Source organism: Gymnogyps californianus, unplaced genomic scaffold (genome assembly GCF_018139145.2).
Source record: "Gymnogyps californianus isolate 813 unplaced genomic scaffold, ASM1813914v2 HiC_scaffold_116, whole genome shotgun sequence".
Classification (NCBI taxonomy): domain Eukaryota; kingdom Metazoa; phylum Chordata; class Aves; order Accipitriformes; family Cathartidae; genus Gymnogyps; species Gymnogyps californianus.
In genome coordinates, this window is record NW_026113997.1 from 37,951 (window position 1) to 172,258 (window position 134,308).

The 134,308-nt window shown below is 49.0% G+C and overlaps 3 protein-coding genes, 3 non-coding genes and 2 pseudogenes across 13 annotated transcripts; 1 reads left to right on the top strand and 7 right to left on the bottom strand.

Moving 5' to 3' along the window:
- Positions 1–17,682: 17,682 nt before the first annotated feature.
- LOC127027977 (cytochrome b-like) lies at positions 17,683–18,218 on the top strand (annotated as a pseudogene).
- Positions 18,219–52,716: 34,498 nt separating this feature from the next.
- Positions 52,717–53,249, bottom strand: LOC127027980 (cytochrome b-like; annotated as a pseudogene).
- A 14,536-nt stretch (positions 53,250–67,785) lies between these two features.
- LOC127027982 (uncharacterized) lies at positions 67,786–81,750 on the bottom strand. Of its 7 annotated transcripts, XM_050913815.1 has the most exons (7): positions 81,635–81,750; positions 81,416–81,522; positions 79,431–79,537; positions 77,485–77,624; positions 74,504–74,610; positions 72,844–72,960; positions 67,786–71,363 (listed from the first exon to the last, which is right to left on the bottom strand). In XM_050913815.1, the coding sequence occupies exon 7, from the start codon at positions 71,187–71,189 to the stop codon at positions 70,278–70,280; it is 912 nt and encodes a 303-aa protein (XP_050769772.1). In that variant the 5' UTR covers positions 71,190–71,363; positions 72,844–72,960; positions 74,504–74,610; positions 77,485–77,624; positions 79,431–79,537; positions 81,416–81,522; positions 81,635–81,750; the 3' UTR covers positions 67,786–70,277. The 7 variants fall into 7 exon arrangements, with proteins under 7 accessions (XP_050769772.1, XP_050769774.1, XP_050769773.1 ...); XM_050913817.1 differs by lacking the exon at positions 74,504–74,610; XM_050913816.1 differs by lacking the exon at positions 81,635–81,750 and having other exon boundaries at positions 81,416–81,614.
- On the bottom strand, positions 74,258–74,340 carry LOC127027984 (small nucleolar RNA SNORD45). Its single transcript, XR_007767909.1, has one exon. It is a non-coding gene; the product is annotated as a small nucleolar RNA SNORD45 (small nucleolar RNA).
- Positions 77,239–77,321, bottom strand: LOC127027985 (small nucleolar RNA SNORD45). The gene has a single exon (XR_007767910.1). It is a non-coding gene; the product is annotated as a small nucleolar RNA SNORD45 (small nucleolar RNA).
- Positions 80,896–80,980, bottom strand: LOC127027983 (small nucleolar RNA SNORD45). Its single transcript, XR_007767908.1, has one exon. It is a non-coding gene; the product is annotated as a small nucleolar RNA SNORD45 (small nucleolar RNA).
- A 2,059-nt stretch (positions 81,751–83,809) lies between the features above and the next one.
- LOC127027978 (medium-chain specific acyl-CoA dehydrogenase, mitochondrial) lies at positions 83,810–99,105 on the bottom strand. Of its 2 annotated transcripts, none has more exons than XM_050913810.1 (12): positions 99,059–99,105; positions 97,233–97,332; positions 96,312–96,409; positions 96,133–96,202; positions 93,675–93,775; positions 93,508–93,588; positions 92,578–92,708; positions 90,680–90,788; positions 89,666–89,806; positions 89,494–89,589; positions 88,547–88,795; positions 83,810–85,179 (listed from the first exon to the last, which is right to left on the bottom strand). In XM_050913810.1, exons 1-12 carry the CDS (start codon positions 99,080–99,082, stop codon positions 85,108–85,110), a joined length of 1,272 nt encoding a protein of 423 aa, XP_050769767.1. In that variant the 5' UTR covers positions 99,083–99,105; the 3' UTR covers positions 83,810–85,107. The 2 variants fall into 2 exon arrangements, with proteins under 2 accessions (XP_050769767.1, XP_050769768.1); XM_050913811.1 differs by having other exon boundaries at positions 97,233–97,329; positions 99,059–99,075.
- Positions 99,106–108,603: 9,498 nt separating this feature from the next.
- Positions 108,604–110,151, bottom strand: LOC127027981 (NACHT, LRR and PYD domains-containing protein 3-like). The gene is given in 5 exon segments (XM_050913812.1): positions 108,604–109,106; positions 109,109–109,358; positions 109,467–109,813; positions 109,816–109,883; positions 109,955–110,151. Coding segments are annotated over 5 exon segments (1,314 nt in total). The 3' UTR covers positions 108,604–108,654.
- Between the last annotated feature and the right edge of the window lie 24,157 nt (positions 110,152–134,308).

Below are 134,308 nucleotides of genomic sequence, written 5' to 3' on the forward strand. Positions count from 1 at the left end.
TGAGTGAGGAGAGCTGCTGGGCAAAGCTGCTGGCCTGGTTCGCACAAGCCAAGCAAGACCTTTTCCAGCAATCCGGCATCGAGGCACCCGTTCTTTCCAGTCGGGACACTCATGCCATCTGCCGTCACTGCTCTCTTCAAGGATGCAAGTGCCCCAAACAGCAGAGGGAATAACTGGTACCTCTGTTAGCAGGGACATATTCGTAATGAAAATGGGCATATTTTGGATCAGCAAGCTCAGGCACCCCTGTTTTGCCTCCCTGTAGATGCACACAACTGTCAGAAGAGACAGATAACAGGACAGATATTTATTTATTTCTGCATAACAAGAAGATCAGCATTTTGGTGGTGTGAGCTAGCACTGTGAGGAGACAGAGCCAGTAAGGTCTCAATCAGGAGGTGCAGCACATATTTACTTGTCTCTTTAGGTAGCTGATAGTCAGAAGTAACCACATGTAACGGCCAGCAAATCCACTAGCCGCCCTGAGCAACAGCAGCATTGAATGCATTGGACTCATTGCCTGTACTGAGTTCATGGGACATCAACATTATGAGAGCAGATCCATGAATACTTTGTAGGGCTGGCACGTTCCTCTGTAAACTCATCCTCTGTTTGTTATGTGCCACGGTAATTCAAGCTACCACGCTGTGCTTCCCAATCGCCATTCACTTCCAAAACCATCCAGCTTTCCATGTCACATGTCTGAAAGTAAAATAGTGCTCTATTTTAGTCCTCTGTCTATGAGGTGTGAGGATAATTTATTTTTATGAGACACAAGCTGGGAATCAAAGGCTGGTGGTAAAAATCTGGTGTAGGTTTTGAAGTCAGTGGGACGTTTGCCCGAGTTTCAGTGAAATCAAGGTGTCACTGTTTTTGTTCCCATGATGATACAGACTCCTGTCACAGCTTCAAAGAACGCCTGTCTGGTTTTATCCATGTGAAAAGAGATAAATAAAAATACACTGATAAGTGGTTCAAGAGAAGTGTAAATGGCTTAGATTCTTCCTTGAAATTATGTCATTTTTAAGGGCTACTGATAAGGTTATATCTTTACAGGACACTAACTATAAATAAGAGTTCTGTTGTGACATAACTGACGATCTACAAGAACAGTTAGACAAAATGAGAAAAGTAGCCGAAGACAGCAGAGCGGTCAGAGATGCAGCAGAAGATAACTGGCTCAACAAAATCCTCCAAGGATTAAATGGATGGTCTCTAAAAGGATGGTTAGCTACGTTGTTGGAAGGAATAATTTGTGTAGTTGTAATTATTATAGGAATCTGCATAGGTTGTGCTAAGAGAACCATTGAGGAAAAATATATGGAAGTAGTAAGAAAATCTAACTACTTCCAAAGGGGGATTGATACCAAAAGACTTAGACAATTTGACAAAGAAAAGGCCCCCTTTGTGTAAACTTTGTGCAGATAGGAGAAGCAAGTCTGCGTGCCAAAGAACAATACATGCCAAGAAGGCAGGATGTGTCTCAATATCAGTACTGTACATCCTGGTTCTGCTGACTGAGTTACAAAAGCAGAAGTTGCCAGACCAGGAGTTGTGACCATAGGTGGGCAAACTGAGTTAAGGGCTATACCTCAAAACGACCACCAGAGACTATTCCCCAATTCAGTACGCTTGTGTAGAGGCAGTTTCGCAATCTAGTAGCACATGCATTAGGTTTCCTGGAAGTAGGTGGACACTTCTTGGAGATTATGTGAATATTCACTTTTTTAATGTATATAATGAGTATGCTTTCGTCCCTCGGTGTGCGTGTTAGGAGGAGGAATCCCCCATGCGCCCAGCGCTGTAATAAACCAATGTCAGCTTTCTAAACTATCGTTTGGTTTGGAGAGTTTTCTTGGTTACAATTTTCCAGTAACAAGACGAGCTGATACGAAGCTCTTTGTCCTTACTGATGAACAAAGCGCTGTGGATTGTTAGCCTCTCCCATAGAAGGCGAAGGCTGTTTCAAAATTACCTTCTTGCATTTTTGCTTCTTGAAGAAGGGAAGAGGTCATCTAAAAAGAGGCTGCATCCAGGAACTTTCTTCTCTTTTACCCTGAAGCAACTCTTAAGTGTTGTTTCTCTGCAACAGTATTACGATAGCACAGCTAGTAGTTTGCAGAATCACCAATACCATTTGCAATGTCATGTTTTAAAACAAAATTAAATAATGTTCTGCTCCTCTGTTTGCCAGTTACCTGATGTGTGGTGTTCGTGGTGGGTGCTAGCATCTCTGGAGGTGACTGGCAGGTTACATTGGATTGACAGAGAGAAACCGCACTGCTTTACTGTGGCTTGCCAGGATGGGGAGAAATTCCAGGTTACCTTTGCAAGTGCCACTTTTTTTTGTCAAGGGAATCACACTCAGTACATAGGAATTTGCCATATTTTTTCCATGTTGTGTAGACATTAAAACCAAAAAATCCTCTTCAGAATCTCTGGTCTAGTATAGACTGAGACACCCTGGAAATTACTATGTGGGTGATACTGCATGACAATGTAGACCATGGTAGGTTGAAATCCTATTAATAGTATTGGAGTTTTTATCTGGGGGGGTCTGGTTAACTTCATTTCCTAAGTCAGCTGTGCTTTTTAAAGGTCTCCTTATAAGATATATGGGTTAAAGGACAGTAAGTATGTATACAAACTAAATACTTAAGAATATTCATACTTTTTTTTACATCAGATTTTTTAAGAATACTGTATTTGTAAAGGGTCATCACAGTTTGTTAAGCAAACAAAATCACTTTTTTTCAATGTACTGTGAAAGAAATTAGTTGCGCAATGTGTATGTTAAAAGACTTGTGTCATTGTGGTGCAAGATACATTGCTATCATCTACCTCTATTTTGTTAAATGTATTCTTGATAAGCTATTTCTGAGCTTAAATATTTAGAAACATTGCAGTAATTGACCTGCTGTTCTCAGACCTGCTGTTCTCAGTCTTCAGTTATGGCTCCTTTATTACAGGCTTTTAGAAATTTGCACTTCTGTAACTTTTTTCCTCATGCAAATCTTTACATGGAAAGATCCTGACATTATCTCAGTACTTGGTCTTCAGTACTGAGGTATAGCTACCCATCCCAGCAATATGTTTTGCAAGGTGCTGTATGAGAATTTGCAAAAGAATAATCAATAATTCAAGAACATAAAATTGTGTAGCTGTAGATATGTTTGTTAAAAGAAAATTGGGGGGTGGGGGGGGAAATGAGCCATTCCATTATCTTCTAAGAACATGCTCAAGTCCAGAGGTATGTGCTTTATTGCAGAGATGCTTTTTTGCAGTTACGTTGAGACAGCCTGGTTGGTAAAGTCAGACTTACAATTTGCGACTGTAATAAAGGAAGGAGGAGGGGAAAGGGATGTTCCTTTTGTTTCTGCTTTTCTTGCCATACATTTGGATTTCTGTTTGAGAAGTGGAGAAGGGTTAGGGTTAGGAGTCTGACTGCAGATGGAAATGTCATCGTAGGACTTGAAATTCAGGGCAGTGGCAGGGGATCGGCACCTGCTTTCTTCCATCCTTTGCTCTGCAGTGACACTGAAGCTCTTGATGCTTGAATTTTTAAAGCTGTGTGACTGACAGTGCTCAGAGTGGCAAGAGTACATGCCTCTTCAAAACCAGGAAGGTAGGAGCGATGCTGCTTACATGTCTGCTGAGGAGCTGCAACTGATTGCAGTCCCTGTAGTACTGCAGTTGTGAAGCTGAGGAGGTGTCAAACAACAACTGTCTGCAAAATGTTGTGTCCTTGTAAAGGCTGGCTTTAATGCAGGGCTGTTAAGTTCAAGAGACAAAACGTTGTCCACTTGAAATGTTTTGCTTCTTAATTGAAAGAGTTTTAGTGGTGTTAATACATGCTAATATATGAAGCAGTGATAGTGTGCTTGAAAGCATGCATAGAAGGACATTGTGGTGGGTTGACCTTTGCTGGCTGCCAGATCCCCTCCAAGCTGTTCTCTCACTCCCCCTCCATCAACAGGACAGGCAGATCACTTACAATTACTGTCATGGGCAAAACAGACTGGGGGGGGGGGTGGGGGGGTGGGGTGTTAATTTAATTTATTGCCAATTAATTGTAACAGTAGGATAGTGAGAAATAAAATCTAAAAACTCCTTCCCCCCACCTCTCCCTTCTTCCCAGGCTCAACTTCACTCGTGATTCCTCTGCCTCCTCCCCCCCCACCCCTGAGTGGCACAGGGCCATGGGGAGTGGGGGTTACGGTGAGTTCATCACATGTTGTCTCTGCTGCTCCTTTCTCCTCATGCTCTTCCCCTGCTCCAGCGTGGGGTCCCTCCCATGGGAGACAGTCCTCCATGACCTCCAACAGGAGTCCTTCCCCCAGGCTGCTGTTCTTCACGAACTGCTCTAGGGTGGGTCCTTTCCGCAGGGTCACAAGTCCTGCCAGCAAACCTGCTGCAGCGTGGGCTCCTCTCTCCACAGGTTCTGCCAGGAGCCTGCTCCAGCGCGGGCTCTCCATGGGGTCACAGCTTCCTTCGGGCATCCACCTGCTCCGGCGTGGGGTCCTCCATGGGCTGCAGGTGGATATCTGCTCCCCCGTGGACCTGCATGGGCTGCAGAGGAACAGCCTGCCTCACCATGGTCTTCACCACGGGCTGCAGGGGAATCTCTGCTCTGGCGCCTGCAGCACCTCCTCCCCCTCCTTCTTCTCTGACCTTGGTGTCTGCAGAGTTGTTTCTCTCACATAGTCTCACTCCTGTCTCCCAGCTCCTGGGCAACATTTTTTACCTTTTCTTAAATATGTTATCAGGGAGGTGCTGCCAGTGTCGCTGATGGGCTCAGCTTTGGCCAGCAATGGGTCCATCTTGGAGCCGGCTGGAACTGGCTCTGTTGGACATAGGGGAAGCTTATGGCATCTTCTCACAGAAGCCACCCCTGTAGTCCCCCCCACTACCAAAACCTTGCCACGCAAACCCAATACATGTATATATTTCAGACAATGTCTAGATATTAGCAAGCATTATGGTTTTTATTGGGATCTTTTGGAATCTAAACTCATGAGGAGGGAGGGGGAGACTCTGTGAAGTTCTTGCCACAACAGTCTCTGAATGTTATTTCAGATGAAGAAAGAATATGGGACAAACCACGTGTAAAATGCTCTACTGATGTTGCCATCTCTAGCTGGGTCTTTATTCCCTTTCTTTCATCCTCCTGCCCTCTCTGCTTGGGTTGGGCTTTTAAAGTCCTGGTGTAAGCAGTACTTACACTGAAAAGGGGCAGCAGCATCTCTACACCTTGGCCAACCTGCTTTTTCCTTCAGCCCCTCAGAAGAATGGATGTGTTCCTCGCTCTTCTTTAAATAAATCCCTATTATTTTCTTTACCTAAATCTTTTAGATTATAGTACCTGAGTTCCCTGCTGTGTTGATTTGCAACACAACATTTGTGTTAATCCTATCGATACAAGCTGGTTTTCAAAACAGACTGATTTTTATTTAATTTTGTACTTGTACTACTTCAGAGAGCTTTTACAGAGTGATATTAAAGTTTATTGCTTGGTTATCTCTACTTCTAGTATGAAAAATGTATGTATTGCTTTCTGAATAAAAACTGACTTCATTTTTTTTTTTTTTCCCCCAGTTAAATGATCTACAGTTTAATGTGTTTGTTCTGAAAGGTTGATTCCCCCACCCTCTCAGAATCATATTCTGGGGACAAACGTTCTTGTGCAGACAATGCTAGCACAGCACATAGAACTTCACAAGTTCTTCTTCAAGGCCTGAAGAGCATGTGTACAGGAAAAATGCCCCTCTCCCTCAGTGGATCTGTTTGCAGAAGCCATACCCCTCATATGGGATATTCAGGTAAAATTGACAGTTCTTACAGTAAATAGTCCTACTTACATCTGTAACATTATTTTGCTAAACATACCTTATTTTTTAATATGATACAGTGAGATACTGAAATACATTCAAAACACAAATCATCGTGGTTTTTTGTATTACCTAGAATGCCTGCCAATCAAAGATGCCTCCATAAGGGAAAATGCTGGTTCAGGTATTGAGTAGATGCTTTGGCATTGCAATCTCCTATTACTTATTTTGCATTAATAAATTATCAATATAGCTAGAATTCAATTTTTTTCCCAAACTGTCCAACACTGTATTAGTTTTGGTTTCTGTGGTGACTGAAGAGCCTAAATCATATTTATGCACAACATTGCTCATTGGGGTCTCTTTATGCTGGTAATGCATTGCACATGACGTATCATGATGTAATCCTCAAGTTTCTTGACGCAAGTTTTATGCATTTTGTGTTGGCATCTTCAAAGGTGCAGAACATGGGGTCTTTAGACGAATGCTTACACAGTAGCTCACTGGGTGGACATTTAGCCATGCTTCTTAAGAACCAAGTTGCGTTACAGGGTAACGATGCCGTGTGTCACGTTGTGTGTATCTGCGTGTTCTGGTAGTGCAGAAGTAACGGGATTCAAAGTTGGTCTTTTCATAGTCTGACTAAGCGTTTTCAGTTCAGTCTTTTATGATCTTAAAGGTATTTAATGGCAATTCTCTAAACTAATTAAATTATTTAAAAATTGATTTAAAAAACATTTATTCCTGGTAAGACTACATATTGGCTCTCCACTTGCTACTGAATTGAATTCCTTTTTAGCGAAATTTAAGTAGCATGAAGTTTCTCATTTTCTACAGCTGTTGCGATCCCATTTTCTTTGTGACTGCTCCAGGAACTGGAGGTCAGAGTGGCTATGATGTTGAAACCCTGTCGTGGTTTAATCCCAGTCAGCAGCCAAGCACCATGCAGCCGCTCCCTCACTCCCCACCTCCCCCACTCCCAGTGGGATGGGGAGGAGAATCGGGAAAGAAGGTAAAACTCGTGGGTTGAGATAAGAATGGTTTAATAACTGAAGTAAAATATAATACTAACAATAATAATAGTGAAATATAATAATAATAGTAACGAAAAGGAATATAACAAAAAAGAAGAGGGGAAAAAAAAAAAGGAAAAAAAAACCCCAAGTGATGCACAATGCAATCGCTCACCACCTGCTGACCGATGCCCGAGCAACGATCTGCCCCTCCAGGCCAACTCCTCCCCCCCGCCCTGTTTCTATACTGGGCATGACGTTCTATGGTATGGAATATCCCTTTGGCTAGTTCAGGTCAGCTGTCCTGGCCGTGCTCCCTCCCAGCTTCTTGCACACCTGCTTGCTGGGAGAGCATGGGATACTGAAAAATCCTTAACTTAACTTAAGATAAGTGCTACTTAGCAACAAGTAAAACATCAGTGTGTTATCAACATTATTCTCACACTAAATCCAAACCACAGCACTGTACCAGCTACTAAGAAGAGAGTTAACTCTGTCCCAGCCGAAACCAGGACAAACTCCCAGGGCAGGTTTCACAAGCCTTTATGCAGCTTAACAATGAAACAAAACCACATCGTCCATCTCCTTTGATTTTACTAGCGTGTGCGTGTATGTATATTTGTGTGCATCTGTGTACTTGTTCCTACTGGCTGTATTGCATGTGACATCTTTTGATCACTCTTCCATTGATCTGTATTGAAGACAGCATGTCCAGAATATTGCATCTGGAAGAACAATGCTTGGTCACGGCATTCTTTTTCTGCGTGGCACAAACTGAAAAACTATCTTCCAAATAAAATTACCGTACCTAATTTAAAATACTTAAAGGAAAGCACAGAAGGATTGTTTTTCTATCTGCCAGCCTTTCCCTGTCTCCAGCAGCTGGAGGTTTTGGGACTTGCGACCTGAAAGTGGGTCTGTGCCATGGTGCTGAGTAGCTGGTGAACCTGTTTGCTGTCAGTTTGTTTTACCATCTTGAGGGTAAAATGGTTACCACCACCAAACACACTCAGAGGAGCAGCAGGGTTGTGTGAAGGAGGACTTGAGGGCATATGCCAGCACCGAGCCTTGTGGGACTTTGCTCTTCACCATTCATCCAGGATGATGGTGTTAATTACTTTTTGGTGGTGGTTCCGCCTCTCCAGGTGTGCCCTCAGTTACTGCTGGCTTTGACATGAGGAGTTTGTCTCTCACCCTGCTGTGTTTCATGTCTTTAATGGGAAGGGTCCCATTGCAGGGGCAGGTTCCCGGGGGCTGGGGGGACCCAAGAGTCCCAGGACAGCAGAACCTGAGCAGGGCTGACGGTCACCACCCTGTGGCTTGTCCCATCCTGTGGCTGCGGGGTCGGAGCAGGAGCTGCCCCCAAGCTCTGCCGTGGGGTCTCACCCAGCAGCAGCCGGGAGGGTTATTTGTGGGGTGTCCTGGCTGTCACATCCTGGGGCTGCTCAGGAGGGTGGTGAGGAGGAGATCCTTCATCAGAGCCAGAAGAGCCTCTTTGTCCTGGTGCTGCAGGTGCTGACCTCGAGCGAGGGGGAGCCAAGAGGGACATCTTGCTCACTGACTGCTGCAGGCACGGTCTGCACAGGCTGGTCAAGCTTGGGGCTTTTGCCCCTGAGGGTAAGGTCTTCAGGAGCTATTTCATGGGTGTTGGCATAGAGATCATTAACCCCGAACCAAGCCCTGGAAGCCCTGGGACCTGTTGGGAGGCGGCTGGGCAGGGCTGGTGGCTGCAGCAAGAGCCTGGATGGGTGGTCCTAAGTGGCTCAGGGGCAGTGGGGCAGCCAGGACTCCTGGGTCTCCTCCTGACTCTGTGTCTGGCTGTGGGTCCTGGTGGTGGGTCTGGTTTGGAGTCAGCTGGAACTGACTCTGACAGGGGAGCAGCCCTGGTCTCTTCTCACAGGGGCCATCCCTGCAGCCCCCTATCCAAACCTTGCCAGGTAAACCCCATACATGTCCAAGCCTCACTGCTTGTTGGACTTTGAGGCCATGAAGCTGTGGCAGCCTTGCTCGTACCAGGCTACCATAGGCAGCTTCTCCTGACACAAGACACCTCTTGAAGGACTCATAATGTCTCTTCAGAGCTCTGCCTCAAAGAGTGCCCTTTATGGTCTACTTATTCTTTACCTATTTGAATAGTTACTTATTGCATCTATATTTATTCTCCGCCAGGTCCCAGCAGTAAGAGATTGCCATAATGGGCATTTAGGAGACTGACTGATAGTCCAGTCTCCTGGTGGAGACCTAGGTGCTGTGGACAACCCCCAGGACCCACGTGCCAGCCCTGAGCAGGATATGGCCATGCCAGCCATATTTATCTTCTTGCAGCTCAGTGTTGGCTGCCCGCAGGATGCCACGAGTCTTCTTGTGGCAGATGACACCAAGCTGAACAGTGCAGTTTGATTTGCTTGAGGGAAGGGATGCCACCCAGAGGGACCTTGACAGGCTGGAGGGGTGGGCCCATGTGACCCTCATGAGGCAGAACAAGGCCAAGTGCAGGGTCCTGCACCTGGGTTGGGGCAACCCCTGGTATCAGTACAGGCTGCGGGATGAAGGGATTGAGAGCAGCCCTGCTGAGAAGGACTTGGAGGTACTGGTGGATGAAAAGCTGGACATGAGCTGGCAATGTGTGCTTACAGCCCAGAAAGCCAACCGTATCCTGGGCTGCATCAAAAGAAGCGTGGCAAGCAGGTTGAGGGAGGTGATTCTCTCTACTCTGCTCTGGTGAGACCCCACCTGGAGTACTGCATCCAGCTCTGGAGTCCTCAGTACAGGAAAGACATGAGCAGGCCACGGAAATGATCAGACAGCTGGAACCCCTCTGCTACGGAGAAAGGCTGAGAGAGTTGAGGTTGTTCAGCCTGGACAAGAGAAGGCTCTGGGGAGACCTTATTGCGACCTTTCAATACTTGAAAGGGGGCTTATAAGAAAGACAAAGAGAGACTTTTTAGTAGGGCCTGTAGTGACAGGAGAAGGGCCCACAGTTTTAAACTGAAAGAGGGAAGGTTTAGATTGGATATAAAGAAGAAATGTTTTATGGTGAGGGTGGTGAGACACTGGAGCAGGTTGCCCAGAGACGTTGTGGATGTCCCATTATTGGAAGTGTTCACGGTCAGGTTGGACAGGGGCTTTGAGCAACCTGATCTAGTGGAAGATGGCCCTGCCCATGGCAGAGGGAGTTGGACTAGATGACCTTTAAGGTCCCTTCCAACCCAAGCATATGATTCTATGCTTCTCCACCTCCAGTACCTTCTCCACCAGATCCCAGCACTCATTCTGCTAGTGTTGCAAGCAAGGCTGCGATTCCTCCAGCTTCTTAGGGCCAAGTGAGCTCCCAGCCTGCAAGGGCCATTCCCCCAGGAGCCACAGGCTGCTCTGTGTCCCATCTTGCCAAGGTGGCAACACACGAGCCCTTAACGCATCTAACTTTGCTGCAACCACACACTTGTCACGAAAGAAGTGGTTTAGATCACTTAAAGAATCACTGTCAAAGGTATTAGCAAACGTGATTTTAATATGAATTTGTAAAAGCGCGACAAAGTTTGATGGCAAGGTTCACTCTATTACTACATGGAAGGAACGTACAAAGGAAAATCAAGATAGAATCAATTTACAATGATTTACACAGAGACTAGAGATGCATAAGGGAGACCCTCCCATTGAGTCACAAGGTTCAGAATGGACCCCCTTGCTTTCTAAACTCATAATGGAGCTTAGGTGCAGCTAGATCCAATCTTAGTCTCAGACTTGGTCAACCGTTTATGTCTAATGGAATTAAAACAAGGGTACGGAAGACGTCCCATTGAGTCACGAGGTTCAGAATGGACCCCTTTGCTTTCTAAACTCCTAGACTCCTCTCTGAGAAGGTGCAGCTGGATCCAGACTTAGTCTCGGACTTGGACAACGGTTTATGCCTAATAGAAGGGATACAGAGGGGTAAGGAAAAATCTCCTGTAATTTAACTATGCCAGTTTGTCGGGAAATGAGTGATTATGGATCCTACGTGACTTTGAGGTAGCAGCAGTTTAAGATTTATTAACACTGTGTCGCAGAAACACTAGACAGATAGCGATGTGTGGTGGGTTGACCCTGGCTGGATGCCAGATGCCCACCAAAGCCGCTCTATCACTCCCCCTCCTCAACTGGACAGGGGAGAGAAGATAAAATGAAAGGCTCGTGGGTCGAAATAAGGACAGGGAGATCACTTCACCAATTACCGTCACGGGCAAAACAGACTCGACTTGGGGAAAAATTAGTTTAATTTATTGCTAGTCAAATCAGAGCAGGATAATGAGAAATAAAACCAAATCTTAAAACACCTTCCCCCACCCCTCCCTTCTTCCCAGGCTTAACTTTACTCCTTATTTTCTCTACCTCCTCCCCCCGCCCCAAGCAGCGCATGGGGACGGGGAATGGGGGTTTGGGTCAGTTCATCACACGTTATTTCTGCCGCTCCTTCCTCCTCAGGGGGAGGAGGACTCACACTCTTCCCCTGCTCCAGCGTGGGGTCCCTCCCACGGGAGACAGTCCTCCATGAACTTCTCCAACGTGAGTCCTTCCCACGGGCTACAGTTCTTCACGAACTGCTCCAGCATGGGTCCCATCCATGGGGTGCAGTCCTTCAGGAGCAGACTGCTCCAGCGTGGGTCCCATCCATGGGGTGCAGTCCTTCAGGAACAGACTGCTCCAGCGTGGGTCCCCCGCGGGGTCACAAGCCCTGCCAGCAAACCTGCTTCAGCGTGGGCTCCTCTCTCCACAGGTCCTGCCAGGAGCCTGCTCCAGCGCGGGCTTCCCACGGGGTCACAGCGTCCTTTGGGCATCCACCTGCTCCGGTGTGGGGTCCTCCACGGGCTGCAGGTGGATATCTGCTCCACCGTGGACCTGCATGGGCTGCAGGGGGACAGCCTGCCTCACCATGGTCTTCCCCACAGGCTGCAGGGGAATCTCTCTGCTCCGGCGCCTGCAGCACCTCCTCCCCCTCCTTCTTCCCTGACCTTGGTGTCTGCGGAGTTGTTTCTCTCCCATCTTCTCACTCCTCTCTCTCTGGCTGCAACTGCCACTCCCCTGTAACTTCTTTTGCCTTTCTTAAATATGTTATCACAGAGGTGCTACCACGGTTGCTGATTGGCTCGGCCTTGGCTAGCGGTGGGTCCGTCTTGGAACCCGCTGGCATTAACTTTATCAGACATAGGGGAAGCTTCTAGCAGCTTCTCACAGAAGCCACCCCTGTAGCCCCCCCGCTACCAAAACCTTGCCACGCAAACCCAATACACGATGTATTTTAAAAGTCAATTTTCTTTAATGATATCAAAATGTAACCGTCAAATTGAACAGGAATGTTATGTTGTATTGAGGTATAGTGGCCAGATTAAACAGGAATATTAGGTCATAACACTGCGATGAACACAACTTATTTACAGGTTCAGGATGTCAGTTGGGAACTAGCACTACACAAACTGTAGCCAAATCTAAGCTTAGAATGATGACTCAAAATGCACAGTCACTCACCGATAAGGCGAGGCTCTCAACCTGCAGGAGTTTCCGTGGGCAGCATCCCAACCCACGGGGAGAGTCCCCGACTGCAGACCCGCTGCCCCGAGGAGGACTGGCTCGATTTGCCCTCTGGACGGGCTCCATTTCTACCCTAGGTCGGATCGGGGCTTTGGTCATATATGGTCAGCGGTCTGGAAACTTCTCTTAACCGAGGGGTTTCACTGGTTGAGGTGTTTTTGGCGGGCTCGGGTAGCTGGGGCACGTGACTTGGGGCACTCTGCTGGCCCGCTTGACCCCAAACCGCGGCTTCTAGTTTAACTCTTTCCTTCCAGCGGTTGAGAAGTTTTGGCCTTTATCGGGGCGGGTGCACCTGCCACGCACTGTTATGATAAATCACAATATTAGGTTATATGATTTTTAAAAAGACTTAATCATCAGCCAATTATCAGAGTGATTTAATAAAGTTTGCTATCAGCACTACAACATTTCCTAAATCAAATTGCACACACGCACAAACACACACAGAGATAGAGACGTTAACCTGTGATTGAGATTTTTCTCTCTTGGCCAATTGTAATAAATTATTGGTACCAAATGATCTTTAAAAACCTTGTGAAATCTAATTGTAGTGAATTACTCACTATTCTCCTTCATCAGCGTTTGTCAGCAGACGATCTTTGACTCCTTCTTTGTCAGCATCTGTCAGCAGACGATCTTGGAAATCATTGCGAAATGTACTCTTTGAAATCCTCACAACATCTACTACTTAAAAATCCTTATGAAATCTACCCTGAGAGGCATCCCAGTTCAGGGAGATACTGGGTCACAGCCTGCTGCAATCCTGGAGAGCTCAAAGGGTCTCACTTAGGATCACTATTTATAGGATTGTGAGATGATTGACTTTGGTCAGTGTATTTCCATACCGGCCATCATTCTTGTCAGGTAATTTTGGCACCCTCCAAGGCAGGCAATGATCCAAGCAGCAGGAGTTTCAGGTACGGTTAGGGAGTGCCTAATCATCCTAACTCACTGTACCATAGCCAGGATAAGAAAGTACCAGATTGTCCCAACTCACTGCACAAGAACATAATATCAGCTGGTTCTGACATCGCAACGTGGCCGGGGGGGCACCGCACCACTACCATATTTCCATGGAGCTGGTGCCCCCGGTTCACACCAATGGCTGTGGTCCTTGCTGGCTCATAGCTGCAGCAGTGAAGGGGACGTGGCCAGAGAGCTCTTTGGCAAGAGAAGGCCACACTGAAGTGGGCTGGTTTTCTTTCTTCTCCATCTTTCCTCTTCGTCCTTGACATTTTGATGCTGTTGTCCCCCCGCCTTCAAAAAAGGGCTGGCAGGCTCCTCTCCCCAACACCTAACCTTCATGTAGGTTTTGCCCATCTCCTGGTCATGTGTTTGAGAGGATGTCCTGCTTATTTTCAGTCCCTTGTGCTTCTCCGGTCTTTCTTCCAACAACTGCTGTAGCTTGGGTGCCTCCTGCATGCATCTTTGCCCATCTGGAGCTCAGACTGTTCCCCTTCTTGTGCAGGGAGGAGAGGTCACGTCAGGGATGCCTGAAATGCATCCTCTCACCTGAACCACCTCCCCCATGCCCTTTCTAACACCTGCAGTCAATTCGCAAGGCTCACTCCCAGCACAGGGGCCAGGCTGACCCTGGCTCCGCCACTAAGGGCAGGGTCGTTACCTGCACAGGTCCAGGGGTGTGGGGCCAGCTTGGCCAACAGGGCTGGTACACCCCACCCAGGCACCCTCACCCACCCCTGCAGGCACAGGGACCTCTCGCGTCACCTGAAACACCCCTTTCCATCGCTGTGCCCTGTTCAGACCGGGGCTGTTAGCTCACCTGATGCTCCTGCTTTAATTGTGCTAAACCTGCCCAGGCAGCCAAAGCCTGACCCGACTGTGGTTCTGGCCAATTGCCCTGAGAACTTTGGGGTAAGCTGTCAGATGCCCCGTTGTCTGCTCCCTGCGGCACGCAGGCAGTGCAGATTGTCGGTGGAGGAGGTATGTTAGGAAACAGCAAGCAGCTCTGCCTGCACTCACTGTCCCCAAGCAGCCACAAGACTGCAGGCAGCTTGTGATCTTCTGTGAAAGCGACTAATATGCTGCAGGCAACTTTGGGGAGAGAAATGGTAAAATTAGCATCTGCACTCTGCAATGAAAATGGTCTGTGAGGTATAGATACACATATATTTATATTCATGGCTGTTTCCATAGCTGCATCGGTTTCCATAGCTGCATCTGTATGCTATGGGTCAAGAGGCGCGAGGAGGTTATGTACAGGACGGCGTAGTGCATCGGGAGGTATGGAGTTTGAAGTGCAAAACTTTACTGGTATCAGGAAATATGGCTCAGAGCAGGGAACCGAGAGGAATGACAGCCCCTGCAGCCACCAGAGCTGTGCTCATTAAAATTTAGTAATTGGGTTTGCGCAGCCCATACATATTTTGATTTGTGTGACCTGGTGAGTATATGGGTCTGTGCCAGTATCTGTGTACGAGTATCGATGTGCCAAGGGCTGGGGGAAAGTTAGGCAGGGCAGTGGGTGGTGCGCTGGGAGGTATGGGATTTCGATTTGGAGGGCAGGACCCCTTTGCTGTGATCAAGAAATATGGGTTGGGGCAGGGACCTATGGGGAAGGACAGCCCTGTGAGCACCAGTGTCATGCACCGTTGCGCTGCAGAGTGGCTTCCATGGAGACACTGGGTTTGTAGGATGGAAACCTTCATGATATGGGGACAGGCGCTACCATGTAAACACGCCTCGTTGACATGATAATTCTCCAAGTCCAGGAGCAGCAGCCCGCTTGCTGTTCATGTTTAAGGTACAATTCAGGCTGGCTGCGCACCGGGAACCTACAAGACCCTTAGGAGGCACCTGGCAGCAGCACCAAGCCTCCTGCTGCAGGAGCACGTCCCCCGGGGTGGAAGGGCTGGCTGGGAAGGGCTGCCTGAGGAGAGAGGCTGGAAGTTATACCTGGAATTGCGGGGGGATGTCAACTTGTGTGATAAAATCTTGTCTGCACACCCACAATGGAGCACAGCAGGTGGAGGACACCCCCAAAAAAATACCCTGCAGCACCTTCTTCCTGTCCCACCACAGGACTCATCGTCCCACCCGTCTTCATAAGCCCAGAGGAGGGCAGGGGCACAGCAGCAGGCAGGAACCCAAATTACAGACTCAAAGGAAGGTGCAGCCCGCCCAGGCTCCTGCCAGGGCTGTCCTGGGAAAAGCATCAGCTCCGCGGTCCAGGTACGAAACTTGTTGTGATGAGTAACTGCCGGCGTGCCGACGGGACACCTCACGGGGTGCTGGGGATCAATGTCTTAGCATTGCGCAAGATGTTTTGGGGAGGAACCAAAGGGAAGGATCTAGGGGGTTCAAGGAGAACAAGTAGGGGAAAACAGAGGGATAAAAAGGGTCCGTCACACGAAAACAGCTTGCTGGTTGGTCATGCCATGCCCTAGGCATGACCAGCACAGTCCGTCCGGCCTGTTTATTGAACCCCTTCCTAACAAGCGCAATGCCCAGAGCGAGCCCACAGGTCGTGGGGGATCCGCAGGGCAGTGACTGGGGAGACTGGAGCAAGGGAAACCACGTGGGAGAGGGGCCAGAGGCTCCTGTGGGCTGCCAGATCTGGCCTGATGCTCCCCTGGCAGCCCCCACCCCAGTACCGGATAGGCCAGAGGCAAGCGTGCAAGGTCGGGTATTATGAGGTCACTTCCACCTGATTACATGATACAGGGGTAGCTGTGCCGCTGTGAAATCACAGCCACCCCCACCCCCCATACTGACCTAGCTCTGACCTCGTGGTCACAGGTCCTCTGGGCTACAGCACCGTAGCCCCTGGTCTCGCTGTGACATCACTTGTCCCGGTGCCTAACCGCTGATGACCTCACAGTTCCCGACACCCCTGGGGCCATGACGGTATTGCCCCTGCTGCCCTCATTGCTGTGACATCACAGCCCCCAGTACCCTGCCCCATGAGCACTGGGAGTTCCTAGTTATGCAGCCGCAATTCCAAGTGCTGCCACCTCTGACATCACTGCCCCAGGTGCTGCATCACTATGACATCACACCATCACGCAGACACCACCACTGCCACCTGCTCGCTTTATTGGGTTGGTTCCAGCCGCTCTGGCGCCGGGGTCGTGGAGAGGAGGGGAGCCCGGATGCCTGGGTCTTCAGAGGGTGGGGCCTTGGGGGCAGACCAGCCCAGCACCCCCCAGGCAGCGGCAAAGAGGTTGAGGGGGCGGTGCCATCAGTGATGAGGGGGCTGCAGCCCCAGGCTGACAAACCTCAATCACAGGAACATCACAAATAAAGCACACCCCCCTACGCCCCCCACCCCCCTCCATCTATAATTGTACATTAATCTATTTACCCCATTACATTACGTTATTCTAAGGAATACATTTAACGTAGGTACTATGTCCATTAACTTGTAGATGGGCATATCCTCTTATCCCCACATCCTGCTTTCAAGGAAAAAACAGTTAATGATTCTAGGAGCAATTACACTCCCTGTACTAAAACCAAGCCATACTGTACATGCCCCACTCCCAGTGGATATGACAGTGCTTGAACACAAATCCTGAATGGTGTCAGGCCAAACAGCTCCATCACTTCTAGCCGTACCCCTAGCTGAAGTACCAGGTTATCTATTAATCGTATTTCTCAGGTGAAATCAGCAACCCGCCGCATATAAGATCCTACATGACTAGCTTCAGGATCATTCATTCCCCCTAAACCCTTCGCACGACTTGCACTTTGTGCCTCTGGTTCCTATTTCAGGGCCATTTCCTTGATTAGTCCTCTCACCTTTCTCTTCACAGAAACATCTGGTAGGCTATATATCAACATCTCACCCGTGATCGTGGCATCTAGATAGCCTTAGTTAGCACTTTTGGTTCCCTTTTTTTTTAGGGCGTCTTCAGGCTGGTCACCCTTCCAGTGCACCGACGGGAGATAACAATCTAAGACCTGAGCATACAATGTGTTGCGGCCTGATTTTGGTCCTCAGGAGTTACTGAATGAGACGGTTGGAGTATATGGGGAATCATTTTAACACTGATGCACTTCGTCTTCCATTTGGTTATGGTGTGTCCACAGACTCTTATTTATGCTGCTATTTAGTGAATGCTTGTAGGACATAATTTCTTACTTTTACACTTCCTCTGACTTTTCAAACAACACTAGAGACTTTTCAACTAAACACCCATTGTATTATCGTCACAAATTTTATTCACACTTTTTTCACGTATCATCAACACTTAAATTACATTAATAAAATCAATCTTTCCATCTTCCACCCATCTCCCTAACCCCTCCTACACGCATCAGGCTCAAACAACCCCCTAAGCATCATATCAAACTACGACAAAATCCCATTTCATTCCTACTTCTCCCTAAAAGACATTCTAGGGTTTACACTCACGCTCCTCCCGCTAACAACCCCAGCCCTATTCTCACCCAACCTACTAGGAGACCCAGAAAACTTCACGCCAGCAAACCTCCTAGCCACACCTCCTCTTATCAAGCCAGAATGATACTTCCTATTTGCATATGCCATCCTATGCTCAATCCCCAACAAACTGGGAGGAGTACTAGCCCTAGCCGCCTCTGTATTAATCCTATTTCTAATCCCTCTTCTCCACCAATCCACCAACGCACAATAACCTTCCGCCCCCTCTCCCAGCTCCTATTCTGAATCCTAGTTGCCAACCTCTCCATCCTAACATGAGTGGGCAGCCAACCAGTAGAACACCCATTCATCATCATCAGCCAGCTAGCCTCCCTCACTTATTTCGCCATCCTCCTAATCCTCTTCCCCATCCTGGGAGCTCTAGAAAACAAAATACTCTACTAAAAATACTCTAATAGTTTACAAAAAACATTGGTCTTGTAAACCAAAGAATGAAGACTACACTCCTCCTTAGAGTTCCACCAAGCACCACCACACTCGCTTACTCAGAAAAAGAAGATTTAAACCTCTATCCCCAACTCCCAAAGCTGGTATTTTACATTAAACTGTTCTCTGACCCTCCCCTCTAAACAGCCCGAATCGCCCCGGGAGACAACCCCCGCACAAGCTCCAGCACAACAAACAAAGTCAACAACAATCCTCACCCAGCCACCAAAAACATGACCCTGCAGCAGCTTCACCCAGGGTGGCGTGGCACTGGCCACGCCTCCTGGGAGGCCATGCCCCCTCCAGCAAACCCCGCCCCCCAACACCCCCTGTGCCCTCCAAGCCACACCCCCACCAAGAGAGGCTCCACCCCTGAGGACTCCACCCCCTGCCGGCAGCCCAGAGGTGCCACGCCCAGCAAAGCCCCCCTCACTCTGCAGAGACCCCACCCCCAGCCAAGGCTCCACCCCTTCCAGGTGGCCACAACTCCTTCAGGCACCACACCCTCCAGTTAGCTCCACCCCCTGCCACCTCCAGAGCCCTAACCCTGCCTCCCCATCCCCACCCCCCAGAGACCCCACCCCACCAGGCCCCGCCCCTCACCTGGAGCTCTGGCCCAGCCCAGGCACTCTCCACTGCTGTGCTGCGGGGGGGGGAGGGGGGGCCGAGGAAGCAGAATCACATGCCCTGCCCACTGTGGACCCCACCCACCCTGCCCTGGTGCCCCCTGGGAAGGTGGAGGACCTTGGTGCCCTTGAGCAGGCAGAAGCCCCCAGTGCACGGAGGGAAGGACCCCGGTGCCTGCGGCAGGCAGAGGACCTGCATGCCCCCGGGCAGTGCATGCTGGGAAGATGGCTGACCTGAGGGCCTTGAGCTCCAGCAGCTCTCTGTGCCCCCCAGTCGGCCTCTGCCTGGTCCAGGAGGTGCTGCCACTCCAGGCATCCCCAGGCCTCCTGCACCAGCCACTCTGCCTCATGCTTGGGGACAGGGACTGAGGGGTGGGGAGGCACGGGGGACACGGTTGGAGGTGCGAGGAGACACTGAGGATGTGGGGCACGTCAGGACACGGCGGGGAAACTGGGCATGTAGAGGATATGGGGACATAGGGGACATGGGGGACGTGGGGATATGGGGGACACGGAGGGACATAGGGGATATGGCAGCATAGAGCATATGGGGAGATATAGGGGAACATTGGAGGATATGGGGTGACATAATGGACATGGGGGACATGGTGGGGCATGGGGACATGGAGGGACATTTGGGAATGCAAGGGGGACAGAGACCTGGCAGTGGCCTCCTGGGAGTTAGTGCTGACCTTGATCTCCAGCTGGAAGGTGAGCTGGAGGGACACAGGGGGACACAGAAGGAACCTGGTGGGACATGAGGTGACACAGGAGGACATGGGGACGTGGCGGTGACCTCCTGGGAGTTGGTGGTGATCTCGATGGCCAGCTGGACACTGCGCTGCTGGGCTGCAGCCGCCCACCCTCATCAAAGCCAAACATGGCCAAGCAGATGAGACGATTGGAGTTCTGGGGACAGCAGAGACATGTGAGACGCCTGGGGACATCGGGGTCACCTAGGAACATCGAGAATGTTGGGGCACTGTGGACATGGGGGGATATCAGGGAACACATGGGGCTTCATCAAAGCCAAACATGCCTGAGCAGATCAACCTCTTGTTGATGTACTTGGGGCATCAGGAATATGCAAGACCCTTGAGGACATCAGGAATATGCAAGACACTTGAGGACATCAGGGACTCAAGGGGACACCAAGGACTCAATGAGACATCAAGGACTCAAGGGGACTTCAGGGACCCAGGGAGACCTGGGGTGACACGGAGGGGGGCACAAGGTGACCCAGGGCACCAGTGGGGAACGTGGGTGAGGTGGGTGAAAGTGGGGGTACTCATGTGCAACCGAGGGAATGCAGTGGGGGACGTGGGGGCAACCGAGGAGACCTTGTGGAAGTCGTTGGAGGTGACGGCTGCCATGGCACTGCGCACGCGGGAAGCTGGGGCCTTGCAGGCATCGCCCACAAAGTCGGGGACGCTGAAGAGGCGCCCCAGGGCCTTGGGGTCCTCTGGCACCTCAAAGTGCCTGCGGGGGGTGGGGGGAAGGGGGGGATGTGCCCTAAGGGCTTGCCTACCCCGGGCCGCTCCCACCCTGGTCCCACCCACTGCCATAACCCTGCCCTGTCGCAGAGCCACACCGCACCCCAAGGCCATTTGGCATCTGGCTCCGCCCAGCTGCCAAGCACTGCCTCCTGGCTGTAGACCACGCCCTCTTGCTAGAGGCCCTGCCCCCACAGTGCCCCACCCTGAAGACTGAGGCCCCTTCCCCTTGCCTAGCCCTGCCTGTACTGCCTGACTCCACCCCCAGGACCCAAGCCACACCCCCTTGCCTAGCCCTGCCCATACTGCCTGACCCCACTCCCAAGACTGAGGCCCCACTGCCTTGCCTAGCCCCACCCATACCACCAGACTCCACCCCCAAGTCCCAGGCCACACCCCCAGCTCGACCATGGCCCCATGGCCCAAGTCCTGCCCCAGGGCCCCTGCCCAAAGCTGTCCCCACCCCTAGCCCCGCCCCCAAGGCTTACACCCCGCCCCCCAAGCCCCACCCACCAGTTGTAGTCCAGCTGGAGCTGGAGGCGGGCGTGGTCAGCCATCTTGATAGTGATGATGTTGGAGTGGAAGTCAGGGCCGAGGTGGAGGCAGACGGATGCTTGGGGTGCCCCACCAAGAGGGACAGGACCGTCAGCGGTTCCCCGGGGCCCAGCACCACCCTGCGACAGGGTAAGAGCACATCAAAGGCACCGCCCTGCACAGGAGGCGCCCAGAACATGCCAAGGACAAGCCACCACAAGCTGGTCCCAGCACCATCACCTGCTCCATGGGGCCCAGAGCCACCCTGCCAGACCAAGGACACACTGTGACATGTGGGTGCCCAACACCACCTTGTGACCTACCAAGGACACCGGTCACGTGCCAAGGACGATGGTCACAAGACAAGGGCACACCAAGGACATATCACAGAACTACAGGTTGATAGGATCACAGCATGGCTGAAGTGGGGAGGGACCTCTGGAGATCATCTTGTCCAACTCCCCTGTTCAAGCAGGACCACCCAAAGCTGGTTGCCCATGAGCATGTCTAGTCATGGATAGAGACTCCACCACCTCCCTGGGCAACCTGTGCCAGTGCTCGGTCACCCTCACAGTGAAATAGTTTTTCCTGATGTTCAGAGGGAACCTCCTGTGTTCCAGTTTGTGCCCATTGCCTCTGGTCCTGGCACTGGGCACCACTGAGAAGAGCCTGGCTCTGTCCTCTTTGCACCCAGCCTTCAGGTGTTTATATACATTGATGAGATCCCTCTGAGCCTCCTCTTCTCCAGGCTGAACAGTCCCAGCTCTCTCAGCCTTTCCTCATGTGTGAGGTGCTCCAGTCCCTTCAACATCTTTGTGGCCCTTCGTTGGACTCTCCAGTATGTCCATGTCTCTCTTGTACTGGGGATCCCGGCACCGGACACAGCACTCCAGGTGGGGCCTTTCCAGTGCTGAGTAGAGGGGAAGGATCATCTCCCCAACTGCTGGCAACACTCCTAATGCAGCCCAGGACACCATTCGCCTTTTGTAGGCGAGGGCACACTGCTGGCTCGTAGTCAACTTGGTGTCCATCAGGACCCCCAGGTCCTTTTCTGCTGAGCTGCTTTCCAGCACGTTGTTCCCTAGCATGTTCCTAGGCCAGCCAGATGTAGCCCCATTCACTGCAGCCCTTTGAGCTCTGCCCTTCAGCCAGTTCTTCACCCAGCGCACCATGAACCTGCTCATCTCCCAGTTGGACAACTTGTCCAGAAGGATGCTGTGAGGGACAGTATCAAAAGCCTTACTAAAATCCAGAAAAACTACATCCACCGCCTTCCCTTCAACCACGAGGCGGGTGACCTTATCATAGAAGGATATCAAATTAGTTAAACAGGACTTTCCCTTTGTGAACCCATGTTGACTGTGCCTGATGATTGCATTGGTCTTTAAATGCCTTTCAGTAGCACCCAGTATGAACTTCTCCATAATTTTTCCAGGTGCTGATGTTAGACTAACAGGTCTGTAGTTTCATGGGTGGGTGGGTGGGTGGACGGAGGCTGTGACTGCATTCCTTCAGCCTCTGGGAAGGGAGGCCTGGGCATCATTAGGGTTTCATTGGGCCAAAGGTGTGGAGACAGCAGAGCCCATGGGAGGAACGGAGAGGTTTCCTCTATCCCCTGGGAAGCATTTTCTTTCTTTCACCATTGATATCGTGAAACTATTTAAGGTAAAACTATGATGACCATGTCTAAACGCTGCCAAAGCCTGTGAAGGTGTTCAAAAAGGCTTTAGAGATTTAAATTCAACCCCCTCTGCCATGAAATCACTGTGCACTGGGAAACACTTGCACAAAGGCTGGGTTGGGAGGGGTGTTTGGTTTGTTTTCTTTTTTTTTTTTTTTTTTTTTTTTTGTTAGAATGTGACCAAGAACAGTAGGAGGAAACAGAGCAAAGTCTGGGCTGAGGCAGAGGTGATCAGCAGCCCCTTGCCAGGCAGCCCCAGGACATGACAGCCGGGTGAACCTCACAGCCAACCCTCCCAGGTGCTGCTGGGTGAGTCCCCAGGGCAGAACTTGGGGACAGCTCCTGCCCCAAGCCCACAGCCCAGGGACAAGCTGCAGGATGGTGCCCATCAGCCCCACTCACATCCTACTGGTCCTGGGGACTCTCAGGTCCACCCTGGCCCCCTGGGAAATATTCCCTTGCAGTCAACTCCACTGAAGACATGAAATGCAGTGGGGTGAGGGAAAAACTGCCAACAGGTAAGTCAGTGGTAATTCAGTGTGTGCCTGGAGAGATGAAACCACAGCCAAGAGAGAATGTTCATCGTGGAGGGAAATTATCAGCAAAGTCCCACAAGGCTTGATGCTGGCACATGTCCTCAAGTCCTCCTTCACGCAACCCTGCCACTCCTCTGAGTGTTTGGTGGTGACAAACATGCAAACAGGCCCAAAAAGTTAAAGAAATTGACAGCAAAAGGTTTACCAGCTCCGTAGTGCAATGGTACAGACACTTCTAGGCCACAAGTCCTGTAACCTCCAGCTGTTGCAAAACAGGGAAAGGCTGACTGCATTGGGTTTACATGGCAAGGTTTGGAGGGTGAAAGGGGCTGCAGGGGTGGCTTCTGTGAGAGGACACCAGGGGCTGCCCCTGTGTCCGACAGAGCCAGTTCCAGCTGGCTCCAAGATGGACCCATTGCTGGCCAAAGCTGAGCAAAGCTGGTGGTGCCTTTGTGCTAACATATAGGGTAAAAAAAAGCTGCACAACAAGAGCTGGGAGACAGGAGTGAGAAAATGTGAGAGAAACAGCCGTGCAAACACCAAGGTCAGTGAAGAAGGAGGGGGAGGAGGTGCTCCAGGCGCCGGAGCAGAGATTCCCCTGCAGCCCGTGGTGAAGACCATGGTGAGGCAGGCTGTCCCCCTGCAGCCCATGCAGGTCCACGGTGGAGCAGATATCCACCTGCAGCCCGTGGAGGACCCCATGCCTCAGCAGGGGGATGTGCCCTGAAGGAAGCTGCAGCCAGTGGAGAGCCCATGCTGGAGCAGGTATTCTGGCAGGACCTGTGGCCCATGGAGAGGAGCCCATGCAGGAACAGGTTTTCTGGCAGAAACTCTCATGCATGGGGAACTCACACTAAAGCAGTTCATGAAGAACTGTACCCTGTGGGGAACCTATGCTGGAGCAGTCCATTTGTGAAGGACTGTATCCTGTGGAAAGGACCCATGCTGGAGCAGTTTGTGAAGGGCTATATCCCATGGGTGGGACCCCACGCTGGAGCAGGAGAAGAGTGTGAGGATAAAGGAGTGGCAGAGACAAAGTGTTATGGACTGATCGCAACCACCATTCCTCATCCCCCAGCACTGCTCAGGGAGAGAAGGTAGAAGAGTCAGGAGTGAAGCTGAGCCCAGGAAGAAGGGGTGGTGGGGCGAAGGTATTTTTAGTTTTGTTTTTGTTTCTCACTATCCTACTCTATTTTTAACTCGCAATTAAATTGATCTTCCCAAGTTGAGTCTGTTTTGCCCACGATGGTAACTGATGATCATCTCCCTGTCCTTATCTCAACCCAAGAGCTTTTTAATCTGATTTTCTCCCTCTGTCTTTTTGAGGAGGGAGAGTGGGAGAGTGGTTGGGTGGGCATCTGGCAGCCAGCCAACGTCTACCCATCACACTGACAGAGAGGGGAAAAAAAATCCTCCTCCACCTTCCTTGTTTCTTAAACACTTTCCCTTGGCACTGGCTGATAGCAGGTCACCAGCTCCGTGGTGCTTCGATCTGACCCAGGAGAGCAGCTCTTGTGCAACAGGAGCAGGAGACAGGCTGAGGACTGGTGCCAGTGCTCGATCCTGACACCAAGCACCTCTCTGCATCCCTAGGCAAAAGACTGAAACCTGTCCTGAGCTGGAGGCACCATGGGCACAGCTGGGGCTATGTGTGCTGGAGCAGGGGGAGGTGGGAGACAGGAGGGGCTCAGCCGGAGGGGGAGCACGGCTGCAGATGCAAGGCATGATACTCAGTACAGACTGAGAAGAAGGAAGGGTCAGGCTGACAGTGTGGAAAAGGGTCCATCTGTGAAGGACGAGGAAGAGACAAAAGAAGCTGTTTCTGCAGTGGACGCCGGCCAGGCGGCAGGGTGGCTCCCGTCCCCAGCATTGCCTATCCTCCAGCTCCCACCAGCACTCGGGAAGCAGGGTTTTCCTGGCCACCCTCGCAGGATGGAGAGCAGCAGCCTGTGGAGTCAGGGCCCTGCCCTGCTCCCCTCCCACCCAAGGGTAGGACTGGCCCCTGGGAAAGTGTTTCAAGATGGGATATGGGTGGCTGAAGAAGAAAGGACTCCTCCAACGTTTGTCTCTCTTCAAATGCAAGAAACTGTCCTGCCTTTCACAGCATGCTGACACCAAGACACTTTTCCCTGAGGGCTGATGCATGCTCAAGCCAAGGTCCCATCCCTGAGCCAGGCATGGCTGATCAGCAGCACTGGAGACATGCTTTGGGCTTGGGCACAAGGGCCAGTGTCCCAGCTCAGACAGCTCTGAATGTCCAGCAGCAGCAGCTCCAAGACCATCTGGCCTGAACAAACCCTGCAGAATCTGTCTGCCTTCTCCCTGCACATAAAGCTGAACAGCTTGTGAACGCCATAGCTCTGGGAGAAGAGCTGCCTCTGGGACTAGAGGGAGAGACCCAGTGAGTGCCAGCCCTGACAGCACACTCCCCTTCCCTTCCCCTTCCCCTTCCCCTTCCCCTTCCCCTTCCCCTTCCCCTTCCCTTCCCTTCCCTTCCCTTCCCTTCCCTTCCCTTCCCTTCCCTGTGGACAACAAGGAGCTTTGCAGACTGGTATGGACTTTCTGTGAGAGGTTGTGAGATCAGCTGTTAGCAGTGTGAGGACTTTGGAGAGGCAGGAGAAGCACAGTACAGAGACAAGGACTGAGTTTTAGGCAAGCTGCCACGGAGCTCTCTCCCAGGGTGAGGCCATAACGATTCCATGACAGCATTTCCATCATGTGCCCCCATCTTTCCCCAGCCCTCCTCCTCCCTAAGAAGGTCTGGACTTGTGGGCCACTTCCAGCCCCCAAATCACCAGGGCTCCTCAGAGCAGGCGTCTGGGCTAGAGGGAGCAGCCCTGCCTATGCCTTTTTGTGGAGGTACCAACTGCAGCTGGTGCTGAACTCCACCCCTAGATATCAGAGAAGACCCACAGAGGCTCAGCACCAGGGAACCAGCTTCTCCCACTCCCATGGTGATGGAGCTGGGCCACACATGGTGGGGGATTCTCTGCACTGTCCAGTGGCCCCAACATGCCTTCCTGGCCTGTGATGGGGGGTGCCCCAGAGAAGGGTGTGGGCTGGGGGTCCAGGAAGGCACATGGGCCCAGCGTGGGGCTCTGAAATCTCCCGTGAACCCAGGAGTGCTGAGTCCATGGGGCAGGGAACCACCACCACTCCCAGAGCAGGGCAGAGGACCCAGGGGTCTGGGCTGCCTGTCCACGCTCCTCTCCTGCCCGACACCAAGTTGTGCTATTTGGGGATGGTGCTCACTAGAGCCCCAGGAAGAACCTGTTTCCCACTGTGCCTCCAAAACACCGGCTGCCCCAAGGGCTGGCACCGTCTGCCCTTCGCCTCTCCCAGCCTCATGGGGGGACACTCCAGTTTGCCCTAATCTGCCCTTATCTGGGGGCACATGGTGGGTGGGAAGGGGATCTCCTTGACAGAGACACCCCAGGCGCCCAGGCTCCCTCAGCCACTCTGCTCATCACGGTGGTGCAGCCAGAGAGGACCCAGGTGTCCGGGCGCTGGCAGAGGAGAGGGGACATGGACACGGACACGGACACACAACTGCAGAGCGTAGCTTTGCTGAAGGGGTTTATTGATCATTAGAGGGAAATGGCCCAGGGCTCCCAGGGGATCAGGTGGGGTCATCCAGGGATGATCATCTCCTCATGCCGCTGGAGGGGACAGGACACGGGTGTCACCACCAGTTCCAGTCCTGAAAGACAGAGCCCAAGATGTGACCCCCAGTGTCCGCTGGGACATGAGAGGGGCCTTGTCCCCACCATCTCTCTCTGCAGAGACCTGGGGAAGGAGAAGGGAATTGGAGCCCTCAAAACACCCAGGACAGCACTTGGCTCTCCTGAGATCCATATGGCACCCAGAGCCCTTGCCCAGTGTGTCCTTACCCAGGATGCCCCTAAATCTCCTAGAGCCCTGCCCAGCCCTCACGGTGATCCTGGGGGTCTGTATGGCACCAGAGCCCCTGCCTGGCCTGCACGGTGACCTCTGGGTCCGCAGAGCCCCACTGAGTGCAAGGAAAGGCATGGGGGCAGCCCTGTCCAGCTCGCCTGGGACATGGATCAGGGACAGTCCCCTCTGTTTCCCTCTCCCCTACCCAAGTTCTGCTCATGCCTGAGGGCTCAGGGATCCCCCGGGGCCCAGAATCCTTTATGGGGCTGGAGACACCGTGATGCTACTCACCTAGACATGAACGGCTGCAGCCAAGCGTTTCTGGCGCAGAAGCTTCTCCACCTCATCCTCCGTAAGGACCTGGGGAGAAAGGGAGGTTTAGGGACACACTTGGGTGCACTGGGGTGTACTGGGAGCAGGGGAAAGCAATGGGGTCCTTGGGGAAGGGGCCTCTGGGAAAAATGGGGTACATGACTTTGTATGGTGGTACACAGAAAGCAGTGGGCGTCCTGGGGAAGGGGCCCAGCTGGGTGCGTGGCTGTGTACTGGGGCATCCTGGGGTGCGCTGGCAGGTACTGGGTTGTAATGGGATGGATGGGAATGCAATGGGGACCGTGGGGAAGGGGGCCTCCCTGGGAAAAACACTGGGGTGCAAGGGTGTTCTCTGGGGTTGCACTGGGGTGCACTGGGGCGTACTGGGGCGCACTGGGATGTGCTGGAGTGTCGTGGCCATGGGAGGGAGCGTCTGGGGCCAGCAGAACCAGGTACCCACCTGAGCCCTCTTCACTCGCCCGAGTCTGAGTCCCCCCTGTAGAGAGACCATGAGACCTCACTGGTCACTGTGATGTCCCAGTACCAGCAAGGGGTGGGAGGACCAAATTGCCCTCCAGTTCCCCAGACTGGATGCCCTCCAAGTCCACCCCACTACTTACCTCCAGGCTATGACTTCCTCTTGCTTCTAAGAGTGCTAGGGAAGAAGAGCAAAGGGGTGGTCTGGATTGGACCTTGGTGGGGCTGTGGGTGGGGCACAGGTGTCCCCAGTCCCCCAGGCCCATGGCTTCCCCCTGGTCTAAGCGGGAAAATCCCTTCTGCTCCCCCAGCCCATTCCTCCAAGTTTCACCTGGGATACCTGTTCATGCAAGGACCAGGGGTGGTGAGGGAGACAAGGACAGCGTGGGAATTTGGGGCCTCCAAAGAGGACGGGGGCGGGGGGGACCAAGGACAGGGCACTGGGCAAATTAGCAGATCCCAAGGGACTGGGCTGGAGGCGTTGAAGGGACAGGGCTGCGTGGGATGCAAGTGTGGGTAAAGGAATTCAGGTGGAGGGATACCGGGACTTCAAGCGCGGTAGTTGGTGGGGACAGAAGGAAGAGGACTGCAGAGGACCAAAACGAGGGGACTGGGAGAGTGCTTGGGAGGGGGAGTTCAAGGAAGGGGATCTGGGGACGCTACCGCAGTGGACAGGATGAAAGGCAAAGGACCGAGGGGAAAGACGGAAAGAAAGGCATTGGAAGGATCGAAGGGAGGGCATTCGGGACCGTAGATAGGACACAGAGGAGATCCGGGGAGGAGATGTCTGAGGGGACCAAAAGAATGGGATGGGGAGGCACGAAAGGGAGGGATGTGGGGGCACCAAGACAAGAAACCGGTGGGGCCCTCCCAGGGAGGGGAGATGCCCAACCATTCAGTGAGGAACCTGGCTCTGGGCACCAGAAGCTTAATTGCGGGGGGCAGGGGGGAACAGATGGAATTGTGGAAGGCAGAAAGCTGCATTGCCCGGGGCTGGAGGTGCAGGGGAGCCTGGAAAAGCCTCTTGCTTGGGAAAGGGAGAGGCCAAGTCAAGGGTTTCATGCTTACCACTACAATTTCATTCTGCAGGAGAGCTGATGTCCTGCAGCCAAGACCCATCCCCAGGCTTGAGCCCCTCCTCGTGGCATTGGGGACTCACCTCAGCATCTTCTGGGGTGCACAGCAGGACGGTGAAGAGCAGGGCCACACTGAGCATTGCGATCTTCATCTTCCTCTGCGGTGTGGTGAGTCCTGGGTGAAGCTGGGGAAGGTGAGGGGCAGATTTATCCCTCCAGGACTCCTCCTTGCCCCGCCGCCCCGAGAGCCCCCAGGGTAAAGCCAGGCTTGGCAGAGACACCAGCCCTGGCAACAAGCCCAGCCCTGGCACAGAGTCACCCTGCCTCCGGCACGGATCCAGCCGCCTTCCCCGGCATCAGTCCAGCTTCCTGCATGGGGCAGCTGCATGGGGAAGGGCCAGGCATCTGGGGGTGGTGAGGGGGGCAGACAGAGCACCCCTGAGAGCCGACACCCTATGGTGACGACCCACTGCTCCAACAAGAAACTATCCTCCAACAGCCCCCCAAAGCCAGATCTCCCCATCTCCCAGTGCCCTCACCTCCCAGCACTGCCATCTCCCGGTGCCGCCTGCCTCCCAGAGCAGTCTTTCCCTCCAGGACTCCCCCAGAGATGACGCCAGCCTCAAACCAGGGGTCTCTAAGCAGAATTGTCTCTGCCCCCTCTCCAGCCCTTGGGGAAACAGGGGGCTGGGGCTGACCTCTCTTCTTGGGGCACCAGGGTCCCCGGGATTAGGGAACACTGGGAGGTGGGAGGACAACTGGGGGCACGGGCAATGGGGACCGCCGGTGACTGGGACCGTCAGTCACTGGAGGCACTGGGGAGCACTGGTGAATGTCGGGCACCGGGAGATGAGGGCTCGGCTTGGGGAAGTGCTGGAGTGGTCGCAGTGCCCAGCTCCAGCCCACCCCATTTCCCTTGCACTGCAGGCTCCAAACTGGTCCAGTCCCCAGCCACAGCCTCCCCAGAGCAGAGAACAGAGGGGGGAATATCCCCTGCCCTGGCCCTCACCCTGCCACTGCCTGGGGCTGCCGTGCCCTCCCAGATAACCTGGGTCCACTCTGCAGAGGTGCCCCTGGACGGTCGGTCCCAGTGACCCCGTGCCAACAAAACTCTGGCTCCAGCCCTGTCCCTGGCTGGGACTTGGACACAGTTCACCCAAGGCCCTTGTCCCAGGGAGTGTCCCTTCAATGCCCTCATCCTCGTCCCAGGCCAGCGCTGTCCCTGAGCAGGATGTGGCCATTCAGAGGGACACGATGAAGCGGGCACTTGTCCCCAGGCAGCCACTCGGAGCTAATTGTGGGGATGGAGCTCCCCTGGCAAGAGGAGGGATGTTTGTCCCCGCAGCACCTCTGATAAGCTGTGTTTGCCCAGGGCCCGTGGCACAAGGAGCCTGTTCAGCAAGCTTGGTGCTTCACTAGAGTGCCTGACTGGGGGAGTCTGGCGGGGGTTAAAGCAGCCTGGATGCCTGGGCTCCCTCCAGCCCCAGCAGTGGGCAGAGCTCACAGAGGAGGGCAGTGCTGGGGGGACCAGGGAGGAGCAGGTCCTGGGGCACCCCGCACACCGGGGTTCCCTCACTCCCCTGGGGACAGGCTGGAGCCCAGAGGTGGGGGCGGTCCCGAGGGAGCAGCCTGACAGCTGGGGTGTCACTATCCTTCGGGACAGCCTGGTGGCAGGGGACTCCTGCAGGAACGGGGCTTAGAGCAGCCTGGGTGATGGAGCTGCCTCCCCAGGGGCACTGTGTCCCTTGCCCTCTCCCCGCCTTGCCTGCCCTGCAGCTATCCCTGGCTTTCCAGGGTGGTTTCCTTCCCAGCACCCCTGGCCCAGACATCACCATCCTGCGGGCCCTGGGCAGCATCCTCTGGCCAGTGTGGGGCAGGAGCAGCGTGGATTGTATGCAACTGGTTCACCTCTCCGCTCTGAGTGAGGAGAGCTGCTGGGCAAAGCTGCTGGCCTGGTTCGCACAAGCCAAGCAAGACCTTTTCCAGCAATCCGGCATCGAGGCACCCGTTCTTTCCAGTCGGGACACTCATGCCATCTGCCGTCACTGCTCTCTTCAAGGATGCAAGTGCCCCAAACAGCAGAGGGAATAACTGGTACCTCTGTTAGCAGGGACATATTCGTAATGAAAATGGGCATATTTTGGATCAGCAAGCTCAGGCACCCCTGTTTTGCCTCCCTGTAGATGCACACAACTGTCAGAAGAGACAGATAACAGGACAGATATTTATTTATTTCTGCATAACGAGAAGATCAGCATTTTGGTGGTGTGAGCTAGCACTGTGAGGAGACAGAGCCAGTAAGGTCTCAATCAGGAGGTGCAGCACATATTTACTTGTCTCTTTAGGTAGCTGATAGTCAGAAGTAACCACATGTAACGGCCAGCAAATCCACTAGCCGCCCTGAGCAACAGCAGCATTGAATGCATTGGACTCATTGCCTGTACTGAGTTCATGGGACATCAACATTATGAGAGCAGATCCATGAATACTTTGTAGGGCTGGCACGTTCCTCTGTAAACTCATCCTCTGTTTGTTATGTGCCACAGTAATTCAAGCTACCACGCTGTGCTTCCCAATCGCCATTCACTTCCAAAACCATCCAGCTTTCCATGTCACATGTCTGAAAGTAAAATAGTGCTCTATTTTAGTCCTCTGTCTATGAGGTGTGAGGATAATTTATTTTTATGAGACACAAGCTGGGAATCAAAGGCTGGTGGTAAAAATCTGGTGTAGGTTTTGAAGTCAGTGGGACGTTTGCCCGAGTTTCAGTGAAATCAAGGTGTCACTGTTTTTGTTCCCATGATGATACAGACTCCTGTCACAGCTTCAAAGAACGCCTGTCTGGTTTTATCCATGTGAAAAGAGATAAATAAAAATACACTGATAAGTGGTTCAAGAGAAGTGTAAATGGCTTAGATTCTTCCTTGAAATTATGTCATTTTTAAGGGCTACTGATAAGGTTATATCTTTACAGGACACTAACTATAAATAAGAGTTCTGTTGTGGATCAGTTGTGTAATGATTTAAGATAGCTAACTTGATTATTTGCTTTGGAAATCGCCCAGAGAGCAGGCAGTCACCTGGAAGATTTTCATTTTGACTGCTTCTGCTTTGTGCGTTATTTATTAGATAGCTAAGTTACACAGTGTTGAATTAATTATGGTATTTAAATATGCTGTGATGTTATTTGTATTCTGAAGTTATTTTGAAAAGAATTGATGAATTATACGCACTGTCATAATTGAGGAATATTGACTTAGGGAGGTCAAGGCTGCCTTTGAGATAAATGCAAATCAGGTGAATGGCATTTGATAGCCAGTTAACGTTAAAGGTGCTATTCAGGAAGATCCCATCTGCTGGTTTAACAGTATCTAAAAAGATGTGCTCATGTTTTTGTAACAGTAGCATTTTGAAAAAGTCAAATGCCACGAGTTTGCTGGTTTGACAAAGAGACGGACAAGAGACTTGACAAGGTTGGTCTAAAGTGTAGCTAAACCTACTCACGCTGTCTCCCTCTGCCTTCTTCGAGCAGGGCTGAGAGCCTTTCTGGAAGTTTCTATCTTTATCCTGCAGTCACTTCTGTGAGGCAGTGGAATTTTTACCACACTTATTTTGCAAATAAAGTTTTAGCATGGTGGTTCTCCTCAGGCTTTGACCTGTAGTGAGGTATCCCGTTGTTTTGCAGAGGGAAAGGGGAGAAAAAGAAAAGTGCATGTACTACTTCTTCTTTGGTGGAAACACTTGGTTCATCTGTTCATCTTGCATATGTATATAGGGTTGGAGCCTAAGCAATCACCCCAGCTCTCCCCTCTGCCATTTGGAGATGCATCTTCCTCTGCCCCATTGTAGGAAACCCAGGGATGGAGGCTGGGAGGGAGAGAGAGACCCACAGAGGCAGGCATGAAAGGGGAAGAGAAGGGATGGGGGGTAGAAGGAGGGGGAGAGGCAGCTCTGCCGCACTGGCAGTGGGGACAGATGGACAGTGGGGCCCTGTTTTCCCCACGTTTACGTACTGCTTCCGATCTCCCAGTACCCTCCAGTTCTCAGTGTCCCTTAGTACCTGCAGAGGGTGGGGGGAAGGACAGGACTCAGCAGGGGGTCCCTGTCCTGCTGTACTGCTTTTGGCTGGGATAAAGTTAACAACAGCTTTGACCAGAGCGTGTTAGAGGGAACTTACAATGGTTATATCTGTTTAACAGTTGCTGCTCACAATATTGACTTATCTGTTCTCAACACTAGTTTATCTGATCTGTGCCATGCTCCCTTTTTGTTGTACATGTTAAAGACTGGTTTTGGCTTTTGCAGTTTGCTACGCTCTGTAGCACTTGGTGGTGTTTTGTCTGGGAGATGTATTTTAAAAGCACTGGCCTTGAGCTTAATCTGGTATTTGGGCTCTGCACTGATGCCATTACTCTACTTTGGGAACCATCTCGTGGAGACAATTAACAATTACACTTTTCTCCTCTTCTCGTCCGAGAGGTTTTCAGTGGAGGAAACACAGAATGGCACCTTCACTGCCTTCTTCTGTGTGGCAGCTATTTACTCCCTCGTTACAATAACTCCTTAGTATCTTGAACATCCTTGGGTAACAAAAATACTCCTATTGGTACTTCTTGAGAATATTTTTCAGCTTTTGCTAAGGTTAACCAGCTATTCAGGAATATCACCCAGGGATATGCCCTGCGGCAGTGTGGTTATGGGTGGCAAGGCATGTAGGAGAATATGGGCAGGTAGAATGGTTGTCACCTCCAAAGGTCTGGGACTTCAAGCCAAACAAGTGTGGGATCCTGATGAAGTGACAGAATGTTTGAAAAAAGAGTGCCCTGGCCCTGGCTATGCCAAAGAGACACAGCTTGTTGCACTGTGCTGGGGCCTGTCCTCTGTGTACTGAGCACTATTCAGCACTACTCAGCACCCTCAGGGAGAACAGAGGGTCTCTGGATCTAAAGACATAAAAGCAGACACTGTGGCTAAACCAGAGACCCAGGCCTCAACTGTATCAGTTGCCCCTAGAGTCAAGAAGGAACAATGGAAGCTGAGGTCAGCTTGTGAGATATGCAAAAAGATTTCAGCTGTCATCCAGGAGAGCAAATTGTCAGCTGATTGCTCCAACGCTGGGCTATTGGAGCCAACAGTCAGGAATTAGAGGGTAAAGAGCCAGGCAGCTAGGATCCCTTGCTAGGGATAAGGCCATTGACAAAGGGATTGGAAAAGGGGTAGCAGTCCTCAGCCTCTGGAGGCAACTGCTGTCGAGTGTGAAGGAAAGGTATCCCTTCAAGGAAGATCTTGCAAATTCCCAAACAAGTGGACCACCATTGAGGGAGGTATTCAGTATCTGAGGGCGGCGGAGGTGATTTACAGCAACCTGGAGAACAACCATGCATCCAAAGACCTGGATGAAATCCAGCACACTCGGTCCACACAGCTAAAGTTTGTACAAAGTGCACCGACATCATATGCCAACACCCTGGCGATAATGAGCTGGACAGGCGCGGAGGCACCAGCTGTGGATGGATTGGCCAGCCAGCTCCAGGAATTGAAAGGGAATCTCACTTCCTCCCTACGGGCCTGCATCTCAGCTGTGGAGAAACTGTCCCAACAATTGTCCCAGCATTTAAAAAAGGATGTCTTCCTCTCTCAGAGCAACCAATATCTCAGCTATTAAGAGTCAGCCTTTTTCTGCTCAAGGGAAAGGGTACCCATGTCACACACCACGTGCCACCCTGTGGTTCCATCTGTGGGACCGGGGGAGGACACAAGGAAGTGGGATGGTGAACCTACCTGGAGACTAGAAACTGAGGTACAGGAACTGCAAGAAAAAACAACAGCCAAAAGGCATCCATCCAGGAAAAGTGCTGCTCCAGTTTCTGTTGGGCAGAGTAGAAGGGCTGGTCTTACTTTGACCCTGATGAAGGGACTTCGGCTTTGCAGTTACAAAAACCAAGCGATGAACACGCTGACCAGGAATAAAAGGGCCCTGTCTCCAGCCAGGCAGAGGAAAGGGAAAACCGACTTTACTGGACTGTGTCGGTTCAATGGCCTGGCACATCGGCCCCACAGGAGTATAAAGCTCTGGTGGACGCCAGTGCACAGTGTACTCTAACACCATCACATGACAAAGGGGCAGAATCCATCTGTATTTCTGGAGTGACAGGGCATCCAGCAGCTGTCTGTGTTGGAGGCTGAGGAAAGCCTAACTGGGAATGAGTGGCAATAGCATCCTAGTGTGACTGGCCTGGAGGCTCCATGGATCCTTGGCAGAGACCACCTCCGGAGAGGGTACTTCAAGGACCCAAAAGGGTACCAGTGGGCTTTTGGTATAGCTGCTTTGAGTACAGAGAAGATTAAACAGCTGTTTAGCTTGCCCAGTCCCTCAGAGGATCCTTCTGTTGTGGGGTTGCTGTGGGTTAAAGAACAACAGGTGCCAATTGCTACCATGGCAGTGCACCAGCGACAATATCACACCAACCGAGACTCCCTGGTTCCCATCCATAAGCTGATTCAGTGGCTGGAGAGCCAAGGAGTGATCAGCAAGACTCACTCATCCTTTAATAGTCATGTACGGCCAGTGCAAATATCTAACGGAGAGTGGAGGCCAACAGTAGACTATCGTGGCCTGAATGAAGTCACGCTGCCACTGAGTGCGGCCGCACCAGACATGCTGGAACTCCAATATGAACTGCAGTCAAAGGCAGCCAAGTGGTATGCAACAACTGATATTGCTAATGTTTTTTTCTCCATCCCTTTGGCAGCAGAGTGCAGGCCACAGTTTGCTTTCACCTGGAGGGATGGCCAGTACACCTGGAATCAACAGCTCCAGGGGTGGAAACACAGCCTCACCATTTGCCATGGACTGATCCAGACTGCACTGGAACAGGGTGAAGCTTTGGAACACCTGCAATACATTGATGACATCATTATGTGGGGCAACACAGCAGAAGTGTTTGAGAAAGGGAAGAATAATAATCTAGATTCTTCTGAAAGCTGTTTTGCCACAAAACAAAGTAAGGTCAAAGGACCTGCACAGAACATCCAGTTTTTAGGAATAAAATAGAAAGATGGGCATCGTCACAGCCCAGTGGAAGTGATCAATAAAATAACAGATTTGTCACCACCAAGTAACAAAAAAGGAACACAAGCTTTCTTAGGTGTCATGGGTTTTTGGAGAATGTATCTTCCAGGTTATAGTCTGATAGTAGGCCCTCTCTATCGAGTGACCCGGAAGAAGAATGATTTTGAATGGGGCCCTCAGCAGCTACAAGCCTTTGAATAAATTAAATGGAAGATCGTTCGTGCAGCAGCCCTTGGGCCAGTCTAGACAGGACAAGATGTGAAAAATGTGCTTTACACCACAGCCAGGGACCATGGCTCCACCTGGAGCCTCTGGCAGAAAGCGCCTGGAGGGACTCAGGGTCGACCTCTAGGGTTTTGAGATGGGGATATAGAGGATCCAGGGCCCATTACACCCCAACTGAAAAAGAAATATTAGCAGCATGTGAAGGACTTCGAGCCACTTCAGAAGTAGTTGGTGCTGAAGCACAACTCACCTTGGCACTTCGCTTGCCTGTGCTGGGCTGGATGTTCAAATGGAGGGTACCCTCTACAAATCATGTAACTGATGCTACATGGAGTAAGTGGGTCACGCTGATAATGCAATGGGCTTGAAAGGGAAGCCTCGACCACCTAGGAATCCTGGAAGTGACCATGGACTGGCCAGAAGGCCAGAAATTTGGAGTGCCGCCAGAGGAGGTGACTCGTACTGAAGAGGTCCCACTGTGTAATAAATTACCAGAAAAAGAGAAGCAGTATGCCCTGTTTACAGATGTGTCCTGTCATGTTGTGGGAAAACATCGGAGGTGGAAAACTGCTGCATGGAGTCCTACATGACAAGCCACAGAAACTGCTGAAGGAAAAGCTGAATCGAGTCAGTTTACAGAAGTGAAAGCCATCCAGCTGGCTTTAGATATTGCTGAACAAGAAAAATGGCTTTCTCTCTATACTGACTCATGGATGGTGGCAAATGCTCTGTGCAGTTGGCTACAGCAACAGTAGGAAGTGGACCAAATGGCAGCACAGAGGCAAACCGATCTGGGCTGCTGAATTGTGGCAAGATATTGCTGCCTGGGTGGAGAATCTGGTTGTAAAAGTACATCACGTAGATGCTCACATACCTGAGAGTTGTGCCACTGAATGACATCGAAACAACGAGCAGGTGGACCAGGCTGCTAGAATTGAAGTGGCTTAGGTGGATCTGGACTGGGAAGATAAAGGTGAGCTATTTATAGCTCGATGGGCCCATGACACGTCAGGACATTTAGTAAGGGATCATAGAATCATAGAATAGTTTGGCTTGGAAGGGACCTTTAAAGGTCATCTAGTCCAATCCCCCCTGCAATGAGCAGGGACATCTTCAACTAGATCAGGTTGCTCAGAGCCCTGTCCAACCTGACCTTGAATGTTTCCAGGGATGGGGCATCTACCACCTCTCTGGGTAACCTGTTCCAGTGTTTCACTACCCTCATGATGCATCATACAGGTGGGCTCATGATCGAGGGGTAGACTTGACCTTTGATGCCGTTGCACAGGTTATCCATGACTGTAGAACGTGCACCATAATCAAACACGCCAAGCGGCTAAAACCTTTTTGGTATAGAGGATGATGGCCGAAATATCAGTATGGGGAAGCCTGGCAGATTGATTGTATCACACTACCACAAACCTGCCACAGCAAGCACCATGTGCTTACGAAGGTGGAAGCGACTACTGGATCGTTGGAAACATACCCTGTGACCCACGACACTACACAGAACACTATCTTGGGCCTTGACAAGCAAGTTTCATGGCAACACAGCACCCCTGAAAGAACTGAATCAGACAACGGATTCATTTCCAAAACAGCCTCATAAACACCTGGGCCAAGGAGCATGGCATTGACTGGGTGTGTCGCATCCCCTGTCATGCACCAGCCTCTGGGAAAGTTGAATGATACAATGGACTGTCAAAAACTACACTGAGAGCAATGGTTGCTGGGACATTCAAGCCTTGGGATACACATTTAGCAGAAGCCACTTGGCTAGCTGACACTAGAGGATCTGCTAGTCGACCTGGCCCTGCCCAGTCAAAACCCCTGTGCACTGTGGAAGGAGATAAGGTCCCTGTAGTACATAGAAGGAACTGCCTGGGAAAGACAGTCTCGGTTATTCCTTCCTTGGGAAAAGGCAAACCCACTCATGGGACTGCTTTTGCTCAAGGACCTCTGTGTACTTGGTGGGTAATGCAGAAGGATGGGGAAGTCCCATGTGTACCGCAAGGTGAAAATAACCCACGATCTGAGTTGTAAGATGGCAATGTTACATGATGCTGTATGTCACCACTGCTGTGGATGCCATATGTCAAAGGTATTATAGCAGGAACTCCTTGCTGCTAGCCAGGCTAGAGGCAAGGGGAGCCATTCCTTGCAATGTTAAACCCTATGGCCTGGTCCAAAGGGACAAGGGGTGGCAGTTGTAATGGATATACCTTTAAATTGCTGTAACTCATGATTTGAGTTGCATGTTACAGGAAGTACTACAGCAGAAACCACACGAACCAATGAAGGATGAACCTTACAAGAAGCAGTGCAAGCGCAGCAGTGACCAGACCTGAGCTGGCTTTGGTGCCCAGTAACTCCCCGCAACACACCACCTCTCCTGTCCTGAGTGACCACCATAACAGATGGAGCCCAGAGTCATGGACTAAATGAACTCAATGGACATTTTTTGGTCATTTATGGACATTTTCCATTTTACAGGGGTGGTCCCTCGAGTAGGGGAGCGATATCTGTGTATATATATCAAAGGATGGGAAGGGAGGGGGTGGTTAATGGGGATGTACTGCACAGTGTGATAGTGTGGGACCTGAGCATGATATAAATGGTATGGAATAAGGAGTGGAAATGTACTGGGTTTGGCTGGGATATTGTTAGATTTCTTCATAGTAGTTTGTAGGGGGCTGTGTTTTAGATTTCTGATGAAAGCAGTGTTGATAACACAGGGATGTTTTAGTTCTTGCCCAACAGTGCTTACACTGCGTCAAGGACTTTTCTGCTCCTCACACTGCCCCACCAGTGAGTAGGCTAGGGGTGCACAAGAAGCTGGGAGGGGACACAGCTGGGACAGCTGACCCCAACTGACCAAAGGGATATTCCATACCATGACATCGTACTCAGCAATAAATAAAACTGGGGTGTGTGTGGAGATTTTGGGGGGCTGCCGTTGCTCAGGGACTGGCTGGGCATCGGTCGCTTGGTGGTGAGCAATTGTTTTCTTTTGCATCACTTGTATTTCTTGGGTTTTATTTTCCTTTCTTTCTTTCCTGTGGTTTTGGATAAGCACAGCCCACGCCAGTGGGACAATCTCCCAGTGGCAGGTATTTTGAGGAGAGAGAAATGTGACTGACTCCTCCCCCAGCTAAGTGACCACTGGTCCCTCAGCCCCACAGCTCCCCATTCCTGCTCAGTCCCTGCCCCTCCCACCATGCCATAAGCTACTTTCCATGGTTTTGGAAGTGAATGACGACTGGGAAGCACAGCGTGGTAGCTTGAATTACTGTGGCACATAACAAACAGAGGATGAGTTTACAGAGGAACGTGCCAGCCCTACAAAGTATTCATGGATCTGCTCTCATAATGTTGATGTCCCATGAACTCAGTACAGGCAATGAGTCCAATGCATTCAATGCTGCTGTTGCTCAGGGCGGCTAGTGGATTTGCTGGCCGTTACATGTGGTTACTTCTGACTATCAGCTACCTAAAGAGACAAGTAAATATGTGCTGCACCTCCTGATTGAGACCTTACTGGCTCTGTCTCCTCACAGTGCTAGCTCACACCACCAAAATGCTGATCTTCTCGTTATGCAGAAATAAATAAATATCTGTCCTGTTATCTGTCTCTTCTGACAGTTGTGTGCATCTACAGGGAGGCAAAACAGGGGTGCCTGAGCTTGCTGATCCAAAATATGCCCATTTTCATTACGAATATGTCCCTGCTAACAGAGGTACCAGTTATTCCCTCTGCTGTTTGGGGCACTTGCATCCTTGAAGAGAGCAGTGACGGCAGATGGCATGAGTGTCCCGACTGGAAAGAACGGGTGCCTTGATGCCGGATTGCTGGAAAAGGTCTTGCTTGGCTTGTGCGAACCAGGCCAGCAGCTTTGCCCAGCAGCTCTCCTCACTCAGAGCGGAGAGGTGAACCAGTTGCATACAATCCCACGCTGCTCCTGCCCCACACTGGCCAGAGGATGCTGCCCAGGGCCCGCAGGATGGTGATGTCTGGGCCAGGGGTGCTGGGAAGGAAACCACCCTGGAAAGCCAGGATAGCTGCAGGGCAGGCAAGGCGGGGAGAGGGCAAGGGACACAGTGCCCCTGGGGAGGCAGCTCCATCACCCAGGCTGCTCTAAGCCCCGTTCCTGCAGGAGTCCCCTGCCACCAGGCTGTCCCGAAGGATAGTGACACCCCAGCTGTCAGGCTGCTCCCTCGGGACCGCCCCCACCTCTGGGCTCCAGCCTGTCCCCAGGGGAGTGAGGGAACCCCGGTGTGCGGGGTGCCCCAGGACCTGCTCCTCCCTGGTCCCCCCAGCACTGCCCTCCTCTGTGAGCTCTGCCCACTGCTGGGGCTGGAGGGAGCCCAGGCATCCAGGCTGCTTTAACCCCCGCCAGACTCCCCCCAGTCAGGCACTCTAGTGAAGCACCAAGCTTGCTGAACAGGCTCCTTGTGCCACGGGCCCTGGGCAAACACAGCTTATCAGAGGTGCTGCGGGGACAAACATCCCTCCTCTTGCCAGGGGAGCTCCATCCCCACAATTAGCTCCGAGTGGCTGCCTGGGGACAAGTGCCCGCTTCATCGTGTCCCTCTGAATGGCCACATCCTGCTCAGGGACAGCGCTGGCCTGGGACGAGGATGAGGGCATTGAAGGGACACTCCCTGGGGACAAGGGCCTTGGGTGAACTGTGTCCAAGTCCCAGCCAGGGACAGGGCTGGAGCCAGAGTTTTGTTGGGCACGGGGTCACTGGGACCGACCGTCCAGGGGCACCTCTGCAGAGTGGGACCCAGGTTATCTGGGAGGGCACGGCAGCCCCAGGCAGTGGCAGGGTGAGGGCCAGGGCAGGGGATATTCCCCCCTCTGTTCTCTGCTCTGGGGAGGCTGTGGCTGGGGACTGGACCAGTTTGGAGCCTGCAGTGCAAGGGAAATGGGGTGGGCTGGAGCTGGGCACTGCGACCACTCCAGCACTTCCCCAAGCCGAGCCCTCATCTCCCGGTGCCCGACATTCACCAGTGCTCCCCAGTGCCTCCAGTGACTGACGGTCCCAGTCACCCGGCGGTCCCCATTGCCCGTGCCCCAGTTGTCCTCCCACCTCCCAGTGTTCCCTAATCCCGGGGACCCTGGTGCCCCAAGAAGAGAGGTCAGCCCCAGCCCCCTGTTTCCCCAAGGGGCTGGAGAGGGGGCAGAGACAATTCTGCTTAGAGACCCCTGGTTTGAGGCTGGCGTCATCTCTGGGGGAGTCCTGGAGGGAAAGACTGCTCTGGGAGGCAGGCGGCACCGGGAGATGGCAGTGCTGGGAGGTGAGGGGCACTGGGAGATGGGGAGATCTGGCTTTGGGGGGCTGTTGGAGGATAGTTTCTTGTTGGAGCAGTGGGTCGTCACCATAGGGTGTCCGGCTCTCAGGGGTGCTCTGTCTGCCCCCCCTCACCACCCCCAGATGCCTGGGCCCTTCCCCATGCAGCTGCCCCATGCAGGAAGCTGGACTGATGCCGGGAAGGCGGCTGGATCCGTGCCGGAGGCAGGGGTGACTCTGTGCCAGGGCTGGGCTTGTTGCCAGGGCTGGTGTCTCTGCCAAGCCTGGCTTTACCCTGGGGGCTCTCGGGGCGGCGGGGCAAGGAGGAGTCCTGGAGGGATAAATCTGCCCCTCACCTTCCCCAGCTTCACCCAGGACTCACCACACCGCAGAGGAAGATGAAGATCGCAATGCTCAGTGTGGCCCTGCTCTTCACCGTCCTGCTGTGCACCCCAGAAGATGCTGAGGTGAGTCCCCAATGCCACGAGGAGGGGCTCAAGCCTGGGATGGGTCTTGGCTGCAGGACATCAGCTCTCCTGCAGAATGAAATTGTAGTGGTAAGCATGAAACCCCTTGACTTGGCCTCTCCCTTTCCCAAGCAAGAGGCTTTTCCAGGCTCCCCTGCACCTCCAGCCCCGGGCAATGCAGCTTTCTGCCTTCCACAATTCCATCTGTTCCCCCCTGCCCCCCGCAATTAAGCTTCTGGTGCCCAGAGCCCAGGTTCCTCACTGAATGGTTGGGCATCTCCCCTCCCTGGGAGGGCCCCCACCGGTTTCTTGTCTTGGTGCCCCCACATCCCTCCCTTTCGTGCCTCCCCATCCCATTCTTTTGGTCCCCTCAGACATCTCCTCCCCGGGATCTCCTCTGTGTCCTATCTACGGTCCCCGAATGCCCTCCCTTCGATCCTTCCCAATGCCTTTCTTTCCGTCTTTCCCCTCGGTCCTTTGCCTTTCATCCTGTCCACTGCGGTAGCGTCCCCAGATCCCCTTCCTTGAACTCCCCCTCCCAAGCACTCTCCCAGTCCCTCGTTTTGGTCCTCTGCAGTCCTCTTCCTTCTGTCCCCACCAACTACCGCGCTTTGAAGTCCCGGTATCCCCTCCACCTGAATTCCTTTACCCCACACTTGCATCCCACGCAGCCCTGTCCCTTCAACGCCTCCAGCCCAGTCCCTTGGGATCTGCTAATTTGCCCCAGTGCCCTGTCCTTGGGTCCCCCCGCCCCGTCCTCTTTGGAGGCCCCAAATTCCCCACGCTGTCCTTGTCTCCCTCACCACCCCTGGTCCTTGCATGAACAGGTATCCCAGGTGAAACTTGGAGGAATGGGGCTGGGGGGAGCAGAAGGGATTTTCCCGCTTAGACCAGGGGAAGCCATGGGCCTGGGGGGACTGGGGACACCTGTGCCCCACCCACAGCCCCACCAAGGTCCAATCCAGACCACCCCTTTGCTCTTCTTCCCTAGGCACTCTTAGAAGCAAGTGGAAGTCATAGCCTGGAGGTAAGTAGTGGGGTGGACTTGGAGGGCATCCAGTCTGGGGAACTGGAGGGCAATTTGGTCCTCCCACCCCTTGCTGGTACTGGGGACATCACAGTGACCAGTGAGGTCTCATGGTCTCTCTACAGGGGGGACTCAGACTCGGGCGAGTGAAGAGGGCTCAGGTGGGTACCTGGTTCTGCTGGCCCCAGACGCTCCCCTCCCATGGCCACGACACTCCAGCACATCCCAGTGCGCCCCAGTACGCCCAGTGCACCCCAGTGCAACCCCAGAGAACACCCTTGCACCCCAGTGTTTTCCCAGGGAGGCCCCCTTCCCCACGGTCCCCATTGCATTCCCATCCATCCCATTACAACCCAGTACCTGCCAGCGCACCCCAGGATGCCCCAGTACACAGCCACGCACCCAGCTGGGCCCCTTCCCCAGGACGCCCACTGCTTTCTGTGTACCACCATACAAAGTCATGTACCCCATTTTTCCCAGAGGCCCCTTCCCAAGGACCCCATTGCTTTCCCCTGCCTCCCAGTACACCCCAGTGCACCCAAGTGTGTCCCTAACCCTCCCTTTCTCCCCAGGTCCTTACGGAGGATGAGGTGGAGAAGCTTCTGCGCCAGAAACGCTTGGCTGCAGCCGTTCATGTCTAGGTGAGTAGCATCACGGTGTCTCCAGCCCCATAAAGGATTCTGGGCCCGGGGGATCCCTGAGCCCTCAGGCATGAGCAGAACTTGGGTAGGGGAGAGGGAAACAGAGGGGACTGTCCCTGATCCATGTCCCAGGGCGAGCTGGACAGGGCTGCCCCCATGCCTTTCCTTGCACTCAGTGGGGCTCTGCGGACCCAGAGGGTCACCGTGCAGGCCAGGCAGGGGCTCTGGTGCCATACAGACCCCCAGGATCACCGTGAGGGCTGGGCAGGGCTCTAGGAGATTTAGGGGCATCCTGGGGTAAGGACACACTGGGCAAGGGCTCTGGGTGCCATATGGATCTCAGGAGAGCCAAGTGCTGTCCTGGGTGTTTTGAGGGCTCCAATTCCCTTCTCCTTCCCAGGTCTCTGCAGAGAGAGATGGTGGGGACAAGGCCCCTCTCATGTCCCAGCGGACACTGGGGGTCACATCTTGGGCTCTGTCTTTCAGGACTGGAACTGGTGGTGACACCCGTGTCCTGTCCCCCTCCAGCGGCATGAGGAGATGATCATCCCTGGATGACCCCACCTGATCCCCTGGGAGCCCTGGGCCATTTCCTCTAATGATCAATAAACCCCTTCAGCAAAGCTACGCTCTGCAGTTGTGTGTCCGTGTCCGTGTCCATGTCCCCTCTCCTCTGCCAGCGCCCGGACACCTGGGTCCTCTCTGGCTGCACCACCGTGATGAGCAGAGTGGCTGAGGAGCCTGGGCGCCTGGGGTGTCTCTGTCAAGGAGATCCCCTTCCCACCCACCATGTGCCCCCAGATAAGGGCAGATTAGGGCAAACTGGAGTGTCCCCCCATGAGGCTGGGAGAGGCGAAGGGCAGACGGTGCCAGCCCTTGGGGCAGCCGGTGTTTTGGAGGCACAGTGGGAAACAGGTTCTTCCTGGGGCTCTAGTGAGCACCATCCCCCAAATAGCACAACTTGGTGTCGGGGCAGGAGAGGAGCGTGGACAGGCAGCCCAGACCCCTGGGTCCTCTGCCCTGCTCTGGGAGTGGTGGTGGTTCCCTGCCCCATGGACTCAGCACTCCTGGGTTCACGGGAGATTTCAGAGCCCCACGCTGGGCCCATGTGCCTTCCTGGACCCCCAGCCCACACCCTTCTCTGGGGCACCCCCATCACAGGCCAGGAAGGCATGTTGGGGCCACTGGACAGTGCAGAGAATCCCCCACCATGTGTGGCCCAGCTCCATCACCATGGGAGTGGGAGAAGCTGGTTCCCTGGTGCTGAGCCTCTGTGGGTCTTCTCTGATATCTAGGGGTGGAGTTCAGCACCAGCTGCAGTTGGTACCTCCACAAAAAGGCATAGGCAGGGCTGCTCCCTCTAGCCCAGACGCCTGCTCTGAGGAGCCCTGGTGATTTGGGGGCTGGAAGTGGCCCACAAGTCCAGACCTTCTTAGGGGAGGAGGAGGGCTGGGGAAAGATGGGGGCACATGATGGAAATGCTGTCATGGAATCGTTATGGCCTCACCCTGGGAGAGAGCTCCGTGGCAGCTTGCCTAAAACTCAGTCCTTGTCTCTGTACTGTGCTTCTCCTGCCTCTCCAAAGTCCTCACACTGCTAACAGCTGATCTCACAACCTCTCACAGAAAGTCCATACCAGTCTGCAAAGCTCCTTGTTGTCCACAGGGAAGGGAAGGGAAGGGAAGGGAAGGGAAGGGAAGGGAAGGGAAGGGAAGGGAAGGGGAAGGGGAAGGGAAGGGGAAGGGGAAGGGGAAGGGGAAGGGGAGTGTGCTGTCAGGGCTGGCACTCACTGGGTCTCTCCCTCTAGTCCCAGAGGCAGCTCTTCTCCCAGAGCTATGGCGTTCACAAGCTGTTCAGCTTTATGTGCAGGGAGAAGGCAGACAGATTCTGCAGGGTTTGTTCAGGCCAGATGGTCTTGGAGCTGCTGCTGCTGGACATTCAGAGCTGTCTGAGCTGGGACACTGGCCCTTGTGCCCAAGCCCAAAGCATGTCTCCAGTGCTGCTGATCAGCCATGCCTGGCTCAGGGATGGGACCTTGGCTTGAGCATGCATCAGCCCTCAGGGAAAAGTGTCTTGGTGTCAGCATGCTGTGAAAGGCAGGACAGTTTCTTGCATTTGAAGAGAGACAAACGTTGGAGGAGTCCTTTCTTCTTCAGCCACCCATATCCCATCTTGAAACACTTTCCCAGGGGCCAGTCCTACCCTTGGGTGGGAGGGAGCAGGGCAGGGCCCTGACTCCACAGGCTGCTGCTCTCCATCCTGCGAGGGTGGCCAGGAAAACCCTGCTTCCCGAGTGCTGGTGGGAGCTGGAGGATAGGCAATGCTGGGGACGGGAGCCACCCTGCCGCCTGGCCGGCGTCCACTGCAGAAACAGCTTCTTTTGTCTCTTCCTCGTCCTTCACAGATGGACCCTTTTCCACACTGTCAGCCTGACCCTTCCTTCTTCTCAGTCTGTACTGAGTATCATGCCTTGCATCTGCAGCCGTGCTCCCCCTCCGGCTGAGCCCCTCCTGTCTCCCACCTCCCCCTGCTCCAGCACACATAGCCCCAGCTGTGCCCATGGTGCCTCCAGCTCAGGACAGGTTTCAGTCTTTTGCCTAGGGATGCAGAGAGGTGCTTGGTGTCAGGATCGAGCACTGGCACCAGTCCTCAGCCTGTCTCCTGCTCCTGTTGCACAAGAGCTGCTCTCCTGGGTCAGATCGAAGCACCACGGAGCTGGTGACCTGCTATCAGCCAGTGCCAAGGGAAAGTGTTTAAGAAACAAGGAAGGTGGAGGAGGATTTTTTTCCCCTCTCTGTCAGTGTGATGGGTAGACGTTGGCTGGCTGCCAGATGCCCACCCAACCACTCTCCCACTCTCCCTCCTCAAAAAGACAGAGGGAGAAAATCAGATTAAAAAGCTCTTGGGTTGAGATAAGGACAGGGAGATGATCATCAGTTACCATCGTGGGCAAAACAGACTCAACTTGGGGAAGATCAATTTAATTGCGAGTTAAAAATAGAGTAGGATAGTGAGAAACAAAAACAAAACTAAAAATACCTTCGCCCCACCACCCCTTCTTCCTGGGCTCAGCTTCACTCCTGACTCTTCTACCTTCTCTCCCTGAGCAGTGCTGGGGGATGAGGAATGGTGGTTGCGATCAGTCCATAACACTTTGTCTCTGCCACTCCTTTATCCTCACACTCTTCTCCTGCTCCAGCGTGGGGTCCCACCCATGGGATATAGCCCTTCACAAACTGCTCCAGCATGGGTCCTTTCCACAGGATACAGTCCTTCACAAATGGACTGCTCCAGCATAGGTTCCCCACAGGGTACAGTTCTTCATGAACTGCTTTAGTGTGAGTTCCCCATGCATGAGAGTTTCTGCCAGAAAACCTGTTCCTGCATGGGCTCCTCTCCATGGGCCACAGGTCCTGCCAGAATACCTGCTCCAGCATGGGCTCTCCACTGGCTGCAGCTTCCTTCAGGGCACATCCCCCTGCTGAGGCATGGGGTCCTCCACGGGCTGCAGGTGGATATCTGCTCCACCGTGGACCTGCATGGGCTGCAGGGGGACAGCCTGCCTCACCATGGTCTTCACCACGGGCTGCAGGGGAATCTCTGCTCCGGCGCCTGGAGCACCTCCTCCCCCTCCTTCTTCACTGACCTTGGTGTTTGCACGGCTGTTTCTCTCACATTTTCTCACTCCTGTCTCCCAGCTCTTGTTGTGCAGCTTTTTTTTACCCTATATGTTAGCACAAAGGCACCACCAGCTTTGCTCAGCTTTGGCCAGCAATGGGTCCATCTTGGAGCCAGCTGGAACTGGCTCTGTCGGACACAGGGGCAGCCCCTGGTGTCCTCTCACAGAAGCCACCCCTGCAGCCCCTTTCACCCTCCAAACCTTGCCATGTAAACCCAATGCAGTCAGCCTTTCCCTGTTTTGCAACAGCTGGAGGTTACAGGACTTGTGGCCTAGAAGTGTCTGTACCATTGCACTACGGAGCTGGTAAACCTTTTGCTGTCAATTTCTTTAACTTTTTGGGCCTGTTTGCATGTTTGTCACCACCAAACACTCAGAGGAGTGGCAGGGTTGCGTGAAGGAGGACTTGAGGACATGTGCCAGCATCAAGCCTTGTGGGACTTTGCTGATAATTTCCCTCCACGATGAACATTCTCTCTTGGCTGTGGTTTCATCTCTCCAGGCACACACTGAATTACCACTGACTTACCTGTTGGCAGTTTTTCCCTCACCCCACTGCATTTCATGTCTTCAGTGGAGTTGACTGCAAGGGAATATTTCCCAGGGGGCCAGGGTGGACCTGAGAGTCCCCAGGACCAGTAGGATGTGAGTGGGGCTGATGGGCACCATCCTGCAGCTTGTCCCTGGGCTGTGGGCTTGGGGCAGGAGCTGTCCCCAAGTTCTGCCCTGGGGACTCACCCAGCAGCACCTGGGAGGGTTGGCTGTGAGGTTCACCCGGCTGTCATGTCCTGGGGCTGCCTGGCAAGGGGCTGCTGATCACCTCTGCCTCAGCCCAGACTTTGCTCTGTTTCCTCCTACTGTTCTTGGTCACATTCTAACAAAAAAAAAAAAAAAAAAAAAAAAAAGAAAACAAACCAAACACCCCCTCCCAACCCAGCCTTTGTGCAAGTGTTTCCCAGTGCACAGTGATTTCATGGCAGAGGGGGTTGAATTTAAATCTCTAAAGCCTTTTTGAACACCTTCACAGGCTTTGGCAGCGTTTAGACATGGTCATCATAGTTTTACCTTAAATAGTTTCACGATATCAATGGTGAAAGAAAGAAAATGCTTCCCAGGGGATAGAGGAAACCTCTCCGTTCCTCCCATGGGCTCTGCTGTCTCCACACCTTTGGCCCAATGAAACCCTAATGATGCCCAGGCCTCCCTTCCCAGAGGCTGAAGGAATGCAGTCACAGCCTCCGTCCACCCACCCACCCACCCATGAAACTACAGACCTGTTAGTCTAACATCAGCACCTGGAAAAATTATGGAGAAGTTCATACTGGGTGCTACTGAAAGGCATTTAAAGACCAATGCAATCATCAGGCACAGTCAACATGGGTTCACAAAGGGAAAGTCCTGTTTAACTAATTTGATATCCTTCTATGATAAGGTCACCCGCCTCGTGGTTGAAGGGAAGGCGGTGGATGTAGTTTTTCTGGATTTTAGTAAGGCTTTTGATACTGTCCCTCACAGCATCCTTCTGGACAAGTTGTCCAACTGGGAGATGAGCAGGTTCATGGTGCGCTGGGTGAAGAACTGGCTGAAGGGCAGAGCTCAAAGGGCTGCAGTGAATGGGCTACATCTGGCTGGCCTAGGAACATGCTAGGGAACAACGTGCTGGAAAGCAGCTCAGCAGAAAAGGACCTGGGGGTCCTGATGGACACCAAGTTGACTACGAGCCAGCAGTGTGCCCTCGCCTACAAAAGGCGAATGGTGTCCTGGGCTGCATTAGGAGTGTTGCCAGCAGTTGGGGAGATGATCCTTCCCCTCTACTCAGCACTGGAAAGGCCCCACCTGGAGTGCTGTGTCCGGTGCCGGGATCCCCAGTACAAGAGAGACATGGACATACTGGAGAGTCCAACGAAGGGCCACAAAGATGTTGAAGGGACTGGAGCACCTCACACATGAGGAAAGGCTGAGAGAGCTGGGACTGTTCAGCCTGGAGAAGAGGAGGCTCAGAGGGATCTCATCAATGTATATAAACACCTGAAGGCTGGGTGCAAAGAGGACAGAGCCAGGCTCTTCTCAGTGGTGCCCAGTGCCAGGACCAGAGGCAATGGGCACAAACTGGAACACAGGAGGTTCCCTCTGAACATCAGGAAAAACTATTTCACTGTGAGGGTGACCGAGCACTGGCACAGGTTGCCCAGGGAGGTGGTGGAGTCTCTATCCATGACTAGACATGCTCATGGGCAACCAGCTTTGGGTGGTCCTGCTTGAACAGGGAGTTGGACAAGATGATCTCCAGAGGTCCCTCCCCACTTCAGCCATGCTGTGATCCTATCAACCTGTAGTTCTGTGATATGTCCTTGGTGTGCCCTTGTCTTGTGACCATCGTCCTTGGCACGTGACCGGTGTCCTTGGTAGGTCACAAGGTGGTGTTGGGCACCCACATGTCACAGTGTGTCCTTGGTCTGGCAGGGTGGCTCTGGGCCCCATGGAGCAGGTGATGGTGCTGGACCAGCTTGTGGTGGCTTGTCCTTGGCATGTTCTGGGCGCCTCCTGTGCAGGGCGGTGCCTTTGATGTGCTCTTACCCTGTCGCAGGGTGGTGCTGGGCCCCGGGGAACCGCTGACGGTCCTGTCCCTCTTGGTGGGGCACCCCAAGCATCCGTCTGCCTCCACCTCGGCCCTGACTTCCACTCCAACATCATCACTATCAAGATGGCTGACCACGCCCGCCTCCAGCTCCAGCTGGACTACAACTGGTGGGTGGGGCTTGGGGGGCGGGGTGTAAGCCTTGGGGGCGGGGCTAGGGGTGGGGACAGCTTTGGGGCAGGGGCCCTGGGGCAGGACTTGGGCCATGGGGCCATGGTCGAGCTGGGGGTGTGGCCTGGGACTTGGGGGTGGAGTCTGGTGGTATGGGTGGGGCTAGGCAAGGCAGTGGGGCCTCAGTCTTGGGAGTGGGGTCAGGCAGTATGGGCAGGGCTAGGCAAGGGGGTGTGGCTTGGGTCCTGGGGTGGAGTCAGGCAGTACAGGCAGGGCTAGGCAAGGGAAGGGGCCTCAGTCTTCAGGGTGGGGCACTGTGGGGGCAGGGCCTCTAGCAAGAGGGCGTGGTCTACAGCCAGGAGGCAGTGCTTGGCAGCTGGGCGGAGCCAGATGCCAAATGGCCTTGGGGTGCGGTGTGGCTCTGCGACAGGGCAGGGTTATGGCAGTGGGTGGGACCAGGGTGGGAGCGGCCCGGGGTAGGCAAGCCCTTAGGGCACATCCCCCCCTTCCCCCCACCCCCGCAGGCACTTTGAGGTGCCAGAGGACCCCAAGGCCCTGGGGCGCCTCTTCAGCGTCCCCGACTTTGTGGGCGATGCCTGCAAGGCCCCAGCTTCCCGCGTGCGCAGTGCCATGGCAGCCGTCACCTCCAACGACTTCCACAAGGTCTCCTCGGTTGCCCCCACGTCCCCCCACTGCATTCCCTCGGTTGCACATGAGTACCCCCACTTTCACCCACCTCACCCACGTTCCCCACTGGTGCCCTGGGTCACCTTGTGCCCCCCTCCGTGTCACCCCAGGTCTCCCTGGGTCCCTGAAGTCCCCTTGAGTCCTTGATGTCTCATTGAGTCCTTGGTGTCCCCTTGAGTCCCTGATGTCCTCAAGTGTCTTGCATATTCCTGATGTCCTCAAGGGTCTTGCATATTCCTGATGCCCCAAGTACATCAACAAGAGGTTGATCTGCTCAGGCATGTTTGGCTTTGATGAAGCCCCATGTGTTCCCTGATATCCCCCCATGTCCACAGTGCCCCAACATTCTCGATGTTCCTAGGTGACCCCGATGTCCCCAGGCGTCTCACATGTCTCTGCTGTCCCAGAACTCCAATCGTCTCATCTGCTTGGCCATGTTTGGCTTTGATGAGGGTGGGCGGCTGCAGCCCAGCAGCGCAGTGTCCAGCTGGCCATCGAGATCACCACCAACTCCCAGGAGGTCACCGCCACGTCCCCATGTCCTCCTGTGTCACCTCATGTCCCACCAGGTTCCTTCTGTGTCCCCCTGTGTCCCTCCAGCTCACCTTCCAGCTGGAGATCAAGGTCAGCACTAACTCCCAGGAGGCCACTGCCAGGTCTCTGTCCCCCTTGCATTCCAAATGTCCCTCCATGTCCCCCATGCCCCACCATGTCCCCCATGTCCATTATGTCACCCCATATCCTCCAATGTTCCCCTATATCTCCCCATATGCTCTATGCTGCCATATCCCCCTATGTCCCTCCGTGTCCCCCCATATCCCCCACGTCCCCCCATGTCCCCTATGTCCCCCATATCCTCTACATGCCCAGTTTCCCCCCGTGTCCCTGACGTGCCCCACATCCTCAGTGTCTCCTCGCACCTCCAACCGTGTCCCCCGTGCCTCCCCACCCCTCAGTCCCTGTCCCCAAGCATGAGGCAGAGTGGCTGGTGCAGGAGGCCTGGGGATGCCTGGAGTGGCAGCACCTCCTGGACCAGGCAGAGGCCGACTGGGGGCACAGAGAGCTGCTGGAGCTCAAGGCCCTCAGGTCAGCCATCTTCCCAGCATGCACTGCCCGGGGGCATGCAGGTCCTCTGCCTGCCCGCAGGCACCGGGGTCCTCCTCCGTGCACTGGGGGCTTCTGCCTGCTCAAGGGCACCAAGGTCCTCCACCTTCCCAGGGGGCACCAGGGCAGGGTGGGTGGGGTCCACAGTGGGCAGGGCATGTGATTCTGCTTCCTCGGCCCCCCCTCCCCCCCCCGCAGCACAGCAGTGGAGAGTGCCTGGGCTGGGCCAGAGCTCCAGGTGAGGGGGCGGGGCCTGGTGGGGTGGGGTCTCTGGGGGTGGGGATGGGGGAGGCAGGGTTAGGGCTCTGGAGGTGGCAGGGGGTGGAGCTAACTGGAGGGTGTGGTGCCTGAAGGAGTTGTGGCCACCTGGAAGGGGTGGAGCCTTGGCTGGGGTGGGGTCTCTGCAGAGTGAGGGGGCTTTGCTGGGCGTGGCACCTCTGGGCTGCCGGCAGGGGGTGGAGTCCTCAGGGGGTGGAGCCTCTCTTGGTGGGGTGTGGCTTGGAGGGCACAGGGGGTGTTGGGGGGCGGGGTTTGCTGGAGGGGGCATGGCCTCCCAGGAGGCGTGGCCAGTGCCACGCCACCCTGGGTGAAGCTGCTGCAGGGTCATGTTTTTGGTGGCTGGGTGAGGATTGTTGTTGACTTTGTTTGTTGTGCTGGAGCTTGTGCGGGGGTTGTCTCCCGGGGCGATTCGGGCTGTTTAGAGGGGAGGGTCAGAGAACAGTTTAATGTAAAATACCAGCTTTGGGAGTTGGGGATAGAGGTTTAAATCTTCTTTTTCTGAGTAAGCGAGTGTGGTGGTGCTTGGTGGAACTCTAAGGAGGAGTGTAGTCTTCATTCTTTGGTTTACAAGACCAATGTTTTTTGTAAACTATTAGAGTATTTTTAGTAGAGTATTTTGTTTTCTAGAGCTCCCAGGATGGGGAAGAGGATTAGGAGGATGGCGAAATAAGTGAGGGAGGCTAGCTGGCTGATGATGATGAATGGGTGTTCTACTGGTTGGCTGCCCACTCATGTTAGGATGGAGAGGTTGGCAACTAGGATTCAGAATAGGAGCTGGGAGAGGGGGCGGAAGGTTATTGTGCGTTGGTGGATTGGTGGAGAAGAGGGATTAGAAATAGGATTAATACAGAGGCGGCTAGGGCTAGTACTCCTCCCAGTTTGTTGGGGATTGAGCATAGGATGGCATATGCAAATAGGAAGTATCATTCTGGCTTGATAAGAGGAGGTGTGGCTAGGAGGTTTGCTGGCGTGAAGTTTTCTGGGTCTCCTAGTAGGTTGGGTGAGAATAGGGCTGGGGTTGTTAGCGGGAGGAGCGTGAGTGTAAACCCTAGAATGTCTTTTAGGGAGAAGTAGGAATGAAATGGGATTTTGTCGTAGTTTGATATGATGCTTAGGGGGTTGTTTGAGCCTGATGCGTGTAGGAGGGGTTAGGGAGATGGGTGGAAGATGGAAAGATTGATTTTATTAATGTAATTTAAGTGTTGATGATACGTGAAAAAAGTGTGAATAAAATTTGTGACGATAATACAATGGGTGTTTAGTTGAAAAGTCTCTAGTGTTGTTTGAAAAGTCAGAGGAAGTGTAAAAGTAAGAAATTATGTCCTACAAGCATTCACTAAATAGCAGCATAAATAAGAGTCTGTGGACACACCATAACCAAATGGAAGACGAAGTGCATCAGTGTTAAAATGATTCCCCATATACTCCAACCGTCTCATTCAGTAACTCCTGAGGACCAAAATCAGGCCGCAACACATTGTATGCTCAGGTCTTAGATTGTTATCTCCTCGGTGCACTGGAAGGGCAGCCTGAAGACGCCCTAAAAAAAAAGGGAACCAAAAGTGCTAACTAAGGCTATCTAGATGCCACGATCACGGGTGAGATGTTGATATATAGCCTACCAGATGTTTCTGTGAAGAGAAAGGTGAGAGGACTAATCAAGGAAATGGCCCTGAAATAGGAACCAGAGGCACAAAAGTGCAAGTCGTGCGAAGGGTTTAGGGGGAATGAATGATCCTGAAGCTAGTCATGTAGGATCTTATATGCGGCGGGTTGCTGATTTCACCTGAGAAATACGATTAATAGATAACCTGGTACTTCAGCTAGGGGTACGGCTAGAAGTGATGGAGCTGTTTGGCCTGACACCATTCAGGATTTGTGTTCAAGCACTGTCATATCCACTGGGAGTGGGGCATGTACAGTATGGCTTGGTTTTAGTACAGGGAGTGTAATTGCTCCTAGAATCATTAACTGTTTTTTCCTTGAAAGCAGGATGTGGGGATAAGAGGATATGCCCATCTACAAGTTAATGGACATAGTACCTACGTTAAATGTATTCCTTAGAATAACGTAATGTAATGGGGTAAATAGATTAATGTACAATTATAGATGGAGGGGGGTGGGGGGCGTAGGGGGGTGTGCTTTATTTGTGATGTTCCTGTGATTGAGGTTTGTCAGCCTGGGGCTGCAGCCCCCTCATCACTGATGGCACCGCCCCCTCAACCTCTTTGCCGCTGCCTGGGGGGTGCTGGGGCTGGTCTGCCCCCCAAGGCCCCACCCTCTGAAGACCCAGGCATCCGGGCTCCCCTCCCTCTCCACGACCCCGGCGCCCAGAGCGGCTGGAACCAACCCAATAAAGCGAGCAGGTGGCAGTGGTGGTGTCTGCGTGATGGTGTGATGTCATAGTGATGCAGCACCTGGGGCAGTGATGTCAGAGGTGGCAGCACTTGGAATTGCGGCTGCATAACTAGGAACTCCCCAGTGCTCATGGGGCAGGGTACTGGGGGCTGTGATGTCACAGCAATGAGGGCAGCAGGGGCAATACCGTCATGGCCCCAGGGGTGTCGGGAACTGTGAGGTCATCAGCGGTTAGGCACCGGGACAAGTGATGTCACAGCGAGACCAGGGGCTACGGTGCTGTAGCCCAGAGGACCTGTGGACCACGAGGTCAGAGCTAGGTCAGTATGGGGGGTGGGGGTGGCTGTGATTTCACAGCGGCACAGCTACCCCTGTATCATGTAATCAGGTGGAAGTGACCTCATAATACCCGACCTTGCACGCTTGCCTCTGGCCTATCCGGTACTGGGGTGGGGGCTGCCAGGGGAGCATCAGGCCAGATCTGGCAGCCCACAGGAGCCTCTGGCCCCTCTCCCACGTGGTTTCCCTTGCTCCAGTCTCCCCAGTCACTGCCCTGCGGATCCCCCACGACCTGTGGGCTCGCTCTGGGCATTGCGCTTGTTAGGAAGGGGTTCAATAAACAGGCCGGACGGACTGTGCTGGTCATGCCTAGGGCATGGCATGACCAACCAGCAAGCTGTTTTCGTGTGACGGACCCTTTTTATCCCTCTGTTTTCCCCTACTTGTTCCTCCTTGAACCCCCTAGATCCTTCCCTTTGGTTCCTCCCCAAAACATCTTGCGCAATGCTAAGACATTGATCCCCAGCACCCCGTGAGGTGTCCCGTCGGCACGCCGGCAGTTACTCATCACAACAAGTTTCGTACCTGGACCGCGGAGCTGATGCTTTTCCCAGGACAGCCCTGGCAGGAGCCTGGGCGGGCTGCACCTTCCTTTGAGTCTGTAATTTGGGTTCCTGCCTGCTGCTGTGCCCCTGCCCTCCTCTGGGCTTATGAAGACGGGTGGGACGATGAGTCCTGTGGTGGGACAGGAAGAAGGTGCTGCAGGGTATTTTTTTGGGGGTGTCCTCCACCTGCTGTGCTCCATTGTGGGTGTGCAGACAAGATTTTATCACACAAGTTGACATCCCCCCGCAATTCCAGGTATAACTTCCAGCCTCTCTCCTCAGGCAGCCCTTCCCAGCCAGCCCTTCCACCCCGGGGGGACGTGCTCCTGCAGCAGGAGGCTTGGTGCTGCTGCCAGGTGCCTCCTAAGGGTCTTGTAGGTTCCCGGTGCGCAGCCAGCCTGAATTGTACCTTAAACATGAACAGCAAGCGGGCTGCTGCTCCTGGACTTGGAGAATTATCATGTCAACGAGGCGTGTTTACATGGTAGCGCCTGTCCCCATATCATGAAGGTTTCCATCCCTACAAACCCAGTGTCTCCATGGAAGCCACTCTGCAGCGCAACGGTGCATGACACTGGTGCTCACAGGGCTGTCCTTCCCCATAGGTCCCTGCCCCAACCCATATTTCTTGATCACAGCAAAGGGGTCCTGCCCTCCAAATCGAAATCCCATACCTCCCAGCGCACCACCCACTGCCCTGCCTAACTTTCCCCCAGCCCTTGGCACATCGATACTCGTACACAGATACTGGCACAGACCCATATACTCACCAGGTCACACAAATCAAAATATGTATGGGCTGCGCAAACCCAATTACTAAATTTTAATGAGCACAGCTCTGGTGGCTGCAGGGGCTGTCATTCCTCTCGGTTCCCTGCTCTGAGCCATATTTCCTGATACCAGTAAAGTTTTGCACTTCAAACTCCATACCTCCCGATGCACTACGCCGTCCTGTACATAACCTCCTCGCGCCTCTTGACCCATAGCATACAGATGCAGCTATGGAAACCGATGCAGCTATGGAAACAGCCATGAATATAAATATATGTGTATCTATACCTCACAGACCATTTTCATTGCAGAGTGCAGATGCTAATTTTACCATTTCTCTCCCCAAAGTTGCCTGCAGCATATTAGTCGCTTTCACAGAAGATCACAAGCTGCCTGCAGTCTTGTGGCTGCTTGGGGACAGTGAGTGCAGGCAGAGCTGCTTGCTGTTTCCTAACATACCTCCTCCACCGACAATCTGCACTGCCTGCGTGCCGCAGGGAGCAGACAACGGGGCATCTGACAGCTTACCCCAAAGTTCTCAGGGCAATTGGCCAGAACCACAGTCGGGTCAGGCTTTGGCTGCCTGGGCAGGTTTAGCACAATTAAAGCAGGAGCATCAGGTGAGCTACAGCCCCGGTCTGAACAGGGCACAGCGATGGAAAGGGGTGTTTCAGGTGACGCGAGAGGTCCCTGTGCCTGCAGGGGTGGGTGAGGGTGCCTGGGTGGGGTGTACCAGCCCTGTTGGCCAAGCTGGCCCCACACCCCTGGACCTGTGCAGGTAACGACCCTGCCCTTAGTGGCGGAGCCAGGGTCAGCCTGGCCCCTGTGCTGGGAGTGAGCCTTGCGAATTGACTGCAGGTGTTAGAAAGGGCATGGGGGAGGTGGTTCAGGTGAGAGGATGCATTTCAGGCATCCCTGACGTGACCTCTCCTCCCTGCACAAGAAGGGGAACAGTCTGAGCTCCAGATGGGCAAAGATGCATGCAGGAGGCACCCAAGCTACAGCAGTTGTTGGAAGAAAGACCGGAGAAGCACAAGGGACTGAAAATAAGCAGGACATCCTCTCAAACACATGACCAGGAGATGGGCAAAACCTACATGAAGGTTAGGTGTTGGGGAGAGGAGCCTGCCAGCCCTTTTTTGAAGGCGGGGGGACAACAGCATCAAAATGTCAAGGACGAAGAGGAAAGATGGAGAAGAAAGAAAACCAGCCCACTTCAGTGTGGCCTTCTCTTGCCAAAGAGCTCTCTGGCCACGTCCCCTTCACTGCTGCAGCTATGAGCCAGCAAGGACCACAGCCATTGGTGTGAACCGGGGGCACCAGCTCCATGGAAATATGGTAGTGGTGCGGTGCCCCCCCGGCCACGTTGCGATGTCAGAACCAGCTGATATTATGTTCTTGTGCAGTGAGTTGGGACAATCTGGTACTTTCTTATCCTGGCTATGGTACAGTGAGTTAGGATGATTAGGCACTCCCTAACCGTACCTGAAACTCCTGCTGCTTGGATCATTGCCTGCCTTGGAGGGTGCCAAAATTACCTGACAAGAATGATGGCCGGTATGGAAATACACTGACCAAAGTCAATCATCTCACAATCCTATAAATAGTGATCCTAAGTGAGACCCTTTGAGCTCTCCAGGATTGCAGCAGGCTGTGACCCAGTATCTCCCTGAACTGGGATGCCTCTCAGGGTAGATTTCATAAGGATTTTTAAGTAGTAGATGTTGTGAGGATTTCAAAGAGTACATTTCGCAATGATTTCCAAGATCGTCTGCTGACAGATGCTGACAAAGAAGGAGTCAAAGATCGTCTGCTGACAAACGCTGATGAAGGAGAATAGTGAGTAATTCACTACAATTAGATTTCACAAGGTTTTTAAAGATCATTTGGTACCAATAATTTATTACAATTGGCCAAGAGAGAAAAATCTCAATCACAGGTTAACGTCTCTATCTCTGTGTGTGTTTGTGCGTGTGTGCAATTTGATTTAGGAAATGTTGTAGTGCTGATAGCAAACTTTATTAAATCACTCTGATAATTGGCTGATGATTAAGTCTTTTTAAAAATCATATAACCTAATATTGTGATTTATCATAACAGTGCGTGGCAGGTGCACCCGCCCCGATAAAGGCCAAAACTTCTCAACCGCTGGAAGGAAAGAGTTAAACTAGAAGCCGCGGTTTGGGGGTCAAGCGGGCCAGCAGAGTGCCCCAAGTCACGTGCCCCAGCTACCCGAGCCCGCCAAAAACACCTCAACCAGTGAAACCCCTCGGTTAAGAGAAGTTTCCAGACCGCTGACCATATATGACCAAAGCCCCGATCCGACCTAGGGTAGAAATGGAGCCCGTCCAGAGGGCAAATCGAGCCAGTCCTCCTCGGGGCAGCGGGTCTGCAGTCGGGGACTCTCCCCGTGGGTTGGGATGCTGCCCACGGAAACTCCTGCAGGTTGAGAGCCTCGCCTTATCGGTGAGTGACTGTGCATTTTGAGTCATCATTCTAAGCTTAGATTTGGCTACAGTTTGTGTAGTGCTAGTTCCCAACTGACATCCTGAACCTGTAAATAAGTTGTGTTCATCGCAGTGTTATGACCTAATATTCCTGTTTAATCTGGCCACTATACCTCAATACAACATAACATTCCTGTTCAATTTGACGGTTACATTTTGATATCATTAAAGAAAATTGACTTTTAAAATACATCGTGTATTGGGTTTGCGTGGCAAGGTTTTGGTAGCGGGGGGGGCTACAGGGGTGGCTTCTGTGAGAAGCTGCTAGAAGCTTCCCCTATGTCTGATAAAGTTAATGCCAGCGGGTTCCAAGACGGACCCACCGCTAGCCAAGGCCGAGCCAATCAGCAACCGTGGTAGCACCTCTGTGATAACATATTTAAGAAAGGCAAAAGAAGTTACAGGGGAGTGGCAGTTGCAGCCAGAGAGAGAGGAGTGAGAAGATGGGAGAGAAACAACTCCGCAGACACCAAGGTCAGGGAAGAAGGAGGGGGAGGAGGTGCTGCAGGCGCCGGAGCAGAGAGATTCCCCTGCAGCCTGTGGGGAAGACCATGGTGAGGCAGGCTGTCCCCCTGCAGCCCATGCAGGTCCACGGTGGAGCAGATATCCACCTGCAGCCCGTGGAGGACCCCACACCGGAGCAGGTGGATGCCCAAAGGACGCTGTGACCCCGTGGGAAGCCCGCGCTGGAGCAGGCTCCTGGCAGGACCTGTGGAGAGAGGAGCCCACGCTGAAGCAGGTTTGCTGGCAGGGCTTGTGACCCCGCGGGGGACCCACGCTGGAGCAGTCTGTTCCTGAAGGACTGCACCCCATGGATGGGACCCACGCTGGAGCAGTCTGCTCCTGAAGGACTGCACCCCATGGATGGGACCCATGCTGGAGCAGTTCGTGAAGAACTGTAGCCCGTGGGAAGGACTCACGTTGGAGAAGTTCATGGAGGACTGTCTCCCGTGGGAGGGACCCCACGCTGGAGCAGGGGAAGAGTGTGAGTCCTCCTCCCCCTGAGGAGGAAGGAGCGGCAGAAATAACGTGTGATGAACTGACCCAAACCCCCATTCCCCGTCCCCATGCGCTGCTTGGGGCGGGGGAGGAGGTAGAGACAATAAGGAGTAAAGTTAAGCCTGGGAAGAAGGGAGGGGTGGGGGGAAGGTGTTTTAAGATTTGGTTTTATTTCTCATTATCCTGCTCTGATTTGACTAGCAATAAATTAAACTAATTTTTCCCCAAGTCGAGTCTGTTTTGCCCGTGACGGTAATTGGTGAAGTGATCTCCCTGTCCTTATTTCGACCCACGAGCCTTTCATTTTATCTTCTCTCCCCTGTCCAGTTGAGGAGGGGGAGTGATAGAGCGGCTTTGGTGGGCATCTGGCATCCAGCCAGGGTCAACCCACCACACATCGCTATCTGTCTAGTGTTTCTGCGACACAGTGTTAATAAATCTTAAACTGCTGCTACCTCAAAGTCACGTAGGATCCATAATCACTCATTTCCCGACAAACTGGCATAGTTAAATTACAGGAGATTTTTCCTTACCCCTCTGTATCCCTTCTATTAGGCATAAACCGTTGTCCAAGTCCGAGACTAAGTCTGGATCCAGCTGCACCTTCTCAGAGAGGAGTCTAGGAGTTTAGAAAGCAAAGGGGTCCATTCTGAACCTCGTGACTCAATGGGACGTCTTCCGTACCCTTGTTTTAATTCCATTAGACATAAACGGTTGACCAAGTCTGAGACTAAGATTGGATCTAGCTGCACCTAAGCTCCATTATGAGTTTAGAAAGCAAGGGGGTCCATTCTGAACCTTGTGACTCAATGGGAGGGTCTCCCTTATGCATCTCTAGTCTCTGTGTAAATCATTGTAAATTGATTCTATCTTGATTTTCCTTTGTACGTTCCTTCCATGTAGTAATAGAGTGAACCTTGCCATCAAACTTTGTCGCGCTTTTACAAATTCATATTAAAATCACGTTTGCTAATACCTTTGACAGTGATTCTTTAAGTGATCTAAACCACTTCTTTCGTGACAAGTGTGTGGTTGCAGCAAAGTTAGATGCGTTAAGGGCTCGTGTGTTGCCACCTTGGCAAGATGGGACACAGAGCAGCCTGTGGCTCCTGGGGGAATGGCCCTTGCAGGCTGGGAGCTCACTTGGCCCTAAGAAGCTGGAGGAATCGCAGCCTTGCTTGCAACACTAGCAGAATGAGTGCTGGGATCTGGTGGAGAAGGTACTGGAGGTGGAGAAGCATAGAATCATATGCTTGGGTTGGAAGGGACCTTAAAGGTCATCTAGTCCAACTCCCCTCTGCCATGGGCAGGGCCATCTTCCACTAGATCAGGTTGCTCAAAGCCCCTGTCCAACCTGACCGTGAACACTTCCAATAATGGGACATCCACAACGTCTCTGGGCAACCTGCTCCAGTGTCTCACCACCCTCACCATAAAACATTTCTTCTTTATATCCAATCTAAACCTTCCCTCTTTCAGTTTAAAACTGTGGGCCCTTCTCCTGTCACTACAGGCCCTACTAAAAAGTCTCTCTTTGTCTTTCTTATAAGCCCCCTTTCAAGTATTGAAAGGTCGCAATAAGGTCTCCCCAGAGCCTTCTCTTGTCCAGGCTGAACAACCTCAACTCTCTCAGCCTTTCTCCGTAGCAGAGGGGTTCCAGCTGTCTGATCATTTCCGTGGCCTGCTCATGTCTTTCCTGTACTGAGGACTCCAGAGCTGGATGCAGTACTCCAGGTGGGGTCTCACCAGAGCAGAGTAGAGAGAATCACCTCCCTCAACCTGCTTGCCACGCTTCTTTTGATGCAGCCCAGGATACGGTTGGCTTTCTGGGCTGTAAGCACACATTGCCAGCTCATGTCCAGCTTTTCATCCACCAGTACCTCCAAGTCCTTCTCAGCAGGGCTGCTCTCAATCCCTTCATCCCGCAGCCTGTACTGATACCAGGGGTTGCCCCAACCCAGGTGCAGGACCCTGCACTTGGCCTTGTTCTGCCTCATGAGGGTCACATGGGCCCACCCCTCCAGCCTGTCAAGGTCCCTCTGGGTGGCATCCCTTCCCTCAAGCAAATCAACTGCACTGTTCAGCTTGGTGTCATCTGCCACAAGAAGACACGTGGCATCCTGCGGGCAGCCAACACTGAGCTGCAAGAAGAGAAATATGGCTGGCATGGCCATATCCTGCTCAGGGCTGGCACGTGGGTCCTGGGGGTTGTCCACAGCACCTAGGTCTCCACCAGGAGACTGGACTATCAGTCAGTCTCCTAAATGCCCATTATGGCAATCTCTTACTGCTGGGACCTGGCGGAGAATAAATATAGATGCAATAAGTAACTATTCAAATAGGTAAAGAATAAGTAGACCATAAAGGGCACTCTTTGAGGCAGAGCTCTGAAGAGACATTATGAGTCCTTCAAGAGGTGTCTTGTGTCAGGAGAAGCTGCCTATGGTAGCCTGGTACGAGCAAGGCTGCCACAGCTTCATGGCCTCAAAGTCCAACAAGCAGTGAGGCTTGGACATGTATGGGGTTTACCTGGCAAGGTTTGGATAGGGGGCTGCAGGGATGGCCCCTGTGAGAAGAGACCAGGGGCTGCTCCCCTGTCAGAGTCAGTTCCAGCTGACTCCAAACCAGACCCACCACCAGGACCCACAGCCAGACACAGAGTCAGGAGGAGACCCAGGAGTCCTGGCTGCCCCACTGCCCCTGAGCCACTTAGGACCACCCATCCAGGCTCTTGCTGCAGCCACCAGCCCTGCCCAGCCGCCTCCCAACAGGTCCCAGGGCTTCCAGGGCTTGGTTCGGGGTTAATGATCTCTATGCCAACACCCATGAAATAGCTCCTGAAGACCTTACCCTCAGGGGCAAAAGCCCCAAGCTTGACCAGCCTGTGCAGACCGTGCCTGCAGCAGTCAGTGAGCAAGATGTCCCTCTTGGCTCCCCTCGCTCGAGGTCAGCACCTGCAGCACCAGGACAAAGAGGCTCTTCTGGCTCTGATGAAGGATCTCCTCCTCACCACCCTCCTGAGCAGCCCCAGGATGTGACAGCCAGGACACCCCACAAATAACCCTCCCGGCTGCTGCTGGGTGAGACCCCACGGCAGAGCTTGGGGGCAGCTCCTGCTCCGACCCCGCAGCCACAGGATGGGACAAGCCACAGGGTGGTGACCGTCAGCCCTGCTCAGGTTCTGCTGTCCTGGGACTCTTGGGTCCCCCCAGCCCCCGGGGAACCTGCCCCTGCAATGGGACCCTTCCCATTAAAGACATGAAACACAGCAGGGTGAGAGACAAACTCCTCATGTCAAAGCCAGCAGTAACTGAGGGCACACCTGGAGAGGCGGAACCACCACCAAAAAGTAATTAACACCATCATCCTGGATGAATGGTGAAGAGCAAAGTCCCACAAGGCTCGGTGCTGGCATATGCCCTCAAGTCCTCCTTCACACAACCCTGCTGCTCCTCTGAGTGTGTTTGGTGGTGGTAACCATTTTACCCTCAAGATGGTAAAACAAACTGACAGCAAACAGGTTCACCAGCTACTCAGCACCATGGCACAGACCCACTTTCAGGTCGCAAGTCCCAAAACCTCCAGCTGCTGGAGACAGGGAAAGGCTGGCAGATAGAAAAACAATCCTTCTGTGCTTTCCTTTAAGTATTTTAAATTAGGTACGGTAATTTTATTTGGAAGATAGTTTTTCAGTTTGTGCCACGCAGAAAAAGAATGCCGTGACCAAGCATTGTTCTTCCAGATGCAATATTCTGGACATGCTGTCTTCAATACAGATCAATGGAAGAGTGATCAAAAGATGTCACATGCAATACAGCCAGTAGGAACAAGTACACAGATGCACACAAATATACATACACGCACACGCTAGTAAAATCAAAGGAGATGGACGATGTGGTTTTGTTTCATTGTTAAGCTGCATAAAGGCTTGTGAAACCTGCCCTGGGAGTTTGTCCTGGTTTCGGCTGGGACAGAGTTAACTCTCTTCTTAGTAGCTGGTACAGTGCTGTGGTTTGGATTTAGTGTGAGAATAATGTTGATAACACACTGATGTTTTACTTGTTGCTAAGTAGCACTTATCTTAAGTTAAGTTAAGGATTTTTCAGTATCCCATGCTCTCCCAGCAAGCAGGTGTGCAAGAAGCTGGGAGGGAGCACGGCCAGGACAGCTGACCTGAACTAGCCAAAGGGATATTCCATACCATAGAACGTCATGCCCAGTATAGAAACAGGGCGGGGGGGGAGGAGTTGGCCTGGAGGGGCAGATCGTTGCTCGGGCATCGGTCAGCAGGTGGTGAGCGATTGCATTGTGCATCACTTGGGGTTTTTTTTCCTTTTTTTTTTTTCCCCTCTTCTTTTTTGTTATATTCCTTTTCGTTACTATTATTATTATATTTCACTATTATTATTGTTAGTATTATATTTTACTTCAGTTATTAAACCATTCTTATCTCAACCCACGAGTTTTACCTTCTTTCCCGATTCTCCTCCCCATCCCACTGGGAGTGGGGGAGGTGGGGAGTGAGGGAGCGGCTGCATGGTGCTTGGCTGCTGACTGGGATTAAACCACGACAGGGTTTCAACATCATAGCCACTCTGACCTCCAGTTCCTGGAGCAGTCACAAAGAAAATGGGATCGCAACAGCTGTAGAAAATGAGAAACTTCATGCTACTTAAATTTCGCTAAAAAGGAATTCAATTCAGTAGCAAGTGGAGAGCCAATATGTAGTCTTACCAGGAATAAATGTTTTTTAAATCAATTTTTAAATAATTTAATTAGTTTAGAGAATTGCCATTAAATACCTTTAAGATCATAAAAGACTGAACTGAAAACGCTTAGTCAGACTATGAAAAGACCAACTTTGAATCCCGTTACTTCTGCACTACCAGAACACGCAGATACACACAACGTGACACACGGCATCGTTACCCTGTAACGCAACTTGGTTCTTAAGAAGCATGGCTAAATGTCCACCCAGTGAGCTACTGTGTAAGCATTCGTCTAAAGACCCTATGTTCTGCACCTTTGAAGATGCCAACACAAAATGCATAAAACTTGCGTCAAGAAACTTGAGGATTACATCATGATACGTCATGTGCAATGCATTACCAGCATAAAGAGACCCCAATGAGCAATGTTGTGCATAAATATGATTTAGGCTCTTCAGTCACCACAGAAACCAAAACTAATACAGTGTTGGACAGTTTGGGAAAAAAATTGAATTCTAGCTATATTGATAATTTATTAATGCAAAATAAGTAATAGGAGATTGCAATGCCAAAGCATCTACTCAATACCTGAACCAGCATTTTCCCTTATGGAGGCATCTTTGATTGGCAGGCATTCTAGGTAATACAAAAAACCACGATGATTTGTGTTTTGAATGTATTTCAGTATCTCACTGTATCATATTAAAAAATAAGGTATGTTTAGCAAAATAATGTTACAGATGTAAGTAGGACTATTTACTGTAAGAACTGTCAATTTTACCTGAATATCCCATATGAGGGGTATGGCTTCTGCAAACAGATCCACTGAGGGAGAGGGGCATTTTTCCTGTACACATGCTCTTCAGGCCTTGAAGAAGAACTTGTGAAGTTCTATGTGCTGTGCTAGCATTGTCTGCACAAGAACGTTTGTCCCCAGAATATGATTCTGAGAGGGTGGGGGAATCAACCTTTCAGAACAAACACATTAAACTGTAGATCATTTAACTGGGGGAAAAAAAAAAAAATGAAGTCAGTTTTTATTCAGAAAGCAATACATACATTTTTCATACTAGAAGTAGAGATAACCAAGCAATAAACTTTAATATCACTCTGTAAAAGCTCTCTGAAGTAGTACAAGTACAAAATTAAATAAAAATCAGTCTGTTTTGAAAACCAGCTTGTATCGATAGGATTAACACAAATGTTGTGTTGCAAATCAACACAGCAGGGAACTCAGGTACTATAATCTAAAAGATTTAGGTAAAGAAAATAATAGGGATTTATTTAAAGAAGAGCGAGGAACACATCCATTCTTCTGAGGGGCTGAAGGAAAAAGCAGGTTGGCCAAGGTGTAGAGATGCTGCTGCCCCCTTTTCAGTGTAAGTACTGCTTACACCAGGACTTTAAAAGCCCAACCCAAGCAGAGAGGGCAGGAGGATGAAAGAAAGGGAATAAAGACCCAGCTAGAGATGGCAACATCAGTAGAGCATTTTACACGTGGTTTGTCCCATATTCTTTCTTCATCTGAAATAACATTCAGAGACTGTTGTGGCAAGAACTTCACAGAGTCTCCCCCTCCCTCCTCATGAGTTTAGATTCCAAAAGATCCCAATAAAAACCATAATGCTTGCTAATATCTAGACATTGTCTGAAATATATACATGTATTGGGTTTGCGTGGCAAGGTTTTGGTAGTGGGGGGGACTACAGGGGTGGCTTCTGTGAGAAGATGCCATAAGCTTCCCCTATGTCCAACAGAGCCAGTTCCAGCCGGCTCCAAGATGGACCCATTGCTGGCCAAAGCTGAGCCCATCAGCGACACTGGCAGCACCTCCCTGATAACATATTTAAGAAAAGGTAAAAAATGTTGCCCAGGAGCTGGGAGACAGGAGTGAGACTATGTGAGAGAAACAACTCTGCAGACACCAAGGTCAGAGAAGAAGGAGGGGGAGGAGGTGCTGCAGGCGCCAGAGCAGAGATTCCCCTGCAGCCCGTGGTGAAGACCATGGTGAGGCAGGCTGTTCCTCTGCAGCCCATGCAGGTCCACGGGGGAGCAGATATCCACCTGCAGCCCATGGAGGACCCCACGCCGGAGCAGGTGGATGCCCGAAGGAAGCTGTGACCCCATGGAGAGCCCGCGCTGGAGCAGGCTCCTGGCAGAACCTGTGGAGAGAGGAGCCCACGCTGCAGCAGGTTTGCTGGCAGGACTTGTGACCCTGCGGAAAGGACCCACCCTAGAGCAGTTCGTGAAGAACAGCAGCCTGGGGGAAGGACTCCTGTTGGAGGTCATGGAGGACTGTCTCCCATGGGAGGGACCCCACGCTGGAGCAGGGGAAGAGCATGAGGAGAAAGGAGCAGCAGAGACAACATGTGATGAACTCACCGTAACCCCCACTCCCCATGGCCCTGTGCCACTCAGGGGTGGGGGGGGAGGAGGCAGAGGAATCACGAGTGAAGTTGAGCCTGGGAAGAAGGGAGAGGTGGGGGGAAGGAGTTTTTAGATTTTATTTCTCACTATCCTACTGTTACAATTAATTGGCAATAAATTAAATTAACACCCCCCCCCCCACCCCCCCCAGTCTGTTTTGCCCATGACAGTAATTGTAAGTGATCTGCCTGTCCTGTTGATGGAGGGGGAGTGAGAGAACAGCTTGGAGGGGATCTGGCAGCCAGCAAAGGTCAACCCACCACAATGTCCTTCTATGCATGCTTTCAAGCACACTATCACTGCTTCATATATTAGCATGTATTAACACCACTAAAACTCTTTCAATTAAGAAGCAAAACATTTCAAGTGGACAACGTTTTGTCTCTTGAACTTAACAGCCCTGCATTAAAGCCAGCCTTTACAAGGACACAACATTTTGCAGACAGTTGTTGTTTGACACCTCCTCAGCTTCACAACTGCAGTACTACAGGGACTGCAATCAGTTGCAGCTCCTCAGCAGACATGTAAGCAGCATCGCTCCTACCTTCCTGGTTTTGAAGAGGCATGTACTCTTGCCACTCTGAGCACTGTCAGTCACACAGCTTTAAAAATTCAAGCATCAAGAGCTTCAGTGTCACTGCAGAGCAAAGGATGGAAGAAAGCAGGTGCCGATCCCCTGCCACTGCCCTGAATTTCAAGTCCTACGATGACATTTCCATCTGCAGTCAGACTCCTAACCCTAACCCTTCTCCACTTCTCAAACAGAAATCCAAATGTATGGCAAGAAAAGCAGAAACAAAAGGAACATCCCTTTCCCCTCCTCCTTCCTTTATTACAGTCGCAAATTGTAAGTCTGACTTTACCAACCAGGCTGTCTCAACGTAACTGCAAAAAAGCATCTCTGCAATAAAGCACATACCTCTGGACTTGAGCATGTTCTTAGAAGATAATGGAATGGCTCATTTCCCCCCCCACCCCCCAATTTTCTTTTAACAAACATATCTACAGCTACACAATTTTATGTTCTTGAATTATTGATTATTCTTTTGCAAATTCTCATACAGCACCTTGCAAAACATATTGCTGGGATGGGTAGCTATACCTCAGTACTGAAGACCAAGTACTGAGATAATGTCAGGATCTTTCCATGTAAAGATTTGCATGAGGAAAAAAGTTACAGAAGTGCAAATTTCTAAAAGCCTGTAATAAAGGAGCCATAACTGAAGACTGAGAACAGCAGGTCTGAGAACAGCAGGTCAATTACTGCAATGTTTCTAAATATTTAAGCTCAGAAATAGCTTATCAAGAATACATTTAACAAAATAGAGGTAGATGATAGCAATGTATCTTGCACCACAATGACACAAGTCTTTTAACATACACATTGCGCAACTAATTTCTTTCACAGTACATTGAAAAAAAGTGATTTTGTTTGCTTAACAAACTGTGATGACCCTTTACAAATACAGTATTCTTAAAAAATCTGATGTAAAAAAAAGTATGAATATTCTTAAGTATTTAGTTTGTATACATACTTACTGTCCTTTAACCCATATATCTTATAAGGAGACCTTTAAAAAGCACAGCTGACTTAGGAAATGAAGTTAACCAGACCCCCCCCAGATAAAAACTCCAATACTATTAATAGGATTTCAACCTACCATGGTCTACATTGTCATGCAGTATCACCCACATAGTAATTTCCAGGGTGTCTCAGTCTATACTAGACCAGAGATTCTGAAGAGGATTTTTTGGTTTTAATGTCTACACAACATGGAAAAAATATGGCAAATTCCTATGTACTGAGTGTGATTCCCTTGACAAAAAAAAGTGGCACTTGCAAAGGTAACCTGGAATTTCTCCCCATCCTGGCAAGCCACAGTAAAGCAGTGCGGTTTCTCTCTGTCAATCCAATGTAACCTGCCAGTCACCTCCAGAGATGCTAGCACCCACCACGAACACCACACATCAGGTAACTGGCAAACAGAGGAGCAGAACATTATTTAATTTTGTTTTAAACATGACATTGCAAATGGTATTGGTGATTCTGCAAACTACTAGCTGTGCTATCGTAATACTGTTGCAGAGAAACAACACTTAAGAGTTGCTTCAGGGTAAAAGAGAAGAAAGTTCCTGGATGCAGCCTCTTTTTAGATGACCTCTTCCCTTCTTCAAGAAGCAAAAATGCAAGAAGGTAATTTTGAAACAGCCTTCGCCTTCTATGGGAGAGGCTAACAATCCACAGCGCTTTGTTCATCAGTAAGGACAAAGAGCTTCGTATCAGCTCGTCTTGTTACTGGAAAATTGTAACCAAGAAAACTCTCCAAACCAAACGATAGTTTAGAAAGCTGACATTGGTTTATTACAGCGCTGGGCGCATGGGGGATTCCTCCTCCTAACACGCACACCGAGGGACGAAAGCATACTCATTATATACATTAAAAAAGTGAATATTCACATAATCTCCAAGAAGTGTCCACCTACTTCCAGGAAACCTAATGCATGTGCTACTAGATTGCGAAACTGCCTCTACACAAGCGTACTGAATTGGGGAATAGTCTCTGGTGGTCGTTTTGAGGTATAGCCCTTAACTCAGTTTGCCCACCTATGGTCACAACTCCTGGTCTGGCAACTTCTGCTTTTGTAACTCAGTCAGCAGAACCAGGATGTACAGTACTGATATTGAGACACATCCTGCCTTCTTGGCATGTATTGTTCTTTGGCACGCAGACTTGCTTCTCCTATCTGCACAAAGTTTACACAAAGGGGGCCTTTTCTTTGTCAAATTGTCTAAGTCTTTTGGTATCAATCCCCCTTTGGAAGTAGTTAGATTTTCTTACTACTTCCATATATTTTTCCTCAATGGTTCTCTTAGCACAACCTATGCAGATTCCTATAATAATTACAACTACACAAATTATTCCTTCCAACAACGTAGCTAACCATCCTTTTAGAGACCATCCATTTAATCCTTGGAGGATTTTGTTGAGCCAGTTATCTTCTGCTGCATCTCTGACCGCTCTGCTGTCTTCGGCTACTTTTCTCATTTTGTCTAACTGTTCTTGTAGATTGTCAGTTATGTTTGGGATGTGGATACAGCAGTGTTCTTTGTCTAACTTAAGATATCCACACACCCCTTCTTCTTTAACCAATACCCAGTCTAAGGCTAGTCTATTTTGTAAAGTCATTTTAGTATTAGCTTGGACCTGTTTATTAATAATCTGGAATCCTTTCTGAGTGGCTCTTGACAAAGTTTCTGCTTGCCAGGTCAAATCTTCTATCAGTATTCGATTTTCTAAAGCCATTAGTCCTGGTAATAGGAAACTCTGGAATCCCCAATCAAGTTGTACTGCTGCTGAGGGCCCTGTCCAAGTATCAGGGCCTTTTTCTGTCTTAATATTTCTTTTAATTCGTCCCCAATATTGGGCTTCAACTGGATTCTTTTTCCATGTGGGACATAGGGTCAATAATCCTAAAGTTACTTATCTAGTTACTGTACTAAACCGTAGTCAGGTACTCCAATATCTAACCGACGTGACCCATACCATGTAACCTGGGGACGGAATTTCTTGTCTGCAACTTCCATTTGAAGAATTTTGTTTCTTACACTGTTCCATCATCAAAGCAGAATTTAGGATTGATATTTTACTACGATTTAAGACGTTGGGGCACCTCCAATTGGCTCTGCTAATGTTGTAAATAGCCTTTGCACCCCAATTAAAGCACCAATCTACATTTCCTATATATTTCCAATACCCTTCCAAAGGTCTGGTCCAAGTTCTGAGTTTTTTCCTAAGGTTAGTACATTCCAGAGCGGTAGTCACATTAGCTACTGTGTTATTAGTAACACAGAGATTTAATAATCCTGCAGCTTGTCCACCGGAGGCTGTTAATGCCATTGTCAGAAACTCAGTACCTAAGGGGTGTGATCCGTTAGGACATTGTGCACTTGAGCCCCTTCCAAATACTGTTCTATTGTTTCCTGGTCTCCAAGAAGTGGCATCTTGTAAAATATCACTACCTCTTTGTCTACACATCTTTTCTTTATCTAAATAATGGGAAGCGTTAGCCCATTTAAAGACTTCTATGATGTTATCATATTTGTCCAATAAAGATGAATTTATCGGTATAATACCCCATGGGATATGCTGAGTAGCTGAATGAGGAATTGGGATACACGCTGTTACACTAGTAAGATTACGCACTCTACCAAACCCTTGTATTAAGGTTAGAATTAAGTTTTCATCTATGTCTGCATTGGTTTCTCCACCTGTATCAATTTCTGTACTTCCTGACATCACCACAAGGGATATAACCCAGAACTTCATGATTCCCGAGTTAATTTTAAGCGTAAAGGTCCTTCTTGTTTGACAGTCCATTCTGGTGATGTGGCTGGCTTGATCGTGCTGTAATGTGTCCATCGAGCGACTCCTTCGAGCTTGACAGCTGTGTAAGTGGTGAGTAAAATCTGGAAAGGGCCTTTCCACTTCTCCTTCAATGGTTCATCTGACCACATCCTCAGATACACCCAGTCTCCGGGTTGGTATTGATGCACAGGCACATCCAGGGATAGCAGTGCACTCACAGTGACATACCTGTGGAGAGAGGACAGAACCTTTGCTGGAGAGATAACATACTCTTTCAGGTAATGCTTCCCAATGATTTCAAGATTAACTCCCGTTTCTGTCACCTGATAAGGTTTACCATATATAATTTCAAAAGGACTAACCTTTTCTTTAGTCCTAGGCTGGATGCATATTCATAACAAAGCTAAAGGCAGAGCATCTGGCCACTTTATCTGAGCCTCTTAGCAAGTTTTACTTATCTGTCTCTTTAAGCTTTGGTTCATTCTTTCTACTTTCCCACTTGACTGAGGTCTCCATGGGGTGTGGAGATCCCATTTCACCCCTAATATTTTAGCTAAACTTTGAACAGCTTCTACTATGAAGTATAGGCCCCTATCAAAGATAGCCCTACAGGTACCCCAAATCTCGGTATTATTTCCTTAAGTAATGCTCTTGCTACTTCCTTTGCCTTGTTGGTGTGACAAGGGAAAGCTTCCGGCCAGCCTGAAAAAGTATCTATCATCACTCAAAGGTACCGGTATCCATTTTGCCGTGGTAACTCAGAAAAGTCTATTTGCCAATAGTCTCCTAGACTGTTTCCTCTCTTTATCACCCCGATAAAAGTCTTCGGGGGCGAGTGAGAACTGTTTTTCAGGCATAATTCGCATTTCTTCACTATGCTTTTGACTATCCCAGTCATTTGTACACTTAGCACTTGTGTCTTCAATGCCTCCACCATTGTCTCAATTCCCTAGCGAGTTTCTTGGTGTTGTCTGTTAGCCAATTCACACATAATTTCCTATGTAACTATTACTTGATATGAAGGAGTCACCCACCACCCTTCTTGGTTCTTATTTGCCTTCAGTAGATTAGCCAATTGGTTGTCTTCTGGTGTATACTGTGGACTCCTAGGTCCCAACCTCTGGACCTTTTCCAGCAAAACTAGCAATATTTTATTTTCAGCTGCTTCCTTCGCAGCCTTATCTGCCATTTGGTTTCCTATACACACCGGACTATTTCCAAGTTGGTGCGCCTTACAATGCATGATTACCACTAGTCTAGGTAGATTAATTGCTTGTAATAATTGTTGGATCGTTGGCCCATAGTTAACTGGAGACCCTTGAGAATTTAAGAGTCCCCTCTCTTTCCAAATGGCCTCATGAGCATGGACTACCCCAAAGGCAAACTTTGAATCTGTCCATATATTGACGGTTTTGTCCTTTGACAATTCTAATGCCCTTAGTAAGACTATGAGCGTTGCCTTCTGGGCCAACATATTAGATGACAGAGCTTTGCCTCAATTACCTCCTTAACGGTTACCACGGCATATCCCGCTTTCTGCGTTCTGTCCCACATACTGGAGTGACAAGTGTTAGTGACAAAATGAAGAATCAAAACAAAGGCCGAAATACTCTGCACAGTTTACAAAGTCATGACATTATTTTCCCCAAATTCTTCAACTTTAGAAAAAATAATCTCCATTGAGCTTTGAACAAACAAAAAAACCCACCTAATACCTTCTCTGATCACCCACTGAGTCCTCCAGAAGGTATGTGATGTTCACAAAGCCACCAACCCAGCAAGTCAACATTTATTTGATGCAACTGGTCTGTTACAGTCAGTAATCCTGTGCAACAATAGATACAAAATTACAGACGTAAGCTTGTATTGAAAAACTAAGTATAGTTTAGTACAGTAAATGCAGTATGATCTCAAAGCAAGAATCCAGTCCTGCACGCATGATGCAAAATAAGCACACATCTCACCTTTTAGTTTCAAATGAGTTTTACTTTTCCATTAGATTAATGTTGCTTTTGTATAAAAGTTCCAGTTACACAATGTAATTATACAACAGTAATGTTTAACTAATACATTACAATAGTAAAAAGTCTGGAAAAAGATCCTAAAAGATCAGGCAGAGCACTACTGTTCTTTAAAAAAAAGACCACAGAGTAGTCAATTGCTTTCTGCAGGCTGGATGCGGCTTTTAGGACTATTCTGCATCCAGCCTGTTGTTTGATCCTGTATATTCCTCTTACCCTAAGGCTTACAGAGGGCAAGCCACAGACCAAGTGGATTCTCTGGCAGAAACAGGTTAACCCTGATCATTAACATTCCTGGCAATCCCACATACATCTACCATCAGGCTTATTTACAATGTGTCATGTAATACACAGGCACTGACAAATCCCTCTATTTTCCCTGGGAAACAACATTTGCGGTGCTTCTGGCCACATTTCAGGCAGTCACTAGGAAAGTACAAATTCCAGGAAACTACAGTATCAACTGAAGCCTGCTCATAATCACCATCTCCCAATAAAAAAAAAAACCCTCAAAAGACAACAATCAAAAAAAAAAGCACACACACCAATAGGGATGTGCCTATCCAAGAATACTGCAAGATACATGTAATATTCCCAGAAACTTTTGACCTGCTGTGCAGACAAAGTAGTTGCCATTTACGTCATTTTAAGGAGTATGTGAATATGCACAACAAATCTAATCCTGCCAGGAAATGTCAACTGCAAACGCAAAAAGAAGCATAAAACCCCAACAGAAAATATATCACCATTGCTTTTTTTTCCTCAAAAAGCAAATCTGAACACAAGGGTTAATTGTGATCAAAGCAAGATGTGACGTGACCCTTCAAAAATTCTGGCTGTGTAGGTGGGACTAAACAGTGTTTGTGAATTAAGAACATACATGCACATTAAGACAGGCTGGTTAAGTTTACCACCACATCTCTACATCAGCATTTGCTAACACTGTTCAACTTCGGGTATCCACAGCTGCATTCAGTTAAGGTGAAAGTTAATTTGGGCAGTGCTGTGCCCAAATTCAGTACAGAGTCCTATCAAGGGAGCCACGTGGAAATACAGCTACACCCTCCTTGCAGGTAAAGAAGCAACACAAAGTTCGCTTCCCAGGTCTCAGAGTAATTCTAGAGCTAAACTGATCATCTTCAGATTTATGCTCAGATAATACATGCCAACACTCATCACAGACCCAGGGGAACTAACAAAGCAGTGCCCGTTTGTACGTCACGGGGGACTGCAGGGCAAGAGAGAAGGGGCTGTGCAGCACGCACCCAGTCCCTACCTCTCAACATGGGAGAGAGGGTTGTTACTCTTGATGAAGGCACAGCTGTGCTGAGATAAGTCAATACTTACATGTCACCTTTCCTTCTCCCAAGCGAAGCTATGTAGGCCACGTGCTTCTCCAGAAGTAACATGCTCAAGGCATCAGGTTTTCTTATCGCGGCCTTTCGCAGTGCCACCTTTAAAAAGCACCAGCAAAAAGAGTCAGTTGTGCTGTCAGCTCGGGGGGTTTCCGGGCCCGGGGGCAAATCGGGCAACTCATCAGCAGTAAGCGCCTCTTTGGACACAGACCTTGCTCCGTCCACCCTGACCACAGGGCACACTCCCGCCTCGCTTCCCGGCCTGGCCGAACTCTCCCTGGGGAAAGGGCGCCAAGGAAACCTCCCGACAAGGCTGAGGCGAACCACCAGCTCGCTGCTGACCATCCCAACCGGCAGAAGACCGAGACCTTGCCGAGGGGGCCCGACACAGACCCAGAGGCCTCCCCGCGGGCAGGTGGGCACCCAGGGCCACTACGGCAGGGTCCTGCCGGGCACTGCCTCCTGCCCTGCCCCACAGCATGATGCTCCAATGCCTTCATTATTAACCATTTCAAATTCTCTCAAAAACCTTATGCTGTCTATTCTGACACCACTATTTGAAGAACATTCCTACTGTATTTGCAAGCTGAAACACAGTCCTACAACTTGTTCCTGTACTTTCATAACTGAACAGACTCACAGAAGTATTGAAGGGGGAAGGGTCTTCTTCAGATCTAGTCCAACCCCATGTATGGAATTCTGCAATATTTTTTTGGTATTTTCATTTTTAACAACAAGGGAATGTGTAATACGTTCAATAATTACTTAATTTTTATTTCAGGATGTGAGATCAAATTAATTTTGAAGGATTACATCACACTACCTACATACAATGACTTGTGTTCTACGACTGCTGTGCTTAGGTGCCCTTTTCAGCCAAAAGGGTACAAAGGCCACTAAAGAGCAGTCTGTAATGAGACACAAACACTGATTTCACATACAACAGAATTCTTGATCATAAGCAGCCAAGTGACAGCAAGTTTTTTGGTGGTTGTGAGGACAAAACTACAATGAAATAATGTAATTCACTCATTCATCAATCATATGAAGAGACAACAGGAGAATTACATCAATGCTGTTTCCAAAATGGACATTTTAGTCACAGAACTGATTTGTAATAGTCACTTCTCTGACTACATCGCTAACCTACTATTTTGTACTTGTGATAACAGAAAAGTCTAATTATATTTTCTCAAATTAGTCTTTATATTTCAGTCTCCTGAACATCTCAGCTGGTTTCTTTTGGTTGGTTGGGTTTTGGTTTTTGTTACCAGGCCTCCCCAAAACCCTACTACTGGAGCAACACAGTGAACATATCAATGCAACACCAAGTACAAACCTGAGCATACACTGCTATGACACCCCCACTAATCACCTGTTGTCAGCCTAACACAAAGGACTCCACCTACTCTGACAAACTTCTAATGAAGTACCAAGATGGATCAGTAGCCAGAGGGATAATTGATTTCACTACTAACCTGTAAGAGAGGTGCACACAAACTTCAAAAAGGGACACAGGATCAAGTATGCCTCAAGCAATGAAAACCAGATGCATAGCTATGAATAGACTGCCTGGAAGGAAAACTAAGGTAGAGATGTATTCTTTTAAATTGACTTCTGTCATGGTTTAACCCCAGCCAGCAACTCGGCACCATGCAGCTGCTTCCCCCTCACCCCTCCCAGTGGGGTGGGGAGGAGGAGAAAAAAAAAAAAAAAAAAGTAAAACTTACGGGTTGAGATAAGAAGTTTGATAACTAAAGTAAAATAAAATACACTAAGAAGAAGAAGAATATAATAATTGTAATGAAAAGGAATAGAACAAAAAAAAGAAATAACACCCAAGAAAAGACAAGTGATGCACAATGCAATTGCTCACCACCTGCTGACTGATGCCCAAGCAGCAATCTGCCCCTCCTGGCCAACTTCCCCCCTGTTTATACACTGGGCATCACATTCCATGGTTTCAGCTGGGATAGAGTTAATTTTCTTCTTACTAGCTGGTATAGTGCTGGTTTGGATTTAGTGTGAGAATACTGTTGATAACACACTGATGTTTTACTTGTTGCTAAGTAGCACTTATCTTAAGGATTTTTCAGTTTCCCATGCTCTGCCAGCAAGCAGGTGTGCAAGAAGCTGGGAGGGAGCAGAGCCAGGGCAGCTGACCCCAACTAGCCAAAGGGGTATTCCATACCATGGAATGTCATGCCCAGTATATAAACTGTGGGGAGTTGGCTGGGAGGCGCAGATCGCTCTCAGGCATCGGCCAGCAGGTGGTGAGCAATTCCATTGTGCATCACTTGGGGTTTTTTTTTTTTCCCTCACCTTCCCCCCCCCCCCTTTATTTTTTTGTTATATTCCTTTTTAGTATTATTATTATATTTCACTATTATTATTGTTAGTATTATATTTTACTTCAGTTATTAAACCATTCTTATCTCAACCCACGAGTTTTACCTTCTTTCCGATTCTCCCTCCCATCCCACTGGGAGCGGGGGCAGGGAGCAAGGGAGCAGCCGCGTGCTGCTTAGCTGCTCACTGGGGTTAAACCATGACAGTCAGGCAACCTACGCGTCTAAACCCGATGCTGCTAGTTGCAGTCTTTATCAACCGAAGCAAGCACAGGGTAGTGCTGTGCCCAAATTCGGTACAGTGTCCTATCAAGGGAGCCACGTGGAAATACAGCTACACCCTCCTTGCAGGTAAAGAAGCAACACAAAGTTCGCTTCCCAGGTCTCAGAGTAATTCTAGAGCTAAACTGATCATCTTCAGATTTATGCTCAGATAATACATGCCAACACTCATCACAGACCCAGGGGAACTAACAAAGCAGTGCCCGTTTGTACGTCACAGGGGACTGCAGGGCAAGAGAGAAGGGGCTGTGCAGCACGCACCCAGTCCCTACCTCTCAACATGGGAGAGAGGGTTGTTACTCTTGATGAAGGCACAGCTGTGCTGAGATAAGTCAATACTTACATGTCACCTTTCCTTCTCCCAAGCGAAGCTATGTAGGCCACACAATTCTCCAAAGACAGCGGGCCATGTGGTTTTCTTATCACGTCCTTGCGCAGTGTCACATACTGCAGCACAGAGGGAGAACCTTGTAGCTATTTCTCCTAGAATGTAGGGGCATAGGGAATGAAATACATATTTTTAACAACAACAAGAATACATTCAAGTCACCATTGAAAATACAGAACAAAATGCTAAAAACTGAGATTTTACAGTGAAGAATAACAATTAACTAAAAATTTCTCCCTGTACTGTTTCCTTTTCCAGCCTACAGGTAGTTCCCTCAATAATCAACAAGTGCACATGACAATCAAGTGATCTGTGTTTTTACTGCCCATAAAAGCAAACAGCTCCTTTTCAGCTGGTATATACATCCAGATATACATCCAAATAAACTAAAACAGTGTAACTTGCAAAGAGCTATACAATCTTAAACTTTACCTGTAGTGCCCTACTGGAAAACTGCAGAGCTGTGGTCTCTCAGAAATACTGTGGACTTTTTCTCCTAAGAAATCCACAAACTGAAAGGCAAAAAAACCACACGCTCTGCTACATCAGTGTCCTGGTTTCAGCTGGGATAGAGTTAATTTTCTTCTTAGCAGCTGGTATAGTGCTGTGCTTTGGATTTAGTGTGAGAATAATGTTGATAACACACTGATGTTTTACTTGTTGCTAAGTAGCACTTATCTTAAGTTAAGGATTTTTCAGTTTCCCATGCTCTGCCAGCAAGCAGGTGTACAAGAAGCTGGGAGGGAGCACAGCCAGGACAGCTGACCCGAACTAGCCAAAGGGATATTCCATACCATGGAACGTCATGCCCAGCTGGCTGGGAGGGGCGGATCACAGCTCAGGCATCAGTCAACGGGTGGTGAGCAACTGCATTGTGCATCACTTGTCTTTTTTTGGGTGTTATTTCTTTTTTTTTGTTATATTCCTTTTCATTACAATTATTATTATATTATTATTATTATTCTTAGTTATAGCGTATTTTATTTTACTTTAATTAAACTGTTCTTATCTCAACCCATAAGTTTTACTTTTTTTTTTTTCTCCCCCCTCCCCACCCCACTGGGAGGGGGGACAGGGAAGTGGCTGCGTGGTGCCTAGTTGCTGGCTGGGGTTAAACCACGACAATCCGTTATCACGCTCCTTCAGTTGAGCTTTAATTGCTTTTCAGAAATAACACAAATCCATCATGCATTCAGTACATTGGTTTCAATACTTTAAAAAGGTTCATAGTTTGTGGCACCCTTTTGGTTAACACTCAGCATCATAACAGCTGCCTTTACAGCAGCATACACATACAGCCATGATCTTGACTTACGAATTTCACTGGAACACCACCATGAGTGATATGCAGTAGCTTTTAGTAAAAACTTATCTCCATGGAACACCTAAGTTGCAGAGTGACTAAATGTTTATGCTACAGCTTAAAAATGCTGCCTTTTTTGGTCATACAGAAACTTTTCATGGGCATAAACAAAATTAGTATGAACAGCACTTGACAAGCACAAAAAGTTCTCATTTTTCTCATTTCCATACAGCAAGATGCCTTTCACAGCCTACACGGATAAAGACCACAACTGATTGACATTAGGTCACAAGCATAAAACATTCCTTATGTACTATTGTAACTAGCAGATCAAAGCGCTGGCAGTTACAAGTGCCCAAATGTTTCCTTCCTTAGAAGCAGAACAATTTATTTTTCAGGCAAGAAGAGACCTGAAGTTTAGAATCTTTCAGAAAGGAACGAGACAACGCTGTCCTTCACAAAACCTCTTGTTTCATAACAGGAAATAAAACACAGGTTCACATACTATACAGAAGCAAAGAAACCATCCAAGGAAACTCAAGTTCATAGACTTACACATGTCAACCTAGTCACTACATTTTAAAGATCTAAAAATTACCCCATTTGTCTTCAGCAAGTGAGGCACCCTCTTTCTGCAAGTTGTATTTCTGCAATATATTCAACAGTTTCATTTACATCAGCAACACGGAGACATCATAGAAGAATCTGGGAAAAAAGCCACAGTAAAAATCACCGAGGGGCAAAAGTTTTAACATTTATTTCTCTAAAAAAGAAAAATCAAAATCCTGGATTTATGAAAGACTTCATTTCACTGATTGCAAATACTATTTGGTAAGATTTAAAGTAAAATTTGGTTCCCCGCTGTTCATCTATTGCAATCTAAAAACTGCAATATGTTCATTTGGGAACTTCTCAAAGACAACTCCAGATGAACACTTACATGCTTTCCAACTCCCAGCTCTCCTTTCAACAGCTTAAGCGGGCATATTTATTTTTATGTTAGCATTACGTACAACAGCAGACTTTTGATTCTAGGTGAACTTTGTGATGGGATAATGACACCCTGGACTTACAAACTTGCAGTCTGCGCACTGCTGCTGTTTGGATATGCGCAGGCATAGCTTAAGCAGCTGGTTAGTAACACCACAGTCAAAGCCTGCCAGCAATGACTAGTTTCAAAGGATTGTATTAGAAATGGAACATAAAAATCTTCTCAGTAAAAGCAAATTGCAGTAACTTCAGAAAACAAAACGTGAACAATATGATTAGACACAAACTGCACCATGAGGAAAAATAAAGGTCTGAGCAAGAAATACAAGGATTTCTGAGCTAGCAGTGACTTGAGCCAGTAAACCCCTGTGACAATGCCATATGAACACAGCAGCACTGTTCCTGAGCCCCAGCTGGCTTTATGTTTTGACTCCTGACTTCTGTCATCTGTAAAAACAGTAATTAAGAATTTACTATGAACAGCATAATAGAAGAAACAGATGAAACCAAGGAATATTCTTGGGGCAACCCTGAAAAATGCCAACAACTTTAATTTTCCATCTCTAGAGTTAGCTAGAATCTTACAATCGCCAGCTAAAATGTAAGTCTTGCGGAAATGCAAAATGGAACGTACAGCCCCCACAGAAGATACATCATCATTGCTTTTTTTCCTCGAAAAGCAAATCTGAACACAAGGGTTAATTGTGATCAAAGAAAGATGTGACATGACCCTTCAAACATTCTGGCTGTGTAGGTGGGACTAAACAGTGCTTGTGAATTAAGAACATGCATGCTCATTAAGACAGGCTGGTTAAGTTTACCACCACGTCTCTACATCAGCATTTGCTAACACTGTTCAACTTTGGGTATCCACAGCTGCATTCAGTTAACGTGAAAGCATCTCCTAGTAACAGCCAGTATTAAGCTAAGAACTATGCCGCCCTCACACATAAATGGAAGAAGACTCAAACTGTGCCCCCTTCTCCTTATGCTGGGTTAGAGTTTGTGACAGGAATTTGATTCCACAGTTTGCAAGAGCTCCAAGTTCGCAGCCTAAGGAAACTGGAGCTTCCTGGGTCTCAGAGTAATTCTAGAGCTAAAGTGGTGATACACATCAACTTTAGATCAGATAATACATGCCAACACTCATCACTGACCCAAGAAGGCAACCTCCTCCTGTCCTACCCCAGGGTTTCAAATCCAACACACTTTCTTCCTAAAACAGAACCCTACCTTATTTATTTGTAACACCATTAGTACATTCCTTGAGATGTACATTATGCACGCAATCAAGCCACTGTTTGGAAGCACCAGAGCCTTTTGGTAATTGTTTTTCACCACGGTTTCCATGAGAAGAAAAATAAAAGACAGAATAGATGGTGAGAAATTTAATCTACAATGGAGATAGCTCTGGTGAACAAATAAGATTAAGACTAAGTCCTTTTTCTCAGGGGAAAACTGTACACCAAATCAATAACTGCTGAACAGACCGGTAGAATTCTCAGAAAAAAACAACCCCTACCTCTCAACATGGGAGAGAGGGTTGTTACTCTTGATGAAGGCACAGCTGTGCTGAGATAAGTCAATACTTACATGTCACCTTTCCTTCTCCCAAGCGAAGCTATGTAGGCCACGTGCTTCTCCAGAAGTAACATGCTCAAGGCATCAGGTTTTCTTATCGCGGCCTTTCGCAGTGCCACCTTTAAAAAGCACCAGCAAAAAGAGTCAGTTGTGCTGTCAGCTCGGGGGGTTTCCGGGCCCGGGGGCAAATCGGGCAACTCATCAGCAGTAAGCGCCTCTTTGGACACAGACCTTGCTCCGTCCACCCTGACCACAGGGCACACTCCCGCCTCGCTTCCCGGCCTGGCCGAACTCTCCCTGGGGAAAGGGCGCCAAGGAAACCTCCCGACAAGGCTGAGGCGAACCACCAGCTCGCTGCTGACCGCCCCGACCACTGGGAGACCGAGACCCCGCTGGAGGGGTCTGGGCCCCCCCCCACGGACGCCTCGCCGGGGCCTCCCGCCGCCAGGCCCGGCCCAGGTGGGCTCAGCCTCACTGCCGGGCCCACCGCACCGCTGGAACGAGTGACTGGGGCCGAAGCCCCCGCGCCGCCCCAGGGCTGCAGACGCCGGCGGCCGCGGCCCGGCCCGGCCCTTCCCGTGCCATGCGGCAGCAGCACCCACCTCCACCGCCGCCCGCGCGGGAAAGAGCGTCGCGCGGCGGAGCGGGGCAAGAGGTAGCTCCCGGCAGGACCCCTCTATAGCTGCCTCGCCGTTCGCCTGACGCGCGCTGGAGGAATGAGGCGGCGCCGCGGCCGGGCAGGACCTGGCGGTCAGGCGGGACGCCCTGCGGCAGGGAAGGACCTCGCTCGGAAGCGGCCTCTCCTCCGCCGCTGCTCTGGGGAGAAGCTGGTGCTAAAGCTCAGCCCCAGAGCAGGTGAGGGTAACTGGTCTTCCCCTTCAGAAGTAAACCCCTTTCTTTCCTACTTAAAACTGATTAGTGTGATTGTGCTGTTAATTACCAATGTTGGACTCTGGCAGACGTTATCCGTGCCGGGCGGGAACACCATTTTGAGACTACACAAGAAAAAATATGTATAATGCTGGCTAGCATAGAACAATTGAAAATACGGTCTCTTTTTGGGGGTTGGTTTTTTTCGGGGTGGGTGGGTATTTTGCGGGGGGGGTCTGGAGGAGGGGTTTGAGGGGTTATGGGACTGCATTGGGTTTTTTGACGGCTTTTGAAGGGGAGCGTTAGGTGTTTTTTTAAATACAGCAAATACTTGTTCAGCATGTCACAGTATTGATCTTTCTGCAGGTAAATAAGATGGCGGTTTACAGCCATTAACCGCTTCATTAAGCAATGCAAACTTCATACCTAGTGACAGGATTTGTACCGTCCAGCACTACATTCAGAGGGTGGGTGACAGGGACCGTAGTGAAGCAAGGGCATTTTGGTGAGTAGTTGCAAAAGAATTCACAGAAGGGTTCAGGTGGGAAGGGACTTCTGGAGGTCATCTAGTCCACCCCCTCTGCTCAAGCAGAGCCAGTTGCCCAGGACCATGTCCAGTTCGGTTTTGAACATCTCCAAGGATGGAGACTCCACAACCTATCTGGGCAACCTGTGCTAGTGTTTGACCCACCCTTACAGTAAACAAGTGTGGTTATCTGTGTTCAGATGGGATTTCATATGTTTTAACTTGTGTTCATTGCCTCGTGCCCTGTTGGTGGGCACTACTGAGGAGTGCCTGGCTCCCTCTGCTTCCATTCCATGAGGTGTTCGTGCACATAGATTAGATCCCTCTGAGCCTTCTCTTCTCCAGGCTAAACAGCCCCAGTTCTCTCCGCCTTTCTTCATGCTCCAAACCCTCCATCATCTTCGTGGCCCATCCCCGGACTCTCTCCAGTATGTCCATGCCTCTCTTGTACTGGGGATCCCAGCACTGGACACAGCACTCCAGCTGCGGCCTCACCAGCACTGAGCGATTTCCCCAAGAAGTCCGAATAAGGTGCATTCTGCCAGCACTGAAAGAAGGGCCTATCCAGGGTAAAAAAAAAACCTCACAAAAATTCCTCCTTCTTGGGAAATGTGGTTAAGTATATATACTGATGGAAAGGAATAATAGGTTTAAATATAGTGGATTTGAAATGAATGTGATGCTGTTAAGTCATTCTTAAGTAAAAGCTACACACTTTCACATGAATCATCCTAATTGAACATTTAAGAAGTGTAGTGAAGGAAGCCACGCACTATGAGTCTGATATTCTGTTACTACTCGATACTAAATCCTCAAAACCAACATGCGTGCAGACAGTAGCAACGCAGGCCGTGGTATTGCTGAGCTGGAAGGGCTGTTCAGCTCCTGTGGGCTGTAGCATAGTGAGAAGCGCAGTACCGCTGTAACATACTTCAGACACTGGACAACTTACCTGAAATACAATTTAAATGATGTGACAAGCAAAGTGAATAAACGCAACCATGCCTCTCTGCTTATAAATAGTTTTTTATTAGAATGCAGCAGTGACTGTCAGAAATAACATTTTGATCATCTAATTTTACAGTGAAAAGACATTGTGTTGTGAGGTTCTCATTTCTTGCCCTTTACTGTATTTGGGCATTTGGGGTAATATCCAAGTTTAGAACAGCATTGTTATAACTGAAAATAAGGCAGTTTCCTACAGGTTCTTTCGCATGGGATCAGTTAAAATGAAAACATGTTTAAAACTGAATGATCATACTTATTTTTTCCCCACTATGATAAAAACACATACCTGTATTTCTCAAGAGCTGTAGTTAACATTCATCCATAAAGAAGAAGTCTTGCTTAAGGCACAAGAAAACAAGTATTTTCTTCATAAATGTTACAGGTTTGTTTGAGGCACAGAGATAAATGCACTGAATGACAATTTCTGTCTTTGCTAGATTCAGGTGAATAAGATGGTTAAGTCACTGAAAAGAAGCCCTACGAAAACAAAAACTAGTTTTGTTCATACTGACTCATGAACGCGTGTAAAATATAGATAATCTGCAAGTAGTAATCCGGCCACCGTTTGAGAAAAGTAACACCGATCTGTGTTGTAATTTATGAGAATGTATGTTTTTGAAAGGTTCAGAAGTCAGTATGTATTCACTTTCAATTTTTTTAAAAGATGCAAGTTTCTAAAGGCCACAAAACCATGGTGTTAGGATATTTATTTTAGCAAGTGGTGACCTAGAGACCATGTCCTGCAGCATGGTATTCCTGAGGAAGCAGAATAGCTTTTTTAAATTTCCCTGAGATTTACTGATTTGATAGCCACTCAAACTCCAGTGGTAAAACAGTGGGAGCAAATCTGTATCATTATAAACAATACAGAAACACCTAAAATCCAATTCCTCGTTACATGCTGAATGCCTTCCCAGACAAACACAAAAAAAACCAAAATTAAAAATCAGAATTTTGTTCACTTTTTTGATCATATAGATTTTACAGGGAAGGTTTTTACCTCTTCTCCCACCAAAGGCCAAAGATTTGAGTGAAAGAGAGAGAGAGTGGGGAAAGACAACAAGCAATCACTTTGGAATTCAGAAGTGTTTAGAAATGCCAAGTTTGTTAGTCAGAAGGAATGAAGTGAGGGAATGGATGGGGAGTACAGAAGTAGTGCTTAATCATGTACACAATAAAAGATTTTGAAGGACAAGGGGTTTTTCCATGCCTTTCTAATTGTATTGAGAAATGCACTAAAATCCTCTTCCATGAGAACACAGAGCACTACAGCAGCGCTGAACGTGCTTTATACATTTCTTTAAGCCTTGTATTTGCCAACATGTTCACGAGCTATGATCATCCTTTGAATCTGAGCAGTTCCCTCATAAATCTGAAAAGAATTGCAATAATGTTAGTTGATCATTTTTTAAAATATTTTAACAGGTCCTTCTACACTTGTAAACCTTCATAGCACTAATCCAATGTGGATTGGGATGTGCAGACAGACAGAGAAAACAAAAAATTTGAGTGTGGCTTAACTAACTACAGTGGGCTAAATGCAATAAACCACATACAAGATATTGAGAGGCAGTCTTGTTCTCTCAGATGCTCTCATCAAAACTCAATAAGGTTCTCATGAAATTAACAGACATAGTGGGTGAAGAAGGATGGGGAAAATGTCTTATCTGGTGAAGAAAATACATAACTTAGGTTTTACAAAGTAGGTTTTGAAACAGTGGGTGGAGGGGAGGCGGTGACCTGTGCTGAAAGTATTGTATTTTCTTTGACTAGCCTTTCAAGGCCATAGCAAATGCTTGCTTTCATCCATTTAACACCACTGCTCCTTCTTAACTAGTACTCTCTTCAACACAGTATTTCTTTTTTTATTTCTTTTTTTTTTTTTTTTAACCATGTATTCTTGCATTTTCCTCTAGAAACATTCTGCATCTTCCCTCTGTTCTGTTTGGCTTGCTGGCAGCAAAGTCAGAGATACACAACAAAACACATATGTAGGTCTAATGCCATATACTCCACAGGTACAGTGCAACGTGATTCAAGGGCAGCATAGTTTAGGGGTTTAAGTGTTTCAGCTCCCATTTACAGACATTTTATAGGGATGGCCAGTGGACTACGGGAATGATATCTCTGTGTGTGTGTGTGTATATCTCAAAAGACAGGAAAGGTGATGGTGATTACCTGGGATGTATTAGAAAGTGTGGGACCTGGGCATGATGTAAATGGTATAGAATAAGGGGTAGACACTGTCCTGGTTTCAGCTGGGATAGAGTCAATTTTCTTCCTAGTAGCTGGTATGGGGCTGTGTTTTGGATTTGTGCTGAAAACGGTGTTGATAATACAGAGGTGTTTTCTTTATTGCCGAGCAGCGCAAGTGCAGCAGTGACCTGACCTGAGCTGGCTTTGGTGCTCAATAACTCCCTGCAACACACCACCTCTCCTGTCCTGAGTGACCACCATAACAGATGTTATCATTACTTCACTTCCCACTTCTGGTGCAGAAATTTTAAACCAGCTGTTTTTCAGTAGCAGTGACTTCTTATACCTCTGAAAGGATTGTGGCCCAAGGATAAACCCACGCTGGAACAGGTGTACCTCAGAGCGACTGTGGCTAAGCCCATGCCGCAGCAGGTATACCCCTGAAGAGACTGCGGCTCATAGATAAGGCTCCACTTGGAGCAGGTACAACCCTAAGAGACTGCAGTCTGTGGATAAGTCCAAGCAAAGAAGGAGGGCAAGAGGGAGTCAAGATAAAGATGCTGAATATATTAGGGAACTGAGAAGACATATTGTCTATTATCCTAATAGATGACGATATCCTTATTATCCTAAAACTTGCTTTGGCAAATTGCTCCAATGCATGCAAATTCACTTTCTCTGTAGTCACAAAATAGGGATAATCTTACCAAGAACCTTACAAAGCTTTTCAAAAATAAAGACGCTAGAACCTGCAGTCATGCTAATTTTTTGGTTCAGAGGAAATGGTTCATTCTCAAAGTGAATTCTCTGCTGCTGCTTACCCCATATCTAAATTACTTGCTGATGAAACTCAAGTGTAAAGACATCAAAACCCACAGCCTTCTTAAGTAACCATGAGAGAGGTTTTGGTTTATAAGCCAATGGAAGTAGTTTCAAGCATCACTGACAATTAAAGAAGGGAAGTTTTCCGAATTTGAGAAACTAAGAGTTTCTATCACAGTAGCCTAGATTTGTAGCCAGACAGAACCCCAGAGCAAAGTGTGGACATGTAAGAATGTTACCAGTAAACACAGTAGCACAATTGTGTCATACTCAAATATATGGAAGAAAAGAACAGGTGGAAGACAAAGTTTCTGTACATGAAACAAATGGCCAAAAGCATATACCATCTGGAATTAGGCAGTAATATAGGGAAGCATAATCAAGAGACATGGATGAAATAATTGTAAAGACAAAAGCCTTTCCTGTATTCTTTTGGGGAAGAAGGGGAACAGAAAAAACACCAAAAATGTAATACTAAATCTGATTAATTTGAACAATTTAAAAAAAATAAAAAGTCTGCCTAGCCATGCATTCGTGGTGGGTCAGTGTAATGGAAAATCTACATAACTGGGATCCTGTAAAATCAATCTCAACTTTCAAATAAACTTCTAACCCTCCCACCCTCTTTCTCTAGAAGAGCATGGAACCTGACAGGAAAAAAGCCCAATCATAACAAAGTTCAATTATTCATTCATTTCCTCACTTGCAGGAGTGCAATTAGGACTAAGAACCTTTAGAGTCCAAAACAGTAGTCTTCTATCCTTAGACAGAGAAAAATTCTTGGCTAGTGAGAATAGTTTTAATTAAAAAGTCAGCTGTAAGAGAAATTTCAACTACCTAGAATCTTAAGAATAACAGCTATTATAACTAACATTACAGATTGTGGTCCATATGCATTTCTTGATACCTATTTTGACACGTTTTATCTATTCATTATTAATGTCAGAGGTGAAAAGATAACTATTAGTGTTTTTGCTAAACATAATTAAATCATTCTTGCTGAATAAAGAACTGTAGCATAGTGTATGCTAAGAGAAGAATTATGACATGGCATAATTTCTTGGTAATAATACTGCAGAAAAAGATCTGGGGATTATGGGTGGCTATGGGCTAAACATGAGTAAATATGAGTATGCTTTGTTCTTTTGGGGGGGGGGGGCAGGGGGAAGCTAATCGCTCCAGGTTGCGCCACACTTCTGTTAATACAACATATGCAAGATAATTAATGCATGATACTCAGTGCTGGTGATATCTCAACTGAAGTAATCTGCCCACCTTACGATACCAAAGTTTCAGACAGAAGGTTTAGAGCACAGCAAGAAGCGATGAAGAGAACAGCGTTATACATAAACCATCTCCACTTACAGAATACCAAAGCAAGCATTGGTATTTTGATCACTGTTTTCTACAGTGCTTTCTTCTAAGAGTTCAAAAGCTTCAAAAGGAGGAGTCCAAGAATTTCCAAGAGTTACCACATCAGAAAAACAAAACCACACCACTAAATTTATTTCTCCTGTGTAGGCTGTTGATCTAATGCAAAGAGTTTTGTATGCAAGAATTTGCCTGATTTGAATGCCCCTTCTTTAAATGGCAGGATTATTGCTCTCATCTTCAAAATTTTTTTAATATGTGTACATTGTGATTTCAAATAAGTAGCCATTAGTTTATTTTATATAAAATGTATGCATTACTATAAAGATCACATTCTCTCTTTTACTCACCTGGTAGATTTTAGCATCTCTCATTAGTTTTTCTACAGGATATTCAGTATTAAATCCGTTTCCTCCAAAAATCTGCACTGCGTCTGTAGCTACTTGGTTTGCAACATCACCTGCGAATGCCTTCGCAATGGAAGCATAGTAGGTATTCCTGCGGCCAGCATCGACTTCCCACGCAGCTCTTTGGTAAGCCATCCTAGCCAGTTCCACTTTCATTGCCATTTCAGCAAGCATGAAAGACACCGCTTGGTGCTACAAATGATGAAATAAACTAAGTTAACATTGCCTGCTTAAAATTCTATGACATCCAAGAAGAATATAGTCTTCTTAATTTCTTAATTTGCAAATTCAACACACTCAGGAAATTGTACTTGAGGAAATTCTACAGAATTTGGATCAGGCACTCAACTGTATGTTGAATTAGACTTTCAAGTTTTTAATTCTAAAATACGCTTAGTCACAGGGATTAGGTATTGAATTATGAAGTTGTGCTTTACTTTTCATGAGATCTGTATTTAGCTTGCTGTTTATTCGTATTTCTTAAAACCTGGTAAGCGGTGTGATTGGCAATGTTTTCTGTTAATATTAATACTGTGAGTCTTGTTCCATGTACCTCACAGAGGTTTTTTCCTTCCCCGAAAATCCCTGTTCATTAGAGTTGAAGAACTTAAGTATATCCTGACAGTACATGAGTTTCAGAGTTCTGGGTGGAGTTTTCTTTGTGATTTTACTATTATCATCAATAAGTTATAGAAGAATCCCAGGAGTTACTGTATAGCTAGATTTACTTAGATAGTGCTGACCTATATACTTGAAAACCCAAGCAATGGCAGAGATATAAGAAATCACACATCCTAAATATCAAGGAACAACCTTGAAAATTCACTAGTAGTACATCTGGTATGAAAACACAGCTTTTTGATATATTTATTTTTATATCTTTAACTTACTTCAACAATTGGTTTCCCAAAGGTTTTTCTCTCCAAAGCATATTTAGTAGCTTCATCAAGTGCTCTTTTTGCTAACCCTACAGCGCCAGCTGCTACCTGAATAAAATATAGCACAGAATGAAAATCAGAAATTCCTGTTATATTTTTTAAGTAACTTATTTCTGATACTTACGGGTGGTCTGGTCTTATCAAAAGCTCCCATTGCGATTTTAAAGCCAGCTCCCTCAGCTGTTAATACATTTTCTTTCGGAACTCTTACATCTTCAAAGACAATACCTCTTGTATCAGAGCAGCGCTGACCCATATTCATTTCCTGAAAAGGGAAGTTTACAGAGGTGCAACCAAATTGGATTCTTCCAAGGTACACCACGTTTTCATTCTTTAGTTTACTCGAAGCATAAAGTCAGCTTTTTTTGCCCCCCAAACACTTCAGTTTTATCTAAAAATCACCATATATACAACAAATACTAGTCTTGCATTTACAGACCAGCATGCCCTTAATTTGTCAAAGCTGGGCAGTTTACTTTCTCTGTATGTGAAATAAATTCTGTAGCTGTAATCACTCGTTTGTCTTTTTCTAGTTCAACTACATCCTTTGAGATGGGAGAAGAAAAAGTAAAGAACCTAATATGCAGGCAGCAGTAAAATACAGCTGTACTACAAACAAAGAAACAAAAACCCGAGATTTTCAAGTTTTCAGATTCCTTTCCTAATGTTCAATGTCTAGTTTTGCCTGCTACTAAAAATAATACTTTGTTTTCTTTCTTTTTTTTTTTTACCCCCCCAACCCAAAAGAAAACTAGCACCAGTGTCTCCAAGGCCTATTCCTTGAGCAGGAGTAGCTAAAATTAAAGCACACCGTGTGTTTATGGTTAAATTTGTCCACCTTGCTTCTTACACTTGCAAGGCATACTACTTCACATTAACTGGCACTTGTCAATTCAATGGTTCTCAAAGATTCTTTTGCAGCTGTGCAAAGTCATCTTACTTTAGACCATCTTATATTATTCAGTATGTCTTACGAATAGTTTCTGTATGCTGTGAAAATGAAATGATCATTGTACATGAGTACATGAAAATGTTCAGTGGCTTAACAGTCTTTTTTCTTTAATGGCAATTTGTTGCATTATTTGTTTAGAAGCTAATAATAATTCCTGGCTTGTCAAATCAGAGATGTACTCTTCACCTTTCTTCCAATTTGGATTCCAGGGCTATTTGCTTCCACAATGAATCCAGTAAAGGCTTTACTTGCAGGAGCTTTTGGATCTGGATTGGTACGAGCTAGCAAAAAATACCTAGTGTAAAACAAAGACGAGGGGAGTCAGTTTATCCTCACAATTAACAATCAGATACTTTTTTAGCTAACGTTAAATGTTTTTATGTGTGTTCGTACCATATAATAAATCTATCAATAAGTTAATGTCCTGTTTATGTTCCTAGTAGCTGGTACAGTGTGTTTTGGATGTAGTGTGAGAATAATGTTGATAACATGCTGATGTTTTAGTTGTTGCTAAGTAGCGCCTATCTTAAGTCAAGGATTTTTCACTTTCCCGTGCTCTGCCAGCAAGCAGGTGTGCAAGAAGCTGGGAGGGAGCAAAGCCAGGACAGCTGACCTGAACTAGCCAAAGGGGTATTCCATACCATAGAACGTCATGCCCAGTATATAAACAGGGGGGGAGTTGGCCGGGAGGGGCGGATCGCTGCTCAGGCATCGGTCAGCGGGTGGTAAGCAACTGCATTGTGCATCACTTGCCTTTTCTTGGGTTTTAGTTATCTTTTTTTTTTTTGTTATATTCCTTTTCATTACAATTATTATTATTATTGTTAGTATTACATCTTATTTTACTTTAGTTATTAAACTGTTCTTATCTCAACCCACAAGTTTTACTTTTTTTTTTTTTTTTCCGATTCTCCTCCCCATCCCACTGGGTGGGGGGAGTGAGCAAGCAGCTGCGTGGTGCTTAGTTGCTGGCTGGGGTTAAACCACGACAGTCCACAACCCTTTTTTCTTGGCCCTTCCAAAAAAAAAAAAAAAACTGAGAGGGAGCAAGAGAGAGGAAGTGTCAGTGCACCTCTTACCGCAAAAGTCAAGATTTAATTAAATTCCTTCAGATCAACATGCAAATGTTCTCCACCTTTTCCATGTATTGTAAGTCTTAATATTACAATCAGCTTCACAAATAGTACAAAAGAAACCTATTCACAGCACATACATAAAAATTATTGCTCAGGAAATACAGTATTGCATGCAAAATGTTATGTTATCCTCTTGATTTCAAATATCTTAATTTTATTCATCTAAGCTGTAAATAAGTTTTTTTCTGTTAGAAATTAAAAAGTTGTAAATCACATTTATGGTGTTCAGTAACATCAAAAGATAGCTGGTAGATTCTCTTTGATGGTTCTGCCTTGAACAAGCAAATAAATAATGAGAAAATTCAACTTTATACATAAATGTATAAAGTTTTTCCTCTTGAATTAAAAAGAATTTATGTGTTGGGGATGAGCATGACCTTATGTGAGACATGATGAAAGAAGTCTATATTGTAAAGCACCTCCATAGACACCACAGCAAAATCTGGATTCTTTGACAGTTGGAAAATGTCTTCCCTTAAGAAAATAAAATGTAACACCACAATCCTAGAACTCTTCTATCTTCACTAAAAGTGAGAGATGTTTCTAGTAGAATCAGAAGCAACTGATCTCAGTCACCACACCCACAAAGCAAGGTCGGTGGTAACATGAGCCTCGTGAGTACTTTGCAAGTTAATTTTTACTGTTGCTGCCCTTCCCTGAAGAGAAAGCAGAATTAATTTTGTTTGATAGCAGCAAAAATTGAGGGCATTCTTGAATGGAGTTGTCATGCATGTTATTTTTAGGCATTGCACAGCACTGAGACTGCTTTCTTATACCTTGTCCTGATAAACTGGTCACCGATTAAAGTGTACTGTGGTGAAACATAATGGATGTTCAGATTCATAACAGATCTTTAAAGAAACACTAGTATCTAACTTGGGGACACACATACACGTCAGTATAGAACAGAATAACAGAAAATGTAACGTGAGTCAAAAGTCAACACACCAGTTTGCTTTCCCACCATTTGTGATCCACATCTTCTGGCCATTAATAACATATTCATCTCCTTTCTTCTCAGCCTTTGTTTTTATACCAGCCACATCAGAGCCTGCTCCAGGCTCTGTTACACAGTAAGCCTAAAAGAAAAAAAAATGCAAAATCTTGAGGAATAAAAGTTCTGTTTTTAAGCAACCACGAATTATTGCAGAATTACGTGCACCAAACTGATCTGTAAAAGTTTTAAGTGAACTGCACGGAAAACCCCAAAATACTACATCAAAAAAACCCAACAACTGTCTGAGGAAGAATCCAAACATGTATGGGTTAATTTTCCTTATAAATCCATAATAATACTTAAAATTGTCTTTTAATGATAAAAAGAACCATTCTGTAACTTTTAATAAGTCATCACTTCTGTATGCTTCACAAACTCTGATATGAAAGCTGAGGATCTTTCAAATCTGAAAATAAGAGCACAGAGTAACACTTTATGGTTACTGTGCTCTTCATTTTATGAGGCTTAATTGTTCAGATTTTAATGCATTGCATATGAATCTTTACTTCTTTCTATGTAGCAAATACAGCTTAGATAATATTTAAGATTCATAAATGCAGTTTAATGCCCATCTGAGCTGAGTTTGTGCTCATATAAACCTTGCATTTTTCTTAAACTCCTACACCTTCTCTTGAAAGGGATATAAAAGGTATTAATTTTCAGTAAGTGACTTAGGATGGTTTTCCAGGTAATATCTTCTATTTGCTTATTGAATGCATCTAATTCAATATTCCTTGACTTTCAGTAAATGCCACTGTTTATTTACAAACCAAAACAGGCTATGTTGAGAATAGATATCAGTGTTTTAAAAAAAAAAACAAAACAAAAACATGATTAATACGATTTAGGAACAGTCTACAGTGTTCCTAAATTATACTTACACACATCATTGGTTCCTCTGTCATTCTTCCTAAATATTTTTTCTGCTGCTGCTCATTTCCTGCAATGATTACTGGCATTTGCTGGAAGAAAATATTTAGACCATTAATCCATCTTTTTAAAGGGCACAGACTCTAGTTTAAAGGAGGTAAGAAAAGACAGAACTTACCCCTAGGGAGTTCGCCTCAATGGCAGTTTGAACCCCCGTACATCCATAAGCTAGCTCTTCTGTAATAAGGCATGCTTCAAAACTGCCAAGGCCAAGACCACCTGCAGTTGAAATATTTCATTGACTAAAATGAGTGTAAAGTGGAACATATTAGTGATTTACAAAAATTAATTATCAAAAACATATTCCCCCATGTACATTTGATTGTGCACTGTGTTTGATTAGACGTTCCCATGCAAGCTTTTTAAATAAGGTTTTGTCAGATTAATAACGTGATTTAAAAATTACATTTCACAGTTCCAGAGTGATTGTGTGCTTGATGTGGGACAAGTTGCACAAAATGGCAAGAATGTACCACTAGGATCTTTCGACTACTTTACATCTGAGAATTTCCTTGAGAGTCCTTGGGAAGCAGAGAAAGGGCCACAAGGGCTCCTGAGCTACCACAGCACTTGAGAATAAAATAAAGTGTCCATATCAGTTAGAAAATCAACCCAGTAACCTGTTTCTGACAGAAGCCAGCACTTTGAGAAGTGCATTTATTTGTATAAAAATACAATAACAATACAGCAATACTTCCTCAAAATATTTTTCCCAGCCTTCAGGTGACTTCCTCAGCCAAAAGTATCTTGGGTATCTTTGTTATGCTAACCCTTGACAGACATTTCTTCTGTGAATTCGCCCAGTCTCTTTTTGAACCTACGTACTATTTTAGCATTGATGTCATCCAGGGGCAATGTGTTTCACGTATTAACTAAACACTGCGTGTGGAACCATCTCCTTTCATTTATTCTGAACCTGCTGTCTGCTGACTTCATCTGATGCCTTCTAGTTGTACTGAAGGGGACAATGAGCTGTCAATCCCTTTTCGCACTCTCCATGACGCTGGCATTTTAGGTATTTCTCATACAGAAGCTCTTCTGTATCTTTTATCATCTTTGTCATCCTTTTAGGAAACTCCTCCATTTCCACAATACCCTTTTGAGGTGGAAGGATCAGACTGCATAATGAATTAATTTCTTCATTCCCTTCTTAATTTCTGACCTTAAATTTATAGTTTTGACCACTTCTGGGCATTATGCTGACATCTTCACAAAACTATATATTATAACCCCCAAAATCTCTTTTTTTCACAGGTAGTAACTAGTTCAGAAGACACCATTTTATCTGGGAAGTTTGGATTGCTTCTTTCCTTTCTTGTGTGCATCACTTTTCCTGTTTTGAATTTCATCTGCCATTTTAACAGTCACACAGTTTCACGACCTTCTCCTACAGCTCTTCGCACCAGCCTGATCTTTTCTATACTGAATGACTTAGTATTATCAGTAAACTCTATGACCTCACTATTGACCTCCTTTTCCAGATTATTTATGGATATGCCAAATAGCACAAGCACCAGCAAGACTGTGCTGCTGATTTTTCCACTATGAAACCTGATGATTTTTCATTTGTGAAGTTCAAGCATTTTATACCAACCAGGCATCCCTAGTTCACACAGTGCTTAGCTACTGAAGGTTGGACTAGATGATCTTTAAAGGTCCCTTCCAACCCAAACCATTCTGTGATTCTAGGATTCTCCTTCAGAGAACTCCAATTATTTTTTGTGCCACGACTTCCTTTTAGGAAAACCCTTCTCTAGCACATCATGTTTATGTGTGTCCACTGTATCTGTACTTCATCTTACTTGCTCTTAATTTACATGGTATATCAGGCTTACCGGTATATATTTTCCCAGCTCTCCTTTGCAGACCTTGTAAAGCAATGGTGTCCAATTTGTCACTTAGAAGTTTTAATTTAATAACCAAGTGATTATACATTGCAATAGTCCACCTATTTCAGCCTTGAGTTTCCCTAGAATTTGTGGCTGAATAAATGTGATCCTCACAATTGCTCCTTTTATCTCTTTGTTCCTTAACCTTGTTTATTAAATTTTTGATACCCTCTGATAAGTCTTAAAAAAACCCAGGGCATGCTGTGGACATTTCCCCAACTTCGTTTTCAAGTCGTATATATATGTAAAAAAAGAAAATCTAAACTTTAACGTTTTTTCCATGGTTAGTCATATACCTAAGCACTGCAAAGCACTGCTCTACTGCACCTCATCTAAACTGGAAAACTGTCCTTCTGGAATAAACTCTTAAATTGCTCCAGCCTGTGTCAGAGACTAGATCAAAATAAGACCTTCTAATTTCTCTGCCTCATCAGCTGACAGAGTGCACCAGGGGAACATTAGGCAGTTGTAATCATGGTAGAAAATCTGGTCATAAGTTACTAAATCATGATCTAATTTGTTGCCTGATTACATCCACCCTAGGCACCAGACCTGCCTACTGATTAAATTTAGATTATTCAAGTACGCAACTGTTCATTTTATACAGAATCCATAATTACACATATAAATCTCCTCTAAGGCCTTTTCTTTGTTTTATTTTACAGATTAAAAAGAATGTTTACTTACCACAGCTTTCTGGTATGTGTGAATTTATAAGACCAAGTTCCCAAGCCCGTTTTATGAGCGGAAGAGGATACTGAAATAGACAGGGAAAATCACCGTCTGATTCATCACAGTTAACATTTTAAATTTTACACAGGTTAAGACAAAAATCTATTTTTTCCCCTACTGTATGGTAGATTTACCTCTCCAGTTTTGTCATATTGTGCAGCAACAGGAATAATTTCCTCCACAGCAAATTTACGAGCGGTAGCTTGAAACTCTTTCTGTTCATCAGTAAGTTCTATTAAAAAAAAAAGGTAAAAAAAAAAGTCATAAACTTTGCCAGTTGTCAGACTATGAGAAAAGAGAAAACAAGTCTCAGTTCCTTCCAGGACAATCCAAACCGCCAGGACCCACCTTGCGGGGCCTCTCCAGAAACCAAAGCAGCTCAACTTCCTCTCTCTCTCTAGAGAAAACCTCCACTGATCTCTAATCAACGCGTACAATGCACGCACTTACTTCTGACAAAATTATTCAAAACATATTGAAAATGGAGTAGGAAGTGCTATGTAACATAACATGTATTACCAAAAGAAATGAGAAGCATGCTGTGCTGATTACATGAAGGAGGAGATGGAGGCAGATAAGTGTTCCTTATTTGACAATTCTGGCTACTCAGTTTCAAACATCTAGCTGCTGACCCACTAAATTTGCTTTTACATATATAATATGCCAAGATGAGGATGAATTTCTTTATAATGTTTCTTTATAACCAAGTTCAACTAAGACTACATACAGTTATTTTAACATTTTAAAAGCCAGTGTGACATAATTATTCAAAGCTAAGACAACTTTGGCAATAAAAAAAGCTCAAGACAGACATTAGTTAAAAAAAGAAGAAAATCTCATAAATATCACACACATACCTAGCTTTCCTGAGCTGGAGAAGAAAGTAATTTTGGTTTTTGAATACTTTTTAAAAAAACAGTAGAAATCTATTCAGAATAAACACCTTCATTGTAAATTCATACTGAACTGCAATACAGTTGTTTTGGGTTTTTTTCTTCCTAATTCTGCAATTTGTCCATAACGGTTATATTTCTTTCAAAACCTGCAATACTTACCAAAGCTAAAGCCAGCTCCAGGTTTGCTTACACGTACGTTTTGAGCAGGATTACTAGAACGTGATCTCCATCCATGCCCTGCAATTGTTCGGAGCATCTGCTAAAGAAAAAAAGAACACGAGGTGCAAGATCTTTGCAGCTGAAGTCTCATAAAGCTACTGGCCTGACTGCAGCACAGCTGCACAACAAAGCACGAAGAACACAGGCAATAATAGGTATCAACACAGTGAAAAAAAGTATTTTCAGAGAATACTGAAAACATCTATACAGTTAAAAGGTGAAGAAATGCAGGAAGACCACTGCTAGGCATAGAAGCACTAAGTGAGTGTATTAATAGTTCAGGATTCTATTTTCCAGTAGGCAATATATTATTCATTTGGAGTTTTCACAACCCACAGCCATTGCAAAATGGTATGTTGCTTTCTGACCTAAATTTTACTTTCTTGCCTAAGCTTTCTTACCTAACTGCTACCAGTTAGGTAAATGTAGAAATGTTACATAGAAAAAGAAAACAATCAAACAATACCAACAAACACCTAGAAAGACCTCAATCCTCCCAAACGTTTTACACCTTATTTTATCTGGTAACAGACAAGAAGAAGATGAGGTTGAGAAAAAGCCAGGTAATTGTAATCATGTTTGGGTTTTACTTTTTTTTTTCCTTAAGGATGATCCAGTCATATATAGCTTTGCCACCAAAAAGTTTTGTCTGAACTAGAGAAAGTCTTGAATTCAAAATAACGCTAAAGGTGATACCCTACATGAAAGAGGCTATCAAGTTTATGCTAGAGAACTTAAGTCTATCGTGGTTTTCATACTTGAGTGGTGCGCAAGGTCAACACTGAAGTTTACTCTGAAAAAACCAACACTCCCTCCAACAAATGGACATATGGATTGGATGGGGGGGTTTCATACCTGGAGGTGGCACAAACGGGTGACAAAGGACCGCAGTTCACAACATGCAAGGGTTTGGTCGAGCACCTGCCTGCTCCATCAACCTCCCTGTTGTCTGACTCGGTGGATTCAGCAACAAGTCACCGGTGGCCATGCTCAAACCCAACTCCTCGCGCATTACACCAGCTCTGCCACCGTCAGAAATGCCACCGCAACCGCAGCGCGATTGTTGGTGGGGGTTGAACTCCAACCACCGGTGCCCAAAGCGTCGCCTTCAATCTGCGAGGGACCGGCTGCCGTCCGGTGGAGCCGCCTTCTCTGGCCGCCGCTGCCACAGCGACGCTTTGGGCAGGTGGCCGCGTCCCGCCGGGGGACACTGCTGCTGCCCGAGGGACACAGCTGCCCGGCCGCTGTGACCCAGCGCCCTTCACCTTTCCCCTAATTCAGGAGTGACTCTGGAAACAGGGGAGTGGGAAAAGGGCTGGTGTAAACACGGGAGTGCCTGAGCTGTGAACCCTTCGTACTGTCTACTGGGAGGTTATCGGTTGTTCGATAACTTCTTATATAAGGAATATTTTTAATTCCTAACAGGAAGGATAGTACTTCAGAAAACAGCTTTTATAGACCACGTATTAAAAAACGCCAGCGGCAGCGCAGCCAGGTACGCGTCAGGAGAGGTAACAACGAGGCCGTGAGAGGAAGCAGTGGCCCGGGGGGCCGCCTGCAGGCCTGGCGGCCGGCTGGAGCGTGGGCCGAGAGCCGCCGGCGTCGGGGCTGGCAGCGCCCGCCCGGGCCCTGACGCCGACGGCTGCGGCACGGCCCCCGCCCTCAAGCCGGCAGTTACGGCAGGCGGCAGCCGGGCTCCCCCCGAGGCCTCCAGCGCCCCGTCCCGTCCGCCCCCCCGGCCGCCAAGGCCCGTCCCGGCCGCTCACCCGGCTGGCTCCGAACGCGGACATCTTGGGGAGGGCGCCCGGCGGCGGCGGAGGCTCCCGGCAGTGCCCGGGCGGGCGGGTCAGGCCGGGGCGGGCAGCGGGGGGGCGGCGCCGCGGGAGGCCTGCGGGGCCCGGGCCTGCCCGCTCTGCCCGCCCCGGCCTGGTGGTTTCCGCCGGCAAAGGCCAGGCCCGGCGGCGGCTCTCGGCTCCCCCCCCCGCCCCAGGCTGAAGGGGCGTTTATGCCCGTCATTTGCTGCGGGCTCCGCAGCTTTTCGCCTGCTAGCTCTCCGGAGCTGCTTCCAGCCGCCCACGTCTTCTCCCTGTCAGCGGAAACGTCCCTCCAGCCGCTCTGCTGTATTTTAGCCCCCACGGGATCATAAACCCGGTTTTTGGAGGTGTACCTGTCAGGGTTTTTCCCTTCTCTGCACGAAACAATTTTCATTTCCCTGCACGGTGTGTGCCTGGAGTTGGCCTCATTCCGGTAACGTTTGGGCTCGTTACCACAAGAGAACAAAATCGACTGGCATGGCTAGGCTTTTAAAATTCGTTTTTAGTACAAACATGAGCTTTAATGCCATTCTGCATTTGAGACACCATAGTGATGTGTACGGGGTGGATAGTGGTGTAAAATGCCCTCATGAATGCTCCTGGTTCTGGCTGTACGCTGAAGCAAAAGCATCGATCTTGCAAATTGTCTGCAGTGCTGTGAAATACACTTTTTTGAATATTATTCCTTCATTGGATTAAAGCAGTGTTATTTCAGGCTTTATTAAAATAACACTTTCAAGAGAAATAGCTACTTTGATTTCTCTGTGACCAGCCTTTTTTGGTATGAAATTTTTAACAGAATTGCCAAAATATAAAGCCCTTGTCTGAAAGCTGGATTTTGGATAGCGTTTTATTTTGCATAACAGGTCAAAGTAAGGTGTGCCAAATATTTTTAGCACCGTTATTGCCTTGGTGTGTTTGATTCTTGATTGCTTGGTTTGTTACTGACAGCTCTGAGTATTGATTTTGTACTTAATGCAGCAGAAAAACTTCAGTAGGAAGCTAGCCGTGTAAGTTATTTTTTGGCACACGTATCAGCAGATTAAAAAGAAGCTGATTGTAACCTCGCACAGGCTTTGTACTGACATGACTCCAGGCATATACTGACTGTAATGACTGCTGATTTCACTCCAATATAAGTGGATTTTTTCTCCCTGGACTTAAGGGTAGTTGAGTAACAGGTAATTTGTAACTTTACGTTATTCAAATATTTCATGAAGGTTTTAGCATGTTCTTCCTGTTTTAAATTTAGTCTCAAGCACACGGGATTGTGTGGCTTTGGGGCTTTTAAATATCAGCTCTCAAACCTGTGTTCTGTGTACCACTTTATATAGGGTTCTGCTCCATAGGTCATGTTCCTGTCTACGGTGTGGGAGTTTAATTCCTGAGCAGCCCACTTTCTATTAATGTATAATTTATCCCTTATTTGTATGGTTTCTGCATACCTCGTATCTCTGTATTCCTCAGTTGATTTATCATCACAACAGCCCTGTGATATAGAGAAATATATTCATCCCATTTTACCGATAAAGGTTTTAACAGGTTGCGGTTTTTTTTGATGGGCAGCGTGGATTTTACTCTGAGTACGCTAACTAGGATCACACACACAACACAATTCTAGAGCCAGATAGGTGGATTCAGTATTCGTATGGAAAGGTAATGGCACAGGTAATATACGCTCTCCTGGGTAACAAACAACTGCAGCTGAGTCAGGTGCCTGAACACCTGTAAGAAGGATACACTAAGGATACACTAAGGATATTTACTAGCTGCGGGAAGAGATTTAGGTACAACAGTGCTCAGAATTGAGACATTATTTCTAGGTGCCTTCAAGATTAGGATCCGTAACCCTTCGGTAAGTAATAAGCTCCATTAATTTGTGACCAATGAATGACCTGGTACGGAGGGCGGGAAGGTCCAGCTGCGGAAGGGGTTAAACTGGCTGGAAGCAGGAATGCCAGGGTGAAGTTTCCCCTGGTGATGAGATAAGAAGCAGCCTGGTCTTGCAGCTATCCTGGAATGCAAGGGAGCTCAGGAGCCACCTCTGGGCAGCAGAGCTGGGCTGGGGATGGACCCCAGGCCGGGCTGAGGGACCCCATGCCGATGCTCACAGGGTGGGTGCTGGTCCCAGTGCGTATAAGGAATCGGCTCCTGCCCCATCTGTTCAGACTCCTTGTAGAACTGCTTATGGCAGTAGGACTCTGCCCCATGCATTGCTCATTATTTCTTTTTTTATATATATATTTAAGCATAAATGTGTTCAATTCACCTCAAGGGGTACAATAAAAAATCCCCAACACTGCTAAGTATTCGGGAAAAGAGCAATATGAACAATAGCAAGGTTATCTGTCAAAGCCTGAACCACTTGAACCTTGAGTTTCAAAGTTGTTTACCTAACAAATGACAATAGGTAGAAGTTTCTATTGGGTGCATCTAGCATTTTTAGCCTTTCTTACAGAAGAAGGAAATACAGCATCTCTCTTTCCTTTTTATCTTCTTGAACTCTTTTGTAATAACTCTAATATTCCTTCCTAATTATTCCTCTGTTTACTGTTACTACAGTATAAATTATAAACTCCACAGTCCATTGCAGTGTTAGACTAGAATCCTCTCTTTTATACTAACCACCAGAATACCTGATGCTTGTTGCTGAAATGTATAAATTAGCAAGTAAACACAATAAGAATATTACATCAGAAAAAATATTTCTGTGCTGGTTTTGTCTGGGATAGAGTTAATTTTTTTCACAGTAGCTGGTATGGGGCTATATGTTATGGATTTGTGCTGAAAACTTTGTCAATAACACAGGGATGTTTTAGTTACTGCTGAACGGTGCTTACACAGCGTCAAGGCCTTTTCTGCTTCTCACCCCACCCCACCTGCGAGTAGGCTGGGGGTGCACAAGAAATTGGGAGGGGACACAGCCGGGACAGCTGACCCCAGCTGACTGAAGGGATATTCCATACCATATGACGTCATGCTGAGTATATAAAGCTGGGGGAAGAAGGAGGAAGGAGGGGACTTTTGGAGTGATGGCGTTTGTCTTCCCAAGTCACCGTTACGTGTGATGGAGCCCTGCTTTCCTGGCGATGGCTGAACACCTGCCTGCCGATGGGAAGTAGTGAGTGAATTCCTTGTTTTGCTTTGCTGGCACGTGCAGCTTTTCCCTTACCTATTAAACTGTCTTTATCTCAACCCATGAGTTTTCTCACTTTTACCCTTCTGATTCTCCTCCCCATCCCACTGCAGGGGGAGTGAGTGAGTGGCTGTGTGGTGCCTAGTTGCCAGCTGGGGTTAAACCACGACAATTTCATTCCTTAAAGTTAGCAATTCTAATCTAGGCTGAAGTGTTATTTTTTTTTAGTAGTAGTTATAAATGCCTTACAGTTTGGGTTTTTTTAATTATTAGGAACAAACAGTATTCTAGCATTTGCTAATGAATTTTAGAAATGGAAAACAACTTGAATTTTCTGCAGGGATTGATGTAGTGCAAGTTACTGAAGCTGTTGCCGTAAAAGAACATTTTAAAATTTTATTAAAATATTTTCAGGTGTATTTTTAGCTTGTTTGATTCCTGGGTATCACAAACATCACTTCATTTCAAATTTTCGATCTTTTTTTAATTATAAAGCCATATCTGCTCAAAGTCTTGGAGGCTTTTAATTTGACTACTGTATGTAAACACATCAAATATTATTACTTTTAATGTCATAAAAAAATACTGAGTTACATTTCTATGACTATCTAACATGAACTATAAAGAAAAAGAAGGGACGGATATACAGAGCTTGAGAACAAATAAAAACCATTCAGCTGCATCTGGTGATAATTTTGGCTTGTCTGGCTTTCTGAAGAAAAGGCCAGTGCAAGGCTCAAGATAGCTTCTGCATCATGCCTTAGAAGAAAGGTCACCTGTCCTGATTTTTTTCAAAGTATGATGAACTTTGCTTTAGGGTTTTTCAGGACTAGCTACTTGAAGGAACAAGTACTTACTTAGACAACTGTGGCTTTAACTTGTGTGAAATATAAATGAGTTAATCATTAAAAAAAATACAGTGCAGTACAGGCTATCTATGTGTAAAGGAAACATCCAGGACATTTTAGCACTAAATCAGTTATAGTCATAATATTGGCATATGCAGATCAGGATGCAAACCGGAGGGTCAGGGATGTAGGAGGGGGTTGGTGGGACTGTGCAAACTGGTGGAGTGGAGGGGGGAAGGGAGCTGGGGAAGGAGGGCGAGCAACGGAGGGACAGACAGAAAGGGGTGCAGAAGGGACCAGCTGTGGGTAAAACGGGGCAGTCACTGCCCTCCTTGGACAAGACCTGCCCCTGATCACCGCAGTCTGTCCTGCCTTCTTCTATCTTCTTATTACATCCTTTTTTTACCTCTCTCTTAAAACCTGCTCTTAACAATCTCTCTGTGTAATCTCACTCTCTACCCCACGTGCATGTGTGCTGCAAGGACTAAGTGCCAGCTGCTGGTGAGATCTGTGTGTGTGAGAGTGAAAACTGGTGCCACGTACTGGGGTCAGACCAGGTCTGTGGGTGCCCCTGGGCTGTGGTGTCAGCTACTGGAGTGGGGTCCCAGTGCAGCTACTGGAGCTGGTGGGGGGGTCCCAGTGCAACTACTGGAGCAAGTGGTGGTCTTTAATCTCCAGCCACTGCAGCAGGAACGGTGTGTCCCCACAACCAGCTACTGGGGGGGGACTGGCATGAGTGAGGCGAGCGAGGGGCTCCGCGCCGGCAGCTGGAGTGGGATCACGGGTCACAGCACATGTGCCTGGTGCTGGCTGCTGGGGGGGAGAGGGTCTGTATCCCCCACGCACCGGGTATGCGTGGGGTGTGTGTGGGTATTCACTAGCAAAGTTCAGGCTGGACTAGCCAGGAGCAGGGGGGCCTTGGGTCCAGGCTGGGCTATCAGGCGGGCAGGGTCTGTGCCGGTACCCAGGGGGACCCACGAGTGTGGGGTGCATGTGGGACAAGTGTGCGAATGCTGTGTGTTTGCAGTGAGCACTGAGCTGGACCAGCCAGCGAGTCAGGGACCCACGGGGTGGGTCAGAGGGCCGGGATCCGGGCAGGGGTCCTGGGCAGCAGAGGGGCTGTGCTGCTGTTCAGGGGACCCCAGTGTGTGTGTTCCTGCATGAGTGACTGTCTGTGCCAGCCCTGGAGGAGGAGGGGACGTGGCTGTGGGTGCTGGTGTGTGATGGGGGTCCTGTGTGGGGGGCTGCTGGTGGCAGTGTCTTGTCTGTGGCAGGCTGTGGGACCATCTGTCTGTGTGTCCTGTGCCTGTGTCTGTGTGTGTGTCTCTGTGTCTGTGTGTCTCTGGGACACATGCTCAGCTTCACTGCTGGTTGAACCTGCTAAGGGGAAAGCAGCAGCTGTGTCCCTCATCCTGTGCAAAGACCCCGGATCCCCAGGGGGATCCTGGGCCAAATTTGCTGGAGGCAATTTGCTGGCAGCTCCCGACATCCCTTCACATCCCACTCTGCTGCCCTGCTTGCACAGCTCCCTCACCTCTGCCTGGGTGCCCAGACTCAGCTCCCGCAGGGGAGGATCGTTTCCTCCGCAGCACCAGCCTTGCTTAGTCACCTGCTTTCCTGAGGAGAGTTTCTTGGCCCCTGTGCTCCCCGCTGCAATGCTGGATGCAATACATAACGTGCTCTTCTCTGGGCGTCAGCAGGGAGCGAAACAGCATGGACAGACCCACAGCGAGCAGCCCTCTGCATCAGTTCCTTCCCACTGAAAGGGCCAAGGTGGCATAGAGGTCGCAGCAGTGACTCCCCAGGGTCTAGCGGGGACAGCTATGGGCCATGACACTGTGACTTCAGAGCAGCCCCAGCTCAGAGACTGGCAGTCATTTTTCCTCTCCAAATTCAGATTCTTTTGCTGTTCCTGCACATTGCACCCAGACTTTACTCCTGTGTTCTCCGTCCCCTCCGCACCGGACTAAGGGCTCACAGCACAAGCACCTCAACCATCCCCAAACCCATAACCTAGCCACCCACCGGCCTGCACTGTCCATCCCAGCTGCAGTCCCTTGCAGCCCCCTGTCCCTGCACAGCAGAAGTCGTGCTCATGCAGCTGTGAGCAGCTCCTCAGGTCCTCCTCTGGATCCTCCTGCAGGTGAACACGGCTCTCCCACCAGGAGCTTGACCAGGATGGTGACCCAGGACACCCCTCTCTTCCTCCCCAGTGAACCCGTCAGGCCAAGGCACGTGCTCAGACTGGCCAAAGTCCCACAGCCATGCGCATGTCCCAGCCTCCGTCAGACCTGCTCTCCCGTAGCTGACGCCCCAGGGAGGCACTGCTGGGGAAGTCTGGCTTTTGCTGGGACCGAGCGCAAGTGTGAGGAAGGAGGAGAGGACGGGCACATCTGTCCAAGCATGGTTATTGTCTTGCCAGCTTTGAGAATGGGCTTGAAGATGCTTGTCTGCAGGGATAGTGAATGCAAGACTGCCACTGCTCCAAAAGACTCCTCCTCAGTTCTTTTTGAGGCAGGAAAAGGAGAGTCACTGGTGAGGATGGCATTGGTGCCCATATGTGCAGAGCAGATGAGATGAGCAGTCCATCCCCTCAACCACCATTGCACTCCAGGAGATCATGGTCAATGTGGTCCAGCTTTGGCTCCCCCCAGCCCCTCTGCCAGGCAGGTGCTCAGCCGGGACAGATCCAGACCATCGGCCAGCACAACCCCTCCAGCTGCACTGCCCAGAGCACAGCCCCGTCCCAGGGGGCTGAACCACAAAGCTTTCGATTGTCAGCCAAGTGTGCTCGCCTGCTGCGCTGCAGAGCCCTTGGGTAGAGGTGTCCTGGGGCACAGTGCGGGCGTGGGGACAGTCCCTGGTGCTGCGGGAAGGGGAGGGTCCCTCAGCCAGCCTGCACTCTCAGCCCCAAGGAGAGGGGAAGCCATCCTTCACCCCACCCCAGGGATGCTGGTGGGCAGAGGGGTGCAGGGGGAGGCCCCATGTGAGGGTTTGCAGGCAGTCCAAGCCCAGGAGCCCCTCTTTCCCATCCTGTGTCCCCGCCACTGCCCCTCGTGCCATCGCAGCCCAGGGCACCTCACCCAAGGGAGGGCACTTGCCTGGCCCCTTCCCTGCTGCTGCGGTCGGGGACAGACGTGACACACAGGAGCGTAGCACTGGGTGGCAGAGGCAGCGCAGGAGGAGGGATTGGCTCCTCTCTGTTGAGCCACCCGTGGTGGCAGAGACACTGAAGGGGCAGTGCTCTGCACTGCAGGCCTGTGCCAGGACCAGTCCCCAGCTGAGACACAATCCCGACTTCCCCCATCCCAGCCTGCAGCCTCGCAGGAGGCTTCAAATGCTGCTTTCCGAACAGCCTGCCCCCAGCATGTACTGGTGCACGGGGTTATACCTCCCCAGGTGCTGGACTTTGCACTTTGGGACTTTGCAAACAGAAGAAAAAACTTGTTTTTACTGTGAGCATGATCGAGCGTTGGACCTGGCTGCCCAGAGAAGTTGTGGATTCTCAGTCTGTGGAGACGGTCACATCCTGATGGGACATGACCTGGGCAACCTGCTCTAGCTGGCCCTGCTTGAGCAGGGGGTTTGGTCCCTTCCCAGCCCAGCTATTCTGTGATTTTGTGTGTCTGTGAATCCTCCTCCAGGTGCGCCTGGCATGTCTACATGGTTACAGGTACAAACTGCTGCCTATCCAGCTGAAGTCCTCTTGTGACAGAACTGATCCTTAATTCTGTCACTACACACGCAGAAGAACAGCAAGGCAGGAGGAGGAAGGATCTGGACATGTATTTACAGGGATTTACTGGGAGTCCAGGGGAGTTAAAAGAAGAGGACGTCTCTGCAGCACAGGGAACTTCTACTCTGCCACTGCGATGCTGTTTGTTGTGGACAGAAAACCAGACCCTGGGAACATTTCCTGGGTGCCATTCCTAGGGATTGTCTGGCACTAGGAGAGTCCAGAGGCTGGCACCGGCTACAGGAAGGGAGGAAAATGCCACAACCTGAAGAGATCCCGAATCAGGTCCTTTTTGCAAAATCAGAAAAAATTCTCCTGGATAAAAGCATAGATAAACAAAAGAGACAGAAGCAACCTCCTTTGAAGCTGTCAAATCAGAACTATCAAAATCTTCATCAGTGAGCAACATCTCCCACCCTTGTCATGACAGTCAGCCAAGACTGCAGTGATGTCCCAGCCAGACCCACTGGTAACCCCTTTTTGGCATTAAAGGGAATATCCATAAATGCAGCAAACATTCACTCATTCCTGATTCACTTTTAACTTCTAGCCTGTCTCTGTGAGAGCATCATGAGGCCAGAGACCTTGTCTGCAGATCATCCTGCTCAAGAAATGTGATATTTATTCCACCTGGGCTTTTCCTGTTTCAGGGAGCCAGCTTCTGCTGTGTTCTCTCATTTAATCCAGTTCTCTCCCCCATGCCACTGGGGGGGGAGTAAGCAAGTGGCTGTGTGGTGCTTAGTTGCTGGCTGGGGTTAAACCATGACAAGGGGTTATGATTTTTCCAGTACCGAACTCTTGAAAAGCCCTCTGCAACATGAGCCATTTCTTGCCCTGTGTCAGGGGTCCAGGCTCATTTTGTGCTGTGCTGAGCATCTCCTCCAGCTCACTGGGCTCTTGCCCAGGAGGTTCACTCAGCTCCTGGGCAGTTGCCTGGCCATACTGCTGAGGGGTGAACAGAACCCTCCTAGCTGGGTACCAGAGCCCTCTGCCTGATCAAGCCCAGCACTCTTGTGAGCAGAGTCTCACAAGAGACTTTGCCAGCCTGCACAGTGCGGATAGAGTCAAACAGGTCAAGGGAGAAGCAACAGCCCATGGCCATCTAGCACACATGCCCCGGGCAAGTGTAAGATTGCAGCTTAACCCCTTCCAAACTCAAACAGGAATGCACAATGGCCCAAGCTCTTTGCTCTTTGCTTCTTTGCTAGGACTATCTCTGAATGCAAAGTCAAACCTTCCAGCCTTTCAGACCAAGGACTACAGGGAAAGGGGTAGTGAAAAAAAACAGGTTTGCATTTTCAGGAAGGGCAAATGAAAATGCCTTTAAAAATATCTTTTGCAGTGCCTCCCTCTACTAGGGCAATGCGGTGGAGATAAGCGCATGTATTTCCCACCGAGAAACACCAATCTGGCTCGGTACTTTCCTGGACCTAGGAGAAGAGGCTTTGTACAGACAGTGGATGGCTACATAGTTCTGCAGCTCCTTAGCTCCTTTATGGAACTGCTCACACAGTAGCTCTCAACTCCATCAGCATGGTCTCCACAATAGCCTTAGTCAATCAGTAATGAAATAAGTAACCATGACAAGGGTGTGGGGGAAAGAGTTTTGTTAGTAGGAAAGCAAGAAGAGTCCCTTCACTATAATAGCATTAGTTTGCTGGGTAAGACTTTCTACCGTTTTTAGTTCTTAAAAAGGGAGAGAAGACGAACTTATTGGTTCAAGGAACTTTGTCACCGTGGTTGTCAGACAATGCAATACTTACAGACATGATCTCTCTGGGGGTCCTGGAATGACCTTGTTTTCATGGTCTTCCCATGTAAGGAAGCATCATTCAAGATGAAGGGAGTCCAGTCCCTTCCAGTGTTTGACACAGAATGAGAGAACCCCTTGATCGAATTGGGTCAACTTGACGTCTCTTAGAACAATCCCAGTGAAATGCTCCAATGCATTGCTCACAAATGTTTCTTCTTGACTCTCAAACAAACAGTGAAATATATTCATGTCATAAATAACCCTATCAGAACTTGAAGCTACTCCTTGGCTTCTCTGAGTCCACCTCAGCAAGCCTTCCTCAATTTGAGGTGAAGTTTCACATCCAGTTATTTTCTTCAGCTGCTTCTTTGTTTTCTTGTTTAACAGGCCAAACAGGAATTGCACCACTAATATCAAATGTATTTTACATTCACTGTAGTTTTCAAGCACTACCTTTATTCTCTTCTCAGGAGTCCCTGAGTGTCCCCTTGTATCCTCATTATCCCCCAGTGCATAGAACAATGCTGCAAAAACTCTTGAAAGCTCAGATGAATGAAGCTGTAGACATGCACACACTCCCTATCTTTTCTTAGAATGCTGTCATTCAGAAAAAGGGAGCAGAGAACCGGGTAATTTAAGCTGCGTTCCTTGATCTCCTTTTCCTCAAACAGGATCTCCTGCTTCCAGATTCCATCAGCGGTCAGGCAGCAAAGTCTGACCAGGAACTTCTTCAGATCCTGCTTCAGATCTTTTTTCCCACACTTGAGTAATCTGGAAAGCTAGGACACATACAGCTCTGTGATTGTTGTAGAAGTCTGTGAAAGATCATTCCTTTCATCAAGTTCTTGTTCAAGGACAGTGCAGGTGGTTCAACACATGATGGGTACAAGGCACATGGTAAAAAGAGTGTAATTTCTTTTGACAAAGCTAATGGCTTTTCTTGCTTTGTCTTCATCCATGAAGAACTTGTGGAAATATTCCTCCCTATCAGCTTCTGAAAAACCTAGTATCTCTGCAAAACTCCCTGTCTTTAAACACTGCCCCAGACTTTGAAGAGCTGTTGTTTTTGTGGTGATGAGTAAGGAGGACTCCGAAAGGAGAGTCTTCTCTAATAAACTGCTCAGAATAATTTCCACGGGCTTCTTTTCCTCAGCACTTGAGCATAATTTACTTTTTGGTTGATCCAAGGAAAACCTCAGTTTATCAAAGCTATCAATGATGAACAGAAGCTTCTGGGACTAGCCAGGATCTCTCCAAGTGGTGCTCGTCGATCAGGACAGCAATTTAACACGACGTCACCCAGACTCAGCATGTCCTCTTGCTAAGAAAGGCTGATCTCTCTACAGCTTATGTAGAAAGCATAGTCAAATTGTGCATAAAGGGCTCCTTTTCCCAGTCTAACTTGATCTTTCTTGATGTCATTGTCTTTCCAATCCCTGCAGCTCCCACCAGCACAACGATGTGGTATTTGCCATCTTTCATCAGGCTGAAAAAGAGCGTCCACAGCGATGGTAGGGTTAGCACCTTCCCTTCTGACCTCCTCATGTCTCTGTCTGAGACCCAGGACCTCATGTTCTCATTCAGTTCTGTTCTGAGTCTTCATAACCATCATCAGCTTTCCGTATCTGCTGCTTAGAGTCACGTTCTCACCCAGGTGAGCGTTCACCTCTTTAAACGTGCAGAATTCTCTTGCTCTGTGCTTCTGCCTGTAATCTAAACCAATGAGAAACATGAATACCACCTCCTAACAAAGGCAATCTTCTCATTAGTCCCTCATCATTAAAAGTATTCCCACCACACATTCCCAGTACACTGCACTTGTTTTACACATCTGTTTTAGAAGACTTCCAAAGACCTTTACAATGGCTCGTGCTGAGCAATCATCTGAGCAGGCCTCTCTACGCTTTATTTAGGGAAGGTGGGGGGAACCAGCTCCTCTTCACGCAGCTAGAGCGTGAAGGAAGTAGGGCGGAAGGAACCCAATGTGGGAAGAACACCTTCATGGGAAGGACTGGTGAATATTTACTTGGAAAACAGTTGCTAAGCATACTCCTCTTTCTGTAAAGCACCCTGGCTTCTCTACCAAAGCAGAAGAGGACTTCCACTTTCACTTCTCAAATGGAAGACACATGGTTAATAGGGCATCCCCTGGCCCAAATCAGACTCAGAGGGCAGAGCTCCAGCCAACCTCCACTGCAATAAGCAGGTGATACTGTTGGTTGCTCAGAGATCACCTATCGAATCACCTCTCTTCGTTCAAACTCTGCCAGAAAAGGAGAACATGAAGCGTCCCCTGTATTCCCCAGCTGCGTAGGTGGCTCTGCACCATTATCTTCTGGCTGAGATAGCTGCATGTAGCATAGTAGCTTCTGCTGAAATGGCACATACCATCAGCTGATGTTCCAGGACTGGGAGCTGAAACTGCGAAATGAACATGAGTATTAGCGCAGTGGTGTGGCAGTCCCACAGACAATGCTCAGGCACAGTGGATCCCTCTGGAGCCTGCCCAAAATCCTGGAGGATAAAGCAGAGTTCTGCTACTGATATTGCCACACAAGCACTGTGAATGCTCCCCGCCCTCTGCAAATCAACCTGCTTTGACATTGGGAAGGAACTCCTCTCCTCCTGGGGAACCCCAGGTCCCACATGGGGGCATTCTTCCTTCCCAGAGCAGAACAAATTGCCTGAGCTGTGGGCCACAACCCACCCCAGAGGATCAAGAGGGCAGGGCAATTACACCCCAGGAGAAAGGGAGGAATCGGCAGCAGTCCCCGAAACAGGCATTGGCGGGACAGGGTCCCTGTAGTTCCCCCCCTAGCAAGGAGAGTACTGGGCTCCTCTCCTTCTCCCCTTTCCCCGGGACTTGAAATCTCCCTCACCTCTTTGAGGAGGAGATTTCTTTGCACTTTTTCCAGGGAGCAGGCAGAGAAAAGGAAAGAAAAGTATTAGTGACCTCCTGCTTCCTCACCTTCCTCTTTGTTCTGCCTCAGCTGAGCTGCCACATCTCTGGTTCATCCCTTCCAGGACATGGATGGCCACCTCCATCCACAGCAACCTCTGATCCCCAGTGCTTGCACATGCACTCAGCAAGTGTAGTTGCACCATCAGTTTCCTCAAACAAACCTCTGTACGGACTCCACGTGCCTCCATAACCCATATGCGACAATTTAAACTTAAACTTCTTACCCACGGCGAGATCCTCCAGCGCTTCCAAAAGGATGACCCGGGGATTCATCTCTCGCGCTGTCATCAGGCGACGCTGCGAGCATCCCGGCAAACGGGGTCGAGATTCAGGCCGAAGCGCTCTCCTGAGCCCGCAGCGCTGCCCTGAGCCGCTGCTGCAGCCGCTGCCGCAGAGACCGGGCTGACGGGCGAGGTCGGGCCGAGCACGGAGAGGCGCCAGCCGGGCAGAGCCCAGCCCTGCGGTGCTGCCCCTGGTCCCCTCTCCCCCCTCCAGCCCCGGGGACTCGCCCGGCCCCCCCGCGGCCCCGAGCCCCAGCCCCCCCCCCGCCCCCCCCGCCCCCCGCTGCCTGCGCCCTGCCCGGACCTGCCGACACCCGCGGCGGCTGCGACAGCCGGGAGCGGCCCCGCCGGAGGGACCGGTCCCGCGGGGAGGGGAGGGAGCTCCGGTGTGCAAAGGGGATGCACGCCCATGGAGGGGAGGAGAGGGAGCTCGGGTGTGCAGCGGGAGCAAGCAGCTATGGCGCGGGGGGGCGGGGGGGTGGGGAAGGGGAGAGAAGGAGCTCCAGTGTGCAACTGTTACCGAAAATCGTAACCGGGAAAACTCTCCAAACCAAATGATAGTTTAGAAAGCCGACATTGATTTATTGCAGCGCTGGGTGCATGGGGGATTTTTCCTCCTAGCGTGCGCACCGAAGAACAAAAGCACACTCATTATATACATGAAAGAAATGAATATTCATATAATCTCCAAGAATTGTCTACCTACTTAATGCATATGCTAATACATTACGAAACTACCTTCATACAAGTGTCTCTGGTGGTCCTTTTGGAAATCGTAACTCAGTCTGTTTTGTAACTCAGTCAGCAGAATCAGGGTGCACAACAGCACAACAATGCTGACAGTGAGGAACATCTTGCCCTTTTGGCACGTATTATTCTTTGGTATGCATACTTGCTTGTCCTTGGTACGCAGACTTGCTCACATTTGGTATGCAGGCCTGCTTGTTCTATCTGTACAAAGTTTACACAAAGGGGCTATTTTCATCAAATTGCCTAAGTCTTTTGGTAACACAACAGGCACGCACATCTGGGGCTGGGGAGGAGGGACTTCCAGTATGAAACTCCAGTATGAGCTCTGGTGTGCAATGGGCACACACTTGTCTGGGGTGGCGGGATGGGGGCTCCAGTCTGCAGGTGCCTCTATTGGGCATAATCAGCAGGATTTTGGTAGTGGGGACACCCAGGGATGACCCTTTGGAGGTGGCCGTGGGCAGCCCTGTGCCAGGCACGGCCGGCTCCTGCTGCTGCAGCCACAGCTGGCACAGAGCAGTGCCGTGACTGCAACATACAGTCTCATGCTCCACTCTGGACATTGGAGCTATTTGAGGGTTTTCCTTCAAGAAGACAAGACCGTCCAAAGCTACCTGAGAGGCACCTGCCCGTCCCCTTCACCTGCTGCTGGCCCACCATGTACCGGGGCAGGAGTGACCTCAGAAACATTTACCACCGTTCATGGACTTAAAGCCATCAAATCATGGAATGGATTGGGTTGGGAGGGACTTTCCAAGACCATCTAGTCCAGCCCTCCCTGCTGGGGGCAGGGACATCTTCCCAAAGATATCCTGCCAGAGGTAATGAGGTCACTTCTGCCCGCGGAAGACAGGCCAGCAGGAGACATATGGCTTGGGCTGGTGCAGTGGTCCTGACCAGCAGACCATTGGACATCCAGGACGTGGCCATCCGCATCACAGTCAACCCGGGCAGGTGCAGGCCAGTGCTGGACTGTGCTGCACAAACCCCTCGGCCACAGGACAACCTCGGCAGCTCAGCATAGCAGAGGAGCCTGCGGGCAGCTCCCACTCAGCACCTCCTGCCTGGCCATGCCTTCACCTAACAGTGCAGCAAGAAGCTCTCATGGGAACATCCTTTCTGTTTGACTGCAGAAGTGATAGAGGTGTTTCCTTCTAATAAAATCCTGTAACAGCTCGAATGACCCAAAGGGGAGAACCTCTGCTATGGATGGGGTCTGCACCATGTGCTGCATGTGGGTTGGAGGTCCGTTCAATGCCTTTAGTAGCATCCTGTTAGTGAGAGCTGCTGGTCTCTTGCCTTGTGCACTTCCCACACTGCCTTTACACACACACTATCAAGAATTCTGTTGCTCCAACAGGCCGACTTAAACAGAGTTTTAAATGTGTTTTTTGTAAGAGCTAATTCCAGATTTCCTTTCATCCCGAGTTCAGTTGCTTCTGAGCCCCCAGAGAGCCAGACCATCAGATGCACTTCTGGTCCTTGCAGTGACCACCCTCCCTCACAAGCCTTCTACTTTTGCTGCAGGGCTTGTCTCCCAGGTTTGGAGCAGCAGAATAAAATGGGTTAATTTGTCAAACAGTGTCTGTGTGGAGGAGCGAGGGTTGCCTTCAGTCCAACACACCCACCTAGTGCAGTTCCTGTACAGTATGGGGGTAGGGGAGTCCACACTACAGATTTATTGCCATCAGTCCAGGTGCTAAAAAGCAAACAGTGACCCAGACCCGGGACAGCCCATTGCCGGATGCCACCCACTGCAGTTTGGGGCAGGACTCAAAGACACCAGAGGGTGAAGGGTTAAGGCAAATTCTCAAAGCCCACAGACCTAGCAGGGTAACTGTCATTTTTCCTGGCACATAAATATTTCTTTAGACACATATCTGGCAACCTGGCCAACCCTGGATAAGCTCAGACCAACACAAAAGAAAAAAAAATCTACTCTGTCAAGCGAGCAGTAAGAAGTGCAAAAAGGAAAGTGGTTTGGGGAAATCAGTTCAAATGGTGCCTGCACACTTGGGCTCGCTAAGGCCAAAGGCAGTGAGTGCACAGGCTAAGGTCGAAGTTCCCAATGAGACACACGCACAGGTCACGATATTAATAAATTCAGAGCCTTATTTGACAGAAATAAAACGCAGGAGCATGAATGTACAAGCACATGCATTTTGTTATAGGGTCCCTCAAAAACACTTGCTGGTGAAATGGGATTCCTACTACAGACAAGGAATCCTGCCTTCAGTCAGTCCTTTGCTAATCTGGCAACTCTGCATTTCACCCAACAGGTCCATCTCCCCAGGACCCCCCCCCCCCCCAGAAAGAGCTCCCCCAACGCCTGGAAGATTTCCCAGTTACAGCCTGGGGGAACTTCCAGTGGGGTGACTGGCTGAGGACAGAGAGGAGCTTTCTGGTGTGAGCAAAGGGACAATTACACCTTCAGTCTCGGGGTGAGTGGCGTCTGGCTCCCTGGTGCCGGTTCACTGGCTTACTTTGCTTTTCTTGCCTGCCAGCCTGCCTGCTTGCTTGCTTGCCTGCCTGCCTTCTTCATCTCTCTCCTCCACGGTGATCAAGCCCCTGTATTCTGCTTTACCGACAATTGCTCCGGCATGACTCACCCTGGGCAAACCTTGCTGTTTAACCCTTGCAGCTCCGGATCCGACCTTCTGCTCTGTCCAGCATGGCTGTGAGCCAGTGGGCTGGGCTCAAGCTGGGAGCTCTGCACTGCTCACCCCGATGTCCCAGCTCCTGCCCCTGCTCTCAGCACCGCTGGGGCTCTGTGGATGCTGAACCTCCCGCTGCTAGGCAGCCCCTGAGCCGGAGGCAGCTCCAGCAGTGCCCTTGGAGGGCTGTGTGAAGCCTCCCAGGAGCGGGCTGAGGTGGGGTGGTCAGGTGGGCTCGTGGCATTCCCGAGATTACTTGATTACTTGTATAATCACTAAGTGATGGGGGGCTGATCCCTTGCTAACATGCCCATAATGATACATTTATAACCAGACCCCTAGAAGGTTTCTCCCTTTGCAGAGTGCTCTCAACAGCTTCCACAGAGGGACTACATCAGCATTGAGAAGAGCTGCAGGGGCTTGAGCAAGACAGCTGTGTAGCACTGTCCTGCCTAGTGGCCTGGAAGCTGCAGAGACTTGGGTTTACACTGTTTGAGTGCTTGGGGACATTTGCTCTTTTCTAGGCAACAGACAAGTTGAGCTGCTGAACTACAACCAGTCATCCCGGGCCTCCTGCATTCACTGGAGACTGCTGAAGGGTTGTGCCCAGACACCCCGGGGCTCTTTCTCTTCCTGCCTAGCCACAGCAAAGGCTGCAGGCTTTGTTTTCAAGTCCCGGGGAATACTTGCTGTACGAAGGAAAGAAATGAAGATGAGATTTTGCAAGAGTTTTTTCCTACTTGTACGTAGGACTGGGAACCTCAGAAAAGCTCTGTTGAGGGTAAGCTTTTCCTTTCTTCACCAGGTCTGTGTTTCCAAAGGCAATTATTAGAGGACATGTTTCCAAAGGCAAAATGAAAGGACAATAGAACAAATTTTTGCTCGTCTGCCGTGACCAAGCAAGCTACGTGGACTGGACATGATCCACAGCAATGCCTGTGGTCATTAGAGACCTTGCCTCACCTTCAGCAGCTGTGGTCATGCAGAAGTGAAGAAGTGAAGAAGCTGTCTTTGGTCACACCAAGGATCAGTCTAGCCTTTCAGACCACTGTGCTTTAGTGCACTTCTGTGTTGAAGGCACAGGGTGATCTCAGTGCTCTCTGAAGCCATTCCTTCTTGGGCCTGCCAGGGATGCTAGAGCAGAGAGTTCAGCAATGTCTCTGACGCCTCTGAGTCTTGGTGGCATAAGAGCTGGTGATTGCTCACCGTGCCTTCAGACACTGCCCACCACTTCAGACACTTCTGTCACCTCTGTGCTGCCTTCAGACGTCTCTTCCAAAGACAGAGGGCTCAAGTGTGGTTAGTGTCTCCCACGTGGAAGCTGGCCCACACCTTTGATTCCCACTTGTGTCCCCCTGTCCCTAACACTCTTAGTTCTGCTTCTGCAGGTCTACAGTCTCATTTTTCTGCTATTGTCATCACCAACACCATCATTTTTTTGGCCACGAAATAAACCCAGACAATGGCAGCCCCGGGGCTGGGGGCTGCACGGCTGCTTTGTTCAAGACAAGCAGTGTTATAGCTCATTCAGTAGTCTTTGCTGTGCTGCTTCTACTTGCCAGAGACCTTTGTTCCAGTGTTACAGAGAGGCAGAGTCTTCTCTGAGCAGTGGAGAGGTCAGCTGCTGTTATGAGCAATGATGGCACCATCTCCTGTCTCTTTATCACTGTTGCAGAGTCCAGAGATGAGGGAAATTTGTCATGCCAAGCAGAGAAACTGCAGATCTTCACACCCCTCCTGACTATGTTGTTGCATTTCCAACATGAGCTCTACTGCTTCTCTGGGCCTGTGCCAGCTGAGCTGGCCGCTCATCTGCTCAGGAGTGCTTCAGGACTTACTCTGTCCAAAATGTGCTTCCCAGTGCACTCCTTCTGCTCTGGGACAAGGGCGTCTTCCTGTGGCATGTCGGAGCCACCAAAAGGTGACCTGGCTGTAAAGGGGAAAATGTCTGCCAGCTTGGGAATCCGGAGCATCCTTGGCAAGTGCAGGTGGGGGCCCAGGATGCCCTCGAATAGCATGAAACAAAGAAATGTTCTAACCTGCAGAATGAAGAAACCATGCTAATGAGTAAGTAATTAATCATAAATATATATATATACTTGCTTTTTTGGTAGTCGTTTTGTAATAACTTGTAATGTACAGTTGCTTTACTAATCATGTATGCTTGCCTTACTAATAGTAATTTCTAGTAATCTGTCATAAAGCAATTTGCAGAAACAAAGCTTCCGTGTCCCCCAAAACAGATGCAATACTCCAATATTGGTAAAGTCACTGCCCTTCACAAGGTTAGAAAAGGGAGACCATCCTTTTGTTTTCCAAGTGCTCCCTTGACTCTACAGCCATAGATGACATTACTCCCTCATTTGCCACATCACATCTAGAGACCATGCTGAATTATTAATCCACAATCTTTTTCATATTAAGTGTCTCCTGGATGTAGCCTCTTCTTTCTGCTCCTACCTCTTCATGTAGGCACTACCTGTATTATTTGTTACTGTTGTCGTGGTTTAGGCCCAGCAAGCAACAAAGCACCACATGGCCGCTCGCTCACTCCTCCCCCCAGCAGGATGGGGAGGAGAAAATACAACGAAAGGCTCATGGGTCGAGACCGGGACAGGGAGGGATCACTCACCACTTATGGTCACAGGCAAAACAGACTCGATTTGGGGAAAAAGAAATCAATTTAATTTGTTACCAACCAAATCACAGTAGGATGATGAGAAATAGAACCATACGTTAAAAACACACCTTCCCCTCACCCCTCTCTTCACGGGGTGGGGGGGGTGGTCGGGAGGCAGGGATCGTGGTTCGGGCATTGGTCAGCAGGTGGTGAGCAATTGCATTGTGCATCACTTTTCTTAGGTGTTATTTCTTTTTTTTGTTGTATTCCTTTTAATTACAATTATTATTATATTATTATTATTACTATTAGTTAGTAGTGTATTTTATTTTACTTTAGTTATTAAGCTGTTCTTACCTCAACCCATGAGTTTTACTTTTTTTTTTCCTCCTCCCCACCCCACTGGGAGGGGGGAGGGGGAAGCGCCTGTATAGTGCTTAGTTGCTGGCTGGGGTTAAACCACAACAAGGAGGAGGAAGAAGAAGCAACTGGAGGCAACAGGAGGAGCAGGAGGACGAGGCAAAAGGCAGCAACAGGAGGAGGAGGCAACAGGAGGAGGAGGCTACAGGTAGCAACTTAGCTAACAACAGGAGAGAGGAGGAGGGATCAAGAGGAGGCAACAGGAGGAAGAGGCAAAGGCGGAAGAGGATGAGAAAGAGGAGGAAACAGGAGACAGTAAGAGGAAGAGACTAGGAGAAGACAACAGGAGGAAGAAGGGAACGAGGAGGAAACAGGAGGTAATAGGAGGATGACACAACAGGGGGCAACAGAAGCAGAAGGTACGAAGAGGCAATAGGAGGAGAAGTAAAAAGTGCAAATAGGAGGAGGGATCAAGAGGCAACAGGAGGCAACTAGAGGAAGAGAAGGAGGAGGAGACAAAGAAGGAGGAACAGAAGGAGGAGGCAAACCTCACTTACCCCCTTACCGTCACCGGAGCCAAGCTCCAAAACAGACACTAACCACCCAGGACTCTGACACAGAAGTGGCCAGGACTGCGAGCTGTTTGTGGCTCATAATTTCCCTTGACAGCCCCACAAAGACTGGAGCTCTGTGCTTGCTTTACCACCAAAGAGTCAATTTGGTTTGAACCCAGCAACAAAATGGACACTAACCACCCAGTACTCCTGCACAGAAGTGTCCAGGACAGAAAACTGTTGGTGGCCATCCCCTTCTCTTCGTAGCCCCTTCACAGCTCCACCAACTCTTGGGCTCTGTGCTTTCTTTACCACCTAACACTCATCCTCACCAGAGCCCAGCTCCAATAAGGGAAACCCTCCAGAGAGGGCTGCCACACAGACGTTGCTAGGTCTGAAAGCTGATTATAGCTCCCAATTCTCCTTGGCAGCCCCTTCACAGCCCCACCAAATCTTGGGCTCTGCGTTGCTTAGCCACGTAACAGTCCTCTCGCTCTCTCATTCTCGCCAGAGCTCCGTAATTGAAATAGTCCAGCAACTGCTCCCACAGGGTAGGTGGAAGGACTGAAATCTGTTGCTGGCTTTCACCTTCCCTCTGCAGGCCTTTCACTGTCGCATCAACACTGGGGCTCTGCGCTTGCTCTACCACCTAAGACTCACCCTCGCCAGACCCAGCAACAAAATGTAAAGTCAGCACCTGGGACTTCGACAGAGAAATTACCTGGACTGAAAGCTGTTGCTGGCCCTCACCATCCCTTGGCAACCCTTTCACATCCCCACCAACACTGGGGCTCTGTGCTTGCCTAGCCACCTAACACTCTGTGGCAGGTGTACTCACCCTGACAAAGACTGGGGCTCTCCAGCCATTGAAATATAGCGGCCATTGATTCCTTTTGCGCCCTTTTTTTGTGCTTTTACGGTAACTGGGGCCTTTACAAATAAAAGCTGACATGACCATATAAGACCACAGGTCAGATTCGACTAGGGTATAAATGGAGGGCAAATTGAGCCAGTCCTCCTTGGAGGAGGGGGTCTGCAGTGGGGCACTCTCCTTTTGGGTTGGGACAGCGCCTAAGCAAACTCCTCAAGGTTGAGAGCCCTCATCTTTTAGGTGAGCGATTGTGCATTTTGAGTCACTGTTTTAAAGCTTAGGAATTAAGTCAGCTGTGTAGTATTAGTTTCATTTAAACAGACATCCAAACCTGTAGTTTGTTAATGTTGTTGTATCTGCCTCATTTATTTTGAGACACTTCATGACAGACTCACCGCAGCCAGACCCAGCAACAAAATGTAAACTCACCACCTGGGGTCTCTGACACAGAAGTGGCCTGGGCTGAAAGCTGTTGCTGGCCCTCACCTTGCCTTGGCAGCCCTTTCACAGCCCCAACAACACTGGACTTTGCGCTTGCCTAGCCACCTAATGTTATGCTCACTCTGTTTCAGTCTGTAGAGCTTGGCTCCGAAATGGAAATCTTCCAGCGACTGCTCCCACACGGAAGGTGCCAGCACTGAAAACTGTTCCTGGCTTTCACCTTCCCTTGGCAGCCCTTTGAGAACCCAAGCAAAACTGGGGCTCTGCGCTTGCTCTACTATCTACCAATCACCCTTGCCAACCCAGTAACCAGAAGAACACTCACAACCTAGGACTCTGATACAGAAGTGGCCTGGGCTAAAATCTATTGCTGGCCCTCACCTTGCCTCGGCAGTCCTTTCACAGCCCCAACAACACCGGGGCTCTGCGCTTGCTAAGCCACCACCCTTGCTAGACCCAGCAACAGAACTCACCACCCGGGGACTCCAACACAAAAGTGGCCTGGACTGAGAGCTGTTGGCAACTCTCACCTTGCCTTCACACTCTCCCCACAGCCCTATGAACAGCAGGGCTCTGTGCCTTATCTACTAGAGATCTGGTAGAGGTCCCGGGAAGGTACCGGCCATGGACCTTCTCACATTTCTCTTCTGGTAGCTACTATACAAGTGTTTGGTTCTGCTACATGGGAATTCATCCATCTCCAGGGGAAACCAAAATTCTGCTGGAGATGCCCTGGAAGAGCCTTGGGGAGATACAGGGCATGGTGTTGCCACCAACTTACATAACTCTCTTCATATAGCTACCTAAGAAGAAGCTTGGGCTGCTAGCTGGGAATTCATCTGTCTCTGGAAGAAACCAAAATGCTCTTGGAGATCCTTGAGAGGAGTCGTAGTAAGCTACCAGGCGTGGACCTGCCTCCAACATGGACAAAACTCTTCAGGTAACTGCCTAGCAGTCATATGTGGCTGCTACCCCATACTTGAGGCATCTCCGGGGAAGGTCAAACCACTCCAAATCTGCATGCTAGGAGTTCCAGAGAGCTACAGGGCAAGAACTTGATCTAACATACACAAAATGCCTTGGGTAGCTTCCTTGGAGGAGTCTGGGGTTGCTACCTGCAAAATTCAGCTCTCTCCAGGGGAGCCAAAACAGTCCAGAGCTGCCTGGGAAGAGTCCTGGGGAGCTACTAGGCTTGGGCCTGCCTCCAACATGGACAAAATGCTTTGGGTAGCTACTTTGGAGGTGTCTGGGGCTGCTACCTGGGAATTGAGCTGTCTCCAGAAGAAAAAATAATGCTCCATGAAATGCCTGGGAGGAGTTCTGGAGTGCTACCAGGCATGAATGTGCCTCCAGCATTGACAAAAAGCCTCAGGTAGCTACTGTGGAGGAGTCTGGGGCCGCTACCTGGGAATTCATGAAAAGGCCAACGCACCCCTGGCAATGCCTGAGAGAATTCCTAGAGAGCTATCGGGCATGAACCTTCCCCACCATACACAATGCTTTTCTAGTAGTTCCCTTAGAAGAGTCTGGGGCAGCTGATAACACAACCTTTCTTGCCAGATTTCTGCCTGCCCTCACCACTCTCCACGCTCTGTGACTGAGAGCAGCAGCAACAGCAGCAGCAGCAAAGGTCTGCTTGTTGCAGACAAGATGAAGCTCATCCCATTTGACTGCCGCAGCTGAGACAGGTGAAGCACTGAGGCTCGTCCTGTGGGAGGTTTCAGAGCTTCCTTGCCACAGTTTAGCATCAATGATGAGCTCCACTGCATGTGATGGGAATTTCATCACTATGCTTGAAGTACTTTCTACAGCAGGAGAAATTATGTCATACTGCTCTTTATTAAGAGCCAGAACCTATATGGTGGCATTCTTCCTCCTATTTCCCCCACTTACAGGAAAAGCAGCATACAGGGTGCACAGAGCCAATGACCCATCCAGGGCTGAGGCAAGCACAAGCCAATTAGCCTGTAGATGCACTGGCACGAAAATCAGGAGAGAAAAACTGTAGGTGCTGAAAAATGAGAAACCTTTCCTTCCTGGCCCTCTTCACTCAAATGAATTGGGGGTAGGAAGCAAAGGTGCAAGACAGCAGACTTTTACCCACACAAATAATGCTCATGCACATGAACAGTTGTCTTCATTTGGAAGTGTTTACAGGACCATGCTTTGGGTTTGGCTTTCATATACAAATCTCTGTATGGTGGGAGGGGTGCCATGACTGGAGTGAGGCAATGGAGGGCTATAGGCTCTTTAGGAAGGACTGGCTGTGAAGACAAGGAGGGGGAGTTGCCCTTTGTGTGAGAGAGCAGCTGGGGTGCATGGAGCTCCCCCTGTGGATTGATGAGGAGCCAGCTGAGAGTTTATGGGTTAGGATTAAAGAGAGGTGACATTCTAATCAGTGTCTGACCTGACCAGGAAGAACAAGTGGATCATGCCCTCTATAGCCAGGTAAAAGCAGCCTCATTTGTGGCCCTGGTCCTCATGGGGGACTTCAGCCACTCCAATACCTGCTGGAGAGAAAACAATGCAGGACATAAGCAATCCAGGAGGTTCCTGGAGAGCACCGATGACAAATTCCTCCTCCAAGTGATAGAGGAGCCAAAAAGGAGAGGTGCTGTCCTGGATCTCCTCTTCACCCAAAAGGACGGGCTTGTTGGGGACATGAAGGTTAAAGGCAGCCTTGGCTGCAGTGACCATGAGATGGTGGAGTTGAGGATCCAGAGGGCAGCGAGGAGAGTGAAAAGCAAGCTTACAACCCTGGACTTCAGGAGAGCAGACTTTGGCCTCTTCAAAGATCTGCTTGGAAGAGTCCCATTAGGATAAGGCCCTGGAGGGAATGAGGGCCCAAGAAAGCTGGCTAATATTCAAGGATCACTAGTCCAAGCTCAAGAAAGCTCTATCCCAACAACTATGAAGTCAGACAAATATACCAGGAGTCTTCTGTTTTCCTCTGGAAACAAGCGAATTCCCAGGTAGCAGCCCCAGAATCTTCAGAGGTAGCTACCCAAAAAGCATTGTGTATGTTGGGGGCAGATCCATTCCTGTTTTAGCATCCAGACTTTTCCCATACAACTGGCACAGTGTTTTGATTTTCTTTACAGACAGCTAAAGTCCCAGGTAGCAGCATCACGGTTTTCCTAGTTAGTTAGTTGAAGAGTTTTCTTTGTGTTGGAAACAGGTAGCTCCTCAGGAGTTCTCCAAGGAATCTCCAGAATGTTTTGGCCTCCCCTGAGGACAGCTGAATTTTGCAAGTAGCAGACCCAGACCCTGCAAGGGTACTCTTTGCTGTACTGTGTAACACTGGCTTATGGTATGATAAAATTATCGGTCATGGGACTAATCCGGTATTTGTACTCAGCATTGCCGTCATCTCCGTACCTTGGGAGCCATCTCTCGGAAACTATTAATAATTACATTCTTTACCTTGTCTCCGCACAGAGCCAATCTATGGGGGAGACTTCTCTGTACTTCGGGTGCCATCTCCTGGAGACTATTAATAATTACACTTTTTACCTTTTCTCCTTGGGGAGCTAACCTATGGGGGAGACATCTTCCCCCACCTTCCCCTTCTCCTCCAGACTAGTTACAATAGCTCTCAAGAATTTTAAATATCGTGGGGATGCTGGAACCAGCATGTTCCTGAATGTGTTTCAGGTCTTGTTTAGAGTTAAACAACTATTTAAGAGTACCACCCAGAGATCTGCCCCAAGGCTGGAGAGTAATGAGTGGCAGGGTGTGTGGGGTAGCATGGGCAAATGCCTAGGACGGTAGGCACCTCCAGTGTTTCGGAACTCCACCCTTGAACAAGTGCAGAATCCTGAAAAACTAGTAGAACATTTGGAAAAAGTATGCTGTCACTCCGACAATTCCAGGGAGACACAAATCACTGCAATGCGCTGGGGCCTGGCCCATGCCTACCGAGCCCTGTTCAACACTATTCAGTACCCTCAAGGGGAAGAGAAGGTCTCTGGATCTGACGACAGAACAACAGGCACTGCAGCTATTCAAATCCCAGCAACAAGCACTGTAGCTACTCAGACCCCCATGACAAGCACTGCAGCTGAACCAGAGAACCAACCTGTGCTGGTATCAGTCACCCCTGTACAGAAGAAGAAATATACAAAAAATCAGTTCGCTTAGTAAGGGATGAAGATGAACCAGGCTCATCCTGAGAACAGGAGGAAGAGGCAGAACCAGAGGTAATCACCCAATCCCTATTCCTGAGTGAGCTGCAGGATATGCAAAAAGATCTCAGCCATCGTCCAGGTGAGCACATTATCACCTGGCTGCTCCGATGCTGCGATAATGGGGCCAGTAGCTTGGAATTAGAGGGTAGGGAAGCTAAGCAGCTGGGATCCCTTTCTAGTGAAGGTGGCATTGACAAGGTGATTGGAAAAGGGACACAAGCTCTCAGACTCTGGAGGCGACTTCTGTCAGGCATGAGGGAAAGGTGTCCCTTCAACGAAGATGTTGTATGTCAACCAGACAAGTGGACCACCATGGAGAGAGGTATCCAGTACCTGAGGGAATTAGCCATGTGGGAGATGGTTTATTATGACCCAGACAATGCGCAGTACCCACAGATCCAGATGAAGTCCAATGTGCACAACCCATGTGGTGGAAGTTTGTATGGAGCATGCCATCGTTGCTTGCCAACTCATTGGCAGTACTGGACTGGAAAGACTAAGAGGGACCAATGGTGGATGATGTGGCTTGCCAACTCTGGTGATATGAAGAAAATCTCTCTTCCTCCCTCATCTTGGCTGTGGAGAAACTGCCAGATATACTAGCTGAGAAACTGTCCCGAGAGTTCCAGCAATTTGAGAGTAAGTTCTGTCCCCAACCTGTACAGACCAGTATCTCAGCTATTAGGAGTAAGTGTTCCTCTGCTCAAGAGAGAGAATATAGAAGGTACACACCACGGGGTACCCTGTGGTTTTACCTGCATGACCATGGAGAGGACATGAAGAAGTAGGGTGGAAAACCTACCTTGACCCTAGATGCACAGGTACATGAGTTGCGAGGAAAAACAACCAGAAAAGGGGATTCTTCCAGGAAAAATGCTGCTCCAGTTTCCAGCAGGTAATTCCCCAGACAGAGTAGAAGGGCTGATCTGACTTCTGATCCTCTTGAAGGGACTTTTAATTCATTTTGACAAGAAGTGAGTAACTAATACTCTGACTAGGACTAGAGGGGCCTTGCCTCCAGCCAGGTGGAGGAAAGGGACAACCAGGTTTATTAGACTGTGTGGATTCGATGGCCTGGCACATCAGACCCACAGGAGTATAAGGCTCTAGTAGACACTGGTGCCCGGTGTACTCTAATGCCATCAAGTTATAAAGGGGCAGAACCCATCTGTATCTCTGGTGTGGCAGGGGGATCCCAACAGCTAACTGTATTGGAGGCTGAATTGAGCCTAACTGGGAATGAGTGGCAAAAACACCCCATTGTGACTGGCCAGAGGCCCCATGCATCCTTGGCATAGACTATCTCAGGAGAGGGTATTTTAAGGACCCAAAGCGGTATCAGTGGGCCTTTGGTATAGCTGCCTTGGAGATGGAGGAAATTGAACAGCTGTCCACCTTGCCCGGTCTCGTGGAGGACCCTTCTGTTGTGGGGTTGCTGAGGGTCAAAGAACAGCAGGTGCCAATTGCTACCACAGCGGTGCACCGGCGGCAATATTGCACCAACCGAGACTCCCTGGTTCCCATCCATACACTGATTTGTCAACTGGAGAGCCAAGAGGTGATTAGCAAGACTTGCTTACCCTTTAACAGCCCCATATGGCCAGTGCGAAAGTCTAGTGGAAAGTGGAGATGAACAGTAGACTACCGTGGCCTGAATGAAGTCACGCTGCCGCTGAGTGAGGCCACACCAGACATGCTAGAACTTCAATATGAACTGGAGTCAAAGGCAGCCAAGTGGTACGCCACAATTGATATCGCTAATGCATTTTTCTCAATCCCTTTGGCAGCAGAGTGTTGGCCACAGTTTGCTTTCACTTGGAGGGGCATCCAGTACACCTGGAATCGACTGCCCGAGGGATGGAAACAGCCCCACCATTTGCCATGGACTGATCCAGACTGCACTGGAACAGGGTGAAGCTTCAGAACACCTGCAATACATTGATGACATCATCGTATGGGGCAACACAGCAGAAGAAGTTTTTGAGAAAGGGGAGAAAATAATCCAAATCCTTCTGAAGGCCAGTTTTGTCATAAGTAAGGTTGAAGGACCTGCACAGGAGATTGAGTTTTTAGGAAAAAAATGGCAAGATGGATGTTGTCAGATCCCAAAGGATGTGATCAACAAAATAGCAGCTATGTCTCCACTGACTAGTAAAAAGGAAACGCAAGCTTTCTTAGGTGTTGTAGGTTTTTGGAGAATGCATATTCCAAATTATAGTCTGACTGTAAGCCCTCTCTATCAAGTGACCCAGAAGAAGAACGATTTCAAATGGGGCCCTGAGCAACAACAAGCCTTTGAACAGATTAAACGGGAGATAGTTCATGCAGTAGCCCTTGGGCCAGTCCGGGCAGGACCAGATGTTAAAAATGTGCTTTATACCACAGCCGGGGAGAATGGTCCTACCTGGAGTCTCTGGCAGAAAGCACCTGGGGAGACCCGAGGTCGACCTCTAGGGTTTTGGAGTCGGGGATATCGGGGATCTGAGGCCCGCTATACTCCAACTGAAAAGGAGATATTGGCAGCATATGAAGGAGTTCGAGCTGCTTCAGAAGTGGTTGGTACTGAAACACAGCTCCTGTTGGCACCCCGACTGCCAGTGCTAGGCTGGATGTTCAAAGGGAAGGTCCCTTCTACACATCATGCAACTGATGCTACGTGGAGTAAGTGGGTTGCACTGATCACACAACGAAGTCGAATAGGAAACCTTAGTCACCCAGGAATTCTGGAAGTGATCACAGACTGGCCAGAAGGCAAAGATTTTGGAATATCACCAGAGGAGGAGGTAACGCGTGCTGAAGAGGCACCATTGTATAATAAACTGCCAGAAAATGAGAGGCAATATGCCCTGTTCACTGATGGGTCCTGTCGCATTGTAGGAAAGCATCGGAGGTGGAAGGCGGCTGTATGGAGTCCTATACGACAAGTTGCAGAAACTGCAGAAGGAGAAGGTGAATCGAGTCAGTTTGCAGAGGTGAAAGCCATCCAGCTGGCTTTAGACATTGCTGAACGAGAAAAATGGCCAATACTTTATCTCTATACTGACTCATGGATGGTGGCAAATGCTCTGTGGGGGTGGTTGCAGCAATGGAAGCGGAGTAACTGGCAACGCACAGGTAAACCCACCTGGGCTGCCCCATTGTGGCAAGATATTGCTGCCCGGCTAGAGAACTTGGTTGTGAAAGTACGTCATGTAGATGCCCACATACCCAAGAGCCGGGCCACTGAAGAACATCAAAACAATCAACAGGTAGACAAGGCTGATAGGATTGAAGTAGCTCAGGTGGATCTGGACTGGCAACATAAGGGTGAATTATTTTTAGCTCGGTGGGCCCATGACACCTCAGGTCATCAGGGAAGAGACGCAACATATAGATGGGCTCGTGATCGAGGGGTGGATTTGACCATGGACGCTATTGCACAGGTCATCCATGAATGTGAAACATGCGCTGCAATTAAGCAAGCCAAGCGGTTAAAGCCTCTTTGGTATGGAGGACGATGGCTGAAATATAAATATGGGGAGGCCTGGCAGATTGACTATATCACACTCCCACAAACCCACCAAGGCAAGCGCTATGTGCTTACAATGGTGGAAGCAACCACCAGCTGGCTGGAAACATATCCCGTGCCCCATGCCACCACCCAGAACACTATCCTGGGCCTTGAGAAGCAAATCTTATGGCGACACGGTACCTCAGAAAGAATTGAGTCAGACAATGGGACTCATCTCTGAAACAATCTCATAGACACCTGGGCCAAAGAGCATGGCATTGAGTGGGTGTATCACATCCCCTATCATGCACTAGCCTCCGGGAAAATCGAGTGGTAGAATGGATTGTTAAAGACTACATTGAGAGCAATGGGTGGTGGGACCTTCAAACATTGGGACGCACATTTAGCAAAGGCCACCTGGTTAGTCAACACTAAAGACTCTGTCAATCGGGCTGGCCCTGCCCAATCAGAACTTTTACGTACTGTAGAAGGGGATAAAGTTCCTGTAGTGCACATAAAAAATATGCTAGGGAAAACAGTCTGGGTTATTCTTGCCTCAGGCAAATGCAAACCCATTCGTGGGATTGCTTTTGCTCAAGGACGTGGGTGCACTTGGTGGGTGATGCGGAAGGATGGGGAAGTCCGATGTGTGCCTCAAGGAGATTTGATTTTAGGTGAGAATAGCCAATAGATTAAATTGTATGATGTTGATTGCTATATAACCCTGCCACTGTATGTCATCATTACTGTAATCATTATATGCTATATCAATGGTACTACAGTAAGAATCACTTAGATTAATGAAGAATGAACTTCGATAAAACTGAGCGAAGTGCAGTAGTGATGGAACCAGGACTAACTTCAGCATACAACAATCGAACACTACACACCATGCTCCTGCTGTGCCCAATGTCACCTGCCTGCCATACCATACCAAAGCCCGACCCTGCTCTGCCGACTGAGTGGACTTCGCACCACCCCTCCTGCCCAGATTTGTCTGTTATGACAGATGGAGTCCAAAGTCATGGACTGAATGAACTCAACAGACATTTGATAGAGATGGCCCAGAGACTGTGGGAATGACAGCTATGTGTATATATCAAAAGACAAGGAAAAGTGGTGGTGATTAATTGGAAATGTATCGGAAAATTTGGGATCTGGGCATGACGTAAATGGCATAGAAAAAGGGGTGGATATTGTCCTGGTTTCATCTGGGATAGAGTTAATTTCCTTCCTAGTAGCTGGTACAGTGTGTTTTGGATTTAGCGTGAGAATAATGTTGATAACACACTGATGTTTTAGTTGTTGCTAAGTAGCGCTTATCTTAAGTCAAGGATTTTTCAGTTTCCCATGTGTCGTGGTTTAACCCCAGTCAGCAGCCAAGCACCATGCAGCCGCTCCCTCACTCCCCGTCCTGCCCCCTGCCCCTGCTCCCAGTGGGATGGGAAGGAGAATCGGGAGAGAAGGCAGAACTCATGGGTTGAGATAAGAACAGTTTAATAACTAAAGTAAAATGTAATATTAACAATAATAATAATGAAATATAATAATAATAATAGTAATGAAAAGGAATATAACAAAAAAAGGGGGGGGAGGGGAAAAAACCCCCAGTGATACACAATGCAATTGCTCACCACCCGCTGACCGATGCCAGAGCAGCAATACACCCCTCCTGGCCAGCTCCCCCCAGATTATACACTGGGCATGACGTTGCATGGTATGGAATATCCCTTTGGCTAGTTCGGGTCAGCTGCTCGGCTCTGCTCCCTCCCAGCTTCTTGCACACCTGCTTGCTGGCAGAGCATGGGAAATGGCAGAGCATTGCCCTCTGTTCCCGAGAGGAGCGATGGTCGCAATGTAGAACGAATCCTGTCAGCAATGACTTCACCAGTAGGCTTGGATGTTCTGAATTGCTGAAGACAAGCAGACATGGCAGGTGCTCCATCCCTGAGTTGTGATGTGCTTAAAATCTCAATGGAATATGGGAGTGTTTCGTCCTCCTGCCCCTCCTCCTCCTCCTCTTGCCTCCTCTTGCCTCCTGTTGCCTCCTGCTGCCTCCTCCTCCTCGTCTTCCTCTTTCCTTCTTTTACCGCCTGCTGCCTCCTCCTCTTCCTCCTCCAGTTACTTCCTGTTGCATCTCTCCCCTCCTCTTCCTCCTCCTCTTGCTATCTGTTCCTCCTGTAACCATCTCCTCCTCCTCCTCCTCCTGTTTTCTCCTCTTGCCTCCTCTTCTTTCTCCTCCTCCTGCTCCTCTTCCTCTCCCACCTCTTGCTGCTGCCTCCTGTTGCCTCCTCCTCTTCCTCCTTTTGCCCCCTGTGGCCTCCTGTTGTCTCCTCCTCCTTTTCCTCATGTTGCCTCCAGTTTCTTTCTGTTGCCTTCTCTTCCTGTTGCCTCCTCTTGCCTCTTCATCCTCTTCCTGTTGACTCCTCCTCCTCCTCCTTCTGCTGTTTCCTCATGTTGAATCCTCCTCCTCCTCCTTTGTCCTCCTGTTGCATCCTGTTGCCTGCTCCTCCTGTGGCCTGCTGTTGCCTCTTCTTCCTCCTCCTCCTGCTGGGTTTCTCCTGTTGCTTCCTCTTGCATTCTCCTCCTCCACCTCTTGTTGCTTCCTGTTGCCTCCTATTGCTTCCTCCTACTCCTCATCCTATTTTCTCCTGTTGCCTCATGTTTCTTCCTCCTCCTGTTGCCTCCTATTGCTTCCTCCTACTCCTCATCCTATTTTCTCCTGTTGCCTCATGTTTCTTCCTCTTCCTGTTGCCTCCTCCTCAACATCATCCTTCTTCTGTTGCCTCCTGTAGCCTCCTCCTCTTCCTCTTCTTTCTTCCTCGGGCCTCCTCTACCTTTTGCCTCCTGTTGCCTTTTCTTGCCTCCTTTAGCCCACACTTCCCTCCTCTTCCCGCCTCCTCCGGTCGCCTCCTGTTGCCTCCTCCTCCTCCTCTTGCCTCCTGTTCCCTCCCTCTTCTGTTGCATCCTTTTGCCTCCTTTTGCCTCTTTCTTATTCTGCCCTCCTGTTGCCTCCTCCTCTTGTTGCCTTTTGTTTCCTTTTCTTGACCCTCTTTCCTCCTCCTGCATCTTCTTGCCTCCTCTTGCTTCCTGTTGCCTCCTCCTCCTCTTGCCTCCTCTTGCCTTCTCTTGTATCCTGTTACTTCCACCACCTCCTCCTCTTCCTCTTGCCTCCTGTGTCCTCCTGTTACCTCCTCCTGTTACCTCCTCCTCTTCCTTGTCTGTTGCACTTTTGTTGCCTCTTGTTGCCTCCTCCTCCTCCTTACCATCCTGGTCCTCCCCCTCCTGGTGCCTCCTGTTGCTTCCTTTTCCTGCTCCTCCAATTTCTGCCTGTTGTCTCTTCCACCTCCTCCTCCTCCGCCTCCTCCTCCTCCTCCTCCTCTTTCCTCATGTTGAATCCTCCTCCTCATACTTCTGTTGCCTCCTGTTGCTTCCTGTTGCCTCCTGTTTCCTCCTGTTGCCTCGTGGTGCTTACTCTTGCCTTCTCCTACTCCTCTTCCTGTTTCCTCCTCTTGCCTCCTGTTTCCTCTTCCTCCTCTTCCTTCTCTTTTTGCCTCCTGTCCCTCCTCCTTCAGTTGCCTTGTTTTTCCTCCTGTTGCCTCCTTTTGCCTGCTCCTCCTCTTCCTCTTGCCTCCTTTTGCCTCCGGTTGCCTCCTGTTTCTTTTTATTCTTCCTCCTCCTCTTGCCCCTTTTTGCCTCCTGTTGCCTCCTTCTCCTGTTGTGTCCTCTGGCCTCTTCCTCCTTCTTCTCCTCCTTTTGCCTCCTGTTGCATCTTACTCTTCCTCTTGCTTCTTGTGGCTTCCTGTTGTCTCTTCCTCCTCCTCCTCTTATTTCATCCTTTTGCCTTTTGTCGCCCCCTTTTGCCTTGTCCTCCTATTGCCTTCAGTTGCTTCCTCTTCCTCCTCCTCTTCCTCCTCCTCTTCCTCCTCCTGTTGCCTCCTGTAACCTCCTGTTGCCTCCTCCTCCTTCTCATGTTTCCTCCTCTTCCTCCTCCAGTTACCTCTTGTTGCCTCTTCCTTGTACCTCTCCCTTTTCCTCCCATAGCCTCCTCTTGCCTCTTCCTCCTCTTCCTCCTGTGGCCTCCTGTTTTTTCCTCCTCCTCCTCCTCCTGTTTGCTCTTCTTTCCTCCTGTTTCCTCCTCTTGCCTCATTTTGCCTCCTTCTCCTCCACCTCCTGTTGCCTCCTGTTGCCATCTCCTTTACCTTCTCTTCCTCCACTTGCCTCCTCTTGCTCTGGTTTCCTGATCCTCCTCAGGTGGCCTCCTGTTGCCTCCGGTTCAATCCTGTTTCCTCTTCCTCCTCCTCTTCCTGTTGCCTCCTGTTGCCTTCTCCTTCTCCCTTTTCCTCCTGTAGCCTCTTTTGCCTCCTCCTTCTCTTCCACCTCTTGCCTACTGTTTTTTCCTCCTCCTTCTCCTCCTCTTTGCTCGTTTTCTCTTGCTGCCTCCTGTTGCCTCTTGCTGTCCTTTATGGACTCCTCTTCCAGTGGCCTCCTGTTGCCTCCTCTTGCTTCTTCTTCCTCCTCCTCCTGTTGCCACCCAACAGGGTTTATATATGTTACGGATGTTCTGTAGATGTTTATCTATGTTACAATACTGTTGTGCGGAGCAATCAAATCACTCATGTTAAGGGGTGGGCTAACCAGTTCCTATTGCTCCCATAACCGGTATGTACTTGTCCCATGCAGGATCAGTACGTGCTTGTCCTGTGCAGGCGGTGCAGCCGTGTGCTCAGTGGTGTGTCAGTCTTCATTGGTCTAAACCCATGTCCCGTGCAGGTGCGGGGTTTAGCCTGGGTTCTGGTCAGTTGTGGTTCTGGCCGTGGTTATACGCCCGGTTTCACCGAAGGGTAAATCTTCTGTTGTTTTGTCGTTGGTGTGGGCTTTCTCAGGCGGTGAGAGCTGGCTTTGGTTGGGTCTTGAGGTCACATCGATGCCGAGGTAAAAGCTCACAGTCTCAGGTAGCGTTCATTCTTCTAAGCCAGTCGTATTGCAGTGAGCATCTTGCCTTTCAGAGACCCTCCTCTTCTTTTGTCCATCAGGACCTATTCCCTTAATATAATACTTGGGAGTTATAGTATTACAAAGAGAAAGACAACATTTAATACTCACATAAAAGACAACAAAATGAATAATACTCTTATTAAGATCATTCTAAGTTTTTGTGCCCATTGAGCAGTATTAGGAAACCCTGACCTTCGCCAATTTTAAAGCATCAAAAGGTTGTTCTTGTCCTGCTTCATGTAGGGCTTGTAACATGAGTTTTATTTTGTTCGATATCTGTCTTTATTTTGTGATGTTGAATGACATAAAAGTAGCAGCTAGTAGTAATTAGGGCCCATACTCCGCCCTGTGCTGCTAAAATGTAATCTGAAGGCCAGTCGGTCCTGAATAACTATTTGTGGAGGTATATTCTTACGAATTAGGTGTTTGTGTCGTAGGATGAGTTTTTGCCGTCTGGTCCTGTTTTCACACCGGAGTGAGGAATCCAGGAATCTCTACCCTCCACCTTGATTACAGAAAAAGAGGTTGGTAACACAAGAGAGGGTTCTTTGCATTTTGGAGACAATACATTTTTCCGTGCATCTACCTTTATCCCACTTTATCCCTGGGGAGAAGGTCTGTGATGATCCCTCCAGTGATGCTGGCTGTGCCATTTGGGCCTGATTCTGATTTGGGTGTACCATTGGTTGAATATTTAGGATCTGTTGTGTTACTTGTTCATCCCCAGCTAATAGGCTTCTAAGAGTCCTTTTATTTGTTCTTTGTTGGAAATGTGTGTTCTCGCTGAGGTTATAAAACCTCTTTGTTTCTCAATTTTCCCATGGCTTGGCACTCTCCAAAGGCACGTCACTAGTCTATGTCGACATTAACCGATTTATCTGTGCTTACTTTACAGGCTTCGGTTATGGCAATTAATTCAGCTGCTTGTGCACTTAGTCTGGGCTAATTAACGCTGAGTCGCTTCTTACCACTTTACTTTCTGCAGGAACTGCAAAACCCGTGATGCCATGTCCCCTTAGGTAATACGAAGAACTGTCAACCTCTAGATTCAAACCAGGATTTGCAAGAGGCATATCTTGGAGGTCTTCTCCTATTTTTCTGTATTCTTGTATGACTCCTATACAGTCGTGATGTGGTGGTCCTTTGTGGGGTAGTGGCAGTAAGGAAGCTGGATTTAAAGCGTGGCAATGTTTCAGAGTAACGCTGTCAGCTGTTCAGAGTGTTGCTTCCTATTTCTGAAGGCATTGAGGCCACAAAGCTTGGTTTATGTGATTTGGCAAGCTTGTTTCAACTTTGTGGGGGACTTGAACTGCTAGGGGCTGTCCTAAAACTCTATTTTTCACTTTGTCTATTAGAACAGCTGGTTGCCCCCCAGTTCTTCCATCAGTGCCTCAGAAGCGGTTCCTTCTCTTTCAGGTATGTCTAGGTAAAAGGTTGATCATACTTTGGAAGGCCAGGGGCAGGGGCTGTCAATAAGGCTCGTTTAAGTTTTTCAAAGGCAGCCGTCTGGTGCACAGTCCACGGCAAAGGTTCTGCTTGATCTTGATGTATACTGTTCAGG

Bases quoted from the DNA above. Each gene is read 5' to 3' on its own strand.
- LOC127027978 (XM_050913810.1), bottom strand. From the start codon at position 99,082: ATGTCCGCGTTCGGAGCCAGCCGG. The intron at 96,410-97,232 runs GTAAGTATTGCA...TTTTTTTAATAG, and splicing joins TGGAGCTGGCTTTAGCTTTG to AACTTACTGATGAACAGAAA. The intron at 89,590-89,665 runs GTAAGTATCAGA...TATTTTATTCAG, and splicing joins TTGATAAGACCAGACCACCC to GTAGCAGCTGGCGCTGTAGG.
- LOC127027982 (XM_050913820.1), bottom strand. From the start codon at position 71,189: ATGGACACATTACAGCACGATCAAGCCAGCCACATCACCAGAATGGAC.